The 127,326-nt window shown below is 42.5% G+C and overlaps 1 protein-coding gene across 2 annotated transcripts; it reads right to left on the bottom strand.

Moving 5' to 3' along the window:
• Positions 1-23,108: 23,108 nt before the first annotated feature.
• On the bottom strand, positions 23,109-126,941 carry atp2a2 (ATPase sarcoplasmic/endoplasmic reticulum Ca2+ transporting 2). 2 transcript variants are annotated; one of them, XR_004415697.1, is made up of 21 exons: positions 126,337-126,936; positions 125,727-125,744; positions 125,543-125,625; positions 111,201-111,305; positions 99,318-99,456; positions 68,215-68,295; positions 66,501-66,586; positions 60,256-60,720; positions 58,499-58,587; positions 51,736-51,838; positions 50,259-50,390; positions 50,032-50,157; positions 48,519-48,737; positions 45,513-45,848; positions 41,974-42,194; positions 39,500-39,702; positions 37,531-37,616; positions 36,024-36,157; positions 32,613-32,730; positions 27,247-28,920; positions 23,109-23,912 (listed from the first exon to the last, which is right to left on the bottom strand). XR_004415697.1 is itself a non-coding variant. In XM_033043270.1 (21 exons), exons 1-21 carry the CDS (start codon positions 126,452-126,454, stop codon positions 23,887-23,889), a joined length of 3,009 nt encoding a protein of 1,002 aa, XP_032899161.1. In that variant the 5' UTR covers positions 126,455-126,941; the 3' UTR covers positions 23,825-23,886. The 2 variants fall into 2 exon arrangements, 1 of the variants encoding a protein (XP_032899161.1); XM_033043270.1 differs by having other exon boundaries at positions 23,825-23,912; positions 28,800-28,920; positions 126,337-126,941.
• Positions 126,942-127,326: the final 385 nt, after the last annotated feature.

Here is a 127,326-nt window from a genome sequence, read left to right as displayed (position 1 = left end):
GCATTTCACGTCCTTTCATGAAGCCAGTATCTGGGTCAATCAATCAATCAATCAGTTTTATTCGTCACTAGCACATAAAGTGCAAGTGAAATGAATTTGCCAGCAGCGGTACAAAGAAAAAGAACACACAAAAACACAATAAAAATATAACACAAACATTCATCACTGTGGTGGAAGGCACAAAATTTGGCCAGTCCTCCTCCATTTTCCCCCGTGGTCGGGACCTCAACCCGCCGCTGCGGGCATCCAGATGAATGAAAGTCAAGGTAAGTCCTGAATCAGTGCCTCCCCCACCGGAGACCGCGGCTTCAGGTTGGTGTAGGCCGCAGGTCGACGGTCAGAGATTTAAAGTTCCCGCCGCGCTGCAGCCAGAAGCACCGCAGACCGCAGGGCCGGCAGTCGAAGCTTATGTTGCTTTTGTCCCAATACTGACTCCATGATCATATATTACCCACACACAAAAACTACTGATTATGAAATACCCCCGCTGCTAATCAATCGGTGCGTAATTCCTGTTTTTGCAATAACTTCAGTTCCCAAATTCAGTCCATATTAATTAGATTTAAAAAATCTATAGCAAACAAATTAAGTTACACAAACACATAATTGTTGTAGTTTTAGCATCCTATTCCTTACATATTGATGTTATCCAGTAGTTGCTGCGTCTGGATCAAACGCCTAGTCAGTTGCAAGCAGCTAATTTTGCAAGGAGCCCACCATCTGTTTCTTGTATTATCTGAGCTGAGTTTGTGAACACATTGTGTCACATTTTGTAGCTTGACACTCGCTAGCTGGCGCCTACCCATCCCATTGAAAACTGCTTTCACCACTCCCTTGGCAAGAAACCCACTCAATAGTTCATTCCAATTGTCTTGTCACAGTCTCTTCCACTGAAGCGCTGGGACATTTCTGACAATTATGCCTTAATTGAAGCGTAAATCTGATACTTGCACGTGCTGTAATTATACTGAATGCATTGCATCATAACTAACTCTAGCTCCCTGTCTCATTATATTTTGTGACCTTTTGTTTCCCTTCAAATCTTGTCTAACATTACACTGCTTCAAGGAGGAGGTTTATTGCTTTATCCTCTTTCCACTCCAGACTTGCTGGTCATGATTTTATTTTTATCATACGTTATAGGAGCAGAATTAGGCCATTCAGTGTATCAAATCTATTCTGCCATTCAATCATGGCTGATCTATGTTTCCCTCTCAACCCCATACTTCTCCCCATAACCCCTGACATCCCTACTAATCAAGAACCTGTCGATCTCTGCCTTTAAAAAGATCCAACGACTTGACCTCCATAGCCGTCTGTGGCAATGTATTCCACAGATTAATCATCCTCTGACTAAAGAAGTAAAATAAATTCCTCCTCGTCTCCTTTCTATAGGTAGGTCCTTTTATTCTGCGACTGTGGCCTCTGATCTGAGACTCCTACTAGTGGAGACATCTCCACATCCACTCTATCCAGGCCTTTCACTATTCGGTAAGTTTCAATGAGCTCCCCCCCCCCCCCTCATCTATTGTGGATTTACTTACCATGACCGAGAATGTATTGATGTACATTTATCTAGAGGGTGAGCCTGGTTGGCTAATATTGGAGGTGATGATCAGTCATTTAGACACTAGTGTAACACAACAACATGCCCTAGGCACTTCAATGTGGCTAATACATGCACCGTTAGGAGTAATTGGGGGAAATTATAAATCCTTTGAGTTTTTAATAACAAATAAAATGAAAAAGAAATGGAAATAAAGAGATCATAATGCAGAAAGCAGTTGTAGTTTGGATGCCCTTTGGAACTGTGACCAAAATGTGGTAAAAACTAAATAAATGATTGAGTATGTGTACACACAAAATTGTCTTAATGAAACGATGCAAACGAGTGGCTTAAAATAATGAAATTGTTATTTAAAGTTAATGCACTGCATAATTTTATTTCGTTTAGAGGATACAGTGTGGAAACAGGCCCTTCGGCCCACTGAGACCGTGCTGACCAGTGATCATCACACACTAACACTATACTATTAACCTAATCTATAACTTGATTTATAACCAAAGATCAAGTCTGATCCCTGTGAGTAAACTGACTTAACTACAAGTCATTGAGGTAAGCTTTTTTTCTAATTAAGAAAGAACCTGCAGCCATTAGGTATCTGTTTAAGAAGGAACTGCAGATGCTGGAAAATCGAAGGTACACAAAAATGCTGGAGAAACTCAGCTGGTACAGCAGCATCTATGGAACGAAGGAAATAGGCAACGTTTCGGGCCGAAACCCTTCTTCAGACTGATGGGGGGGGGGGGGGGGAAGAAATTAAAAAGGAGGAGGAGCCCGAAGGCTGAGGGATGGGAGGAGACAGCCCGAGGGCTGAGGAAGGGGAGGAGATAGCAAGGACTAACAAAATTGGGAGATCAATGTTCATGCCCCCAGGATGCAGACTCCCCAAGGTGGTGCTGTTCCTCCAATTTCCGGTGTTGCTCGCTCTGGCCATGGAGGAGACCCAGGACAGAGAGGTCGGATACGGAATGGGAGGGGGAGTTGAAGTGCTGAGCCACCAAAAGGTCAGGTTGGTTATTGCGGACCGAGCGGAGGTGTTCGGCGAAACGATCGCCCAGCCTCCGCTTGGTCTCACCGATATAGATCTGCTGACATCTAGAGCAGCGGATGCAATAGATGAGGTTGGAGGAGATGCAGGTGAGCCATTAGGTGTCTGTTGTGGCCACAGTTCTGTCCCCAGAGCTTCACAATGAAATATCTCCAGTTACTATTGTAAAGGATCAATTCCTCACTTCACAATGAAATATCTCCAGTTACTATTGTAAAGGATCAATTCCTCAGTTAATCTGTTTAAACTGTGGGATAACTATGCTGTCCATCTTCAAGTTCAGTACTCCTTTTCCATTCACCTGAAGAAGCAGTAGTTTAATTATTCTATGAAAATTGGCACTCTCACCAGTGATGGGCTAGATATGTGCCCAAGATGGGCTCAAATTCACAATTTCAAGACTACTACTCACACTGAAATGGTTTTAGAAGTATAATCTATGCTTGTTTATTTTAAGGTCAAATATGTTAAAAAATATATGATTTCTACTGAGTTAATGGCATAATTGCAGTAACAGTCCAGCTGTTGTGGTGTTTAGCCTTGTGTGGCATTAGAGATTGCTTTTAAGCTCAATGAGTTTAATCTTCAATTTAAACTGTTGGAAAATTAAATATTTTACATCAATTACATGTATTGAATTGAAATGTTGCAAGCTTGGTTACAGAATTATTTTTGATTTGTTTTAAGGAAAGGGTCTAAACTTATTTCCAAGCTGAAGTGATTTGTTTTTTTTACGGTTAGGAACAGAATCACATTTCTAAAAGGTCTTTTATTGTATTGATACTTATTGTTTGTGTAAAATCTATTTTGAAAGCCGAATTAAAAAGTCCAGGTAGACTTGCAGTCCATATAGACCGTGGGCCGAGGTGCTTTTTCGTTTCATTTCGTGACCCAAATCATGTAACTACCTGCATTTATAACATATTGTGTAAAAATATTATAGAAATCATACCTGAAACAAAACCTGCACATAATTTTAAAATATGAGAAAAACCTCCAATTTTCCGAGTCGTAATTGTTCTATCAAAGTATGTTTGAGTCGGACGCCAATTGACCAATCACGTGCTTTGTTTTATGCTAGTTAGGCAGCAAGGCCACTGGGATCATGGCTGCCTCCTAATAACATCACAACAATAGCAAGGTTTCGAAATGCTAACCACTTGCTGATAATTTTGTTTTACAACTGATTTATCTTTGTAAAGTTATGTTATGAACTGTGAAATAATAATGATAAGTAAAAATGTAGAGCTAGGGTTAGGCATTTTCCTCTCAGTGGAAGAGGGTTACGGATAAGGCAGGGGTCGGCAATCTACGGTCCACAGGCCAGATCCTGCCCATAACCCGAAAATATCCAGCCCGCAGTCTGAGGACTTCCTTGACGGAGCTGGCGCTGAAGCCGGCCCTGGGCCGAGCTGAGCAGTAGGGGAGAAGAGACGGAGTCAGTCGGTCGGGCTGATGGCCGGCCGGTGGGTGTAGTGAGGGGTCGGTCGGGCTGTCGGCCGGCTGGTGTTGCAGTGAGCAAGTGGGCGGACTGACAGAGCTGGCGCTAGTGGGGTGCTGATGGAGACCCGGGCGGCTTGCAGGGCAGTGCTGCTCCCCACCATGTTGACATTCGGTGTAATCGTGACTTTGGGTGGGCTGCTGCTGATGATCCAGAAGGGCATGCTGACCGAGGTGGACGCGCTGAGCGGCCACACGTACGGAGCCCGCAGCTGGTCCCAAAGCAGTTCCAGCTCCAGCCGTGGGCAGCTCTGGGAGGGGGGCGAGTCAGGATTACAGTTAGGTATTTTCCTCTCAGTGGAAGATGACTTGGCCTTCTCCCAGCCTGGCACTGGCCCAGTCCCACTATGGTCGTGACCCCCCACTCTGCACACTGGCAGTCAGTGGGGTTCAGTAAACTGGGGAATGCATACAATCTGCCCTCAGCCATTAATTAGGTGGGTTCAGGAGCCGGTGAAACCCTGGACCTCTGCGGCAGTCCCGTATTCAATGTACCCATAAACAGCTATATATGATTGAGCACCTGAGCGCGCTGTTACTTTTTCTAATTAACTTAATTAATGTGCGACTTTTTGCACTGACGAGTTATTAATTCCTTATCAATGATGTTTTATCTAAACCTGTGCCAAATTTCAAATAGATGCCAGACATGTGTCACGAAAGTTAAAATCTAGAGTCCTATTGGCTCCTCGGCCCACAGCCTAAATGTACTAGCTCATTTGCAATTATGCACAAACAGCATCCTTTTGTCTTCTCCACATGTCACATCCAGCCTTGGTTAATATCTCCACCCATCTCTTCCCCACCTGACTCATCAGCCAATCAACTCCTCACCTGAATCTACCTATTGCTCGCTAGTTTTTGCCCCATCCCTTCCCCTGGCCTCTCTCCTCACCAGTGGAGCTGCTGGTAGAGCTGCCATCGGTGTAATCGTGACTTTGGGTGGGCTGCTGCTGATGATCCAGAAGGGCATGCTGACCGAGGTGGACGCGCTGAGCGGCCACACGTACGGAGCCCGCAGCTGGTCCCAAAGCAGTTCCTGGGTTCAATCCTGGGTTCAATCCTGACCTCAGGTGTTGTCCAGCTGGAGTTTACATGTTCTCCCTGTAACTATGTGGGTTTCCTCTGGGTGCTCCGGTTTCCATTGACACTCCAAAGATGTAGAGAGGTTTGAAGGTTAATTGGCTTCTGTAAATTGTAAATTGTCCCTTGTGTGTAGGATAGAATGAGTATATAGGGAGATTGCTGGTCAGAGCGGACCTGGTGGGCCAAAGAGCCTGTATCTCTAAAGTCTAAAGTAAAATCTAAAGTCATAGCTTCTAAAAGCGTAGAAGGGTCACTGCAAGTTCGTGCATACAATGCCAACAGTGGTCCTTCAACCAACAGAAGGAACAACCCACCACACAAACTCTCCACCCACTCCAGCAGCCACTTTCTGCTCCCTCTTTGGAAGAGTCTACAGTTCCCACATTGATCCCATTAGCCATCTCAAAATCCACAGACCTGAGTTGGAAACAAGTCACCTTCAGTCCCAAGGAACTGTCTAAGAGGAGAAGACATTTTAATATATTAAAAATCCTCAACAAGTTCTTGGATTGGTGTTAATGTGAGAATGGGAAGCATTTGGGAACAGAGGGAGTATTGCTAAGATAGGGAACGAGCACATTGTAGACTTGTAAGTAGCACAAAATGACAACATGACTCTCTAAAAACACACAAAATATATAATTAAAGGCAAACAATTGACTGACAAAAATATACACATCAGAAAAGCACTGGAACGATTCTGAACACAAGGATTATCTCATATACACAAACTCCTGTTCAAAAAACAGACACTCCAAGAGGAAACAAGAGCGAAGAACTGATACTGTGTAAATGATGCCTGCAGTCATCTCTCAGAATAGTTCTCCAGTGTGAACCCTGACAATTATTTATTCAGTGCTCCAGGTGTTTTGTAAATGTATTTTGATGTGCTGAGTTGAAATTTTTTTAAACTGAATGAGGTCGCAGCCAAAATAGTGTTTTAATGTTATAGCAATTCTCCCAGAGGATAATGATGCTGTTCCAAAACAAGTCTAATGGAGACTTTTTCAGATTAATATGTTCTCTAACTGGCTAGCACTGGGCAATGGCCTATATTCCACAAATAGTTTCACCTGGGGACAGTTCAGAAGTACAGCAGATTTTACTGTTCAGAACAGTCAAGGACTCTGTCACAACTACCGAGAAGGGTTTCGGTCCGAAACGTCGCCTATTTCCTTCGCTCCATAGATGCTGCTGCAACCGCTGAGTTTCCCCAGCAATTTTGTGTACCTACCGCAAGACTAGATACTTGTCCCTAATGTGTACACTGTGATTTAAACATAGAACATAACATAGAACATAGAACATAGAACTGCTGTAGCTTTGGGAGCAACAACAGCAGCAGCAGGAGGAGATTAGCAAGAGATACGACTGATTGGCTCTAGCCCAAGTGGGAGGAGAGAAGTGAGTCAGTGCTGGGAAAACAGTTGAAAACTGAGGAATTTGGTTTGTAAATTGGTAAATCGGGCAATTTATCAGTCAATTTAAGTAAGACTGCTCTTAGGGAGCGGCAGTGAGTGAGCGGCCTTGTGAGTGAAGTGCCCTGTGAGAAAAGTGTGAGTCTTTGGCTCGAGAGTCTTCGGCGAGGAGTCTGAGGAGAGGAGACTACGCAAAACACTGCAGAGGGAGAGACGAAAGGAGATGTCAGGCAAGCTGATTCAGTGTGATGCTTGCAGTATGTGGGAGGTCAAGGACACCGCTGGTGCCTCTGGCTGCTACAAATGCGAAAAGTGCATCCAGGTAGAGCTCCTGAAGGGCCGTGTTGGGGAACTGGAGAAGCAAGTGGATGACCTCCGGTTCGTCCGAGAAACGGAGTCGTTCCTCGACAAGTCCTACAGTACGATTGTTACACCTAAGGTACTGGAAGAGAGAAGGTGGGAGACAGTGAGAACGGGAGGGAAGCATGGAATGCCAACTTCCCCGGGTGTTGTACCTCTTGTGAACAGGTTCACTCACTTAGAAGCTGTCGGGACAGAAGAGGTGTTTACACTGGGCGGCGGACTGGCTTGTGATGCGAATAGGGCTGTTGAGCCAAAACCAAAAAGGCCTAAGGCAGGCAACGCCATTGTAGTGGGAGACTCCATTGTGAGAGGTACGGACAGGGGTTTCTGCGGCAACAGACGGGATGCGAGGATGGTGTGCTGCCTTCCTGGTGCCAGGATCCAGGATGTCACGGACAGAGTGCAGAAAATCCTCAAGGGCGAAGGTGAACATCCGGAAGTGGTAGTGCATGTTGGCACAAACGATGTCGGAAAGAAGGGGATGAATATTCTGCAGCGTGACTTTAGAGAGCTCGGAAAAATGCTGAAAAGCAGGACCTCCAGGGTTGTTATCTCCGGTTTGCTTCCAGTTCCTCGTGCTGGCGAGAGCAGGAACAGAGAGATACGGGACCTGAACGTGTGGCTGAGGAACTGGTGCACGGGGCAGGGATTTAGATTCTTAGATCACTGGGATCTGTTTTGGGGTAAGGGGGAACTGTACAAAAGGGACGGATTGCATCTTAACAGGTGTGGGACCAGCATTCTGGCAGGCAGGTTTGCCACTGCTACACGGGTTGGTTTAAACTGAATAAGGGGGGTGGGGTGTCGAATGGGCTAGTGGAGGATGGAGTTAAAGGGAAAGGGTTTCTTAAATGTGTGAGCGTAGAGACAGAGGGGTGTAAAATGAGGGTAGAAGCAATAGGTAGAAAGGTGAAAAGTAAAAGTGGCAGGCCGGAAAATCCAGGGCAAAAATCAAAAAGGGCCACTTTTCAACAAAATTGTATAAGGGGTAAGAGTGTTGTAAAAACAAGCCTGAAGGCTTTGTGTCTCAATGCAAGGAGCATTCGTAATAAGGTGGATGAGTTGAATGTGCAGATAGCTATTAATGACTATGATATAGTTGGGATCACGGAGACATGGCTCCAGGGTGACCAAGGCTGGGAGCTGAACATCCAGGGATATTCAATATTCAGGAGGGATAGAGAGAAAGGAAAAGGAGGTGGGGTAGCGTTGCTGATTAGAGAGGAGATTAACGCAATGGAAAGGAAGGACATTAGTTTGCAGGATGTGGAATCGGTATGGGTAGAGCTGCGAAACACTAAGGGGCAGAAAACGCTGGTGGGTGTTGTGTACAGGCCACCTAACAGTAGTAGTGAAGTTGGAGATGGTATCAAACAGGAAATTAGAAATGCGTGCGACAAAGGCAAAACTGTTATAATGGGTGACTTCAATCTACATATAGATTGGGTGAATCAAATTGGCAGTGGTGCTGAGGAAGAGGATTTTTTGGAATGTATGCGGGATAGTTATCTAAATCAACATGTAGAGGAACCAACGAGAGAGCAGGCTATTTTAGACTGGGTATTGAGTAACGAGGAAGGGTTAGTTAGCAGTCTTGTTGTACGTGCCCCCTTGGGCAAGAGTGACCATAATATGGTTGAGTTCTTCATTAGGATGGAGAGTGACATTGTTAATTCAGAAACAATGGTTCTGAACTTAAAGAAAGGTAACTTTGAGGGTATGAGACGTGAATTGGCCAAGATTGACTGGCAATTAATTCTAAAAGGGTTGACGGTGGATATGCAATGGAAGACATTTAAAGACTGCATGGATGAACTACAAAAATTGTTCATCCCAGTTTGGCAAAAGAATAAATCAGGGAAGGTAGTGCATCCGTGGATAACAAGGGAAATCAGGGATAGTATCAAAGCGAAGGATGATGCGTACAAATTAGCCAGAAAAAGCAGCATACCGGAGGACTGGGAGAAATTCAGAGACCAGCAGAGGAGGACAAAGGGCTTAATTAGGAAAGGAAAAATAGATTATGAAAGAAAACTAGCAGGGAACATAAAAACTGACTGCAAAAGTTTTTATAGATATGTGAAAAGAAAGAGATTAGTTAAAACAAATGTAGGTCCCTTGCAGTCAGAAACGGGTGAGTTGATCATGGGGAACAAGGATATGGCGGACCAATTGAATAACTACTTTGGTTCCGTCTTCACTAAGGAAGACATAAATAATCTGCCGGAAATAGCAGGGGGTCAAAGGAGTTGGAGGAATTGAGTGAAATCCAGGTTAGCCGGGAAGTGGTGTTGCGTAAATTAAATGGATTAAAGGCCGATAAATCCCCAGGGCCAGATAGGCTGCATCCCAGAGTGCTTAAGGAAGTAGCTCCAGAAATAGTGGATGCATTAGTAATAATCTTTCAAAACTCTTTAGATTCTGGAGTAGTTCCTGAGGATTGGCGGGTAGCAAACGTAACCCCACTTTTTAAGAAGGGAGGGAGAGAGAAAACGGGGAATTACAGACCAGTTAGTCTAACATCGGTAGTGGGGAAACTGCTAGAGTCAGTTATTAAAGATGGGATAGCAGCACATTTGGAAAGTGGTGAAATCATTGGACAAAGTCAGCATGGATTTACAAAAGGTAAATCATGTCTGACGAATCTTATAGAATTTTTCGAGGATGTAACTAGTAACGTGGATAGGGGAGAACCAGTGGATGTGGTGTATCTGGACTTCCAGAAGGCTTTCGACAAGGTCCCACATAAGAGATTAGTTTACAAACTTAAAGCACATGGCATTGGGGGTTCAGTATTGATGTGGATAGAGAACTGGCTGGCAAAAAGGAAGCAAAGAGTAGGAGTAAATGGGTCCTTTTCACAATGGCAGGCAGTGACTAGTGGGGTACCGCAAGGCTCAGTGCTGGGACCCCAGCTATTTACAATATATATTAATGATCTGGATGAGGGAATTGAAGGCAATATCTCCAAGTTTGCGGATGACACTAAGCTGGGGGGCAGTGTTAGCTGTGAGGAGGATGCTAGGAGACTGCAAGGTGACTTGGATAGTGGGCAAATGTTTGGCAGATGCAGTATAATGTGGATAAATGTGAGGTTATCCATTTTGGTGGCAAAAACAGGAAAGCAGACTATTATCTAAATGGTGGCCGACTAGGAAAAGGGGAGATGCAGCGAGACCTGGGTGTCATGGTACACCAGTCATTGAAAGTGGGCATGCAGGTGCAGCAGGCAGTGAAGAAAGCGAATGGTATGTTAGCTTTCATAGCAAAAGGATTTGAGTATAGGAGCAGGGAGGTTCTACTGCAGTTGTACAGGGTCTTGGTGAGACCACACCTGGAGTATTGCGTACAGTTTTGGTCTCCAAATCTGAGGAAGGACATTATTGCCATAGAGGGAGTGCAGAGAAGGTTCACCAGACTGATTCCTGGGATGTCAGGACTGTCTTATGAAGAAAGACTGGATAGACTTGGTTTATACTCTCTAGAATTTAGGAGATTGAGAGGGGATCTTATAGAAACTTACAAAATTCTTAAGGGGTTGGACAGGCTAGATGCAGGAAGATTGCTCCCGATGTTGGGGAAGTCCAGGACAAGGGGTCACAGCTTAAGGATAAGGGGGAAATCCTTTAAAACCGAGATGAGAAGAACTTTTTTCACACAGAGAGTGGTGAATCTCTGGAACTCCCTGCCACAGAGGGTAGTCGAGGCCAGTTCATTGGCTATATTTAAGAGGGAGTTAGATGTGGCCCTTGTGGCTAAGGGGATCAGAGGGTATGGAGAGAAGGCAGGTACGGGATACTGAGTTGGATGATCAGCCATGATCATATTGAATGGCGGTGCAGGCTCGAAGGGCCGAATGGCCTACTCCTGCACCTAATTTCTATGTTTCTATGTTTCTATAGTGTGGTGCAGGCCTACAATGTCTGCCGAACAAGATGCCAGGTTAAACTAATCTCCTGTAACAGCACATTGTGTCATACAGCACAGAAACAGGTCCTTTGGCACAACTCATTCATGCCATCTAAACCTTTCCTATCCACGTGCCTGTCCAAATGTTTTTTGAATCTTGTCATTGACTTTGCCTTAACTGCCTCTGGCATCTTGTTTCATATACCCAACACTTTCTGTGTGAAAAACCCAGCATCCTCTGTGCCCGATAGCTCATGCCCTCAAGACCTGACAAGATTCTTATAAACATGATGTATATCCATCCATTCCCTGCACACCAATGTGTACATCTACAGGCCTCCTAAATGCATATATCGGCCTAGGCAGCGTGTTCCAGGCACCCACCACTCTGTGTAAAAAAAACTTGCCCTGCACATCTCCTTTAAACTTTACCCCGCTTACCTGAAAGCTGTGCCCTTTAGTCTTTGACATTTCCACTCTGGGATAAAGGTTCTGGCTGTCTACCCTATCCATGCCTCCCACAGCTCACCCCCTCCATGACACACTGGTCAACCTAAGGAGCACCTTCAGCAACAGACTGATTCCACCAAGATGCAGCACAGAACACCACAGGAGATCCTTCTTCCGTGTGGCTATCAAGCTGTACAACTCCTCCCCCTTCTGTCGTAGGGTAGACTGAGACAGACCCCCTCCCCCAACCCCCCAAGTTTTGCACATCCCCAATCCTTTCCACTCATCACTTTAATTTCATCTTTCATGTATTTTGTGTTTTCATGGCTCAGCAGATCAATTTCCCTGGGATAAATAAAGTTCTATCGTATCGTATAGTATATACTTCTATCAGATCTCCCCTCAGCCTCTACCTCTCCCAAGAAAATAATGCAAGTTTGTCCAAGCCCTCATAGCTGATATATGCTCTAATCCTGGCAACAATATCTTTTATTTTAGCAGCTCATTTCAGATAGGACTACTATTCCTACTACTATGTTTAATTTGTGTTTATTGTATGTTTTGTTATTATTGATTCTGTGTATGACTGCAGGCAACATAATTTCGTTCAGACCGAAAGGTCTGAATGACAATAAAGGATCTATCTATCCATCTATTCATTTATTTGACCAGACTTTCCATCTTTTCAATATTTCTTAGAAATGTAATGGCAAAAAAAAAAAGAAGTGTCTTGCCTGTTTTTTGCATTAAAAGCTGCATAGAAATGCAATTATTGCCATTAATTGAATAGTGTATTGGAAAATTGGATGAGAAAGATAATCAAACATTACAGTGCGGCACCACAAGATGGCAGTATAGGGCCCTCACAACACCACGCTCTAGTTGATAAATACAATGCAACCAAGTCCCACACATGTAAAATATTATAGATGGTGAAAGCATGAAATATAAACAGCAAGTACTGGGAATACTCAGTATGTCAGGAAGGATCTTTGAAAAGAGGAATAGAATTTACTTTTCAAACTAACAACTTTTTTTACCAGTTCCGTTGCCATAATTTTAAAACAATGACTAATTTAAATTTAAAACAATTCTACATTCTCCCAGAAAATATCTTCTCCGCATTTATCCCTGTTAATGCCCCAAAATCTCATATGTCCAATCAAGTTCACTCTCATTCTTCTAAACTTCAGGCATCAGTGCATGTGAAGGATACCAAGGAGATTAACGCTTGGAGCGCATACTGTCGTTGTGTCCTTGGGTAAAACACTTCACCCACCTTTGCCTGTGTGTGAATGTGTGTGAGTGATTGGTGGTGGTCGGAGAGGTCGTAGGCGCAGATTAGCAGCCACGCTTCCGTCAGTCTGCCCCAGGGCAGCTGTGGCTACAGAAGTAGCTTACCACCACCGAGTGTGACTGAGGAGTGAATGAATAATGCGATGTAAAGCGCCTTGAGTATTCTAGAAAGGCGCTATATAAATCCCATCCATTATTATTATTATTAACAGTGTAGGTATGGTACATATAACGTGTATTTACACATTGACTTTAGGGCAAATGAAGGGTGGCAGGTTGCTCTGCAACGTAGGGCATATTAAACTCGTGGAAGGGTCTCGACCCGAAACATCACCCATTCCTTCTCTCCAGAGATACTGACTTACTCCAACATTTTGTGTAAACAGTGTAAACCAGCATCTGCAGTTCCTTTCTACACATTGTATTATGCATTACCTTCAAAACAGATGAAGGTAGATTAACAACGTCGGGTACATATGACTTGTATTTATATATTATATTCAGTGCATGTGAAGAGTGCAAGTTCGCTGCACTGCCCAGAAAACTCCCATTCAACATTGAGCCGTTTAGCCGCATCGAGAATGACTCATCTCTCCACTTACTGAGTCTGATCACAGCTCGGATAAAACCTCACACACAGCGTTAATTTTAGATAACCACACTTTTCACATCTTGTTAATTATGTGCATGACTTTCAAAGAGAAAAAAATGGAGATTAATTTATTTGAATAAAAAGACTAGTGAATAATTTACTTTTTTTTATTTGCAATAAATAAATTATTTTCCATATTGCAAAACTCCATTCTAGGATGGCACTTTATTTAAAATAAATAGTTTGGCAATTAATTTACTGAAATGCTTGAATTTAATTAATTCACTGGTTGATGTGTCATGGTTTAGTTTCATCTTAACTGCTGAATTGATATTCTAAAGTGATTAGAATCACCGAATCATACTCTAGGTTTCTTGTGGAACGTATTTAAATGGGAGAAGGAACTGCAGATGCTGGTTTAAACCGAAGATAGACACAAAAGAAGGATTTCGGCCTGAAACATCACCCACTCCTTTTCTCCAGAGATGCTGCCTGTCCCGGTGAGTTACTGCAGCTTTTTGTGTCTATCTTCGTATTTATATGTAAGAATAGCAACCAGATCTTTAGCAGGTCACCTTCTGATCACCAGAGTTGCAAGTTGCAGCAGTTCTTCATTTATGTCTGGGTTAAACTATCTGCTATTTCTGTAAAGGATCACATTTTTCATAGACCTATGTGGCTTAAATATTAGATCCTGTACCTCGAGCGTCAGAATAGTGTGGGAAGTGCAGATGCTGACCAATTTCCTGAGCTGATTGACATAACTCTCCATATTTCTTGAGTTAACAAAAATCAAATCACTCTCAGATTTAACATTTGTATAAATTGTAATTTACAGTCTCAGGTCAGCCCATCACAGTGGTGCAGCGGGTAGAACTGCTGCCTCACAGAGCCAGGTTCGATCCTAACCTCGGCTGCTGTCTGTCCACTCGGGTGAAGTTTAATCCCGTGACTGCGTGGGTCTCCTCTGGCTTTCTCCAACATCTCAAAGACGTGCGGGTTTGTAGGTTAATTGATCTTCGTAAATTGCCTCTAGTGTGTAGGATGTGGATGAGAAAGTGGAATATAGAACTTGTGTGAACGGGTGGTTGATGGTCGGTGTGGACTCGGTGGGCCGAATGGCCTGTTTCCATGCTACGTCTTTCAATTAAGGCTCTGACCTCCCCCCCCCCCCCCCCCCCCCCCCATCGAAAGGATCCACTGAAAAAGCAGCCCATATCATCAAAACCCACACCACCCCTCATTTCATGCCCACCCATCAGGAAGGTGGTACAGAAGTCTGAAACCCTGACCTACCAAGTTCAAGAAGAGCTTCTTCACAACAACCATCAGGCTCTTGAACGCTACACAACACTAACCTCAACTAAGAACTTTGTGGACTGTCATTAGCTGTATTAAGGACTTTGTTTTTTTTGGTTCTGCATTAGTATTAGTTATCAAATTATAGCATTTGTGATTATTAGACATACACTGAACAGACTGAAGCTGCAAGAATGTCATTGTCATATTATCAAGGACAGAACAGTGAATAAACTCGTGAACTGGCCCTTCTTTCCCAATATCTGAAGGAACCTGCACTCATTTTTAAACCATAACCCAGGTTCCCCAACAGTAGAATATTTTCACTTTATCCTAAATATCTCAGATATATCTATCTAATTTCCTCCCGTATTCCAGGGAATACATCTCTCGTTCATGTCATCTACCTCTGTAATTTTACCCGTGGATTCCAGGAATTGTTCTGGAAAATCATCATTCCCACAAAGCCAATATATCCTGCTGAAGTTGTGGTATGTGGAACTATTTACAGAATGCAGATGGGCTTATTATACCGATATCCTTGATGGGCACTTCACAAGCTGCAAGGTCCATCATTTAATTAATCTTTGATTTTTTGTTTTGCACCCCTCAATAGCATCTTGCATATTTCCAGCATTTCGTTTTGATTTATGGCATTTTAATTAATTTTGTTCATGAACTCGCCAAATCTTTTCACGACTTTAAGCATTTCAGAAATAACATTGTCCTATTTTTAAAACCCAGAACCTACATTTGAGCTGCTGACAATTCAGTCAGGTTTTGCATCAATAGCAGACTTGGTTATTTATCTTCCTATTCTGTGCGAGTTATTTGTAAAACCCGGTAGATATTTGCTGCCTCAATGGCCAAACGGGCTCATAAAGAGAAACTATTTTTTTTTTAAATTTCAAAATAGACTTTATTCAATTGATAAATATATACAATTCCTGAACCATTTGAACAAACAAATTCATCCGACATATTCGGAGACTATACAAATTTTTCCAGCACAATTTTTTTTTTTTTACATTTGTCAAATTTCACCAAACAGTCCTCCACCCGTGCCACTCTGTGGCCCCTGTCCAAGTAATAAATATATACAATGTTTTTTACACAGTGCGAAAATTCAATCTGACATTTCAAGTTCCACAAAAATGTCCCCTACCCGTGCCACTCATGTGGCCCCCTGGCGTGGGATACCTTCCCTTAATTTATTTTTTAATTTGAGGGGCGTCTCCACCATACTGTGCCCCCATGTCCAGCAGCGGAAGGACCCTAGACTGTGGCCCTCCCCCACCGAGCCTTGGCGTTGGCTGCACCAAGCTTCAGCGAGTCCCTTAGCACGTACTCCTGCAGTCTGCAGTGGGCCAGTCGGTAACATTCCCTGACGGACATCTCGCTCTGCTGGGTGGTGAGCAACGCTCGGGCAGACCAAAGAGCGTCTTTCACCGAGTTGATGACCCTCCAGCAGCACTCGATGTCAGTCTCTGAATGTGTCCCTGGGAACAGTCCGTAAATCACAGAGTCCTCTGTGACGGAGCTGTTCGGGATAAATCGTTCCAGGGACCCTTTCATACTTCTCCAGACTCTTTTTGCAAATCCACACTCTGCAAAGAGGTGGGCAACCGTCTCCTCTCCATAGCAGCCGTCCCGGGGGCAGCGTGCGCTGGTAGTGAGGTTCCGACGGTGCAGGAAGGATCTAACTGAGAGGGCTCCCCTCACTGCCAGCCAAGCCAGGTCTTGGTGCTTGTTGGTCAGTTCTGGCGATGAGGCATTTTGCCAGACAAGCTGGGCAGTCTGCTCTGGGAACCACGCCACCGGATCCATCGAGTCCTTTCCCTGCAGTGCCTGCAGGACATTCCGTGCTGACCACTGCCCGATGGACTTGTGGTCAAAGGTGTTGGTCCGGAAGAACCTTTCCACAGACGACAGATGGGGCAGCAATGTCCAGCTGACTGGCACATTGCGTGGCATCTGCGCCAGGCCCATCCTTCGCAACACCGGGGACAGGTAGAACCTCAGCAGGTAGTGGCACTTAGTGCCCACGTGCCTTGGCTCTACACTCCGCCTGATGCAGCCACACACAAAGGTGGCCATCAGGATGAGGGCGACGTTGGGCACGCTTTTACCCCCGTTGTCTGCCGACTTGTACATTGTGACCCGTCGCACCCGGTCCATCCTCGACCCCCAGATGAACTGGAAGACGGCCCGGGTGATCCCCGTGGCGTAGGAGGGAGGGACAGGCCACACTTGTGCCAAGTACAGCAGCCCCGAGAGCACCTCACACCTTATGACCAAATTTTTCCCGGTTATGGAGAGGGAGCGTTGCCTCCACAGCTCCAGCTTCTTCCCCACCTTGGCTATCCGCTCCAGCCAATTCTTGTTACTCGCCTCAGCCCCCCCGAACCAGATCCCCAGCACCTTCAAGAAGTCAGGCTTGATAGTGAAGGGGATGGAAGATCGGTTGGGCCAGTTGCCAAAGAGCATGGCCTCGCTTTTCCTGCGGTTCACCCTGGCTCCCGTGGCCGACTCAAACTGGTCGCAGATGCTGATCAATCTGCGGATCGACCTTGGATCCGAGCAGAAGACGGCGACATCGTCCATGTACAGGGAGGTTTTGACCTGAATGCCCCCACTGCCTGGCAATGTCACTCCTCTTATGCTCGCATCCTTCCTGATGGACTCGGCAAAAGGTTCAATACAGCAGACAAACAAGGCAGGAGAGAGAGGGCAACCCTGCCTGACTCCAGACCTTACAGGGAAACTGTCTGATTCCCACCCATTGATTTGGAATGCACTACGGATATTGGTTTAGAGCAGTTTGATCCAATTTCGGATTCCCTCCCCAAAACCCATTTTGGAGAGCACGTCCCTCATGTACGTGTGCGATATCCAGTCGAAGGCCTTCTCCTGGTCCAAGCTGACTAGGCAGGCATCCACCCGTCTGTCCTGCACGTAGGTGATGGTATCTCTCAGCAGCGCTAGGCTGTCTGAGATTTTCCTGCCAGGTACAGCACAGGTTTGGATCACCCATCCCAGAGCAGACTTGACCCGGTTGGCGATGGCCTTAGACAGGATCTTGTAATCTACATTCAACAATGTTATGGGTCTGGTCTCCATTCGTTGTTTTTTTGGAATCATATGGTGCAACACAATTGTAAAAAATAACTGTTTCAGGATTGGACGAGGGTTGGTCAAGATTATAAATAATGATCTCCTTTTCATTTTTATTTTATTTTATTTTCTCTATTTTCTCTCTCAACCTTCTTCATTTACTTGTTTTCTTTTTTCACACACTATATATTAAAAAATTTTAAATTTAAAATTAAAAAAAAAACAAAAAAAAAAAACCCCCCAATGTTATGGGTCTCCAATTCTTTATATCATTCCTCTCCCCCTTCTGCTTGTAGATTAGGGTGATGCTGCCCTTCCTCATGGAGTCTGACATGCTGCATGCTAGAAGCATGTCGTTGTACACTTCCAGCAGGTCCGGGCCCACCCAATCCCACAGGGCCGAATACAACTCGGCCGGCAAGCCATCGCTTCCGGGAGTATTACTCGAGTCAAAGGAGCGGATGGAGCCAGTCAGCTCCTCTAGGGTCAGTGGTTGGTCCAGACTCTCCCGCTTGCTGTCCTCCAAGACCTCCGTGATAGAGGACAGGAAGTTCTGGGAGGCGGTGCTGTCTGTGGCTTCTCTGTCATACAATTCCATGTAAAAGAATTTGCAGACCCTCAGCATGTCTGTCTGCGAGGATGCTACCGAGCCGTCCTCCTCCTCCTCCTCCTCCAGGCTGTTGATCACAGAGCTCCCCCTGTGAACCTTATGGAAGAAGAAACGTGAGCACGTCTCATCCTGCTCCACATGGCGGACCCTGGATCGGAAGATGATCTTGAAGGATTCAGAGGTAAAGAGCCGAGCTTGCCAGTCCTTCACCTCTCTAAGTTCCTCCCTCACATCCACCCCCCTCGACTGCAGAAGGAGCAGTTGTTGCAAATCTGTCTGGTGTTGGCACAATTCCCTCTGACTCTGTCTTGCTCTCTGAACCCCTTTGGCTATGAAGAACCTCTTAATGTTCTCCTTGGTTGCTTCCCACCAGTGTCGGGGAGGCAAAGAGGGGCTTCACCGTTCTCCAACGTGCGTAGTCCCTCTTTAGCTCCTCAACGTTCTCTGGGGTCAACAGCTTCACGTTTAACTTCCACGTCCCTCTGCCTGCCTTCCGGTCCTCCTGTAGGTGACAGGAAGCCTGAAGGAGGCAGTGGTCAGAGAAGAACACCGGCATGAGGTCGGTGTGTCTACGTGACGGCCTTCGTGGTGAAGACGAAGTCTATCCGGGATCGGGCTGAACCGTCCGATCTCGACCAGGTGAACCGCGGCTGGGACCCGCCTGCAGGGTCGCTGAAGGCGTCGTGCAGCTTTGCGTCTTTTACCATTTCCATCAGGAACTTGGACGTGCTGTCCAGTCTGTTGTCGGCACTGCCGGATCGTCCAGCCGCATCAATGATGCAGTTGAAGTCACCGGCCAGAACGAGCTGCCGGGACGTGGCCAACAGCACTGGGAGCTGCTGGAGAACGGCCAGCCGCTCGCTCAGCACGGGTGGGGCATACACATAAAGAGAAACTATGCCACGGATTTGCTTACACACCCATAACAATAACTGATCTGACAATGTTTTTTTCTATTTATATATTAAAACTGTGTGCCTGCCGCCTGGCTGCCTTTCTGCCTTTTGATTCGTTTCCATCGTGTGATGTCACAATGCCCAGTGCTCGCAGATGTCCAATCACAATGCCCAATGCTCGCAGATGTCCAATCACAATGCCCAATGCTCGCAGATGTCCAATCGGAATGGATCATTTACATGTACGGCTGCCGGCTGCATTTCTTCCTTCGATTCCTTGCCACGCCGAATCCAGATGCACAATCGCCGAGATCTTTTCCATTTCGGTAGAGATTTCACTTTTCTTTCTAAGTATCCGCTCCTCATTACATTTCGTCGTGTTTAAGTACACGTTTTTAATCAAATCCTTCTCCCCCCCCACCCCCCAATATTTCAAAAATAAACTGGCTTCTCACCCATAGAAGCAACCATTTCAGTAGACATTTCACTTTTCATTCCAACTATCCACTCCTCATTAGATTTCGTTGTTTATGTCCACATTTTTCATTAAATCCTTCTCCCCCCCCCCCCCCCCCCACTCACTCATTTTGTCGCCTCCTGCTGGCGCCCGCATCTCGCCTCAAAGATGCCATTTAAAACCAGCCGCACTGCTCATTCCTGAGCTGCTTGAGTTGGAGGACCACGTCTCCCGTGGGGGCTACGGGTAGGGAACGGCTGCGTTGGGGGAGCAGACCCAACGGGTCTGCCCTTGGTCTATCTTCTATCTATTCATCTATTAATATATAAAACTGTGTGCCTGCCGTCCGTCCGTCCGGCTGCCTTTCTTCCTTTTGATTCGTTCCATCGTGTGATGTCACAATGCCCAATGTTCACATATGTCCCCTCTTCCACCTCTCCCCCCTCCCACTATCATCCCCACTTTCCCCCTTCTCCCCCCACCTCTCCTCCTCCCTCCACTCTTACCCCTCCCTCCTCCTCTCCCCTCCCCATCCCTCTCTTCCACTTCACTTCTCTCCCCCCTTCACTCTCCCTCCCCACTCTTTCCCCTTCCCTCCCTCCTCCCCCCCCTCACCCACATCTCTCTCCCCATCCCCCTCTCTCACCCCCTACCCTTTCCCTCCCAAATCTGTCCCGTTTCCACCTCCTCTCCCCTCCCTCCCCTCTTCTCACCCCCCCCTCCCCCCCCCTGTGTGTTTGGGGGGTGGTTAATGTGAGTGTGATGCCTCATCTCTCCCCCCCCCCCCCCCCAACGGGTCTGCACTTGGTCTAGTCTATATTTAAAACTGTGTGGCTGCCGCCTGCCGTCCGGCTGCCTTTCTGCCTTTTGATTCGTTCCATCGTGTGATGTCACAATGCCCAATGCTCACAGATGTCCAATCGGAATGGATACATTTACATATGCCTTTGCACCAGCCCCAGCCCCTGGTGAACATTCCATCGTGTGATGTCACAATGCCCAATGCCCAAAGACATTCTTGCCATAGAGGGAGTACAGAGAAGGTTAACCAGACTGATTCCTGGGATGTCAGGACTTTCATATGAAGACTGGATAGACTCGGTTTGTACTCGCCCTCTCTCCTTTCCCTCCCAGATCTGTCCCGTTTCCTCCTCCTCCTCTCCCCTCCCACCCCTCTTCTCACTCCCCCTCCCCCCACCTGTGTGCGTGGGGGGGGGGTTAATGTGAGTGTGATGCCTCGTCTCCCCCCCCCCCCCCCCCCCGCAAACGCCGTTGGGGAAACAGACCCAACGGGTCTGCACTAGGTCTAGTGTCTATTTAAAAGTCTATATGAAAAGGTCTGAAGAAGGGCCCTGGCCCGAAACATCACTTATCCATGTTCTCCAGAGATGTTGACTGACCCGCTGAGTTGCTGCAGTATTTTGTGTCCTTTTGTGTAAACCAGCATATGCAGTGCCTTGTTTCTACATAAAACCCTATCGTATCTGCCTCCACCACCACCCCAGGCAGCACCTTCCAGACACCCAACTGTAAAAAAAAAAAGATTTGCCCCACACAGCTCCTTTAAACTTTTCCCCTTTCACCTTAAACCTAGACCCGCCAGTCTTTGGGATTTCTACCCTGGCACTTAGTATTAATCGGTGGCTCATTAATTATGAGGTAGGTACTCGATGCACAATTGGGAGTTGCTTGAAACAAAAGACAGGAGGGAAATCAAATATCTCACCATCGCCAGTAACCTATTTTATGCTCTGTTACGACAATTGGAGAAGAAAGATAGTTATGCTGCATTCATTACATTTTAAAAGAAAAACCAGATAAATAAATAAATAACTCTCCAGTGCATTCAAAACAAATTTAAACGAGTACAACCTACTTGTATCTTGCCCCAAATCAGTTTTATTTTTGTTCATGCTTTCAAGGTCCAGTACACTGGTCCCTAACTTCCAACCAGTCAGGCAACGAAGGATCGAAACTGGGACGGAGGGCAGGTCCAAACATTTACATTTTGTGCTTTAATTTTGTTTTCAACAATTTAATTTGTTTTTTAGTTAACACTATAATTTTGAAATTACTAAGTACAGCTAAAATTAAAATAAAATAATTTTGACAATCATCAAGTCAGTTATTATGCCATCTTAAAATGTGGACAGCGAGACCAAATGTCTGATTCATTTTTAGCTGTGGGTGGGCAGGTTGGGAGCCACTCGTCTAATAGAATAAAAAGGAAATATTACCATGTAGAAATATGATTGAGTCTGGTTGAATCTTTCTTCTAGTTCTACAGCACGAAGAACAGATGGACAGCACAGTGGCAGAGTTGCTGTCTTAGAGTGGCAGAGACCCGGGTTCAATCCCGGCTACGGGTGCTGTATGTACAGAGTTTGTATGCTCTCCCTGTGATCACGTGGGTTTCTTCCGGATGCTCCAATTTCCTCCATAGACTTACAAGTTTGTAGGTTAATTGGCTTCGGTAAAATTGGAAATTGTCCGTATTGTGTAGGATTGTGCTAGTGTACAGGGTGAAAACCGCTCGGTGCAGACTCGGTGGGTCGAAGGGCCTATTTCCTTGCTGTATCTCTAAAGTCTAGAGATTATTTCCCAAATTAAAATTCTGCAAAGTAACTGGCTGAACAATTAAATGAAAGGTGATCTAAAATTAGGATCTCATTAAATTGACAATTACCTGTAAATTCAAATCTGTGGGAGGAAAGGGGAGGTAAAGTGCCCTTATTACAAACTAATTTAAAGAAAACTTCCTTAAACTCGATGCATTTCAACGTTTAAAAACACTTACAGCATCGAGCCAATGATTCTGATGCTGCAAACGTGGGGATATTGCCAAAGACCAAAGTCATTGACTGAATGACCTCAGATTCCACTTTAAATATTTTCTAAAATATCACTAACATTCATATTTTAATAATAATAATGGATGGGATTTATATAGCGCCTTTCTAATACTCAAGGCGCTTTACATCGCATTATTAATTCACTCCTCAGTCACACTCGGTGGTGGTAAGCTACTTCTGTAGCCACAGCTGCCCTGGGGCAGACTGACGGAAGCGTGGCTGCCAATCTGCGCCTACGGCCCCTCCGACCACCACCAATCACTCACACACATTCACACACAGGCAAAGGTGGGTGAAGTGTCTTGCCCAAGGACACAACGACAGTATGCACTCCAAGCGGTAGCACACTATTTTATATGCTGACATTAACCTGTTCTTGTGCACTATGATCCACCTTCAGCAATTTCTTGCCCATCCGTGTTTCCCCAATTGCATTACACACTTAAATCCCTTTTTTTCATCCAACCCTCCCCCTCACCCTACCTTTTCTAAACTTGCATGGAAAGAAGAAGAGAATACGACTGAAGAAGAGTCTTAACCTGCCTGTGCATTCCCTCCCCAGATGCTGCCTGAGTTCCTCCAGCACTTTGTGCTTTTTCTCAGGGGAATACTATACATTGGATTGTGGCCAAGTAGGAAATAGTACAGAGGAAATCATGTAGAGTAACTTTATTTACCTGAATTTACGAAATGTGTGTGTAGCATGTTACAATGTCAGCACTGAAATAAACATAAGATCTTATTTACAGTTTTCAACATTAAACATGCTGTGTTCTGGCAACTGAAAGGTTCTTGTTATATCTGCATCACAATATTCCTAATGCACTAACAGTTCTGTTAATGCAATACAACTTAAAATTGTTAAATTACAGTGCAAGAGGGAATTCTCTCACTTTGCCTCACATCGAAGAGAAGAAAAAAACTTTCCTTAGAAAAAAATACATTGAAGTTATGAAATTGTTAACCTACAGGATGTCATTTACAGTTCAAACATTCATGATTTGTATCTTTTCTCTAAGTTTTTCATAAATATATTTGCATTTGTACATAGCCATTTTTATAAAGTAGTTCTTTGTCCCGATGACCTAATACACAGACTCTGTTACCTAACAGAAGGAGTGCATTTCCATAATGTACAATTTATAAATTCAATAAAATTTTACACATAGATCGAGGGTCCTCCGCGATTGTGAGTCATCGTCTTAGCAAAGAACATATCTTCTCTGGGAGTACTGTAAAGTTCATGAGGATGTATTGCACAAATTCAGAGTAGGTTTCTCTGAAGTCCTATATTTTAAACACACTTTTCCTCCAAATAGCATACTATTGTTGCACATTATACATGCAATGGTCTTGGTAGTTGTGCTTAAAAACACACATGCACGCAATAACAAAAGAACCTTAGTTTTCTGAAAATTTTTATATAACGGAATTACTTCTCCTCTTCATCTTCCATAGCTGTTGAGAAAGTGGAAAAATATTATCAGATTGGATGCTCAAATAATGCATTTAAAATAAAAAAGATAAGAGTCACCAAATTGGCTCCAGAGAAGAAAGTGAAGAACGTGCTAGATAACTGCTCACTGACAAGCAAGAGAAAGCATTTCCAATAGAAGATGAACAAGCCATTCTGAGGAACATGAATCGCATTTAAGGAACAGGCAACTTTGGTTTGTAAAGACTTAAAGCAACCGTGCCACAGATAGATAGCACATATACCAGCTGTGAAAGAACCCGTGAACATGAGTGAAACATGCACAAAGACTTGCATTAATACGGTGGGAGTGGGGAGACGAGAACGATAGAGTACACACAATGTGCCAACACTGCTGTTAATACTGTTACCCAGTTGAAAGCAAAGCCAATCAGAACATTGATTCCTTCTATCCCCCCCCCTCCTTACACCCCCAATCCCGCCGTGTCAACAACAGTTTCAATCAATTTCAGCACGCCAGTTCTTCCATAGATTTTTTCTTTCAGAATTATGAAGCTTTTGACACTTTTGTCAAAATTTGTTCCTTACGACAATGTGCAGCCAAATAAGCAGTGTGCTGAACACCATCTGCCGGGCTTACTGCCTTGATCACCTCTCTGACTGAAAATGCTTTGCATTTAATATAATAACATGGATTAAAAATAGGAAATAGCCGATGGGAGGATCAAAGGATTGAACGGCTGCCTTATTGAGCACGAACATCGTTGATGTGCCCTCTATAACTCCTCCCCTACACCACGCAAATTGATTCCTTGGCTACTATTCTATAAATTTCAGTTGTCCTCAAATTTCTCACTCAGTCCTTTGCACAAAAAGTGCTGGAATAACTCAGCAGGTCAGGCAGCATCTCCAGAGGACATGGATATGCGACATTTTGGGCAGGAACCTTCTTCAGACTAAGAGCCGGAAGAGAGGCAAGAGCAGGACAAAGCGTGGCAGGTGCTGGGTGGATACAGGTGTGGAGGGGGAGGGGGGGGGGGGAAGGGGTTGATAGGCAGAGGGATGGACAAAGGCCAGAGATGAAAACCACCATCTTCAGTTCCTTGTGTCTATGTGCAATCTTAAGTTTCAATATGATCTTGTTTTCAGCTGACATCCAGTATTATTGACTTAAGAGCCCTGACAGACTTGCCCCAAGTAATTTAGACTAGAGCACACAGACGTCATCCCTGACAAAATCAGCAGGTAACGTCCATGACTGAGCAGGTAACAGCAGGGCATTGAGAATCGTTTAGTCAAGCAGGAAATTGACATGTTTTATGAAATTACCGTTTTACTAAATTGTGTGACAAATTTGGCAGATTCTTTGAGGATGTTAATAATAATGGATGGGATTTATATAGCGCCTTTCTAGAATACTCAAGGCGCTTTACATCGCATTATTCATACACTCCTCAGTCACACTCGGTGGTGGTGAGCCCTGGGGCAGACTGTCGGAAGCGTGGCTGCTAATCTGCGCCTACGGCCCCTCCGACCACCACCAATCACTCACACACAGGCAAAGGTGGGTGAAGTGTCTTGCCCAAGGACACAACGACAGTATGCACTCCAAGCGGAATTCGAATCGGCTACCTTCCGGTCGCCAGACGAACACTTAGCCCATTGTGCCATCTGTCGTCCTAAGAAAGCGAGTAAAGAGGAACTAGTTGATTTGGATTTTCCAGAAGACATTGGAAAGGTTCTCTCTTAAACAGTTAACGCACAAGATAAGAGGAGATGGGTCAGGATAAGATGTTGCCAAGGAAATGGCCTACGAACAGAAAACAGATGTACAGATAATTTTCCATTTGGCTCCTAGTAATCTGTGGGACTCGTGGAATACACAAGTCGTGAAGTTTTGATGCAACTTTACAAGCGCTGGTTAGACTAGCTGAAGACTGCATTAGATTTGGTCTCCATTAGATACTTGCATTAGATACAATGCACAGAATGTTGCTTTCTGGATTTGATCTGTGAAGAATGTTTGAGTATTGCCCTAACCAGTTCATTAGTTTAGAAGGATGTAAGATTTTACTTCAATTTATAAAATTAAAATTCTACGGGGTGCTGACAGGGTGGATGCGAAGAGGTCTTTTCACTCAGTGGGACTCTCGAACTAGACATGGTTTCTGAATAAGTCCCCTATCAAGAGAGGAGGAGGGATTTCTTTACACAGATGAATGCAACTATTTGGAATTCTCTACCCCAGACAGCTATATTTAAGGGGTTTACCAGGCCAAGACTGAATTGGCCATTGGCAGGAGGCAGCTCAAGAGAGGGGAATAGATCATTCCTGTTGTTCTTTCATTGGTATTCAAATACAAATCATCATTCTAGGTCAACCTTTTCATTGGAACTGCCTAATCTACTGAGTATTTTGGGCACATTTCCCCCCTCAATTTCCTGCATATGCTGTTTTTATTTTCTTGCTTTTTGACTGGAATCGAAGAGTTGTTTTCATTAAGCAAACATCATCCATGGGCAAAGCTGCCGTCCCACGTCACTAAATAACCAACAATCCAGATCCAGCTTTCAAAGTTAGCTCAAGAAATGTATCCTTGGTTTTCATGAGGGGTATTGACAATATTGCTGTTGTACGGTGCAGATGGCATTCAGAACAGAGGAATGGTTGAAGTACCAGCGGCAATCCTTTAGAACCACACATTTACATTGGGCCACATTTCAATAAAACAAGAGAGAATAACAGACTTCAGAACAAACCCAATGTAAGCACGGCGTATCATTTAGTGGCACATGCCATCTATGTTATCATTTAATGTTGAAAGCAGCTGATGAATGGACTACCCTTTTTCAACTGTGGAATGTCGAAATGAACGTATTACAGTAAAACCAAGTTTCTTTTTTCAAAGTTACTAATTTTTTTGAAACAAAAAGATAGGATATTTAATATTAAAGATCTCAACTGCTTTCATCTGATTTCTCCATCTGGATTAATGTGTTTACAAGCAACTTGTTACCAGACAGGCATGCTGAAGGCAGTCTGATCCAGGATTCAGATACAATCACTATTTGTATATTCAAAATGTGTATTTTAGTTTGCTACCGATGAACTACTAATTGTACAGCGGAAATCATATCTAGTCCTAAACAAAAATCACATCTTCCCAGAAGAGTACTGCATTAATTAGCACATCAAATTTCACAATGAAAGGACTAATTTTTTTTAATGATTTTTTACATTTATTTAAACGATCCATCTAATCACTTTTGTTGGTCTAATATACCAGAATCCTGGACTAAACTCAGGGTAATGATCCAGAACTGGAATGAGGCAATTAAAAATTAAAATATACTCACTTTAATTGATGGGTTTTGGAAGGCAGTGAAGAAAACACTGTTTGTTAGGCTTGTTAACACATGTAAAAACCACCTCACTTAAATTTCACTTTAGAAAACATGCTTTTGAACACTATTATCCAACATTTAGATTATTACAGCTGTAATAAGTTAGTATGATGATAGTATGTTAAAATTTACTTTTAGTTCTATACATTATGTCAAATGAGTATTTGGCTGTGTGCTACTAACAGCTTGCGTTTACATGTTCTAGGTTTAAAATATCGCTGTGGCATATTTGTGTTCTGCTTCAGTGTCTAAACATAATCAGCTTTCGGCTACTTAAGAGTTTTCAAATGAGCACGAGTAAAATATTTCTTCAAACCTTGTTCAAATTTATGTGAAAATTAAGAGTCTAACAAATAAGGCCTAAGATTCAGGGCTATTGTTTTGCATTTGAAGGAACTAAATGAACCAGCCTAGTAAAAGAGACATTGAGAAATTCCTCTCTCAGTCCAACACATTTTATTTTTCTCTCGACATGTGCATTAACCCTCGACATCCAAGTTGAAGTGGCAAAAAAAAACGTAAAGAAATCTGCTAAGACCATTACAATATACAATTAGTGCTTTAAATAAATACTCCTTAGACTTACTGGGAGAGAGAGAAAAAAAATAAAGCAATAAGAGGCTGGGTGAGGGAGTGGTGGGAGGGGAGGGGTGGGGTGGGGTGGGCAAGGGGTGGTGAAATAGTGTGTTCTGCACAGGGAGAAATGAGCATACCTCAAGCACGTTTGGACTGTAAACATGACAGAGCCGGGAATACAGGAATGATTATGAGAAATAAAACAAATAGCAGGCTGAGGTAGCAGTAGTCTGCTGAGGGCAGAAATTAAGAAGTTTGGAGTAAATAAAAATAAAAAATCAAATGACAGAAGGCACAAAGACTAAAACAGAACCCAACGAAAATAGCCATGAGGTGACAACCTATGGAATTATTTTTAAAATTTTTCCAAAGAATTTAACATTCTCAAGTAATTGTTCCATATCCGCAGCCAAAAAAAATACATCCGTAGCTTACTGGTTCTTAATTTATACACAAAAGATGAACAAATTAGTAAACAGAACACATTTGTACATGCCGTTTCATCTACAAAAACAAAATACTACAGAAAATAGTATTAATCTCTGTACACACGCAATGCACAGCTTAATTTTTTTTAAATGTTTTTCTTAAATTGTGTAAAAATCAATCCCGTTTCATTTGAGCTCAGGAAAAAATATTAACTTCATCCATACATGGGTCATATGAAATTCAGCAGAAACAGACTCTTGGAATCAGGTGTTTAAATGATAAAAATTTTGGTAATATTAATCAAATGCCATGTCTTTTCCTTGAGACTATTCCACGACAGATCTAGTTCAGTCAAGACCAGAACATTTCAGCAAAATTAGTGTCTGTGCTGTATAGCCAGATACCCAGAGGCAGAGAAATGATCACAAATGGCCAGGATATCCCCTCTGTGTATGCTGAGAAACCACACTGTTTGCCACTATGCAGAGTATACTCTTTACCCGGTTCAAGGTAGTTACGAGCAATAAATTTGAGTGTCTCATCCAGCAGAATGACAGGTAGAGAGATTTTCAGCACCATCAGCCACTGCGTTACATCTAATGGTGTGATTTGGAAGATGAGCTGAAATGAGAAAGCAAATGTCACATTACTCTCTTTGGAGAGTCAGAGTCATACAGCAGAACAGCCCAACTTGTCTACACTGACCAGTATGCCCCATCTACCCAAGTCTCACCTGCCCATAACTTGGCCAATAACCCTCTATACATATCCTACCCAACTGTTATCAGGTATCTGAACCATCCTACCAGCAAAAGAGATCAGTTCTGTACTATAATCGTTATTGGAAACCATCTCACGCCCTTTGATTGGACTTTACTAGACTTTATCTTGTACTAAATGTTATTCATGTTATTCCCTTTATTATGTACAATCTGCACACTGTGGACGTCTAGATTGTAATCACGTATTGTCTTTCCGCTGACTGGTTAGCACGTAAAAAAAGCTTTTCACTGTACCCAAGTACACGTGACTATAAGCTAAACTAAGCTATCCATGTCTCTTAAATATTATGATAGCACCTGCCTCCACTACCTCCTCCGGCAGCTTTACCATACAACTATCACCCTTTGTGTAAAAATAAGTTTCCCCTCGAGTTCCTATTTAATCTTTCCCCCCCTCACCTTAAACCTGTTCTCAGACTTCAGTAAAGGTGGAGGAGAATAGAAGTAGAGACTTCATTGAAATTACCCACAAAAGTAACCAAATTAAAAAATTTAAACGTAATTTACAGTCCAGTTTTCCAATACAGACACAAAGTGCTAGAGTTACTCAGTGGGTTTGGCAGTATCTCTGGAGAATATGGGTTGGGACCCTTCTACAGAATGAAGATTCCTGAACCGAAACGTGGCAAAACAAAGTAAAATAATTGCAACTTTAAAAGTGGGTTCCTGCAGAGCAGACTGATCCAGTCCTGCCTCTCCCCCTTTCCAGCATTCTTCTCCCGTGTTACAATCAGTCTAAAGGGTCCCATCCCAAAACGTCACCTATCCACTTTCTCCAGATATGCGGCGTGACCCGCTGAGTTACTCCAGCACTTTGCCTTTTTCTGTAAACCAACATCTGCAGCTCCTCGTGTCTGCCAATTACTAATAAGCACATTATTACAATAACCCTTATGTGGGTGGATTTTAAATCACCTGCAGACACAGTCAACACCCTTCAATCCTGCACCGCCATTCAAAGTGATCATAGCTGATCATCCACAATCAGTTCCCCGTTCCTGCCTTCTCCCAAAACCCCTTGATTCCGCTAGCCCTAAGAGCTCTATCTAACTCTCTCTTGAATGCATCCAGTGAATCGGCCTCCACTGCCTTCTGAGGCAGAGAATTCCACAAATTCACAACTCTGTGTGAAAGTTTTTCCTCATCTCAGTTCTAAATGGTCTACCCCTTATTTTTAAACTGTGGCCCCTGGTTCTGGACTCCCCCAACATCGGGAACATGTTTCCTGCATCTAGCGTGTCCAATCCCTTAATAATTTTATGTTTCTATAAGATCCCCTCTCATCCTAAATTCCAGTGAATACAAGCCCAGCCACTCCATTCTGTCATCATAGGACAGTCCCGCCATCCCGGGAATTAACCTGGTGAACCTGCGCTGCACTCCCTCAATAGCAAGAATATCCTTCCTCAAATTAGGAGACCAAAACTGCACACAATACTCCAGCTGTGGTCTAACCAGGGCCTTGTACAACTGCAGAAGGACCTCTTTGCTCCTTTACTCAACTCCTCTCGTTATGAAGGCCAACATGCCATTAGCTATCTTCACTGCCTGTTGTACCTGCATGCTTACTTTCCGTGACTAATGTACAAGGACACCCAGGTCTCATTGTACTTCCCCTTTTCCTAACCTGACACCATTCAGATAATAATCTGCCTTCCCGTTCTTGTCACCAAAGTGGATAACCTCACATTTATCCACATTATACTGCATCTGCCATGCATCTGCCCACTCACCCAACCTGTCCAAATCACCCTGCATCCTCATAGCATCCTCTTCACAGCTCACACTTTCACCCAGCTTTGTGTCATCTGCAAATTTGCTCATGTTACTTTCAATTCCTTCATCTAAATCAATAATGTTTGTTGTAAATAACTACGGTCCCAGCATCGAGCCTTGCGGCACCCCACTAGTCACTGCCTGCCGTTCTGAAAGGGACCCGTTAATCCCTACTCTTTGTTTCCGGTCTGCCAACCAATTTTCTATCCATGTCAACACCCTACTCCCAATACCATGTGCTCTAATTTTGCCCACTAATCTCCTGTGTGGGACCTTATTAAAGTCCAGCTACACTTCAGCCACTGGCTCTCTATTGACACTCTTGACACACCTCTCTTCAAATTATCAAATTAGACGTGTAGAATTTGAAATGGGAATGGTTTGCGGGGCAGGAGATTTTATACACGTCTTCTGTCAACTGCATCGTTTAGAAAGGGTAATTAATGCAAAGTTGCTCGAGGGGTTGACAAAGTCTAGTCACCAGTAGAATGAGAAATTAGTTGCTTTCCTTTAATAGTCTTGATTTAATGAATTAAATGTTCTGCTGCACAATGATTCAAAGAGGAAGTGGATAAAATAACCTGAGAATTACACTGGAAAATGGCCAAATGTTTCCAGTTTATAAACTACCATTGTCTTGAGTATGAATGGTGCTTCTTCATAGAAAGAATCAAATACTGTAAAATGTTACATTCTGAAATTCTTATCTCCCCCTTCACTCCCTTCTCCATCACCAACTACACCGGTAATTACAAACAAGGGCCTAACATTGAGCAGCAATCTGCATCTAGAAGATAATCTCCAGACTGGAAAATGATTAGGTTATACGAGATAAATTAATCGGCAACTTAAAGGTCGATTAGCGTGCTGGACTCGTGGGACTGCAGTGAAGATTTTCAAAATTAAAAGCTAAATGGGATTTATGTTTTATACAAAAAAATCAAATAAAAACCACTGCAGTGTTAAGAGAATATCAAAGCCAAAAAAACAAAATTGTAACGCCATGGAGAGAATAGAATAAAATAAGAACTCTGAACTAGGAATATATTCACTAGAAGTGGGATGGTTAACTAGAGACCATTGAATGTAAAAAAAGGTCAAAGTGCTGGAGTAACTTAGCAGGTTTGGCAGCACCTCTGGAGAACAAACAAGTGAAGTTTCGGGTCGGGGTTGGGACACTTCTTCTTCATCTGTATGTCTTGTTTTGTAAACCAGCACCTGCAGTTCCTTGTTTTGCCAGAACTGAACACAAGTGGTTGATGGAACACACTGAGGGTTTTCCACCAAATACCCTGTGGCTGGTGCTGGAACTTCTGGCAAACCAGATTACATTGCAAAATGCTATTGGATATCAAGCAGCAGTTGTAATCGAGATGCTCATTTTTGAGAATGAGATCAACATGGGCAGCACTAAAGCATCAATGGAAAAGACTGGGGCAATGGTGACGAACTGGACAGTCTTTTCCAATGTGATTTTCATGTTCTTTTATCCACTTCCTCTTTGAATCGTCACCTCTGGCACATCAGAACATTTTCATTCCCTAAATTAGGCAACCAAAGTGTTTGGAAAAGTGAACACTCCTTGTGTGTGTACAGACCTAGTGTGTGAAGTATTGTTGCAGTAAAAATACATTTTGTAAGGTGTCCCAGAACAAAGTAGAGGCTTAAATAAGTTCAAACTATTACTTTTTCAGAAAACAGAATACTTATAAATGCCCAAGAAATGACAAAAAAATGTAATGTCATCTGACTAACCGGTAGTGGCTCCACATATAAGATGAGGAAATGAAGTGACATTGACAGGCAAATTGAACCCAATAACCAAACATTCTCCCAAGGAGGCATCTTCAGGAGTGACTGATTCTCCGATAAACTGAAATAGAAACATGACAGAGATAAGTTCCTGAAAGCCACACTTGCTTGCATTGCTTACTTAAAATTATACCCTAGACCTCTCTGCATCATTAAACGTACCAATAACAGTATATGTTTAAACATTATAAAAATGCACGGAACTCTACGAGACATCGGGTTAGTATTTATAATCATCTTTAGACTGAATTATTCATTTTCTAAGGGAGAAGAGTTCTCTTTAGATAGATAAAATGCTGGCGTAATTCAGCAGAATAGGCAGCATCTCTGGAGAGAAGGAATGGGCAACGTTTTGGGTCGAGACCCTTCTGTCTGAAGAAGGGTCTCGACCCAAAACGTCACCTATTCCTTCTATCCAGAGATGCTGCCTGTTACTCCAGCATTTTGTGTCTATATTCAGTTTAAACCAGCATCCGCAGTTCCTTCCTACAGAATTCTCTTTGGGTTTTATTTGTTTACAATTAATCTGTTGGACGCAGTGTCACATGTCATTGCCGAGTACAGACCAGAAACATGCTCTTCTGCCCAGGCCCACCATTGTAATTATTTATCCTATTTACCAGCATTCGGTTCATATCTTCACCGTGCCGACTTATCTGTTTGTCCACATGCTTCGTTCCACCAACTGCCCTGGCAGCCTGTTCCAGATACCAAACACACTTTAAGAAAAAGTATCCCCCTCCCCAACAAAACTTAATACTAGTTGTAGGTATTATCAGGCAAACGGTATAAAAGTGTGAAAACACACCTCCAGATTCAGGGAGTTTCTTCCCAATTGTTATCAGGCAACTGAACCATCGTACCAACAACTAGAGAACAGTCCTGAACTACTATCTACCTCATTGGAGGCCCTCAGACTATCTTTGATTAGACTTTACTGTCTTTATCTTGCACTAAACGTTATTCACATTATTTCCTTTAGTATTTATCTGTACAATGTGGATGGCTCGATTGTAATCATGTATTGTCTCTCCGTTGACTGGTTAGCACGCAACAACAAAAGCTTTTCACTGTACTTCGGTGCACGTGACAATAAACTCCACTCAAACTAGATATCCCCCACCATGGGAAGAGGCCTATTACTCATCTGCATTTTCATCCCCTCCCCTCACATAATCTAGAATATCTGTTATCTGTAGCAGGTCTCTTCTCAGCTTCCCCTCTCCGACCCTGGAAAAACAAATCCAGTTTGTCCCAAGTGTCCTCACAACGGAAAAGCTCCAATCTAGATCACAGCCTGGAGAATCGCCTCTGCACCTTCTCCAGTGCATCACATCATTTCCATTGTGTGGTGACCAGAACTGCACATAATACTCCAGGGGTGGCCTGATTAAAGATAGACAAAGTACTGGAGTAACTTGGTGGGTCACGCAGCATCTCTGGGGAAATAAAGGATGGGAGACGTTTCAGGTCAGGGCACTTCTTCAGACTGACTGAAGGTAGGAAATGTCCAGAACAAAGCAGGGCCAACAAAAGATGAACAAGGAAGGGTGGAGCCCATTGTTAGCTGGGGAAGAGGTGATAATAAACGGATACAAGGATGTGAACAGTGGAACTAGCAGTGAAATTAGAGAAATCAATGTTCATACCGCTGGGTTGCAAACTGCCCAAGCGAAATATGAGGTGATGTTCCTACAATTTGCATGTCACACTTGACTGACCAATGTTTTACATGTTGAGTACCTGAGTTTGAACTGATTATCTATGCATGGTATTATCTGATCTGTTTGGATAGCATGCAAAGCAAAGCTTTTCGCTGTGCCTTAGTATATGTGACAGTAATAACCTAAAATAAAGTTACATGTCTTCCCTCGGTTATTTTCTATGCCTTGGCTGTTGAAGGCTGGCATGCTATGTTCATTATAGACACAAAACGCTGGATTAATTCAGCGGGTCAGGCAGCGTCTCTGGAGAAAATGGATAGGTTAGGGTCGGAACCCTTCTTCAGACTCTGAAAAAGTCTTCCGACCAGAAATATCTCCCATCAGTCTAGAGCCAAAACATTACCTACCCATTTTCTCCAGAGGTGCTGCCTGACCTGCCGAATTACTCCAGCATTTTATGTCTATCTTTGGTATAAACCAGTATCTGCTGTTCATTTTTATTATATTAATTCATATTATATTAATTCCTCATCACCCCTTCTACCTGTACTGTCACTTTCAGGGTTCTATGGACTTCAAAGTTGCTCAGCTCACCAATTCTCCCTGGGACCCTACGACCTACACAGTGAAAATCTGACCTACCAAAATGCATCATCTCAGCTTCAAATTCCATCTCTGTCCAACATGCCAGATGATTAATATGTTGTAGTTAAGACAACATCACAACCAGTGGAGAACCTGTATATACTGGCCACCCCTAATTACCCGAACTGAAGAGTTTGCCAGGGCAATAAAGATGACGGGTAGAGAATCACAGACGAGTCAGAACAACAAATTATGTTTCCTCAAGCGAATCAGTTAATCGCACAGGCTTTTAAATCAATCATCTGATATTTTCCGTGTCACCCATATATAAAAAAAACAAATCTGTTCTCTTCAGTTCCCATCTCAAGACCATTAACCGAGTCACGGAATTACTAGTGCAGAAAAATAATTTATCCTCCAAAATGTTCAGTCAAAGCTTTTGCCAGCCAGTCTAGTTCTAAATATGCGATAAATGCAGGATGACTAATCTTTCATGTTTTTCGACATCTAGAGCCTGCAGAAACGCCTAAATATTGAGTAATGTTTCCATCTCATTTCTACCACGGGAGCAAGCTAAAATATCACCGTGGGCCAGGTGAATCAGAATAATTCTGCACAATAAATTAAGTAAATCAACTACCCAACAGATCATTTGCAAACTCCAACGTTTTTGAGAATATTCATACGGGCATAAATTCACTTCATATGGTCATAAATTAATCAACTAGTTCTAAACATTTAGAATGTAAATCTGTTGTTAGGATAAAAATGCAAAGAAAATGGATGGGATTCTCATGAGTCATAACTTTAATTACACATTTGATATTTCAAGCACTTTAAAGTGGTACATTCTAGCTAAAATAACCATTTATCTGTCCACAGAACAAAGATAATGAAATAAAGCATCTCCTCGAAAATGATAACTCATGCAATTATATAAATATATTATTTTTTTATGAGCATCAGTATTACAGTCCACTGTTCAATGACCTGCTTCGCTGTAACAAATTGCACATATTTTAACATAATTGTGTTTTTTCCTCCCACATTGGTAATCACAAGCAGAAAGCACATCATTTCAAGGTGAGAGAGCAAAATTTCTAACCTGTTAAGAGCATTACACATCTCAATGGTCACCAAGACAGAGAGTGCCATTGTCATGGGATAAGGGGATTCAAATATTGTACAATCAATGCCATCATATTCCGGATTATCTGCACTGCATTGCAAAAAATGGCTCTGCAATAAAACAATGACAAAATAAACGTCAGATAAAATTTTTAATGCTTCCATTGGGCAAATACATTTTCCTGCATGGATAACAATTCCTGGTCGAACCGTTGCCTCACAGCGCCAGAGACACAGGTTTGATCCTGACCTCGGGTGCTATTTGTGCGGAGCCTGCAGGTTCTCGTGTGGGTTTCCTCCCACATCCCAAAGACGTGCGGGTTTGCATGTTAATTGGCCTCCGTAAATTGCACCTAATGTGTAGGGAGTGGATGGGAAAGTGGGATAACATAGAACTAGTGTGAACGGGTGATGGCTGGCGTGGACTCTGAGGGCCAAAGGGACTGTTTCCATGTTGTATCTCTAAGTTAAAGTTTCTGACTTAATCTGTAGTACGATTCAATTAGTCAATTTCAGCATTGTGGATAAACCTTGGCCTCAATGCCCTGAGACTTGGAGAAAGGGAAAAGGAGGATAATTTGAAGTCTCTTAGGGCTAACAGAATCAAGGGATATGGGGAGAAAGCAGGAACGGGGTACTGATTTTGGATGATCAGCCATGATCATATTGAATGGCAATGCTGGCTCAAAGGCCCGAATGGCCTACTCCTGCTCCTAATTTCTATGTTTCTTTTTCATTATCCAATGACATGCTAAAATTAGGACACATTTAAAAAAGTGGCATAACAGTGATGCGGGGGAAAGCCTATCAATGTTTATGATCCAAGAAGAATGAGTTACTTGGGTACAGTCTGGGAAAGTCACCTGCAAACATGCTCCCTCATATTTTTTCAATTTCATCCGTAAAGGAACAATATGAATTCTAAGTCATTAGGTTGAGAGAACAGGTCTTTGCATTGTGTGCCTTGGTTGTAAGAAAAAAGGAGCCCAGGCATTAAAAAAAAAATTGGAAACGATTCTAAATACAACAGTTTTAGTTTATTCAAAACACAAAGTGCTGGAGTAACTCAGCAGGTCCAGTAGCAGCGGTGGAGGGAATGGACAGGAGACGCCTTGGGTCGGGAACATACAATCGGTCTGAAGAAGGGTCCCAACATGAAATGGATAGGTGACATTTTGGGTCGGGACCCTTCTTCAGAATCAGGGTGACATTTTGGGTTGGGACCCTTCTTCAGAATGAACCTCCCAGCTTCAGTTTATTGCCTGGCATTACTTTTACATTTTGAGTTCTCAAATATAAAATAATGAGATGTGCGCTGTTATTTGCACCTAGTTAAGATGAGCATTGTATTTCTACAACTGCATAAATGCTACTGTGCTAAACATATTAAAACCAGGATCCAATACATCAGATTTATGTGCACATGTGCCCAGGCAAAATGTGTAATGAAGAGCTTCCATGTTAACAATATAACTATACGTTACCAGCTGGTAGTAAGTAATCCTAGGTCCATCCTCAGCAGCTATAAACCACCAGGCAGCAGCTCCAACTGTGGCAGCTCCCACATAACCTGAGAATAGATGAAAGGAGAAAATAATTCTCATTAAATAATTCCAAAATATTGATTTCATGCTTTATGGATTCACACAGCGTGGAAACGGGCCCTTCGGCCCAACTTGCCCATGCTGACCAACATGTTCCATCTACACTGGTCCCACCGACGTGCGTTCGGCCCATATCCCTCTAAACCTATCCTGTCCCTGTCCCAATGTTTCTTAAACGTTACGATAGTACCTGCCTCAACTACCTCCTCCGGCAGCTCGTTCCATGCACCCACCACTGTGTGAAAAGGTTATCCCTCAGGTTCCAATTAAATCTTTCCCCCCTCACCTTCAACTTATGCTCTCTGGTTCTTGACTCCCCTACTCTGGGCAAAGGACTCTGCGCCTACCCGATCTATTCCTCGTGATTTTGTACATCACTATAAGATCATCCCTCATCTTCCTGCAAACCTTAGAAGAGAGTCCTAGCCTGTTAGAAACATAGAAAATAGGTGCAGGAGTAGGCCATTCGGCCCTTCGAGCCTGCACCGCCATTCAATATGATCATGGCTGATCATCCAACTCAGTATCCTGTACCTGCCTTCTCGCCATACCCCCTGATCCCTTTAGCTACAAGGGCCACATCTAACTCCCTCTTAAATATAGCCAATGAACTGGCCTCAACTACCTTCTGTGACAGAGAATTCCAGAGATTCACCACTCTCTGTATGAAAAATGTTTTTCTCATCTCAGTCCTAAAAGATTTCCCCCTTATCCTTAAACTGTAACCCCTTGTTCTGGACTTCCCCAACATCAGGAACAATCTTCCTGCATCTAGCCTGTCCAACCCCTTAAGAACCCCTTTAACCTCTCCATATTATCTCAGGCCTTTGAGTCCTGAAATTGTTAACATCATTATAGGAACTACAGACTTTATAACTCATTCCAGACACCCACCACCCAACTTGCCCCACACATCTCCTTTAAACATTTCCCCCTCTCATTTTAAAGCTACGCTCTCTAGTCTTTGACATTTCCAACACAGGGAAATCAATCTGACTTGATTTCCCACATCATCTTCTGTTTAAGCCACCCCTCAGAATCAAGAATCATTTGCCTCTATTCCGTTTCAGTATCAAGTGGTCGAAGAATTCTCTGAGGGACTCGGCTAAGATGTGCATTCTATTTCCACAACTGCATAAACACTACTGTGCTAATTTGTTAAAAATATTAGAACTGGCATCCAATGCACCGATGTTCCTCGCTGTCCAAGTTCTTAAATGAGTTTAAGGCCAAGTTCTTAAACCACTTTTAAAACCTAACATAGCTCACGGAGGTATGCATAAAGAGGGATTTGCTGGCTGATTGTGACCCTGGCCCTTTTTAGTTTAGCTGAGATTATTGTCATTTATACAGAAGTAGTGAAAAGCCTTTTTGTTGCGTGCTGTCCAGTCTGTGGAAAGACTACACCTAATTATAACCCATCTGTAAACTATGGACAGATATTGGATAAAGGGAATAAGGTTTAGTGCAAAATAAAGTCCATCTAAGTTCGATTACAGATAATCATAGGATCTCCAACGAGGTAGATATTAGACAGGACCGCTTTCTAGTTGGTGATAGGATGGTTCAGTTGACTGATAATAGTTGGGAAGAAACTATCCCTTAATGTGGAGGGGTGCGTTTTCACACATCTGTACCTCCTGCCGCAGAAGTCCAATTCACTGGATGTTTTCAAGAGAGAGTTAGATCTAGCTCCTAGGGCTAACGGAATCAAGGGATATGGGGAGAAAGCATGAACGGGGTACTCATTTAGGACGATCAGCTGTGATCATATTGAATGGCTTTGCTGGCTCAAAGGGCCGAATGGCCTACTCCTGCATCTATTGTCTATGTTTCTATATGTACTCACATCCAATCGCCATGTAGCGAAAGAAGAGCCAGCCACTAATCAGCGGCTCCTTGGGGCTGCGTGGTGGCTTGTCCATGATGTCCAGATCAGGTGGATTGAAACCTAGAGCGGTGGCAGGCAGTCCATCAGTCACCAGATTCACCCACAGAAGTTGTACAGGGATCAAAGCCTCAGGAAAGCCAACAGCTGCTGTTAGGAAAATGCTGTGAGAAGGGGAAAAAAATGAATTGTAATTTCTATCAGTTTTCATGCAGTTGTACTTCTTTTTTCTATTATCCTTGCTTTCAATTTAAGATCCGTTTATGTAAGAGGACAACTTACCAGGACTACCTTTGTAGGAAGGAACTGCAGATGCTGGTTTATACCGAAGATAGACACAAAATACTGGAATAACTCAGCGGGTCAGGCAGCATCTCTGGAGAAAAAGGGTTCCGACCCGTAACGTCACCTACTGCTTTTATCCAGAGATGCTGCCTGACCTGCTGAGTTATTCCAGCATTTAGTCGAGTGTTTAGTTTAGATTAGAGATACAGCCCGGAAACAGGCCTTTTGGCCCACCGAGTCCGTGCCGACCAGCAATCCCCGTACATTAACACTACCCTACACACACCAGGGACAACTTACATTTATAGAAAGCCAATTAACCTACAAACCTGTACGTCTTTGGAGTGTGGATCAAAATCAGGTCTCTGCTGCTCTAAGGCAGCAACTCTACTGCTGCGCCATAGTGCCACACATTTTGCATTCATCAATCAGGACTATCTGATGAAGTCAGTATTATCGGAAATTAACAATAAGGATGTCTATATCTTTAGTCCATCAATGCTTACTTGAAGGACTCTTGAGATTAACACACTGCCTTACCCTGGACACTAATCCATAAAAAATGCTGAAATGTGGAATTTAGTGCAGCAAAATAATAACTCCAAGTTTTCCCTCAAAGCATTAGCAACAGTGCAAGAACCTTGTTCCAACACACATTTCACAGGGTTTAAATAGTAGAGATGAAAGAAGGGGTTCAGGTACATTCTCAAATCACTAACGCTGGCCATTTCTAGTATTCCAAGAACCAACCAGAACTGGAGGTGATGTGTGAGGTGGAAAAGTTTCACTGGGATGTTGTTGGAACTCGATGGCCTGGATTATAAGGAGAGAATGGGTAGGGTTGGGCTGTAGATCAAAACAAAATGCTGGAGTAACTCAGCTGATCAGGCCGCATTCTGATGTTGCCTGATCCGCTGACGTTCTCCAGCATTTGCCGTCTATCTCCAGTATGAACCAACATCTGCAGTTCCTTCCTACACATTTAGGGTAGGGTTGTTTTTTCTGGAGCATAGAGGACTGATGGACAAGCTTATAGAAGTTGGGGTGATTCTAAAAGTAATAGAGAAGGTAAATGGTCACAGGATCTTTCCCCTGGTTGGAGAGTATGACTGGTTCAGCCTGGGGCAGTTCTAAGGTAGAATAATGGAGTTGATTGCATGAATGAATCTGCTACATGAACCCAACAGTGCCTTCTGCTATTCTGCTGGAGGAGATTACTGCTCATCCAATTCTTGGTGTCAGATAGAGAAAGCCTGTAATTGAGAAACAAAAGGATAAGGATATATCCTTATGAGACATTAGATGAAATAGCACTGGAGTACAAAGCCCTTGGAGGTAATTCTTAGGACTAGCAAGAGTAAAACTAGGCAGCCCAAAGCCAGCGGGGCAACGTCGAGCAGGGTGGTGTTCTAAAGACTGCAGACAGGTAGAGTAAAAGGATAATCACATTGTTACATTCAGATAAAAAAACAATTTATAAATTACAGTAGATGGATTGTTTCTATATTCATCTAAACCATTTCAAATGATTAGTTTTCCGTCAGCGTCATTGCAAGTAAAACTGATTCCACAATCCCAAGACACTTAAAAAAAGAGTTCCATTTAATGAACAAGATTAGTTATACAGCATGGAAATAGGCCCTGTGTTGCAACTTATCCCTTTCACTGCCCCATGTACTGCTGTCACCTGCCATATCCCTCCAGACCTTTCCTATCCATGCACCTGTCCAAATGTACTTTAAATGTAGTCATAGTACCTGCCTCAACTACCTCCTCCAGCAGCTCATTCCATATACTCACCACCCTCTATAAAAGGTTGCCCCTTAAGTTCCCATTAAATCGTTCCACGCTCACCTTAAACTCATGTCTTCTGGTTCTTGATTCCCCAACTCTGGGTAAAAGATGTGCATTTGCCCCAAGTATTCCCATGATGGTCTTATACATCTGTACACGATCACCCCCTCAGCCTCCTGCACTCCAAGGAATAACGTCTTAGCCTAACCAACCTCTCCCTATAGCTCAGACCCTCGAGTCCTGGCAACATCCTTGTAAATCTTCTCTGCATTCCGAGTCTGAGAAATACAATGTATGTTTGTTTGTGAAATAGCCAGATAGGAGAATGATAGATGTGTACCAGCAGTGTCTCTTACCAAACTACTTCCCCAACATTGGAAGAGATGAGGTAGCGAATGAATTGTTTCATGTTGTTGTAGATAGCGCGGCCTTCCTCCACTGCCGCTACGATAGTTGAGAAGTTGTCATCTGCCAGTACCATCTCAGAGGCAGATTTTGCTACGGCTGTACCAGATCCCATGGCAATTCCAATCTCTGCCTTCTTTAAGGCCGGTGCGTCATTCACACCATCACCAGTCTAAAGATGACACATAAAATTAGCTGAGATTAGGAACATTACCACCGTTAGCACAATATTTATTGGTTTAAAATGAAGAGAACAAGCTGAAGACAGAAGTAGACTCAAGGAATGCAGACAAAAAAAACCTTGAGTAACCAGCGGGGCAGGCATCTTCTCTGGAGAATATGGCTAGATGATGTTGCGGGTCGGGACCCTTCTTCAGACTTAACATGGCTAGGCGATGTTCTTCTGACCATACTAATCTTTCAGGCCTGGGCCTCCTCCACTATCAGAATGACGCCTCACGCAAATTGGAGGAACAGCACCTCGTATTTCACTTGGCCAGCTGACAACCCAGAGGTATGAACGTCAAATTCTCTAATTTCAAATAACCCCTGCATTCCCTCTCTTCCCCATGTCCAACCCTAGTTGTCCTGCTTGTTCCACTGTCTGCATCCTTGTATCCCTTTGTTTTCACCTCTTCCCCAGATAAAAATGGGCCTTTAGATGACCAAGGAATCTACTCGTCCTTGGTCATCTGTTGACAGCCCTGATTTGTTCTGGCCTTACCCTACCTCCAGATCCTCCCCCCACCCCCCTTCTACTTTCAGCCCCAAAACATCACCCATCCTTTTTCTCCAGAGATGCTGTCTGACACGCTGGGTTACTCCAGCACGGTGTCTGTCGACGTTCTTCTGCCCTCTCTTCAGTCTCTGAAAGGACCAGACCTGAAATATTGCTTATTCATGCTCTCCAGAGATGATAGCTGAGCCAGAGTTACTGCAGTATTGTCAAAAAGTCTGGCAGCATCATCAAGGACCCACACCATCCTGGCCACACACTCATCTCCCCGCTACCTTCAGGTAGAAGGTACAGGAGCCTGAAGACTGCAACGTCCAGGTTCAGAAACAGCTTCTTCCCCACAGCCATCAGGCTATTAAACTCAACTCAAACAAAACTCTGAACATTAATAGCCTATTATCTGTTTATTTGCACTTTATCTGTTTTATTTATCCTTGTGTGTATATATTTATACAATGGTATATGGACATACTTATCTGTTCCGTATTTTAAACCCAAAGTTATTAACTTTAACTTAACTTCTGCCATCAGCCGAGCTTGCACATAATTGTAATCCTGTAGGTCTGTGTCCAAGATGGCTGCCGTGAAGGGAGAGTGGACGCTAGCGCGCTTTAGCTGCCGCTGCTCTCTCTTCACACTGTGTTTTTGATTTTCTGTTTTTGGATTGAATTCTGTTTTTAATTTGTGTCTCTGTGATGTCTTTATTACTTATTTTATTCCGATTATATGTTTTTATTCCGATTACTATGTAAGGTGTCCTTGAGATGTCTGAAAGGCGCCCATTAAATAAAATGTATTATTATTATTATAATATATATGACTCTCATCTTGTTTGTATGGATGCGTGTGTGTGTTAGTGTGATCCCGAAACTACGCCAAAACAGTACACGATAGCGCTACAATTTGGCCCACCTTACTCACCATTGTCCTGGGATGTGCCATGGCAAGTTTCGTTCGGATTGATGTCATAGTTTACAAGTTATACACATTTTAAACTTTACAAAACACTTTTACAAAAATAACTTTTCCACTTGCCCTGCCCGTCAGCAGCGAACAACGTCGTGAAGTCACAATGGGATCCCGAATATCATTTTTAATAAATCTGCATTTTTTTTTCGCGTGTACTTGCCTGGCCTCACAAAGGGGACTCAATGGCTCCACGGGTAAGTTTCCTTCTACTTTACAAATACCTCCACGGATCCTCTATTCACATTATTAACTTGAACTTAATTTCAGCCGACAACGGCACAACTTTGAATGCGGCAGCCCGCCTGCGCAGTTTGGTGGAACATCGCGATGTGGTGGAGGTGACGAGTGGGGGTGGGATAGGGGGAAGGTGAGGAGTGGGGCAGCAGCGGGTAGAGGGAGATGAGGGGGTGGAGAGGGAGGGGAAAGTGGGGGAGGAGGGTGTAGGGAGGAAGAGGGGGGGTAAAGTGGGGTAGGTGAGGAGGGAGAATGGGGAAGAGGGGGAATAAAGGGAGAGGAGGGGGGGTGTGGGGTAGTGGTGGAATATTGCGTTGGGGGAACTCTACCTAACGGGTCTGCACTTGGTCTAGTACCAATTAAAACTTACAAGGAACATGAACAATCATTTTAGAAAAAGCATCTACAAATATTTAGAATATAAAAGTAATAATAATAGTAATAATAATATACGATAGTGGCATTACAAGGCTTTTAGTTTGGCAAATGGATACGCACGGAATGGGGGGGGGTGAATATGGATTATGTGTAGTCAGAGGAGATTACTTTAACTTGGCATCATGTTCGGTACAGACATTGTCGGCCAAAGGCCTGTTCCTCAGCCACACTGTTCTATGTTCTATGAACAGGTTTCAACTTGGTAAAGTAGCAGAATGATGAACTATTTGTTAGCACAAATCTGATCAAGAACTCCACCCCTATTTATCACATTTTTACATGAAGGTATAGTTGGAATAAGGTTTTGGATGCTTCAAGCACAGCGCAGTTTGTCCAACACCCTCTTTTTAAAGAACTCAACTTTGGTTATAAATATTATTTTACCAAATGAATGTCACAGTCAAGTCCAATGCTGCTTCTTCACACTATGTCTAAGCATGGAAACATTCAGTAGGATCTACAGCTTAGTGACCAAGAATCTTGGCTGAATGTCTCATCCATAATCCTGTGATGCTGAAGCCAATTCCATTACCCCTCTTGTGGCACTCTCAATATTTAAAGATTAATTAACCTCCCACTCTTTGTTGCTCAGTCGTTAGGAATTCCACAATCTTAAGGTTCAACATCTTTGAACAAACAGTCTTTACACACAACACTAAAGGCCAAATCAATTTGAAAAGTAATTTGGCATTTCAAATGCATTGTTTTGACATGATTTGTTTTAATGCTAAATCCCCACCATCTTCATGAAAAGATTCAGCAAGGTGTATTTAAAGGATGGAGATAGAGCAGTGTTTTGTTTAATTGAATTACTATGCAATGTAGTGCAATAATCAAATGTAGAGAATATGGGTAGCTTATTCACAAACACATTCAATCCTTTTTAGTCTGCTCATCTGCGAGATAAATATTGAATCACTTACCAGGAATGAACTAAACAGTTTATATGAGTATTGTGTTGCAAGCCTGTTATACTGCTGCAAGTAAGAATTTCATTGTTTCATTGTTATTACATTTGCAATTTACCGCACTGAAGTCGCTTGACGAACCAGTTTAAAAAGTAAAACAGCAAAAGATTATTGGAAATTGTACTTCAAAAGGTAGAGTTCCTACCATAGCAGTGATTTCATCAAATCCTTGCAAAAACTCCACAATCTTGGACTTGTGGGAAGGTTCTACTCGAGCAAAACAGCGACCAGTTAAGCAAGCTTCTCTCTGATCCGCCAGGGAAAGTTCATCAAACTCACGGCCAGTAAAAGCCTTTTTGTCCACATCTTCCCTTTCTCCAAAGATACCAATGCGCCTGCAAATGGCTACAGCAGTGCCTTTGTTATCCCCGGTGATCATGATGACACGGATGCCGGCGTGCTTGCACATCTTGATAGAAGCAGCCACCTCTGTTCTTGGTGGGTCAAGCATACCAACACAACCTACAAACGTGAGGTCCACCTGGAATGGGAATCAATGGTTGCATCAAACAGATTGCTGCATTTGTCAAAGATAAATAGCATTGTAAAGTAAATGCCACATATTTGTAATGTTAAACCAAGGAAACGCTTATATAAATGTACTCTTATTTTTGGCAGACAGGAAAAGTAGATTCCCTCCAAAGATAGACACAAAATGCTAGAGAAACTCAGCGGGACAGGCAGCAGCTCTGGATAGAAGGAATGAGTGACGTTTCGGGTTGAGACCCTTCTTCAGACTGAGAGTCAGGGGAGAGGGAGGCACAGAGGTATGGAAGGGTAAGGTGTGAAAATGAGAAAACAAACGGGAAGTTGATCAAGGAAAATGTAGAATAGATCATTGTTAGCTAGGGAAAGGTGACAACGAAGCATACAAAGATAAAATTTAATCAGGAGGACTGGTCGGAGAACTAGGATGGGGGAAGGATTGAGAGAGTGGGGAAAAAAGGGTTACTTGAAGTGCCTTTGTAACTTGAAGTAACCCTTGCTTACCCTCTCTCCTCCCAGCCCGATCTCACCCAACCCAACCCTAACCAAGCGCTGTCTGGTTCCCAAAATGTCGCAGGAACCGATTTATTGGACAATGCCCTATTCTTCCAGGATCAAGTTAAAATCATAGCATCAGATAAATTTTAAGGTTGTAGATACATGGCTGTTCATTTTAACTTACTCCCTTGTTAACATCTAGTCTTTGTGAGAGCTGGCAATCCAAGGAGGAGTTGATGAACATTAATGAATAGATGTTTAATAACATTTACTGAATCCTGTAAATATTCTCTTTCTAGGGGGCACTGCAGTTGAATTTACTCCCTTGCCTTGAACAAGTAGAAAATGAGCAACTTCTGGAACAGTATGATGTAATGTGCTGCAGCCTCAATAATACGGACAGATCTAATTACATGCTAATCAAAATAATTCAATTATGCTGCTTCCAAAATTGGAAATTTTAGAATGCATCAAGGTTAAAGTCAGACACAAAGTATTCAAGAACATTTTATTTTCAGCAATTCACATTAGACGCTGCAAACATGGATACCTAAAAACTAACCACCTGTTGGATATTCTTCACTGTGGGGTACATCCTCTAAACCTATTACTTGGTCCAGAAATCGGAAAACTGACCTTTTTTTTCATTTTTATTGGGAAACATAACCTAATCATCTAGGTAACCAAGACAAGATAGTTTACACAGAGGATGGTGGGTATATGAATGAGTTGCCAGAGGGGGTAGTTGAGGCAGGTACTATAACAATATTTAAAAGACATTTGGACAGGTACAAGGATAGATTTGGAAAGGTTTACAGGGATACGAGCCAAATGCATCAGGTGGGACTAGCGTAGTTGGGGCATCGTGGGCCAAATGGCCTATTTCCATGTGATATGACTAGTGAACTACCAGCAAGGATCATTCCAATACAATTTCAGAAGAACTAGTGTGCTCAAAAATGCTCTATTTTGAGATGTAAAAATCCTTCCTAGTTCTTGTGATATTCTAAAATTGTCTCATGTAACAATACAAATGGCTTACCTTATCACATTGCAAGGTTATCTAGAGCATGCTACCAGCAATGACATTCAATGGCAAATCACATTAATCAAATCATCTAAAGAACTGCAGGTCTGCCCTGCCAGTAGGGAATAATTTCATTCCAACTTTCAATTGCTTGGCGCTCTCACACTGGAATCATGTTCACTCCAAAATAACATTATAGTTATCTGGAGAAAGTATGCATTTTACACCCTGCCAAGTGTGGTTCCGAGTTCTGCGCACAAATTAATATTATCAACACACCTTGCAGGTATCTACGATTTTTCTTTTAATGGTTCTGGGCCTGTTCTTGCTGGACTTTAGAAGGATAAGGCGGTATTTCATTGGAATATATACAGAAATGATAGGCCTAGATGAAGTGGACGTTTAGAGGATGTTTCCCGTAGTGGGAGAGTCTAGGACCAGAGGGCACAGCCTCAGATTGTCAGGGTACATCTTTAGAATAGAGACGAGGAGGATTTATTTTAGCTGGCAGTGGTGAATCTGCAAAATTCATTGCCACGCTGTGGAGGACATGTCATTGGGTATTTTTAAAGCGGAAATTGATGTTTTAGGGTCATGACCCTTCTTGTCAGGTTCTAGTAAGGGTGTCAAAGGTTATGGGTAGAAGGCAGGAGAATGGGGGTGAGTGGGAAAAATAGATCAGCCGTGATGGAATGGCAGAGCAGACTCGATGGGCCAAATGTGCCAATTTTGTACCTATGTCATATGGTTTATGTTTTATGTTCTATGTATCAATGCCATATAGATACTTGCCCATTACATCTAATTATATTTTTGTGACCCACAACCCAGCTGATAAATTCATTATAACACCGTGGAATACTGACCAGAGTCCATTGGCTACCGAAATGTTCAAGTTAGTCAACAATGCATAGTGAATTCTCATATGACTCATGAACGTGAAATTAATAAATCTTAAATGGTGCAATTCTCTTAGGACGAACATTCAGGACACTTCAGAGAGTGTGAGAATCTTTGAGCCATAAGGAATGACCTTCACCACCAAGGCGACATTTGACTTCCAAATACCTGTAATTAATTGACAACATTTCCTTTCTAGTACTGGTCAGCACAAGTTTTTTTTTCCTGATGATTACTAACCTCATATTTAAGGAAATTTGATGATTCTTCCAAATTCATATCTTCCCTCCTGATCGGATTATCTCGTGTGGCCAGAGCCAGACATCGCAGGGTGTCCCTGCCAGATCCCCAGTCTTTCACAACACCCAGAATCTTCTCCTTGATGCCCTTAGTGAGGGGAACCTTCGTAGTTCCAACACGAATATAAGTACATCTGTCAATCACACTCTCGGGTGCACCCTGCAAATGCAAAAGATAAACAGTTGCTGTACCTTTACCACATCTTGGCCACAGCGAGGTTTAGGCTTATTATTGCCACCAGTACCGTGGGGCAGTGAAAAGCTTTGTTCTTCATGCTATCCAATCAGGTCAGATAATACTATACATAAATACAATCAAGTCAAACTAACACATAATTAATACGGCAAAGGGAAAGATTCAGAGTGCAGGATATAGTTCTCAGCATTGTAGTGGATCAGATCCATAGACAAAGTCCAATTTCCACGATGGGGTATAGGTGAATCGGTCAGTACCCTAGTTTGTGGAAAGACCATTCAGAAGCCTAATAATAGAGGGGAAGAAATTGTTCCAGAGTCTGGTGGTTTGCGCTTTTAAACTTCTGTACCTTCTTCCAGATGGCAGCGGGGAGTAGGAATGGTCGGGGTGGGACTAGTCTTTGATTATGTTGGCTGCTGGTGCACGCTTTCTGGTGGTACGTGCTTATGTATTATGTGCTAATGGTATGTCCACAATGGGTTTGAGGTGAATTGGACTGTAGGGTTGTGGAACAACCATTCAGAAGCCTGATAACAAAGGAGAAGGAGCTGTTTCCAAGTCTGGTGCTGCCACTTCCAAGCTTCTGCACCTTATGTTGGACAGGACTAGAGCTACGGAATGACCGGGGTGGGGAAGCCTTTGACTATGTTGGCTGTTTTTCCAAGGTAGCGTGAAGTGTAGATGGAGTCATTGGCTGGAGGTCTGGTCTGTGAGATACCAACCATTCTCAATGATTTTCTAACAGTCTGCACTTTGCACATTTCATAATCTAAAGCAGGGTTTGAAGAGATTGATTTTTAGGGAGAAGGTCCATCTTGAATAATGGGCAATGTTGCATGTGCTAGGTCTGCTCAAAGATATCGACAAGACAACATAAGTTTGTACCTCAGTCAGCCAATGCACTCAATATCTTCCCCTTCGCTCTACCAATTGTACTCGAGTTTGAGTAGTCGAGTTGAGTAGTCCCAACCCGAAACGTCACCCATCATTTTTCTCCAGAGATGCTGTCTGACCCGCTGAGGTATTCCAGAACTTTGTGTTTACCATCGAGTTTGACTTGACTATATTCATGTATGGTATTATTTGATCCGCTAGGATAGCATGCAAATAAAGCTTTTTGCTGTACCTCAGTACACATGACAATTAAAAAAAAAAACTAAGTTGCAATGATATCAACATATTATTCCCATGGTGAAACTAAAAAGCGCAAAAATAAGTTGCAGAAGGAAAATAAAATGAAATACATTTCAAATTTTACCTTCACAAACATCTTGTTGCCCGCGGACGATCGAGTGGGCTTGTTAGGAGTACAGTACGCTGACATGGACTTCCGATCTCTTGAAAATTCCAGAGTGAACTCTTTCTTCATCAGTTGCCTGATGACCTGGAGAATAAAAATATTGGGTTATGGTTTTTATTTTCTACCCCCCATTCTCCATACAAAAATTCTCACAACAACAAACCATGTTTAAAATTAAAACCTACCGAGCAGCAAGCATTGGCACGTTCGATCTTGGTTAGACTCTTTAAGTCTGTGTCAAACACATTCATTTTCTCCGCCAGGCAACACAGTGCGGTCTCCGTAGCTTCCCCGACTTTCTCATAGATTCCTTTGGTCTGAAACATGCAGTTAAAATATATTAAACAAATCATATTTGACCACACAAAAAAAATCAAAAACTTCATGCTGGGAAGGAAAAGATTTATTTTGTTCAATTAAGGGGTAGCGATAGAAATACATTATTTTTCATGAAAGAGCATATGACAACTTAAGTACTTTCTCTCCCCCTTAATGTCAAAATCAAAGGTGCATTAGAGACTTGGATTATAATGCAACACAATTACCAGCATTTCCAATTAAGCAGAAATGTTTTACTCATGGTTTTATGCTGATTTAGTCATGCCAGAGAGACATTTAGATCGCAAGAAAAGTGCTGACAAAGATTAAGTTGCTCTTGCAAGTCGCATCCATACCCTAAAGGACAAAATAAGGAACTCTCAGCAATTTGACCCCTCTATTCATTTTTGCCTTTGAACTTGTCCAAGATTGGTGAGGTTCCATCATCTTTGCCTAGACAGTGCATGGAGGTCCAAAATTAACCAAAATTACCATAAATACCAACCTACACTCTGTGAGAGACAAGGAAATGCAGACTCTAGTTCACAAAAAAGGACAAAGTGCTGGAGTAACTCAGCAGGTCAGGCAGCATCTCGGGAGAATATGGACAGGCGATGTTTCTGGTTGAGACCCTTATTCAGACCGATTGGGGTGGGGGTGGAGGAGAAAGTTGGAAGAGAGATGGGGGGGGGGGGAGAACAAAGCCTGGCGAGTGATACAGATGAGGGGTGCAATTCCCTCTCAGTAAAGAGGTCCCCTTCATCTACAAATGTAGTATGCCGCAGAGCAGTAAAATGTGTTTAAATGAGCTACAAATACACCATTCCCAGTATCTTTTTGCCTCTTCTAATATACTTTGGGAAGGCAAGTTCGGAGAACAGGGCAGCACAGTGGTGCAGCAGTTGCCTTACAGCACCAGACACCCAAGTTCACTCCTGACCTCAGGTGCTGTCTGTATGGAGTCTATACGTTCTACCTGTGGCCGTGTGGGTTTTCTCTGGGTGCTCCGGTTTCTTCCTACATGCCTCTTTGTAGGTGAATGGGCCTCTGTAAATTGCCCCTAGTGTATAAGAAGTAGGTGCAAAACTGGGATAACATAGAACTAGTGTATGAGGTGAGAGTTGGTCGGCGCGCACTTGGTGGGCCAAAGGGCCCGTTTTCACGCTGTATCTCAAAACTAAGCTTATACAGAACTCTGTTCATTGGCTCCAATATACTTCACCTCACGTTTACATCCTCCTTGCTCCCTCCTCCCCACCCAGCTCATCTTCCAGCTGCATCTCATCACCAATCGGTCCAATGTAACAAAATACAACATAATGTCATAGCATATTTGAATCATACCTCATTAAAATCCAAAGAAGAGTCATTGCAAAGTGAACATATGGTTGCTAACTCAATCAGGCCATCGTATTCAGAACACTTGATCACTTTGTTATCCAATTCCCTGCAAGACAGAAATTAAACTTAACTTAGACATTTTTTTTATTCAACTAAAGATTTGTAGAATAGTGGAGACTGATTGATATCACAAGCGTTTATTTTGGACAACACCACTGCCAAGCTATGACACTTAGATGAGTAAAATATCCTAAGGAACTTCAGAAGTCACTACAACACAGTAGATATATGTTTGGAAACGGGGGAGGCATCAAAATATTGGATCACTATTGAAGGGTCAGGAGTTTATTTTTTTATTGAGGGCGACAGTGACAAACGTGTAGCTGGGGGAGGGTGGCTGAAAATGCTGAGAGAAGAAGTTTTAGTTTAATGCTGAGAAGTAGTTTTAGTTTAAAGGTTAGTTCTAGGATGCAGCATGGAAACAGGCCCTTTGGCCCACCGAGTCCACACCAACCATTGATTCACACTAGTTGTATGTTAACCCACTTTTGCGTCCACTCCCTGCACACTAAGGGCAATCAACCTACAAACCCACACGTCTTTGGGTTGTGGGAGGAAACCGGAGCACGTGGAGGAAACCCGCACGGTCACAGGGAAAACGTGTAAACTACATACAGATAGCACCAGAGATCAGGCTTCAACCCAGGTCTCCAGAACCGTGAGGCAGCGGCTCTACAAGGTGCGCCACTGTGCCTCCCCTTATTTGGATTATTTGGTGCCAATCAGGCAGAGGGCCTATGGCCTTGCTGTCTTCTTGCATCACCCTTTGGGAAGACATGTTGGGAAGGAAGGGCGGCACAGTGACGCAGCGGTTGAGTTGCTGTCTAACATCGTCAGACCCGAGCTTGATCCTGACTATGGGCGCTGTCTGTACGGAGTTTGAACATTCTCCCCATGACGACATGGGTTTTCTCCGTGTGCTCCGGTTTTCTCCCACACTCCAAAGACGTACAGGTTTGTAAATTAATTGACTTGAGTTAAATTGTAAATTGTCTGCTGTATGTAAGACGGTGTTAGTGTACAGGTTGATCGATGGTCAGCGTGGACTGGGTGGGCCAAAGGGCCTGTTTCCGTGCTGTATCTCTAAAGTCTCAAGTCCCAGGAACTTGGACAGAACTTTGTTCACTGGCTTCTGTCAGTGATTATTTTTGAGAATCAAAAATGGTATATTTATTGCAAATCAAAATGCATTTCTTACAATTATTTTTAAGCAGTCAGCTTTACATCGGTGCAATAATATTGGAACCCCCCCCAGTTATTGTCAAGGTCTTCAACTCAACCTACCAGAACTGCAAAATCCTATATAAACATTTCTCTGACTAGAAGTCCACTGCTCTACAAGATCAAATCTGCATTGATAAGTGGCATTTAATTCCATTGTACAGGAAATATTCAACTCAAATCTAATTCTGGGGCATTGCAAAAGATCAAGGCACACAACTAATTTAATGTTTGGTGCTGTAATCGCAACACTTGTTTGCAAACAACAAATTTTAAACAATCAATTGGAAAAAGAGCAGAGAGAGCAAGACAAAAATGAACCATAACTGGCGCAAAATTAACTGGGCTTGCAGGTTGCATGCAGCAAAATCCCCCAGCTGGTTTAGACTGTTTGATGTGTACTTTGTCACAGCAGTGCTATTTCTTTATTTCCTCTGTCTGCATCATGCTGCAAGACAGAAGGTTGAGAATATGATTTCCCCTCCAGAGACACAGCGTCATCGGTCGTCTGATACTTCAGTATTGGATGAACACGCACTTCAAGATCCTGTCATTCAGATGTGACATTGAACCAAAGTGTTTTATTGCCCTTGAGAAAGATGTAAAAGATCACATGGCACTGTTTGAGTGACTGTCGGACAATTTTCTCTATTGTCCTATGTATTCTTTACTGAACATCACATTTGAAAATCTAGTAATGATCTTATTATTGTTTGTGGCTTCTTGCTGCGCTGTGATTCATTATATTAGAGCTTGCATTTCATCAGTACATCACTGATTGCAAATAGAATTAAATTGCCCAGAATGTCTGCATGATGATACATTCAAACAGGAATATAAACCAAGGGGGAGAACTTTGACAACAATAAAAAAAAATCACAACCCGTGGGTGAGCAAAGGGACAGAGCAAGATGAAGTTTAAAAACAAATGAAGTCAAATCTTGCCAAAGAAAGGAAAACAGAGAAAATCAAGAAATGACACAACATATTTTAAATGTTGCAAGAACACGGATGGTTCGATGTATGGAACAAGCTGCCAGAGGAGGTAGTTGAGGCAGGGACTATTCAAACATTTAAGGAACAGTTATAGACAGGTACATGGATAGGACAGGTTTGGAGGGATATGGACCAAACGCAGGTAGGTGGGACTAGTGTAGTTGGAACATGTTGGCCGGTGTGGGCAAGTTGGGCTGAAGGTCCTGTTTCCACACTGTGTAACTCTATGACACGTTTGTCACATGAGATGTGTCTGCACATCACATTGTGCATACCGCCACAAAAACAGCACTGGACCGAAGAGCGATACATAATTGGAACCATAGTTCCTGAAGCAAGATTTAACAGTACAAGACAAATATATTGGAACATTATAATTAGAAGAAAAAAAATTTCTCCTGAAAGAGGAAACATTCTTCTGGAAAATTATAAATAGTTTAATCATTTCAGAAAGATAAAAAGCAGGGTGATGCAAGCAAAATATAGATTAGTTAGCCTAATGTCTGTTGCTAGCATGTGAGGAGAAGATTAAGGAGAAGATGAATGAATATTTTAACTAATCCAGCGTTAGCACATACTTGAGACGAGCAAGTCACAACCTGACAAATCAGCCAATTAAAAAAAATAAAAGCACCATTTAAGAGAACAGGGGACTTCACAGAACTTTAGAAAGTAGTCCGGTTCCTCATAAGAAACAATTAGGTAAAGACAAAGCTTGTGGAATTAGGACACATTATTGACCTGGTTCAGAAATAGGCTGAGTAGCAGGAGAAAGATGATAATTGACTGGTATTTAAATTGGCAGGATATGACGAGCCACATCCCACAACAATCCAGGTTGGTGCCGCACCAATTCCTGATATTATCTTAAATGAGATATCCACATATCCTTGTTACCCTATCCACCAGAGAGCTTGATCAATTGCTTGCCGTCATAGCAACTCCTACTTTCCCCAATGAGAGATATTTCTAATGTCCTAGACAGTCCTTCCCTATCCTTAGTTTAGAGATATGGCATGAAAATAGGCCCTTCAGCCCAATCCAACCATAGATCACCCATTCACACTAGTTCTCTGTTATCCCACTTTCGCATCTGCTCTCTGTACACTGGGGGCAATGTAGAGGTCAATTAACCTACAAACCCATACGTCTCTAGGATGTGGGAAGGAATTGGAGCAGCCGGAAAAAACCCACGTGCAAACTCCACACAGGCAGCAACAGAGAGCAGTGTCGAACCTGGGCCTCTGACGCAGTGAGGCAGCAACTCTATCACCTGCACCGCTGTAGCGCCCTTAAGCTCTTTAGCTTAAAACTAATTAGTTCTCTCTTTCCCAGTTCTCTTTAAGGACCCAAGAATGTTAACCCTTCCTCATTTCATAGATGTTGCTGCCTGACCTGTTGAGTGTTGTTAGCACATGGAGATTAAAATCAATGACACAGGAAGAAGTGTAATCAGTTTAGATGCTAGCAAGAAATTACAAAGATTAATTGTAATTTGACTTGATTTATCCCTCTAATTCCTCAGGGAAGAAAGATAAAGTTGTGCAAATTGCAATATATGAAAAATGAGGTCATTAACATTAAATTTTAAAATAATACTAATGAGTATTTGCTAAATGACATTAGAAGCTGTGGCGATCAAAGAAAACAGGCACATTTACACAATTCATTAAAATGCAGTGTACAGACAGGAAAACATGTACCCCACCCTTGATAAACTTATACAAAGCCATGGTCAGTTCATGCCTGAGGAAAGGAATGGTTTTGGGCACCACACCTTGAAAGGAGGGTGGGATAGAAGGGAGGATATTTAATTGGAAGAGAGAGCAGGTTACAGGATAGGGCTTTGCTCATTTTGATTAATGTGACTAATGTTTTCCAACATATTGTGGAACTGAAGGATAGAGAGAGAAATACTACTGCTGATTATGGGATCTATGAGTAAAGGCCATGGCCCGAGAATTAGTGCTGAATTTTGGAAATATTGCCACATGCAGTGGAATTTAGAACTCCCTTCTGAAATCATGGCCTAAAGGTTGATCAATCTTATAAAAATGTTGGCGGCACAGTGGTAGAGTCTCTGCCTTACAGTGCCAGAGACCTTGGTTCGATCCTGACTACGGGTGCTGTTTGCAGAGTTTGTATGTTCTCTGTGACCGTGTGGGGTTTCTCTGGGTGCTCTGGTTTCCTTCCACATTCCAAATCATGCAGCTTTGCAGGTTAATTGACACTTACGGTTCCTAGTATCTAGGATAGAACTAGTGTATGGGAGATTACTGGTCAGCGCAGACTCGGTGGGCCGAAGGGCCTGTTTCCAGTGTAACCCAAAAAACTAAAGGCAGTGCAGCGTAGGTTCACGAGATTGATCCCTGGGATGGCGGGACTGTCATATGAGGAAAGATTGAAAAGATTAGGCTTATATTCACTGGAGTTTAGAAGGATGAGGGGGTTCTTATAGAAACATATAAAATTATAAAAGGACTGGACAAGCTAGATGCAGGAAAAATGTTCCCAATGTTGGGAGAGTCCAGAACCAGGGGCCACAGTCTTAGAATAAAGGGGAGGTCATCTAAGACTGAGGTGAGAAAAAACATTTTCACCCAGAGAGTTGTGAATTTATGGAATTCTTTGCCACAGAGGGCAGTGGAGGCCAAATCACTGGATGGATTTAAGAGAGAGTTAGATAGAGCTCTAGGGGCTAGTGGAGTCAAGGGATATGGGGAGAAGGCAGGCACGGGTTATTGATAGGGGACGATCAGCCATGATCACAATGAATGGCGGTGCTGGCTCGAAGGGCCGAATGGCCTCCTCCTGCACCTATTTTCTATGTTTCTATGTAAAACAATTACGAAAAGAAATAAGATATATAGGCAAGAATTAGTTTACAAATCTCTGAGAATAACAAAATATTGATTTGAGGAGATACCCTGACCAAAGTCTTGAAAATACTATCCTTGTTCAAAATGTCATAAGTGGGTGCATTCGCCTCCAGAGGCCTGTTGAAATATGCAGCCAGACGAGAGAAATCTTTAGATTCTGTAGCCACTGCTGAAGAGGCATATGCCACAAAAATATACATACATCCACCAAATATTCTAGTCTTCCCCGGATTTTGCCATTCCCAATATACAGGCCGCACAAAGATATTTAGAATATGGAAGAGTACAGTACAGGAACAGGTCTGTCGGCCGACCAATGTTGCCGATTCAGATGTCAAGATAAACTATTAATTGCCCGCGCGAGTCATATCCCTACATTGTCTGTATATCAATGTGCTCGTCCAAAAGTCTCCTAAACACCCCTATTGTATGGTGTGCAGATAGGTTTACAGTAACAGCAGGAAGGAACACAGTGGAACAGTCTGAAGAAGCATTCTGACCCGAAACGTCACCTATTACATTTCTCCAGAGGTGCTGCCTGACCCGCTGTCACGCCAGCATTTTGTGTCGAGATACAATAATGGCATCTTGTTATTGGTCTCTGACACTTCATGGCACAGGGGGAACAAATGTGTTTACATCCCCTTTGTTTTACTACGTGAAAGGAAAATGGCAACAGGCTGGGAAAACTTCATCTATCGCAAGTAAACAGATATCATCCGCTCTGGTAATAACATGGAACTGCAGGCACTAGTTTTAAACCACAGTAAGGCACAAAATGGTGGAGTCTGCCAACATCTCTGGAAAATGTGGATAGTTGACGTCTCGGGTAGGTACCCTTTTTCAGACTTGCTGGGGGGCGGGGCGGTGGGAGTTGTAGAGAGCTGAAAAGAATGGAAAAGAAGTGGTGCAGGACAAAGCAAAACGTGGCCGGTAATAGGTGGACACAGGCAAGGGGGATGGGGGGGTGACAAGAGATATTGGGCAAATTGTTGGGCAAAAGTCAGAGATGAAAAGACAGGTGTGGACCTGAAAAGGATAAAGAGTTGCAAATTGAGAAACTCAAGGCTGGAAAAGTTGCGAATCGTGTAGCCATTAGAAGAGATGCACGTGGAGGGGGAGAGGGAGGGGGAGGGGGAGAAGCCTCCTTTTTAATCTCAGATTGTGGAGTCATACAGCATGGAAACTGGTCCTTCAGCCACACTTGCCCACACTGACCAATATGCCTGATTTATACTAGTCCTACCAGCCTGACTTAAGGCCGTATCCTTCTAAACCGGTCCTATCCATGTATCTGTCCAAATGTTTCTTAAACGTTGCGATAGTATCTGCCTCAACTACTTCCTTCAGCAGCTCGTTCCATACATATACCACCGTTTGTGTAAAACCGTCAGGTTCTTATAAAATCTTTCCCCCCTCCCCTTAAACCCATGTATTCTGGTTCTTGACTCCCCTACTGGGTAAAAGATTATGTGCATTCACCCAACCTCAAAATAAATGTATGCATATGCAAGCCGCTTCAACAGAGAATAAAGACCATGGCATAAAGACGGGACTCATTTTGTTTTTTTAACTTGCTGGTCGGAAAAGATTGTAGTACGTGTACTTACACTATTCCCTCGGGGCTGTATGTGGAGCCACTGACAGTAAATTCCTTCAGGGAACACTTGTCGTTTTCAGCTTTGTCGACAATGAACATCTAGGAGAATGACACAAAACAGAAGACACTCTATGTGAAGAATGGCACATCAATTGTTGGTCATTGCAAATCAAAGTGGCCAGCAAGGTACAAACTCAAGACAATTGTTGAATCGGTGAACGAGCTTAATGTAACATAGCACCGTAGTGTCATAAGGACCTCAGATCTGAACAATAATGCTTCCTGCATTGCCGTTTATCTACTTTATTTTTGACATGCAATAAATGAATTACATTCTAATGCAATATGTACACAAGATTAAAAAAAATATTCAAATGCCTCGTGACACCCGGGAACGCACAGTCGATCGCACTGTGCAGGCCAAGCGGTTTCTTTTGTGCAGCGTTGGATAATAGAAATCACACTCCCAGAGGAGTCCATTTTTAGCCCACGATGCAAGCAATCAGGATGCTTTCACAGCCAATTCCAAATATCTGACAGCACACATAAATCTAGCACACATCCCACAAGCTGCAGAAGGCACAGCAAGGACAAAAATATGGAACTTATTTGAACTTCTCAAACTTCATACTTGCGTTAAATATTTAGCTAAAGGTCAAACTATTTAGAACAAAAGAAAGCAATTGCTTTCGTTAAATTAAGTTCAAACTCTCAATTGCTTCAAACAAATTGGTAATTGCGGAGAATATATGCAAGGCATCTAATTACATTTACAATGCAAAAAACATTAATAATTCAACGGATAATTTTGGTAGAGATGTGAAAAACATTTCTTCTCGTCATACATTTGCATAATGCCATTGAATCTCTTAAATTTGATTGTGTAGGTAATTGTAAGGCAAAGGGTTTATGCCGGATAAGGCATTAACCACAAGCTGATAGGGGTAAAGATTAGAGACACAAGGAACTGCAGATGCTGGAATCTTGAGCAAAATACAAAAGTGCTGGAGGAACTCTGCAGGTCATAAGAGTATCCCTGAAGGACATGGATGGGCAATGCTTTGGGTCAGGACCCTTCTTCAGATTGATTGTAACTGTGGGAGAGAAATTTGGAAAAGAGTTGCGGGTGGGACAAGTCTGGCGAGTGATAGGTGGATACAGATGAGAGGGGTTTGTTTGGCAGATGGGTGGAGTAAATGAAAGTGAATGGGCAGGAGGATGGGAGGGGATGTGGCAGAAGGGGAGAAAGAGTTTGAGTTTAGTTGATAGTCACGTGTACTGGGAAAAGCTTTTAGTTGCATGCTAACCAGTCAACGGAAAGACAAGACATGATTACAAACAAGCCATCCACAGTGTACAGAAATATGATAGAGAATAACACGAATAACGTTTAGTGCAAGATAAAGTTCAGTAAAGTCTAATCAAAGATAGTCCCGAGGGTCTCCAATGAGGTAGATAGTAGCTCAGAGTAGATAGAGGCGGGAGAAGGGGAGAAATGGGTGCATGTTGGAGTGAGGGGACAGGAATGAGGGACGGGTGGTGTTACTTAAAATTGGAGTATTCAATGTCCAACAAAATTTGAGGATTTGTGTAAAAATGGGTAAATATTCTGCAGGAATAAAATGGGGGGGGATAGATATCCTGCACACTATCAGCTGAACGATTGGGAATCTTCTCTTGCTAGTCCAACAGATTAGAAAAGCAAGCAACACTTTTGAAAAAAAGTAATTAGCAAATGATTTCAAATGCGATTGCCAAAGCACTTACCCGGCAGACGGACATCTGGTTAGTTGTGAGAGTGCCGGTTTTGTCAGAGCAGATAACCGAAGTGCAGCCCAGTGTCTCAACGGACGGCAGACTCCGCACAATCGCATTCTTCTTTGCCATGCGCCTTGTGCCAAGGGCCAGGCAGGTAGTTATAACAGCCGGCAAACCTTCGGGTATTGCAGCCACTGCCAAAGCCACCGCAATTTTGAAATAGTAGATGGCGCCGCGAATCCAGGAGCCACCGTGGACGGGGTCGTTGAAGTGGCCAATGTTTATGATCCAAACCGCAATGCAGATCAGCGAAATAACCTTGGAGAGTTGTTCACCAAACTCATCGAGTTTCTGCTGCAGAGGAGTCCTCTCCTGTTCAGTTGCTGCCATCTCATCGCGGATTTTGCCAATTTCTGTGCTCGTACCAGTAGCAACAGCAACCCCAATTGCCCTACCAGCTGCGATATTTGTACCCTGAAGGCAAAGAAAAGAAAATATTTTCCTTCAAAAATAAAGAACTACTAAATCTATGCCTGCATGAGGGCAGCGCAGTGGCACAAGTGGTAGAGCTGCTGTTTCACAGCGCCAGAGACCTAGGTTCAATCCTGACCTCGGCTATTTTCTGTGTGGAGTTTGTACGTTCTCCGAGAGACCACGTGGGTCTTCTCCGAGTGCTCCGGTTTACTCCCACATCCCAAAGACAAACAGGTTTGTAGGTTAATTGGCTTTGGTAAAATGGTAAACTCTCCCTAGTATGTAGGATAGTGCTAGTCACTGGTCAGCACAGACTCGGTGGGCCCAAGAGCCTATTTCCACGCTGTATCTCTAAACTAAACCTAAGTTGGATCCTGACCTTGGCTGGTACACAAAATTGCTGGAGGAACTCAGCGGGTGCAGCAGCATCTATGGAGCGAAGGAAATAGGCGACGTTTCGGGCCGAAACCCTTCTTCAGACGTTTTTCACAACCTCCTCTCTAATTGCACACCTTCTGTGATCCCCCCTGCCCTCCAACTTTCACAACCTCCTGACCTTGGCTGCTGGCTGCGTGGAGTTTGCACGTTCTCCCAGTGACCCTATGGGTTTACTCTGGGTGCGCCGGTTTCCTCCAACATCCCAAAGCCATGCAAATTTACGGGTTAATTGAGCTCAGTAAATTGCCCCTAGTGTGTAGGGAGTGGAAACGAAAGAGGCAGAACAGAACTACTGTGAATGGATGATCGATGGTTTGCGTGGGCTCATTGGGCCGATGGATCTGTTTCCACTCTGTATCACTAAATTAAAGCTAATTGCACAGGTATCTGGAAACACACCAGTTTAATTACCGTGTGTAAAAGTAAGGATGGATTCAAGTTTCAGTTAAAGCCCTTCATCAGAACAGTTCGGCTTTCTGATTTGCTTATTAATATTTTAAATATTCAGAGATTTTCCCTTCAACTTTACCATTTGTCATGCAGATATAGTTACAGGAGCTAAGAAGAATGAGTGGGTCAGATGACACCACAGCAGTAGAGCTGCAGCGTTACAGCGCCAGAGACCTAGGTTCAAGCCCGACTGCCGGTGCTATCTGCATGGAGTTTGCACGTTCTCCCTGTGGCCGCATAGGTTTTCCCCTGGTGCGCTGGTTTCCTCCAACATTCCATGCAAAGACGTACATGTTTACAGGTTAATTGGCTTCGCTAAAATTGTAAATTATCCCTAGTGTGAAAGGTAGTGCTAGTGTATGGGGTGATTGAAGACTTACTTGTGCCTTTAGTTCATTAATAAAGAGAATTTATGAAAATATTACTTATCATTGAGCACAAAACTTATCAAAGCAGATGACCTTTTCTCTCAGGTTGGGTGTCTAACGAGAAGTCTACAAGTGACGGAAGTGCCTATTATTTCTAGGCCACTTTCCCTTTCATCTTTACGCATTGATGCGCCATATGGCCTAATTCTGCTCCTATTACTTGTGACTTGGAAGTTATTTTTCATTATTGGCAAAAGAACCAATGCACTAGTGAATGAATATCAAACAGTTTTACTAATAACCATAGTTTTACTAATAACCATAAATGTGAATTAATCGAACAGTTAGCTAGAAACTCATTTATGGTCAGCGACATTGAATTGTGGGTTGAATCGTATTAACCTCAAGTGTGGATCTGGGGAGGCAGACTACAATACACCTAAATTTAACAGGGATGAATTTCTTGGTAAATATTCACATTATATTTTTGGATTGGGCTCTTTTTTAACATCAGTGAGGGTTAAAACAAAAAATATAACTACAGGGATGCACTTCATCAAATTAAAAACACACCATTTACACCCAGACATTTTCCCAATCCAAACTTTGGCTACAAAATTTAAGAACCATTTATTTAAACAAGCAGTTAACAAACAATATTGGGATATTCTTGATCTTTATTATTCCACCCCTAAAAAAGGCTTTAGAATCCAAGTGCATTAGCAGCCACTCAACGGTGACCTATAAAACTGTGACGCTGTCCTCCTGCAGAGTTTAAATCTGGCGGCTTTGAAGTCATGAGTTCATCCTCTGGGTTTAATCGTAACATTGTTGACCACAAGCATCCTGCAAGCCTGACCTATAAATCCGAAAACACATCCCTAGGCAGGCTTCATCGTATGATTTTGTTCACCGTCAGGCTCACCTACTTTAATGCAGCATCCCCAATGGTTTGGATATGCGATTTCAATAAACATGTCTTAAACACAGGGCAGCACAGTGGTGCAGGCAGCTGGTTGAGCTGCTTCCTCAGTGTCAGAGATCCAGATTTCATCCTGACCTTGGATGCTGTCCGTGTGGAGTGTGGAGTTATCTCTGGAATTCTCTGCCACAGAATGTAGTTGAGGCCAGTTCATTGGCTATATTTAAGAGGGAGTTAGATGTGGCCCTTGTGGCTAAAGGGATCAGGGGGGATGGAGAGAAGGCAGGTACAGGATACTGAGTTAGATGATCAGCCATGATCATATTGAATGGCGGTGCAGGCTCGAAGGGCCTCTGTAAATTTCCCCCCGGTGTGTAGGGAGTGGATGCGACAGTTCCCTTCCAGCACCACGACTGAACTTTCCTACCAACACTAGGCTTAAACAAGATAGCATGACTTGTTCCCCATTTCTTCCTCAACTTGTTCCCAATTTCCCTGGGGAAAAATATCTCCAGATGGCACCACCAAAGAGTGTGACATTTTGCAGGCCGCATGCCGGAGAAAATGGTCTACTCATGATCTGACCCTTTTAACGCTAAAATGTGCAGCCAGAAAGAACTACAGCAGTTCAAAGTAGGGTTTTTGACACTAGTCGCTTATTTTCCAGTCTTTTTTATTTCACTGACTTACAGAACTCTTGTAAATTTATGTACGATTTATCTTTTAGTGTGCCGTCTGAGTCTATGATGCTGAAGCAAGATTTTCATTGTACCTGTCCTCACCGTTACCAGTGGATATAACAATAAACTTTGACTTGGCTGCCCCAACCAACCTCAACTGCGACAATGTTATAGTACACTACATAACAGCAGGAACATCTATCCCATTCACCTAGCCTGCACAATGATAGCAAAGAACCAGAGGACATAGGTTTAAGGTGAGAGGAACAAGATCTAATAGAAACATGTGGGGCAACGTTTTCCACTTATATATGGATGGGTAGATGGATTACTTGGACGGGTACATGGTTAAGAAAAGTTTAGAGGGATGAGGGTCAAACATTGGTAAATGGGACTTGCTTAGATGGAGCATCTTGGTTGGAACGGACGAGTTGGGCATGGACTCCAAAGACATCCCAAAAACTAAAGCAAGGTTCAAATCTGCACTTTGTCCTGATTAACTTGGCACAACCCTATCTTACTAAAAGCTAGGACCAAAATCAGTACCACTTAACAGTAATGAAACAAGAGGGTCACCCTATCACTTCCCCAGCAAAAAATGTAAACACAGCAGGATTTAAGTTCTGTAATTCATGTTCAGTATATCCATGGCCTTTTGCTGCTCTCTCCAACTACTATCAATCATTCCAGTGGTTTTCTTCTGCACAAAATTAGACCTGGTCTTTCACTTGTTTACTATCCAGCGAGAGGTAATAAAGAGTTCTCTGTTAGCTGTTGGGAGTCTTAAATAGATGCATTTAGGTAGCTACAATTACAGTTCCTGGTGACTGAAATCCAAAACTGTAACAAAATTAATGTTAAAACATTTAGTGTGAAGATATCACACAACATATACAGTGATTGCTAGTGGGATGAGGACAGGTTTTCATACCCATGGCAAGGGTAAGATTTCCTGAGACTGACTTGGGTTACATTCAAATTGTGAATGCTTGAAGCAACTGAATAGAAATCCACACTCCATTTTACTCTTCAATGAAGATCCATACATGAATAATTTCCACAATAAAACTATTCATATTTTAGAGTTTACTATTTTGGCAGTCCTTCGCAAATGCTGCCTGACATGCTGAGTTTCACCAGCACTTGTTTTGTGGGCTTGACTTCTATGATGTAACTTCATTCCACTACAACAGATCTCCAAATGTAGATTTTGCAGCAAGGTGGATAGGACAAACTGTTTGACTTGGCTGCCCCAAACAACCTCATCTGAGATGACGTTATACTATATAGTATAATAGCAGGAACACCTTTCCCACTCACTCAGCTTGCACAAAGATTGCAAAGAACCAGAGGACACAGGTTTGAGGAGAGAGAGACACAAGATGTATTTGAAATCTGAGGGGTTAAATTAAATTGAAAATCTATGACATCCGGTGTTCCAGATGCGGGCGGGCTCCTGTACATCGGCGAGACCAAAACGTAGACTCAGCGACCGTTTCACTGAACACGTGCTCAATCTGCTAAGGCCTTGTCGATTTCCTGGTTGCTTACGAATTGTAGGTAATTTGTACAAACACCAACCACCTCCCTCACACCCCTCCCAATGCCCCCCCCCTCTCCTCCCCCCACCTCCACTAAAGGCCAGTTAATTAGTTCCACAGTTCACAACTCTGTCTCCCTCTTGGGTTCACACCCATCTCTAGTCAACAGGCAGCCTATCATGGAACCTCCTTGCCCGAGGTCATCTATTTTTTTGCCAGCCCCAATTTGTCCTGTTTTTGTTTCACTTCCAGTTTTATTTCCCCCCCCCCCCCCCAGTACAATCAGTCTGAAGTAGGGTCCTGACCTGAAATGTCACCTATCCATTTTCCCCGGAGATGCTGCCTGACCTGCTGAGTTACTCTAGCATTTTGTGCCTATCTTTGGTGTCAAGCAGCTTCTGCGGTTCCTTTCTATCACTAAATATTTGTGTGTCTGATTAATTATGGGCAATGCAGCAGCACAGCTGGTAGAACTGCTGGCACACAGCCCCAGGGAGCTGAGTTCCACCTTGACCTTGGGGTACTGTCTACATGGAGTTTGTGACCGTGTGGGTATCCCACAGGTGCTCCGGTTTCCCCCCACACATCCTGATTGGGCTTGGAGGTTAATCGGCCTCTATAAACCGCCCAAAGTATGTTGGGAACGTTTGAGAAAGTGGAATAACATAGAAGACTTGCGATTGGAAAGATCTTTGAAAAAGATTTCTATATTGCTGCTTGGCATTCTTGTTTAGGAGATGTCATGTTTTGATGAAGGCCAGTGTGTCAGGAATTGGCAAACACCAGCATAACCTTGAGGCGTAACTAGGAAGCAACTTTCAAGCTTCATTTGAAGCCAGAATTGTCCAAAACAAAAGCCGCGTCATCATTTTCTCCCCCCTCCCTCGAATAAAATGCAGTACCCAACATGTACATATTTTTTTTTTAAATTCACAAGCATATTATTTTGAACGCTGCTCAAAGGATTACAGCATCAGGCCAAAGCTACAATAGCAAATCCGGAGCCAAACTAACCAGGGCTAATGCCAAGAAATGGAGAGCTACTATCCCCTCCACACGACAGTGCATATACACAGATGCCAATGGTAAGTGCAAGGACCAATATGTGCCATTAATTTCTGTCCACTATGTCAGGAAATTTTTAAGTCAGATTTCAATTCCACTTAAAAAGCTCCAATCGCTAAGGTGCAGTAGCTGTCTACAGGGACTTGTAATAATTGGATAATATTTCAAAACGATTTAAAAATAGACAATGTGCGTAAAAATACAATTTCATGGCAAAGAAGCATCTAATTGTACTGCTTCAGAGTGACTGTGCAGCCTCATAACCTCAGTTTCAACTCGTATTACAAAATAAAATTGAGACAGCAAACTTGCTTACTGAAAAGAGCATGTTCTTTTTATCCTGATTCACTGCACGAGGGTCAGGAACGGGGTCGGTGTGTTTGATGATCGACACAGATTCACCTAGGGATGAGAGCACACACAGAGCTGTGTTATTCACCGTCTCCTTGACACAAGGTCTTTACAAGAGGCAATCTGCACTGAAACACAAAATCACTGCAGCCAGTTTAAGCAGGCTTCAGCAACACATCACATAACCACCGTTTGACCAAATCATATCCTGTTCACAGAGGATGTGAATCTTCTGTGATAAGTTGAAATAATTATTGAATAATGCTAAATCCAGTCTAACCTTTTGTTATTTATCTCTCAAAAAAGTAAGAGATAAATAACAAAAGGTTATTTGAGGGGAAAAACACAATTTTACTTGCTTCAGAATTATTCACAATTTATTCTTGAAGTACTTTGCTTAAAATGTTAATTTTACAATGATATGAATGAAACAATGTGCATTACATGAAATTATGGTAAAATTATAAACTGAATTAGGATAACCCTTTAAGTTCCAACTCTTGTTAATTCATGCAAACCTGTTCTTTTAATTGTATTACTGCACCAGTGTGTTAATATCTCAACCAAGTAGTTTGTGGAAAAATGCCTTCAACTAGTACATTGTTTATCTTGGCTGTGCTGAGACTTGGAGAGGACTGTTTAAATTAACTATGGAAAAGTATCCTTGCTTCTAAACTTTAAATCCAAAATAGGGAAACTTATTTTGGGAATAGGGAAAATTTCCCTATTTATAATAGGGAAAATAGTGAAGTTCATTACTTTTATCCGCAACATACTCTAGGGAGTCACCAATTAAGAAACCCTAACACCGAAAAAATAAATAAATCAGTGATTGGAGTTTAGAGATACAGCATGGAAACAGGCCCTTCAGCCCACCGAGTCCATGCCGACTATCGATCACCCATTCACACTAGTTCTACGTTCCCCCGCTTTCGCATCCACTCCCTACACACTAGGGTATATTTACAGCGGCCAATTAACCTACAAGCCGCACGTCTTTGGGATGGGGGAGAAAACCGGAGGACACCCACACGGTCACTGGGAGTACGTACAAATTCCACACTGACAGCAGCCGAGGACAGGATCAAACCCAGGTCTCCGGTGCTGTAGCAGCTGTTCTATCAGCTGTGCCCACCATGCTACTCCTAAATCCAACACTGATATCATTCACTTTTTACAGTACAGCACAGGAACAGGCCCTGCGGCCCACAATCTCTGTGCCGAATATGAAGCCTAATCTCTTGAGATTTTTATTGAACTGTATTCAAAAAAGGAATATCAGCGTACCTAGGTACATGAGACAATAAAACACAATTGAACTAATGAAAGATGTGAGATAATAGTCTGGTGCACCCTAAATTTTTGAACATTTCTTTGAACTCTAAAACTGCTTAGTCATGACCAATTAATGTGAAATAAGATCAGATGATGAAGAGTCTTGGCAGAATAAAAGTTACCAACACGACTGTTTGGCATGCAGATGCAATGTTTCATAAAGCATGAGCTACTTCAGAGGTATTATACTTGATCTTTATATGTACAATTCCAAAACACATTGAATGCTGCTCATCACATTTTAACTTTCAGATTTACAAGAACACAGTCATCGAATGAATGCAAAGTAATTGTAAAATGAAACTACTTAGAGCTGCAAAAGAAGCATGATTTCAACTCATTACCTGTTAGAATAGATTGATCTACTCTTAAGGTTGTTGACTTGATTGCAGTCAGTCTGATGTCAGCAGGGACCTTGTCGCCAACTGTGTAGAGAGAAAAAAAGATGATTAAATTTCAGAGAGAGACACACACAAGGAACTGCAGATGTTAAAACCCTGAAGAAAGGCCTGACCCAAAATCACGACAATCCATTCCTTCCGCAGATGCTACCCGACTAGCCGACTTACATTAACACTTTGTGTTCTGATTAAGTGTCAGAACAATGTCTGTGGTCTCATAGCTATAAGTAGCATGTGGTGAAGTAATCTGTACCTGACACCAGGATGCAGGCAGATAAACTCAGCTATTGCAGAGACCATGCTGCATTTATCAATCATCCATTTTTATTTTTCCAAGAAAAGATTTAGGTTTAAATTTAGAGTTACTGTTGTCAGATGTCCCGTTTTGCATGCTATCCAATCAAATCAGATAATACTATAGATGAATACAATCAAACTAAAGTCAAGTACAAAAGGAAGGTAGAATGCAGAATATGGTTCTCAGCATTAAAACGCATCAGTTCCAGAGACAATGTTCAATGTCCACAGTGGGGTGGAGGTGATTCGAACAACACCCTAACTTCCAGAAGGACTGTTCAGAAGCCAGGAAGAGGAACGGGGCGGGGGGGAGAATCACTGACTCTCAAATGCAGGAGGGTCCTGTACAAAACCTGATGATCTTCTACATGTACAGGATGGAACACACACCCATTTTCCAAAAGCCTGAAGAACAATGTAAACATTTTGTGCAATGCATTATATCTGATCTACAATCTGTTCAAAAATATCCAGCTGAATTATTATCCTACATTAGTCCATGTACCCACTGGACAATATAATTTAAAAGGGGGAAATCTAGAGAATTCAAACTAATACATGATTTGGGGTACAGTAATAACAGTTGTATTCGCATGCTAGAGGTAAATGTACTGTAGAATTACTAAATTATTAAATTGGAGATGACTAATTTTGCTTGAAACCTTTTGAGAATGCTTGAAGAAACACAGAGCTCTAAAGAATGCGCTCAGAGAAGAGGGCCAATGTAAAAGCTATTAACCCGCAATGTCAATACAAAGGGAGTGGAGGAATGCACTAACGTACGCAACCGAACAATCTGATAGAGAATAGAAAATATGGAAAGATGGGGAGAAAGTTGAGCAAAGGTGAGGACAAGTCACACAGGGATAGAAAAAAAGGACAATGATTTTAATGTTGGTGGCTCAGACAAGCAGCAATGATTAGCAGTTCCACAAGGAGGTACATTGTGACCGAAGCTGGGTAACATTGCATTTAAAACAAACACAGAAAACGCAGCAGGTCAGGATGCATCTGTGGAGAGAGAAAACCCAATGACAGAACTTAAAAGGAGACTATAGCTTGTAAAGTTGCAGGGAGTGTGAGGTGACTGGGTGGAGAATCTGAAAGTGTTAAATTACCATCAGTGAACAAGGTCACCTGGTCAATGTGTGAATAGGAGTTAGAGGGAGATATTACAAACAAGAGGACCTGGAGAAGAGAGCGCGCAAGTTACACATTTTGCAAACTTTCCCCCTCTCGCCTTATAGCTGTGCCCAAAGATCCTATAGACCACTCCTTCTAAATGCAATGGGCTGACGTGTAGTACGCAACGGAGCGGAACGAGGGCCATTTTTTCATCCATTTCAGTAACCCGACCGACCCGACTCGCAGTGTAATCAACGTTGCGAGGAACAGTTTATGTTAATAAATTATAATTCTGGAAATGAGAAGATTTTTACCAAATAATTTTTATTTTTACGAGGATGTTTCCGTAACCGGCTTCCGTCTCCGCACTAGTTATCTTTGCTCCGCTATGGGATCTTTGGTGCGGAGACGGAAGCCGATTACTGAAATGGGGCCGAAAATTAGCCATGAATCTGCCCATGACCGTACTACGTCTTTTTCGTCGAGTGATCTATCTTGCTCGCTATAGGATCTTTGGCTGTGCCGTCTAGTGTAGAGGTAGACAAATTCTTGATTAGAACGGGTGTCAAGGGTTATGGGGAGAAGGCAGGAAAATGGGATTAGGAGGCGGAGATCAGCCATGATTGAATGGCAGAGTAGACTAGATGGGCTGAATGGCCTAATTCTACTTCTATGATGTGAACTTGAGATGAGGAGGAATTTCTTTACCCAGTGGGTCATGAATCTGTGGTGTTTATTGCCACGGATAGCTGTGGAGGCCAAGTGATTGGGTATTTTTTAAACGGAGATCGCCAGGTTCTTGAGTAGCAAGGATGTCAAAGGTTACAGGAAGAAGGCAAGAGAGTGAGATTGAGAGGGATAAATAGATCAGCTATGATTGAATGGCAGAATAGACCCGAAAGGTCAAATGGCCTGATTCTGCTCCTGTGACTTATGAACTTACGAAGTCTATCCCAACCACTCCCTGTCACTGAAACCCTCCAATCCAGGCTAGCTTTCTGGTAAAGCATCTTCAGATATTTTTTTTTGTGATTGTTTTATCTGGGTAAAGTGCTATTATTATAAACCAACTACATTCCTTTCTGCTGAAAGAAATGACCAATAACTCAAGAAAAATGTGAAGCACATACTGTTTGAAAGAAATATTATGAAAACAAATCCTAAGAATCAAGTTGAATAAAGTACACAAAACCGAGTGTGGAAGATTGATGATAATATCCAACTGCAAGTGGATGGAGGTGCTAACAGAAAGCAAATTTGGTCAATTGTAATTCTTCCATCTAAAAATACACCACTTTCTGCAGCTGCCAGAGAAAGCTGCCAGAATGAATCCAATAAAAAGCATGCTCCGCTTCCTCAAACATAAAATTCCATCGATGGTTCACATGCCCGTTCCCTCAAGGTCACACAAACAAGGATGAGACAATAGAGCTGCAAACAAAACAGAATAATAAATTCACCCTTTCCCCTTAATAATTTGAAGAATATTAAAGATAATATTTCCAAAGCAGAGGCAAAGGCGGCTTTAATTACAAGTGTTTTTCTTTTCACTTTGCACTAAGTTTCATCGAAGGGATGAGAACCTTGAGGCCCTGAGGGAATTTCCAGGGGGGGGTCAGACATGATTTCGGAAAACCTACACACCCAAGGTTTCAAAACTGTCTCGCAATGCAGACGCACTGGATTGTGTCAAAGATTTATCATGAATAACAAAGAGGTTTAAGAAACGCATTGGTGACGAATTACGTACAACTACACGGCAAATGGTTTTATAGCTTAATAAGAATCTTGAGGTGATGCAGTCAAATGCATTTAATACAATGCAAGCAGCAACAATGGTCTAGAAGGAAACAGATCCTCGCTACTACTGGTTACCAATAGACATGGAAATGCACATACCTCTGTCACATCTTATATACAACAATAATTACATTCTCCAGCATTAGTAAATGGCACAGAAGCTTGAAAGCACGTAGCACCAGAAAGTGTGTACCAGCAGCAAACACAAGTCTTGCTTCACCCCAGTCATTCCTTGCCCCATACTCCCATCCAGCAGAAGGAACAGAAGATTGAAAGCGTGGACTCAAGCATGACTCAAAAACAGCTTTGTCCCTTCTTATCAGGCTTCTGAATGCTCCTTCCACAAGCTAGGGTACTGTCACCTCTAACCCCTTATGTACATTGGACTGTCTTTGGAACTGATGCGCCACAATGCTGAGAACTATATTCTGCATATGTGCTATGTTTGGATAGCATGCAAAAGAAAGCTTTTCACTGTACACATGACAATAATTAACGTAAACCTAAATCATATGCAGAGATCAAAACACTATATCGAACAAGATCTCAACTTAGAAACCTGCTTGTATCCAAAACACTTTGTACCCAATCAAAGTAGAACCACAGTATTATTCCTGTGGAGCTTAAAAGCTGCACAAAACTAATGTCGGCATATTGCAAAAGGACAATCTGTTCTGCAGGCATTGGCATGAAAATGTAAAACGGTGCTTTTGGAAATCCGGTTTCCATCTCAGAGGTAAGTGGGCACTCTGCACGGCACTGCTGAATTAAGTACAGCACTAAAGCGGCTAAAACACCTTTCAACACTTTGCTGGTTTCACTCTACAATGACCCTCCAACTCCGGGCACTGAATAGGGAAACAATTGTGGATTCCTGCCCTGCGAAAATACTCCAAAAAATGAAAGTAAACTAGCCATGCAGTTTTTAAATGGGTATAAAAAAATTAACGGATAATGGTAGGTTATTAAACTTTTAAACTGAATTGGGCGCAGAGTTCAGTGAATGTACTAATGTCACATTGGAAGATTAGCACCATCAGCTGTTCCAGCTACAAGACAAAATGTCATTTACATTATGTCATAACCAATACAAAGCAAGCGTAAACCTCAAAACAACTTCATGACCCAGCTCCATTAAAATGCTGCAATCAATAGATCTTTCTAATAACTATATTTACAAACATCCCCTTTAAAAAAACCCTCAAACAAAGCCACCACCAATCAGCTCCATACCCTGCAAGGCATTTTCCCCAATAAGGTCAAGTTGCTTATGAAGCTTCAGTAGCATTTTTCCAGAGTAATTTCTGGTCAACATTTTAACTATTTTGATTTCTGTGGAGATTATAACGAATTAAGGAACTGAGCGATATAAATCTAACCATATATAGGAAATACGTCTTTGCATAAATTAGGTTTCGATCTTTGCTCTGTGATGAGAGTTAGTGGGTGAAAAGCTAAGCTAAGCTTCTGTGCCCTTGAAGAGAAAACAAATAGCAATAGACAATGAGCACAGCCAAAAATGGGGAAACTATTTGCATGTGCTCCCCTGGTGTCGCAAGGAGCTTTAAATGTGGACATATGATAGCAGCTGGTTTCCAGCAATCTCAATTCTGCAGGAGGAACGGGATGATGCCCTGCTACATAGTTTTACAAGCTGTTGAGACAATTGCTCCAAATGCATTTTACAATTTAATATATTTTAAACGTTACGATGTCTTCATCTCGCTGAGAATTAGACGTCCTGCTGCTCTGTAATTTTTATTTGCATTCCTGCTGGATACATAATCTCAAGATTTGACGTAACTATTCAGACAAGTTTGCAATAAAAGGGACAGGTGGTTGGATTGCTCATCTTAGGGGTGACTTGACAATACCCTCCTGCGGATAAAGTCATAAACAAAATCGGTTAAAAAGAGCGAGAGAAAATCGAAAGCGTTCTGTGCTATGAACAAAATGTGCATTTGAATTCTGTTATAATATGCAGAAATAAATCAGACTATAACAGCTAGTGAAGTCAAATGTTATTATTACCCATTGAATTTACAAAGGAAGATAGAAAAAGATATACAAATGGATTGCAAAATGGACACTCCACTTGTTTAGGTGCAATAATATTTAACGTGAAAATTTTAATAAATAAACTCAAAGACACATGCCTGGATCAAGATAAAAAAATCAAAATAATATTAGACCATGCTGTGGCCCATGCAAAAGATTATTCTGCACTGTGGTTAAAATTAATATATTTACAGCAATCTTTAAGCACAGACAAAAGTATTTTAAGTGACAAACAGATGACAGTCTGGACATCCAAGAACTTTACTAATAGGACTGCATATGGAAAAAGCACCAACATATGCCCAACAGTTGAAACAGGGCTTGCTTGATGTGCGCAATTGCTTTTCATTAAAGGCTGCAATCCTGCTTGAAATAAGGCTTCCATAAGTGGAAATAGCAAACAAAATTAGAACAGCTGCCGGCTTCCTTTGGGCTTGACCAATATCACTCAATGTTCCTTCTCACCAGTTCTGCTGCTTTCTTATTTATATCTGACATTTCCATTTAAATGAAAATCATCATAACATCCCCTGTAAATACATTTGTGCAAGTTGTATTCTTACATTGCAAACCCTTTATTCAAAGTTGCTTTTGGAATTTAATGTACACTATGGTTTGATTATAATTATCTACAGTCTTTCCACTGACTGGATTGCATGCAACAAAAGCTTTTCATTGTACCTTTGGACACGTGACAATATACCAAACTAAAAGGATTTCTGCTAATGACCAAGTGAACTTCAGCAGTGTTGTAATTAAATCCAATATTTTAGAGGTCAATGTTGTCTAAAGAATCTGAATCAAAACGAGTTTGTCCATTTCTCCCCACAGATGCTGCCTGTGACAAACTACATTCTGCCAGTAATGTGTTTTTTTTGCTCAAGATTCTAGTGGCAGCAGTCTTTTAGAACTCTAATGTCAGAGGTACTACTGGACTTGGGCCTGAAGATCCCATGACACTATTCTAATAGTTAAATCTATGTTTCAACTGGAATCATTTGCTTATCCGGTTGCGGCGCTGGGTCTGCAGTTTATCTGTCTTTCTTCCTTCTTTGTCTTATCGTTAATGTCAGATGTATGTAATAGTCTATTTTTAGTTGTGTACTATGGGGGGGGGGGGGGGGGGGGGGGAAGGGGGAAGGGGGAAAACGTTTAAAATCTCTTTCTTCAACGGAGATGCGACTTTTTCCATCGTATCTCCGTTCGCGCTGCGGTCTAATATCGAGGAGCTGGGCGACCTCCAGCTGGGATCGACCTTGAGGGCTCCGGTCGCAGAGCTTGTAAGCTCGCGGAGCTGGGTGACTTTTGGAGGCTGTGGTGGCACGGCTCTACTTTCAGAGGTTGGAGGCTTCGGCCGCGGGCCCTGTGGTCTGTAACATCGGGAGCTCGCAGGTCCCTGGTTGGCCACCGACTTTCCGGCAGCTCCAGCCACACCAGCTTCGTCCGCCCCGAATCGCAAGGCTTGAATCGGCCCTTTCGCAGGACCTTTTATCGCCCAGCGCGGCTCGGCCACGGGATCTGCCATCACCCGGCAGGGGCTTCAATATCGGGGGCCTCGATCGCCTCGACACAACAGTTTGACTGCCTGACCGCGAGAGAAGCAGCAAGGAAGAGACAAGTGAGGAGGTGCCTGGAGGAGAGTCACTGTGATGGATGTTTATGTTAAATTTATGTAATTGTGTGTCTTGTTTGCTATTATGAGTATGACTGTATGGTAACAACATTTCATTCAAACTTTTTCGAATGACAAATAAATTCAATTGAATTCAATCAATAGAGAAAGAAGCACCAAGGCTGAACGGTGGCTGGGTGAGCAGAGAGACGACAGTTCGATTGATCCGGGTCAAAGCAGCGGCTGGCGGCCCTGCAATGGCCTGGATCGGGTCCTGCTCTAGGACCAGATGCGGCACGGAGAGGACACCTATAGCCTTGCTTGGCCAGGCCGATCCTGCAACATCGCCAGGACAACGGGCCTTTATGGCCAGCTGCCCTTAAAGCAACCTTGGACTTTGAAAATGATACCAAAACCTGGCGACTCTTCTATATGGTCTCAGTGGACTATTTCTATAATCTTTGTACTTAATCTGGGATGGTTCTTACACATAGTGAACCGTATGCAAAAAAAGAATTTCCATTGTGCCTCGGTACATGTGATAAAGAATCATTGTTACTTTGTTACCTCCAGATTTAGGGACAATTTATTCTCAGCTGTTATCAGGCAACTGAACCATCCCATCACCAACTAGAGAGTGGTCCTGATCTACCATTTACCTTATTGGAGACCCTTAGACTATCTTTCATCAGACTTTATCTTGCACTAAGGATTATTGCCTCATCATGTACCTGTAAACTGTGGTCGGCTTGATTGTAATCATGTATGGTTTTTTTCGCTGACTGGAAATGCAAATGCAAATAAGAAAGCTTTTCACTGTACCTTGGTACATGTGGCATTAATAAACTAAACTATAAGCTAAAACATACTGAATGTTTTGACATGATGGCTATTGCTTTACATAACGGATGCATGTTCACTACCAAATTCATAGTATGAAGTTTCAACAAAACGGCATGGTGGTGATCACCGACACAACAGCACAGCAAAAAGTGGCTTTCCATGCCGAGTGTCTGGTTTAATCCAGACTGGTGCAATGACCTCCCTCTCCATGGACGTTAAGCAGTCACGTGATACAACCGTACATAATCTTTTAATGGATGTAATCCTGCCGCATTAAGATTAATTAATTGGCACTCGTGTATTAAGGCTGGAGAATTAGAAACAAAGCTATTATTAATCACCAATTTCACGGATACAAACTAAAGACGTTGAATGCTTAATACCAATTAATAATTGAATAGTTGATTTTGCACCAAAGGATTTAATAAAAGTAATTTTTTTAAGAAGTTATATTTACATAGTGGTTTTCATAATCAGGAACTTCACAAGCAATTAATGTTACAGCCAACTAGCATCATTGAAAAAAACCTTCTTGCAGTAAATGTTGCACCTTCACTGATTATCTTGCACTGTGGACAGCTTGACTGTATTCATGTCTAGTCTGTGCTTTGACTGAATTGCACACAAAGGAAAGTTTTTTCCACTGTACTTCGGTACATGTGACTAAAATAAACTAACACACTGCAGTTGCTGGTTTACAAACAAAAGACAAAGTGCTGGAGTAAGACAGCGGGTCAGGCAGTATCTATGGAGAACATAGAATAGGTAACGTTTGGGTTTGGGACCCTTCTTCAGACCTAAAACAATGATGTTGTTTGAGAAATGTAACATGGGTCAAGCAGCAGAGGAAATCTCCTGCTCTTTTACTATCTTTGTGGCAATTACTGCAGCCACCGGAGAAAAAAGGCCTCTATATAATGCCTCATTTAAACTGACTACTATAGCAGTGCACAATCCCCTTTAGTGTTGAAACATGCATCACCTCCCACAGTATTGATAGAAAGCCTAATTTATGCATTTAGATCCCTGGGAATGATTAGCAAGCATGATGTGACTCAAAAATTGCGACACCAAGCTTAGATTATTCCATTGAAGTGCACTGGACACATACAACAATGGCCCAGTCAAAAGAACCATGGATAATTTTGATGTTACTGTGACAGTATACAAAACCTAAATACATAATTCATAATATTTAAACCAGCATCTGCAGTTCCTTGTGTCTCCTGTCAAATGTTCAGCTAATGTCAATATAAGCTGTTGCTTGAGACCCATATCACTGAAAACAAGCCATGAACATTGATGGACTTCAATCTATTTTAGTTCACAGCTGAATTTGACACGTTGCATATACAGAGCCCTTCATAATGTTTGCGACAAAGACCCATCATTTATTTATTTGCCTGTGTACTCAACAATTTGAGATTTGTAATAGGAAAAGGGAAAAAGGAAAAAAAAAAGAAAAAAGAAGTGCACATTGTCAAATTTTAATAATGGCCATTTTTATACATTTTGATTTCATCATGTAGCAGTGTTTATCCCCCCACATTTCAGGGCACCATAATGTTTGGGACACAGCAATGTCACGAAAATGAAAGTAGTCATGTTTAGTATTTTGTTGCATATCCTTTGCATTCAATGACTGCTTGAAGTCTGCGATTCATGGACATCACCCGTTGCTGGGTGTCTTCTTTGGTGATGCTCTGCCAGGCCTGCATTGCAGCCATCGTTAGCTTATGCTTGTTTTGGGGGCTAGTCCCCTTCAGTTTTCTCTTCAACATATTAAAGGCATGCTCAATTGGGTTCAGATCGGGTGATTGACTTGGCCCTTCAAGAATTGACCATTTTTTAGTTTGAAAAACTCCTTTGTTGTTTTAGCAGTATGTTTGGGATCATTGTCTTGCTGTAGAATGAACTGCGGCCAATGGGTTTTGAGGCATTTGTTTGAACTTGAGCAGATAGGATGTGTCTATACACTTCAGAATTCATTATGCTATTACCTTCAGCAGCTGTATCATCAATGAAGATTAGTGAGCCAGTACCTTCAGCGGCCATACATGCCCAGGCCATGACACCCCCACCACCGTGTTTCACAGATGAGGTGGTATGCTTTGGATCTTGGGCAATTCCTTCTCTCCTCCATACTTTGCTCTTGCCATCACTCTGATATCTTCAACTCATCTGTCCACAAGACCTTTTTCCAGAACTGTGGTTGTTCTTTTAAGTACTTATTGGCAAACTGTAACCCGGCCATCCTATTTTTGTGGCTAACCAGTGGTTTGCATCTTTCAGTGTATCCACTGTATTTCTGTTCATGAAGTCTTCTGCGGACAGTGGTCATTGACAAATCCATACCCGACTCTTGAATAGTGTTTCTGATCTGTTGGACAGGTGTTTGGGGATTTTTCTTTATTATAGAGAGAATTCTATCAGCTGTGGAGGTCTTCCTTGGCCTGCCAGTCCCTTTGCAATTAGTAAGCTCACCAGTGCTCTCTTTCTTCTTAATGATGTTCCAAACAGTTGGTTTTGGTAAGCCTAAGGTTTGGCTGATGTTCCAACAGTTTTATTCTTGTTTCTCAGTCTCATAATGGCTTCTTTGACTTTCATTGGCTCAACTTTGGTCCTCATGTTCATAAACAGCAATAAAAGTTTCCAAAAGGTAATGGAAAGACTGGGGGGGAAGACTAGGTGCTGAGAGCTCTCTTATACCTGCATTAAGGAGGCAATTAAACACACCTGAGCAATTACAAACACCTGTGAAGCCATGTGTCCCAAACAATATGGTGCCCTGGAATGGGGGGACCATGTATAAACACTGCTGCAATTTCTACACGGTGAAACAAAAATGTATAAAAATGGCCTTAAATAAAATCTGACAATGTGCACTTTAACCACATGTGATTTTTTTTCTATTACAAATCTCAAATTGTGGAGTACAGAGGGAAATAAATAAATGATGGGTCTTTGTCCCAAACATTATGGAGGGCACTGTACTTCAAACTTGACCTTATTCTGATCTTCTGGGCAGTTCACTCATTACAAACTACATTCTGCCTAATGTTAAGATTGAAGTGTGCTCCATTTGAAAAGTACAACTAACACAAGTTTCTTCGACGTTGTGTAGTTGAGAAGGAATGATACAAACTCCGTACAGACAGCACCCGTAGTCAGGATGACACCCGGGTCTCTGGCGCTGTGAGGCAGCAACTATACTGCTGTGCCACCCCAAACGTACACCAAGTACATTCTGTTTCTATTTCAGATTCACTGTCTTCTGCTTTTAGTCGATTTTTATTTATTTGTTTATTTATTTATTTATATTTTTATAATAGGTACAACAGGACAGACATCAAATTCACAAAAAAAAAGCTTGTAAAAATCAGATTTAAATAAGTGACTGAGATGCTAAAGACCAAATGTTGGAAGCAACACCTTCCCAAGCTCCTGTCAATCTCACTTTTGGCTCAGCTGCCAACTCAAGCTCTTCAGTTCCCAGTGACAAGCTGATGACTGTTGCCAGTTTAAAGAGTCACTGTAGAGGAGCAGATAATTTGGTAGAGAGAAAATGGTGAAAGGAAAAAAGCTGCAAATAGCCAGAGGGAGAAGCTGAGGAGACGTCATTGAGACAGTGCATCCATTGTTGAGCAAAAAAACATTGAGCAGGAAAAGGAAACACACAAAATGAAAATGTTTGCATACATACATTTGCCTTGCTTAAGGCTATACCATAACAGTGCCATACCTGAATCTTACAATAAAATAATGGCTGCCATTTTATCAAACCGGACGATACAAGGAACTGCATGTGCTAGTTTACAAAAAAAACTGCAGATGGTACTTTACAAAAAATAGACAAAAGTGGTGAAGTAATTCAGCGGGTCAGGCAGCATCTCCGGGGAACATGGATAAGTGACGTTTTGGCTACGGACCCCTCTTCAGACTGAAGGTCATGACTTGAAACTTCATTTGTTCATGCCCTCCAGATATGCTGCCAGACCCACAGAGTTACTTGAGAACTTAAAAATAAAACATACTAAACTTTCTGGTCCCAGGAAGTCACGTTGCAGCTTTATTGTCCCCCCCACTCACCCTAAAAACACCACAGTCACATCTGTGGAGTCATTTAAGTTCCTTGGAACCATCATTTCCAGGGATCTTAAATGGGAGGCAACCATCGACTCCTGGGTCAAAAAGGCCCAACAGAGGATGTACTTCCTTCAGCAGCTGAGAAAACACAATTTGCCATAGGCAATGATGGTCCAGTTTTATACTGCCAGTCTGTCCTCATCTTCTCCAACATGGTCTGGTTTGGCTCAGCCACCAAGCATGTCATCCGGAGGCTGCAGCGTATCATTCGATCAGCCGAGAAAGTTGTAGGTTGCAACTCCCCCCCCCCCATTGATGAACTTTGCACTGCAAGGGCCATGAAGCGAGTGGGTAAGATCATCTCTGACCCCTCTCACCCTGGCCACAAACTCTTTGAAGCACTTCCCTCTGGAAGGCGACTCCGGACTGTCAAAGCCGCCACAGCCAGACATAAAAACAGCTTTTTTCCCCCATGAGCAGTAGCACTACTCAACAACCAAAAGTCTGTAGCCTCCTTTTCCTCTGGTATTTTATTTCATTCGTCGTCACGTTTAAATTATAATGTTTTATTTTGAATTGTCATGTTGTTACTTGCGAGCAAAGCACCAAGGCAAATTCCTTGTATGTATACATATTTGGCTAATAAAATCTATTTAATTCAATTATTGAACTTCGTTTAGGCCGCATTTGGCGTATTGTGTGTAGTTCTGGCCACCCCATTACAGGAAGGATGTGGAGGCTTTGGAGAGGATACACAAGAGGTTTGCCAGTATGCTGCCTGGATTAAAGGGTATTAGCTACAAAGAAAGATTGGACAAACTTGGATTGTATTCTGTGGAATGATGGATGTCGAGGGGAGACTAATAGAAGTATATAAAATAGATGGAATAGCTTGAAGGTGGGAGGGGCAAGGTTTACAGGAGGTATGCAGGGTATTTTGCTTTTACACTGAAACTGGTGGGTACCCAGAATGCAGTCTAGGGGTGACGGTGGAGGCAGATATGATAGCAACATTTAGGAGGATTTAAAATAGATGCACAGATATGTAGGGAATGGAAAGATGTACAGTGCCCTCCATAAAGTTTGGGACAAAGATCCACCATTTATTTATTTGCCTCTGTACTCCACAATTTGAGATCTGTAATTGAAAAAAAATCACATGTGGTTAAAGTGCAGTGTCAGATTTTAATAAAGGTCATTTTTATACATTTTGGTTTCACCATGTAGAAATTACAGCAGTGTTTATACAATACTCCCCCCCATTTCAGGGCACCATAATGTTTGGGACACAGCAATGTCATGTAAATGAAAGTAGTCATGTTTAGTATTTTGTTGCATATCCTTTGCACGCAATGACTGCTTGAAGTCTGCGATTCATGGACATCACCAGTTGCTGGGTGTCTTCTCTGGTGATGCTCTGCCAGGCCTGTATTGCAGCCATCTTTTGCTTATGCTTGTTTTGGGGGCTAGTCCCCTTCAGTTTCCTCTTCAGCATATAAAAGGCATGCTCAATTGGGATCAGATCGGGTGATTGACTTGCCCACTTAAGAAATTATAATTTTTTGCTTTGACAAACTCCTTTGTTGCTTTAGCAGTGTGTTTGGGATCAATGTTTTGCCGTAGAATGTTTTGAGGCATTTATTTGAACTTGAGCAAATAGGATGTGTCTATACACTTCGGAATTCATTATGCCACTACCATCAGCAGTTGTATCATCAATGAAGATAAGTGTGCCAGTACCTTCAGCAGCCATACATGCCCAGGCCATCATCTAAATATACATGAATGATTTACATGAAGGGATTAAAAGTAACATTAGCAAATTTGCAGATGACACAAAGCTGGGTGGCAGTGTGAACTGTGAAGAGGATGCAGGGCGACTTGGACAGGTTGGGCAGATGCATGGCAGATGCACTTTAATGTGGATAAATGTGACGTTATCCACTTTAGTGGCAGAAACAGGAAGGCAGATTATTATCTAAATGGAGTCATGTTGGGAAAAGGGGAAGTACAACAGGACCTGGGGGTCCTTGTTCATCAGTCAATGAAAGTAAGCATGCAGGTACAGCAGGCAGTGAAGAAAGCAAATGGTATGTTGGCCTTCATAACAAGAGGAGTTGAGTATTGGAGCAAAGAGGTCCTTCTGCAATTGTACAGGTGAGACCACACCTGGAGTATTGTGTGCAGTTTTGGTCTCCCAATTTGAGGAAGGATATTCTTGCTATTGAGTGAGTAGAGCATAGGTTCACCAGGTTAATTCCCAGGATGGCGGGGCTGTCATATGCTGATAGAATGGAGCGGCTGGGCTTGCATACTCTGGAATTTAGAAGGATGAGAGGATATCTTATTGAAACATATAAGATTATTAAGGGTTTAGACACACTAGAGGCAGGAAACATTCCCGATGTCGGGAGAGTCCAGAACCAGGGGCCACAATTTAAGAAGGGGTAAGCCATTTAGAACAGAGATGAAGAAAAACTTTTTCACACAGAGAGTTGTGAGTCTGTGGAATTCTCTGCCTCAGAGGGCGTGGAGGCTTTCAAGAGAGAGCTGGACAGAGCTCTTAAAGATTGCAGAGTTGAGGGATATGGGGAGAAGGCAGGAATGGGGTACTGATTGTGGATGATCAGCCATGATCCCATTGAATAGCTGATGGCCTATTCCTGCACCTTTTGTCTAACACCGCACCACCGTGTTTCACAGATGAGGTGGTATGCTTTGGATCTTAGGCAATTCCTTTCTCTTCGCCATACTTTGCTCTTGCCATCACTATGATATAAGTTAATCTTTGTCTCATCTGTCCACAAGACCTTTTTCCAGAACTACGGTTGATCTTTTAAGTACTTCTTGGCAAACTGTAACCCGGCCATCCTATTTTTGTGGCTAACCAGTGGTTTGCATCTTGTAGTGTAGCCTCTGTACTTCTGTTCATGAAGTCTTCTGCGGACAGTGGTCATTGACAAATCCACACCTGACTCCTGAAGAATGTTTCCGATCTGTCGGACAGGTGTTTGGGGATTTTTCTTTATTAGAGAGAATTCTTCTGTCATCAGCTGTGGAGGTTTCTTGGCCTGCCAGTCCCTTTGCGATTAGTAAGCTCACCCGTGCTCTCTTTCTTCTTAATGATGTTCCAAACAGTTGATTTTGGTAAGCCTAAGGTTTGGCTGATGTCTCTAACAGTTTTATTCTTGTATCTCGGTCTCATAATGGCTTCTTTGACTTTCATTGGCACAACTTTGGTCCTCATGTTGATAAACAGCAATAAAAGTTTCCAGATGGAGAGACTGGAGGGAAGACTCGGTGCTGAGAGTTATCTTATACCTGCAATAAGCAGGCAATTAGACACACCTGAGCAATTACAAACACCCGTGAAGCCATGTGTCCCAAACATTATGGTGCCCTGAAATAGGGAGACTATGTATAAACACAGCTGTAATTTCCACATGGTGAAACCAAAATGTATAAAATTACTCTTTAATAAAATCTGACAATGTGCACTTTAACCACATGTGATTTTTTTTTATTACAAATCTCAAATTTTGTAGTTAAGGAAATAATTGTAGTCCCAAACATTATGGAGGGCACTGTAGATCAAATGCAAGCAGAGGAGATTAGTTTAATTTGGCAGCATGTTCGGCACAGACATTGTGGCCTAAGTGCCTGTTCCTGTGTTGTACTGTTCTAAACCACAGCAGTCCAATGGTAATGGAAACATTCCATAACTCTCCCTGCAACTCTAGCTCATACAAGGCATTGTAACAACTCTGAAGTGGAATCAAATTTGGGCGACATGGTGACGCACTGGTAGAGTTGCTGCCTTACAGCACCAGAGACCCGGGTTTGATCGTGACTACGGGTGCTGTCTGTACAGTGTTTGTATGCTCTCCCAGTGACCTGCATGGGTTTTCTCAGAGATCTTCGGTTTCCTCCCACACCCCAAAGACGTACAGGTTTGTGGGTTAATTGGCTTGGTGTAAACGCAAATTGTCCCAAGCGTGTGTACGATAGTGTTAATGTGCGGGGATCGCTGGTGGGAGCGGACTCGTTAGGCCAAGGGCCTGTGTCCGTGCTGTATTTCTAAACTAAATGCAGTTGTGGATTTTGGGTACAAGTTATGCTGCAGCATCAATAAACCTGATTAATTCATATATGTAGCATGGTTTGTAGTTCTGGAATCTTAGGTTCAGCTATTCATTAATCAGAATGCTACTGGATTCCAAGAATCTAATTATGAATGAGTTACAGAAACCAAACTTGTATTCATGGAACTCAGAAAGCCTATTTGACGTGAGGTGCTTTTGCACAATTTCTCTTAAAAGGCAACAGATGAGACAGCATGCAAGGAAAGGGAGACACAAGGAACTGCAGGTGCTGAATTCTTGAGCAAAATACAGAAGTGCTGAAGGAACTCAGTGAGTCAGGCAGCATCTGGGGAGGGAATGGACAGACGGTGTTTCGGCGACAGGCGAGGGAGAAGCTTTCTCCTATTGATATGTCCGGGGAAGAGTCTAAAACTAGATGTGGCTTTGGAGCAAGATTAGAAAATATCTACATATGTTGTTTGTAGAAATTTGAACTCTGTTAATAGTAATTTATAGCAATAGATTGATATTATTAAATCTGTTTTTTAACCTAAGGTATTAAAAATCATTGAGGCAAGGCTGCCACATGGAATTGGGACACGTGATATACTTGAACGGCGGAACAGGCTCAGTATTACTATTTATTACTCCTACAGACTTTAGTTTTGAAAGACTGAATCATTCTGCAGTTTCTAATGCAGTAATTTTCCCTCCCCGGGCTTACTGCTCTATTCATAAATCAGGAACTGAAAAACACAAATGTGCAAACAACTACTCTGTGGGAAAAGTTAACACTTTAGGGCTACACACATGCATAACAGTAGAGTTGCTGCCTGACAGCGCCAGAGACCCTGGTTCAATCCTGACCACGGGTGCTGTCTGTACAGAGTTTGTACGTTCTCCCTGTGATCATAAGGGTTTTCTCCGGGTGCTCCGGTTTCCTCCCACATTCCAAAGATGTGCAGGTTTGTAGGTTAATTGGCTTCTGTAAATTCCCCCTAGTGTGTACGGTGCGAAACTGGGATAACATAGAACTAGTGTATAGTTCGGCACGGTCTTAGTGGGCCGAAGGGTCTGTTTTCACACTGTATCTGAGACTAAATTACAGGAGTAACCACATGGCTCTGATTAATGTTCTAATTAATCTCCTTTACATTAAATCCCTAAAATTTGCTAAGGTATTTTTAGCTGAAAAAACTGTGATTTGAATCATCAGCTGTGGGGTGGATGGGAAAGAGGAATTAAGTTTGTTAAATAAGTCACATCGACCCATTTGAGGAAACTCACAGGAAGATGGAGTAATGGAAACCAACATTCACCATCAATCTAGGAATGTGTGTGAAACGCTACATTCCTAAGTTCCAGTGGTCATAAACTGCAGTTACCACCAAAATAACAGTTTGTTTGTAAATAAACATGTTAAAAAGGGACTGGCACGTTTGCAGTTACCAACTATAGTCACATAAGTCGTGTGCGCAAAAATAAAATTTGCTCTTCAATGCAGCAAAAAAAGTGACATTACCGTATGTTCCACATCTTGGAACACATGCGTGAAAAAAACGGCAGTCTCTACATCACTGTTGCAGTATTTTTGTATTTTTGTAACTTGACATTTTGTTGAGCACTGGTCGTGCTATCAATAAATCCCTGATGAGACATCAAGAGCTATTTGAACGCACAGCTCAGATATTCTACAAATTCAAATAATGGGAATCCAAATCTGGTTCTTTCATCAAGGCTCAATCTAACTAATTAACCATGCAAATGCAGAAAGCAGTTATACTGTGCTAATCAGGTTTACCTTTGTGGGGGGGGGGGAGAGTGTTTTAACTCCAAAATATGGGCAGCACGGTGGTGCCTTTCAGCGCCAGAGACACCGGGTTAGATCCTGACTACCGGTGCTGTCTGCACGGAGTTTGTACATTCTCCCCGTGAATGCGTGGGTTTTCCATGGGTGCTCCGGCTTCCTCTCACACTCCAAAGGTGTACAGAATTGTAGGTTAATTGGCTTTGGTAAAGATTGTAAATTGTCCCTAGTGTGTAGGATAGAGTGCATGTATGGGGTGATCACTGGTTGGCGTGGACCGAAGGGCCTGTTTCAGTGCTCTGTCTCTAAAGTTTAGTTTGAGCTGACCATTGATCCCCACACACTGACGATATCCTACACTGGGGACAATTTTTACATTTACATCAAGCCAATTAACCTAGACGTTTTTGGAGTGTGCGAGGAAACCGAAGATCTCGGAGAAAACCCACGCGGTCACGGGGAGAACATACAAACTCCGTGCAGACAGCACCCGCAGCCAGGATTGAACCCGGGTCACTGGTGCTGTAAGGCAGCAACTCTAACGCTGCGCCCCATGCCGCCCCATAACCTTCAAAATATCACCACTTTAAAAGCACCCTGTCGCAATGTATAATTGCTTCTCAGATTTTCTTTTCCACAAATGTTATACGACAGGTGATACTGATGCCACTGCAAGCTGCTGTTATTTTTGTACGGTGCTCTGTCAATTACAAAGATGGTTTGCAATCACTTGCTGTGACACACAGATGAAACCAGCTGGGCAAATACTTCCGGCTGTGTCTCTGGTGACAAAGGCATTCACCAGGACACACAAATGTCATTGGAGGGCTGCCTAGAATCCCAGACCCAGAGACGCACCCTGCAGCTAGGTACTAAGCTACTTCCCTACATGGGAATGCCATCCACAGCCAGGAAAGCCAGAGATGTCACACTGCACACACCTGCTTCAACACTGCAGCACACATTCATGCACAACTACAGCTTAAAAACAATGAATAGTAAGGTCCCGAGCAAGTGTTCAGCAACGGGGAACTTTACTTTAGTCTTTAGAGATGCAGCACGGAGACAGGCCCTTCGGCCCACCAAATCCGTGCCGACCAGCGATCTCCCCATACACTAACACTACGCTACACACTAGGGACAATTTACAATATCCAATTAACCTACAAACCTGTACGTCTTTGGAGTGCATGCTGCATCTTTAAACCCAACCAAACGCATGGAAATGCTGGCAATTGTGCAGCAGACTTCAAAAGAAATTGTCGCTCAAGAAAGCAGCTTTGTTTCTGTATTCCACACCCACGCCAGTGTTACCTCTGGACTTGCGTCCCTCCTCCTCACACTGGGAAACGCAATGTCATGCAAAATAATTGCTCCGTGCATTCTACTATTTCCCATGCCACATTAACCCCATTACAAGCAAACATCAGCTGCTGGCTAAAAAACTACTTGTGTTAAACCCTTTATGCTCCTTCCCAAAATGTTGCTGCCTACCTCGCTGTTTTTAAAAATCCTCCTTAAAATTGTCCCCTTCCACCATGCTTTGGGCCATCTGCACTAAATTAGACCTGTGTGGTGTTAAGTAAAATACAAATGCGAGTAACAGAAACAATCAAGAACCAGAGGATGTAGGTTTAAGGTGAGGAGAGGAAGATTTAATAGGAACCCGAGGGGAAACTTTTTTTTTTTAAACACACAAAGGGTGGGAGGTATATGTAACAAACTACCAGAGGAGGTAGTTGAGGCAGGTACCATCACAATGTATGAAAAGGCATTTGGACAGGCACATGAATGATATGTTTAGAGGGATACGAGCCAAATGCAGGCAGGTAGGACTAGTGTGGACCGGACGTGCTGGGCCAAAGGGTCTGTTTCTCTCCTTTCCCTGTATATATATGTATCGATTTGAAAACCTCTTAAGTGCCACTATTGGATCCAACCCCACCATGACCCTTGGCAGCATTTCCAGGCATCTACCACTGTTAAAATAATCCTTTGAACTCTACCCCTCTCACCTTAAAGGTATGTCCTCTAGTATTTTGACATTTCCACCATGGGGGGGGGGGGGGGGGGGAGTTCTGACTATGTACCCTATCTATGTCCCTCAATTCTATACTTCTACCAGATCTCCCCATAACCTCTGGCATCTAGAGAAAACAATCCAGAGGATCTTTACTCTTCTACCTCCAGTGTCATTAGAAGGAGTTTAATTTATTGCCACGTGTACCAGGGTACAGTGAAAAGCCTTTGTTGCGTGCTAACCAGTCAGCAGAAAGACAATACATGATTACAATTGAGCCATCCAGTGTACAGATACATGATAGGGGGAATAACGCGAATAATGTTTAGTGCAATGAAGTTCAGTAAAGCCCAAAGATAGCCCGAGGGTCTCCAATAAGGCAGATAGTAGCTCAGGACTGTTCTGATTGTTGGTAGGATGGTTTAGTTGCCTGATAACAGCGGGGAAGAAACTGTCCCTGACTCGAAATATCGCCTATCCATACCCTCCAGACGCTGCCTGTCCGGCCGAGTTTTGCCATTTTCAATTGGTGAGATTGTAAAACATGCAACAAAACATTCATCATGAGTTCCATTGTAGTTTCCATCTGGATCCTTGTACTTGTGCAGGTCGTGCCACATTTAATGCAGTTGGGCAATGCAGTGGAGTAGTGACTAGTCCTAGTTTCCCAAAATCCACCCCTCTGAACATCGATAATCTCTGACACTCCCCAAGGATGAAGGATTCATGCGCTCTTCAGCAATATGACATTCAACATGAGAACATTCTTCTCCTGGTCCACAATTCCAACCGAGTGAAAATCTTTCCTCTTCAGCAAATGCACCAAGTTATTAATGCAAATCCCACACAAGCTCAAGAAACAGCTCCTCGTCTTACAACTTGGCACATTACATGAAGGGAACAATTTTAGACCAATTGTTTTTCGGAACTGGCCTATTCTAAAGAAAGGTCAATTGGTAAGATAAGCTCTGCATATGATGTTGGCCGGCCTGCAAAATATTTATAGCGTTCAGTTTGATTACAGATTTCAAGCATCTGCAGTGTCCAGGCTATCGGTCCCAGTAAAGACAATAAAACTCTTAAGACTCTCGACTAATCAACAAGCTTTCAGCACCCGCTCTAAGTTGGACATCATTCAGAGCAATCTCCTGGCCTCCACCACAATAACAGACAATTCCTTTGCTCCTTGCATCCACAAACCCTTCCCTTTTCTGTCTTTGCATCCTAACTATTCTCAGCTGTGCATCTTGACATCATCTACATCGGCACTAACTAAATTAACTAATATCTTTGCACGTGGAGAGCTTGTATCACCACTCAGACACAGTGATGACCCATAGCCTGGTCAAAGATGTCTGCAAAGAATAGCAAGTGCCTTAGTGATGACAGCTTTGCAAAACTGAGCGAGATGGTCCATCGCTCATGAGAGGGGTCTGGGTAAAATGAGGCTTCTCTAATGATTCTAGGGAGAAGCCTCTTTGTACATCTTTGTCTCCCCACCAAAGAGATCTACAGGAGTCACTGCCTCAAAATAGGCAGCCAGCATCAGAGACCCACCTCACCCTGGCCACACTCATTTCACTTCTGTCATCGGCAAGGTGGAACAGGAGCCTGAAAACTAACTTCCAAGTTCAGGAGCAGTTTCTTCTCTACGACCATCTGGCTATTAAACATTACTTCACCTTCAAATAAGCTCCAAATTACACAAACTTGGGGACGTTGCTTGTGGTCTTTACAGAGTACTATGTTTACAAATCTGTTGTGCTGCGGCAAGCAAGAATTTCATCGTTCCATTTCAGGACATATTACTATAAACAATCTCCTTGAGATTTCTAGCCCACCACAGAATGCCCAGGTGGTAACCGAATGCTGCCTATGGAAGGAGCATCTCACCAGCTAAGAGCTAGAAAACACACTTATTTCCTGTTCACTACAGACTTGAGTGCATTTGAGCGACCCATCTTGAGTCTTGAAGATGCAATGTTAAGTCGCCCAATGTTTGCATCGTCTCATTGGAAATGAACATCAGATTTTAGAGATGGCTGGAGGCCTGCACCAGGCCCCGTTCATAAGAACGTGAATTTTGAAAATGGTGTCAAAACGTGGTGCCTCTTGCCTGCAGGCTCAGTAGATTTATTTCCTGTAAACTTGCTAATCAAGGATCTGTGTATGGTAATACCCTACTGGACTGTTTGTAAGAAAGAGAATTTCACTGTGTTGACACCTTGTACACGTGACAAGCACTACTGAACCATTGTCTTATGCTTTAATGCAGGGGTTTCAAACTCAATTTAGGTCTCGGGCTGGAATGGGCAAAATGCAACTTCATGCGGGCCGGATCAGTTGTGCACGCGCGCGTGCAACAAGCTGCCGGCGCAGCGAGCGGGAGGAGATAGAGCGGCGAGAGAGAGAGAGAGCGACTGCCGTACAGATACATAATAAATGGTCGTGAATATACTTATTTCCCCCCAAATCATCCCGCGGGCCGGAGTGGAGCCCTTCGCGGGCCAGTAGTTTGACACCCCTGCTTTAACTACTGCAGTGACTAAACCGTTTTTCTTAGTCACTGCCTGGTCGAGGATGCTTCTATCCTCCGAGCCACATCTTCGCCCGGCCAGAGCTTCGGCTTCAGCAGCGGTGCAGCACGGGATTCCATCGCGGAGCGAACAATGCCTTGCCGGGAATCGCCGTGTTGGAGCTTCGGAGTGTTGTGACTGCCGACTTCAACACCGTGGAGCTGTAGTCTGTGGAGCTTCCAGCCACGGGCGGAGCATCGCGGAGCCTGGGATCTCTCGCCGAGGTCGCCAGTGTTGAATCTCCACCCAGCTCGGCCTGTGCACTTCGGGAGCCGCGGTCTCTGGTAGGAAGCGGCCGAATCGGAGGCTCCGGGCCGCTGGGAGTGTTCTTTCGTTCGAGGGCCTGAAACACGGCGACTGTGGAGGCCTCAATAGGCCCCGACCACGGGTGAACAGAGGAAGAGACTAAACTTTGGTGCCTTCCCTCACTGTGGGAAACGCTGTTTCCGTTGTGAAGGGATGTTTTTTATGTTTTATGTTAAATTCCAAAATGTTGAGTTTATCTTATTTGTGTGCTGCATGGCAACTCAAATTTCACTGCACCAATTGGTGTATGTGACAATAAATGTCCTTTGTCTCCCAAAGTCCTTTCAAAGGACACAGGACATGGAACAGTACAGAACAGGAACAGGCCCTTTGGTCCACAATATCTGTGCAAAACATGTCATCCGCATGCATATAATCCTCACCCCTCCATTCATGATATATCCATGTGCCTATCCAAATGTTACTTCAATGTCACCACCGTATCTGCCTCCACCACCAGCCCTGGCAGGGCTTTTCAGGTACTCAACACCCTCTAAAAAAGTTGCCCCGCGCATCATCTTTAAACATTGCTCCTTTCACCTTAAAGCTAGCCCTCTTTGGTGATTGATTTTTCCATTCAGGGTTCTACTCTGCCTTTCATAATTTTATATACTTCTACCAGATCTCCCTGCAACCTCTGGCATTCTAGAGAAAACAATTCAAGTTCTCCTTACAGCTAATACCCACTAATCTAAACATCTTCTGGTAAACTTTCTCCGCAACATTCTCAAGCCTTCACAGCCTTTGTCCAATGGGACGACCAGACTGCACACAAAACTCTAAATGCTGCCTATCCAAGATCTTATAAAGCTGCATCCTGGCTTTTATATTAAATGTAGGGAAGATTTACCACTCTATTCATTCCAATTTTGTTTTCTTCCTGACAGTAGGCATGTCAAGAAGAGTACTGCCAGGAACTGCCCAATCCAGTTTTGTATCTGGCACAACGTCACCTGGAAATGATATCAAGTGCAATCTATTCTGAGAAATAAACAGGTGCTCTGTGTTCCAATTTCCAGAGCACAATTCCACTGAGCAAGTCTATTCTCTGCACAATGCACGCCCATTTCAGGCATCCTTCATTCACCAGCGGCTGGGCAGCGAACTACTTTTGGATAAAAAGATCACCCCGAGCTCTCCGAGGGAGTTAAAAATAAACTACAATCCTCAGAAGTTGCACACGGTTAGAGAGAGCGAAAACAGTTAATGGTGACAATCAGGATCACGAAACATCCGCAAAATAAAAGTCTCTGAATCGTGCTGATTGCAAACTGACACCAAACATAAGCCTTCTGGGAATAACCTGTTGCTGAGGGAAATATTCAATGAAGTTTTGCAAAGGAAGAATACATATTTGAGGGCAAATAAATTACAGGAATACTTTATTTCGTTCTCTAATTTACATTCTAAAGTAGCTGTTCAAGTCCCAAACAGGAATGGAAAGAAAGTCCCAAGACAGAGTAAGAGTAAATAAGTAGGATATTTATGCATGCATTAAAAGGGCATTCATTATCTGTGCTGCTTTTCCCTAAATAAATAACTTGCATGGTGAAATTCGATATTATAAAAAAATGAAATTCTCAATTTTCAAACCCTTACAAATGTCATAAGGTGAGTTTTCCAGCAGGGAAGCAAAGGCACAAACATGCACAGAACCCATTTCCTTGTAGACACAAGGAACTACTGATTTGCCAAAGTGATAGATTAACTCAGCAAGTCAGGGAGCATCTCTGGAGAACATGGATAGGTGACATCTCGGTTCGGGACCCTTCTTCAAAATGATTGTAGTAGAGGGGGAATAGAAACTGGGAGAAATGGGGTTCGGACAAAGCTGGGCACGTGATAGGTGGATACAGGTGTGTGTGTGGGGGGGGAGGGGGGGGGGGAGTGTTAATTGGAAATTGGGGTGGACTAAGGATGGATGATATGACAAAAACGTGACAGGAGACAAGGATAGAAGACGTTTGAAATGTGAAGCTAGAGAAAGGAATATATGTGAAAGGGGGAAATGGATGCGTATCTAGGTGGGGCACAGGGAAGGGGGGGGGGGGGGAGATGAATGGGAAAGGTGGTGTTTGTGTTTACCTTACTTGGCACTCAAAGTGCCAAAATTGGCTACCAGATGCATACGTCAACTGATCCACTGTTTTACCTCTTGTCCAAGGCACAGACACTTGGACGATTTTTTTTTAACCAGTTCAGCAGAAGTAAAGGAAAAGATTCATTCCAGTTTGAGATGATGTAGTAAATACCCTTAGAAAGAGATAACTTAAAACTAAAAGACTGCAGTGATTGTTTTAGTTGACCTTATTGGTCAGTTTATTGGTGACAGTGCAGTTGCTGGAGCAATGTTTGTTTACAGAAGGATTTCTTCCCTCCAGCATGCAGCAAAGGGAAACAGCTGTATGAACTCAGCAGGTTCTACAATTACCAAACAAGGAGATAAAAGTTTTCATAAAATTGTGCCTCTTGGCTTGCAAAAACAAACGTGGTTATTCTAAGTGGCAAAATAAGTGGTGGCAAGTGGAGTTCAACAAGGTCACAGGTTAGACTATGGAGAAGCAGGCAATATCATTGCATAACAAATTCTTTTGACAGAGATAAAGGACAGAAACAGGCCCTTCAGCCCAACTTGCCCATACCAGACCAAGATGCCTCATCTCAGCTTGTTCCATTTGCCCACTCCTGGCCCATATGCCTCTAAACCTTTCCTATCCACTTACCTGCCTAAATCTCTTAATACCTGTCCAAATCTCTTCATTTTATTGAACCTGCGACAATCATCTCCTCTGGCAGTTCATTTCATGTACGCATCACCCAATGTGAGATAAAAGTTGCTCCTCAGATTCCTATTAAAAATATTTTCTCTCACCCAAAACCTATGCCATCTGGTTCTTGATTCCCCAACCCCACCTCTGCATTCACCTTAGCTATTCTCCTCAGGATTTAGAATAGGGCAGCGTACAGATTGATTTTGTAACTGATGGGTCAGTAAAACCACCAATTATCAGGTGTCATAATATGTAAAATGTTCAGTTTTAAGACTTGCAAATCTAAAGAGGTGTCACTAAAGTTGGATGAGATCAAACTGTGAAGTAATGTTTTCAAATGTTGTTCCCCGTGCAACAAGAGATATTTAGAATTAAAGTAGTGATCCAAGAAAAGCAAAAGCCTTTGATCAGATTAGAGGATTGAGTTGAGGAAAACCTGACTAGTTTGGGTTTTCACCTGGTAAAGGGAAATAGTTTGACCGAATTAAAAAAAGTTGGATCCAGGAAAATTCTGGAAGGCACAATATTTGTTGACTACTTGGACAGAGTTAATGGCTGTGCACAAAACAATAATCAGGCAAGATTAGAATTAAGGAACAAGTTATCATGGAAATGACAGATTCAAAAGTCGCTGCAGGTATTAGACACGCTACTTGCTGTTAAGGGAAACATTGTACTAAAATCAAATCAATTAAACATGTGTCAGGTAAATACAGCAGAATAACATTTTGATCTCAAAACATTAACTAGAATTCGCTTACTGATCCTCTCCGTCCCTTCCTGCAAGACACTTCAAAAATTAACCTTCATGCAAGTGGATAAACATCATAAAATCTTATGCAACTTGGCATCAAATTTTGTTTAATAAATCTTTGAAAAGCTATAGTACTTCCCACTATGGTAAAGGGCTATATATTTAACTGTTAAGTGCTCCACATTTAAGAGGTATTTTAGGAAACAGTCATGAGGAATAAAGACCATGTCTAGGTGCAGGCGATTAGTTTAGTTTCATGGGTAGGCAGTCATAGTGGGAGAAAGCGTCTGTGTGCTTGTGCAGTACTTTACTGTTCTATGTTAAAAATGCTATTTGTTGTTTTTACATATATCCATACCTAGAGTAAATCCACAAAAAGCAATTGGCCCAATGGAGTCCCTGGCCATGTCCTCAGTACCCGCATGGACCATGCTGTCAGGAGTATTTACGCACATCATTAAGTCTCTCCTCACTCCATTCTGGTCCCCACCTGCTTTAATATCACTATCCAATATCAGCGCCAAAGAAAAACAAAGTAATGCACCTTAATGACTGCTGTCCGCCGGCTCTAACGTCCACCGTGAACAGCTTCGCGAGGCAGGTCATGGCGCACAATAACTCCATCCTCCCAGAGAGTGTTGATCCACTGCAGTTCGCTTACCGACGCACCAGGTCCACAGTAGACACCATCTCCATGGCCCAACACTCATCCCTGGAGTATCTGGATAACTCGGGCACCTATGTCAGACTCCTAGACCTGGAACTCAACATTCCCTCTGCAAATGGATCTTTGACTCTGACTCATAGACCATGATCAGTGAGGATTTAGAAACATAGAAAAAATAGGTGCAGGAGTAGGCCATACGTCCCTTCGAGCCAACACCACCATTCAATATGATCATGGCTGATCATCTAAAATCAGTACCCCGTCCCTGTTTTTTCCCCATATACCTTTAGCCCCAAGAACCCCCCCCCCGCTCCTTGTTTCCCAGTCCTTCTGTTCTCTTACGTGAAATAAAGAAAGTCACTGGAGATGCCCAGTCCGGTGTCAAGAGCGAGCATAAGCCCTAATCTGTACTTGTGCAAAGAGTTGTTCTTATGCATTGCTGGTCTGTTTTCTGTGTTTCTTTCCAACTGAAGGTTTTAACTTAGAAATTTATGTCTTAATGTTCTTTGGGACAAATGTCCCAAGTTTTTTCATAATCAGCATAATATTTCAACTAGTGATGCCGTCACATTTGAGATATCAACATGATGCTAGAATAGGATTTAATTGTTATTTTTACTATGGTGAGTTTTTAGTCCATTTATGGAGCGATGACGTTTTTAGTGCAAACCTAATTTTCATTTGATGACCTGCAACAAGCCTTTATTCTCCTACGCATTTAATTTTCTTGTAAACGGACCAGGAACTGAATTTGTTCAATTCATTTATTTTTCACCCTCTCTATGTTAAGTTTGTGTTGAATAATAACTGATAAAAGATAAAGGTAAACACTTTAGTGAGAATCTGTAGAGATTTTTACACAAATCATGACAGAACATGCACTACAATTGTAGTGCACGAGACCATTGTGACCTTTAATGTCACCATTTCTGCTAGTCAAGGTTTCATGAAGCACCCACTTCCCTTTCAATTGCTAAATTTGTCAATTAAGAGACACAGGAGGCTGCGGAGCCAGGTGTGGGGATGCAGAAGGTAAGAGTTGGAAGCGCCTCAGCCCCTACACTTCCAACAGGTACAAAGATCTTGGTGCACAAGTGGCCAGGAGTAAAGACTGAATGGAGGAAGATCAAACTAATCATAGAACAGAGATAGTCAAGTCAAATTCATGGTCATATGCATAAGTACAATCTTCTTCTTGCATATGGCATGCACAGCCTAAAGTTGTAGGACAACTTGTTCTATTTGATTGTGCACGCCGGGTTGATTGCATTCGGCGAAACAGGGCTACATGTACAATGAAAAGCTTACTTGCAGCAGCACAGATAACATACATAATTATATACGGTGTACAAGTCTTGTGCACGACAATGAAAAGGATAAAAATTGCAAATAAAACATTAGTGCCTTTCATGTCACAGGAAGAGAGAGTTTAGTCGACTATCGATCACCTATCCTCACTGGTTCTATGTTACCCTACTTTCGCATCCACTGCTTCGCATCCATTCCCTACACACACACAAAGGGAAAACTTACACAATCCCAATTATCCGACAAACTCGCACGTCTTTGGGATGAGGGAGGGAAACCGGAGCAGGGAGAACATGCAAACTCCACACAGGCAGCACCCAAGGTCAGGATCGAACACGGGTCTCTTGGTTCTGAGAGGCAGCAGCTCGACCAGCTGTGCCACAATTAAGGAAGACAAATCATCATCAAAACTCAACTGGGATTTAAATCACAATATGGCACAATTAAATATTGCGAAAATCAGAGATTGCTTCCCTTTTCCATATTCATTTATAATGAAAGTTATAGTTCAGATTACTGGAAATTTCATTTGAACACCACCTATTCCTCACCTCTTCAATGCCCAAGTTCCTCCTTGAGCAGTGGACCATAAAGCAGTTACATTTCTAATTCCGCAGTCTTACGATTCTGTCCCACATTAAGCCAGCAACCTGGGATCCTTAAAGTAAGCCAGTATCAATCAATTTTCTTTTAAATTCAGCCTAATGTATTTAGCAGAGACCTTGAATATCAGGAGCATAGCTACAACATCTTTGCCCTTGGCTGCTCCGCTTGCCAGTCACACGTTACCTTCACTGAAACAAACAAGGCAACAAGCAGCTAATCAATGAGCTAAATTATATTAGATATCATCAAAAAGGGTCTGCAGTCCACCAGGAACTTTATTGATCAGTTTGAACAACTTTGAATATTCACCATTTGCCTGTGGACTGTGCTACAAAAAAATCTAAACAAGAATTAACTACTACGAGCAATTATGATTCCCGACAAAAGACGCGGATATCCCAGCAAAAAATCATTAATGTTAAATAGAGGCACAGCGATAAAGCTGGTAGAAATTCTGTTTCGATCCTGACCTCAGGTGCTGTGTTTTGCGGAGTTTCTGCATTCTCCCAGTGACCGCGTGGGTTTACTCCCACATCTTATAGACATGTGGACTTGCAGTTTAATTGGCCTCTTTAAAATGCCCCGAGTGTGTAGGGAGTGGATGAGAAAGTGGGATAACATAGAACTAATGTGAACGAGTGATCGATAGTGTGGACAGTGGGTGGAAGGGCCTGTCTACATATCGTATCTCCGAACTAAACTCCTTGAGCCTGTACCAACTCTCAACTAGATCATGGTTGAGTTCCAATTCAACTTAATTTACATCCTTCAATATTGTTGCTCAACTAAATCCCCAGTCTTGCACATTTCAAATGACTCAGCATCCACATTTTCTTTGCAGTTTTCCAACCCCTTGTGTGAAGGATTTTCCTGAATTGTTTTCCTCATTGGTCAATGTTAATTATGCCCACTTCTATCATGCATCAATTTTAATAATTCAATTGTCCTTCAACTTTGCAACTCGAAGGGATCAAGATGAAGCTCATACCACCTGTCAGTCTTTTCATCCCCAGTGAAATGCTAGCAAATTTATTTTACCCACTGCCAACATTTTTCCTGATCGGCAATATTTAAAATTGGAAGCTACCCAAAACGGTTTCGGACAGAGCAAAGCATCAATATACCTTCCAATATCATATACTCAATTTGTTATATATTTTTTAAAACATGCAAAAGGATTTATGGACAATGATGCCCACGTAACATTGTTCCTAGACTAACAGCAATAATTATATTTTAATCTGCCACAGATCCAAAGTAATGATTTATAATCACCCCCCACACCGAACTCCATCTGCCACAAATTTTGCCCATTCAATTACTGACTGTCATCACCTTCTAATGTAATGCTTTTATCTACTCAACTTGCTGTGTATTATGACAACCATTGCACAGAACCACACGACATAACACAATTTGTCATTGTGAAGACGCAAGAAACTGCAGATGCTGAAATCATGAGGACAAAACAAAGTGCTGGGGGGGGGGGGGGGGGGGGACTCAGCAGCTCGGGCAGCACCCATGGAGGGAAAAGACCGTCTGAAGAAGGATATTGACCCAATACATGGTCTATCCCCCCCCCCCCCCACCCACAGATATGTAGGAAGGAACTGCAGATGCTGTTTTATACTGAAGACAGACACGAAATACTGGAGTAATTCAGCAGGTCAGGCAGTATCTCTGGAGAAAAGGAATATATGATATTTCGGGTCAGAACCCTTCTTCAGTTTTGTTTCCGAAACATCACCTATTCCTTGTCTCCAGAGATGCCGCCTGACCTGCTGAGTTACTCCAAAACGGTGTGCGTCTCGCCTCACCTCCCTCCCCTCCCCACAGCTGCTGTCTAATCTGCTGAGTTCTTCCAGCAATTTGATTTTGGCACAAAATATCTTGGTATTCAGCCCTGCTTGGTTTAGAAACACGAACCAAGGCTTGATGGATTCTAACTGCAATAGATTTGATGTTGGATGGCAGTACAAAAACATGGCATGACAATACACATGAATACTGTACATCGGACCACAGGGTTCCATTTTCTTATCTTCCTAAGTTATAGGAGCAAAATTAGGCCGTAAACCATATCAAGTCCCCTCTGCCATTCAATCATGCCTGGTAATCTTTCCCTATCAACCCCACCCACCTGCCTTCACCCCATAACCCCCGACAACTTTACTAAGAATCTGTTAATCTCCACCTTAAAGATATCCATTGACTTGGCCTCCACAACCTTCTGTGGAGAAGGCTCCACAGATATTTTATTGAAGAAAATATTCAACACAGAATCATCAGCATTTCAAGAGATTCATTAATATAATGTCTTTGACATACCTGCAACTTCCACAATATCTCCAGGGACAAGATCTCTGGCCTTAATCCGTTGTACACTCTTTCTGTCTTGTCGATAAACCTTTCCCATTTCCGGTTCATATTCTTTAAGGGCTTCAATCGCATTTTCTGCATTTCTTTCCTGAAAGGGCAAGCGAGAAGTTGTTTGCCATTTAGAAAAAGTCAACAATAGATTTTCAGCATATGAAGTATCATTTTTTTTTTTCCCCTGTGGAAGGAAGAATTGACAATTGCTGTCCACTCAGAGGTTGTAACTTAATAATATGGAATCGTGCCAGCAAATATAACTACAAAAGTCTCTTTCTCAAAATACATCCTCAGCGGCAACTGGCTTTTCAAGTGAACACGAATCAGGAATACAGAAATAGCCAAGAATTGTAATGGATTTCCTGTTGAATCCAAGAATAACTCAACCAACAAAATGTAATTTTCAATCCAAAAGTACATTCCAATTTGTCATTTCTCAGGACTCCTGAATCACTAGTTCTTGTAAGAGCAGATTATAAAACTGCTAAGTTTGTCAAATCAGTTTAAGAGTTTCACAATTCAGCAGTTTACACAACATCCATCTTCAAGGCATAAGCTTAATTTTACATTACGTGCACAGAAGCTAAAACTTTCAAACCCACTAACTTGGATAATAATCACTTGGACATGTTCTGGGACAGGGAAGGTTATGAGGGATATGGGCCAAACATGGGCAAATGGGACGAGCTTAGATGGGGCATCTTGGTCGGCATGGACGAACTAGACCGAAGGGCCCATTTCCGTGCTATATAACTATGACTATTACGTAATAAGCAACAAAAAAAAAATCAACAAATAACCCAGATATTAGTGCATAAAAATCCTAAAGTCTCTAGTTCATAGTTGAGGTTAGTGTTCAAGAGCTTGATGGATGATAGAAAGAAGCTGTTCTTGAACCTGGTTATTCTTGAAGCTGATGGTCACAGTTTTCAGACTCTCGTACCTTCATCCCAATGGTAAGACCAGAATGAGAAAATACAGGCATCTTGGTTGGCACGGATGAGAATTACTTAGTTAAATGATGCTGGTTGAGTGGGTTAAATATGGCACAGAACCAGGCCTCCTCAGTGCTGTACAACTCCAATAGTCCTGACAACCGGCATCCTTTGAGCAGTTCTAGCCACCACAGCCGTCTGTTGCAATGAATGCCACAGATTCACCACCCTCTGACTAAAGAAATTCCTCCTCGCCTCCTTCCTAAAGGAACGTCCTTTAATTCTGAAGCTATGACCTCTGGTCCGAGACTCTCCCAATAAATACCTGGAATTTAATGCTTAAACCAAATAGTTGGAATAAAAGCCGATTCAGTGTATTATTGTTTGGTGCATATATTCCTAACATGTACACATATGGCAATAATTATATTTTGGTCTTATTCTCATTCTTTTATTTCCAATGTAGATGGCCAGAGTGGCAGAGGTTGAGCAAAGTGCATTAAAACAGAAAACAGAAATACTTTGAATTGAAAGATATGCGAAGCAGGCCCTTCGCACCACACAGTCCACGCCGACCAGCAATCACCCGTATACCTGTACTATCCTACACACTAGGAAAAATATCTAATTTTACTGAAGCCAATTAACCTGCAAACCTTTGGAGTGTGGGAAGAAACTAGAGCACACAGAGAAAACCCTGTTCTCTATTATCCCACTTTCACTCCCCACACACTAGGGGGAATTTATAGATGCCCATAACTTCTTTGGGACATTGGGGGTAACTGGAGCACCTGGAGGAAACCCATGCGGCCACAGGGAGAACTTGCAAACTCCACACAGACAGCATCAGATGTCAGGATCGAACCCGGGTCACTGGCAACATGATGAAGCACCTCTACCAGCTGTACAACTGGAATAAAGTTCCCAAACAGCCTTCAGCTTACGTGGTGTCCATTGTGTTATACATTTTAGATTGGGTGGCAATGGGGAAAGAAAGTAAACAGAGAAAACAAAGAGATAATAGAATGCACACTGCATCATTCTACCTCTATGTTTTAACATGTTTTCCACCTATACACACACTCTGTATTTGATACCATCCCACTAGCCTCCCAACAAGCCATAAAGCTTAGTTAGTACCGGTAATGTTGAGATAAGATTTTTTTAAAGTCAACAATAGATTTTCAGCACATGAAGTATCATTTTTTTGCTGTCGCCGAGGGAGGACGGACGGAGCCGCGGCTCGAGAGACTCGAGAGACTAACAGAGATTAACAGAGGCAAAGAGGTTTGCCACGCACTGCAAGGGAGCAGTGGACCAGACAGGAAGAGTGGAAGGAATTACCACTAGACAGCCAAACCAGTAGGTAATTTACGGCTGGGGTGAGTACTTTCCCATTTATAGGAGGTAGGATTATATAAATAAGGGGTGTATCAATACAGTAGGGGATTCTTAAATAGGACCAGTTAATTACTTATATAAGATGGGCGGTCAGGAGATGTGCCAATACTGCGAGATGTGGGAATTTGTCGACACCATTGATGTAGAAGATCCCTACAGCTGCAGTAAGTGTTTGAGGCTAGAGGAACTCCAGCTCCGCATTGATGAGCTGGAGACCCAACTTCATACGCTGCGGTACATCAGGGAGGGGGAGTATTACCTGGATGTTTTGTGCCAGGGGATGGTCACACCGACCAGTTTAACTAATTCAGTAGGCAGTGAGCAAGGAAAGGAAGGTGTGGCCATAAGCGAGGCAGGTAGGGGGAACCAGGAGGAGATGCGGCAGGAGCCACAGCCCTTGTCCCTGACGAGCATGACCGAGGCTCTTACTCAATGTAAGGACGGGATCAGGGGCTGTGGGAGGGATGAGCAACCTGGCTGCAGCACCGTGGATCAGGAGGCCATTCAAGAGGGGGGAGTTAGAAGAAATGCCGTAGTGATAGGGGATAGTATTATTCGGGGGGTAGATAAGGTTCTCTGCGGCCAGCAGAACATGTCCCGAAGGCTGTGTTGCCTACCCGGTGCTAGGGTTAAGGATATCTCTGCGATGCTGGAGAGAAATTTGCAGTGGGAGGGGGAGGATCCAGTGGTCGTGGTCCATGTGGGGACCAATGACATAGGAAGGACGAGGAAGGAGGATCTGCTGAAGGAGTTTGAGCAGTTAGGGAATAAATTAAAAAGCAGAACCTCGAGGGTACTGATCTCCGGATTGCTACCTGAGCCACGGGCCAAATCGGCGAGGGTACGTAAAATTAAAAAGCTAAATGCGTGGCTCAAAGACTGGTGTGGGAATAATGGGTTTGGTTTCTTGGGCCACTGGCACCAGTACTGGGACAGGGGGGATCTGTTCTGTAAGGACGGACTTCACCTGAACGGTGCTGGGACTGGGGTCCTGGCAAATCATATAACTAGGGCAGTAGAGAGGTCTTTAAACTAAGTAGCGGGGGGGAGGTATCAAGGGGGGTAATAACGGCAGGGGTAGAGGAAATAGAGCAGGGTATCAGTGGGGAAGCGGAAAGTCAAAATGTGACAGGAGACAGAATGTGTGAAGATAAAGCTCTAGATGTAAAAGGGGCAAAAACGGAAAGGAAGGGTAGTAAAAATCATCTGAAAGTGCTTTATCTAAATGCACGGAGTATTCGTAATAAGATAAATGAATTAACGGTGCAATTAAGTATATATAGTTATGATATCGTGGCCATTACGGAGACATGGCTGCAAGGGGATCAGGACTGGGAGTTAAATATAGAGGGGTACTCGACAATTAGGAAAGATAGACAGGAAAGAAAGGGAGGAGGGGTGGCCCTTTTAATAAGGGAGGGAATAACGGCAATAGAGAGGAAGGATATTGCGTTGAAGGATCAGGATAGTGAAACAGCTTGGGTACAGATAGAGAATAATAAGGGGAAAAAAACACTAGTGGGTGTAATTTATAGACCTCCAAATAGCTGTGACGCTGTTAGTCAGAACATAAATCTGCAAATAGTTGACGCATGTAAAAAGGGAACTGCTGTAATCATGGGGGACTTCAATTTTCATATTAATTGGGCAAACCAAACTGGGCAGGGTAGACTAGAGGAAGAGTTTATAGAATGTATTAGAGACGGGTTCCTAGAACAGTATGTCACAGAACCGACAAGGGGGGAGGCAATCTTGGATCTGGTCCTGTGTAATGAAGCAGGATTAATTAAAAATGTCATAGTTAGGGACTCGTTGGGAACAAGTGACCACAATATGGTCGAATTCCATATTCAAATAGAAGGGGAGCAGGTTGAAACTCAGGCTAGGGTGCTTAGTCTAAATAAGGGGGATTATGAAGGTATGAGGACTGAGCTGATCAAAGTTGACTGGGATAGCAGACTCAAGAATAAGACGGTACATGAGCAGTGGTGTACGTTTAAGGGTATACTGTATAACCTTCAAGAAAAATTTATTCCTATGAAGAAAAAAAGGGGTAAGGGTAAGAACAGTCAGCCATGGCTCAGTAAAACTATAAAGGATAGTATTCGGCTGAAGGCAAGGGCATATAAGGTAGCCAGAGATAGTGGGAGGGTAGAGGATTGGGAAGCATTTAAAGGTCAGCAAAAAATAACTAAGAGATTAATTAAGACGGGGAAAATAGACTATGAAAGGAATTTAGCGAACAACATAAAAACTAATAGTAAGAGTTTTTATAGCTATATAAAAAGAAAAAGGGTGGCTAAGGTGAACGTTGGTCCATTGGAGGGTGAGACTGGAGAGTTGTTGGTGGGGAACATGGAAATGGCAAAGGCATTAAACGAGTATTTTGTATCAGTCTTCACCATAGAAGACACAAAAAATATTCCAACGCTGGATAAACAGGGGGCGGTAGGAATGGAGGAGCTAAATACTATTAAGATCACCAAGGAGGTGGTATTAGGGAAATTAATGAGACTGAAGGAGGATAAATCCCCTGGGCCTGATGGATTACATCCAAGGGTCTTGAGGGAGATAGCGGTGGGGATTGTGGATGCATTGGTGATAATTTTCCAAAACTCCCTGGAGGCAGGAACGGTCCCAGTGGATTGGAAAATGGCCAATGTAACACCTATATTTAAAAAAGGAAGTAAACAGAAGGCGGGTAACTAAAGACCGGTTAGTCTAACATCGGTGGTGGGTAAAATGTTAGAGACAATTATTAAAGAAACACTAACGGGGCACTTGGATAAACATGACTTCATCGGACAGAACCAGCATGGTTTTGTGAAGGGGAAGTCCTGTTTAACGAATCTGCTCGAATTCTTTGAGGAAGTAACAACCCGGGTGGATAAAGGGGAACCGGTGGATGTGGTATACTTGGACTTCCAAAAGGCTTTTGACAAGGTGCCACATAAGAGACTACTGCTAAAAATAAAAAATTATGGGATTGGGGGTAATATATTAGCATGGGTAGAGGATTGGCTAACAAATAGGAAGCAGAGAGTGGGGATAAATGGTTCATACTCGGGATGGCAACCGGTAACTAGCGGGGTTCTGCAAGGGTCGGTGCTGGGACCCCAGTTGTTCACAATTTATATAAATGATTTGGAAGAGGGAACCAAGTGTAATATATCAAAATTTGCGGACGATACAAAAATGGGAGGAAAAGTAGGGGATGAGGAGGATAGGAAGAGTCTGCAAAAGGATATAGATAAGCTAGGTGAGTGGGCAACAACTTGGCAGATGAAATTTAATACTAATAAATGTGAAGTCATTCACTTTGGGGAAAAAAATGATAGGGCAAGTTATTTTCTAAATGAGGAGGAGCTGCGTTGTAATGCAACGCAAAGGGATCTAGGGGTATTAGTACATGAATCACTAAAAGTTAGTATGCAGGTGCAGCAAGCAATCAGGAAGGCCAATGGAGTTTTGGCCTTTATTGCTAGGGGGATTGAGTATAAAAACACGGAGGTCTTGCTGCAGCTGTACACAGTATTAGTGAGACCACATTTGGAATACTGTGTACAGTTCTGGGGTCCATACTTAAGAAAGGATGTACTAGCCCTGGAGGCAGTGCAGCGAAGGTTTACAAGATTAATTCCTGCAATGAGGGGATTGACATATGAGGAAAGGTTAAGTAGGCTGGAACTCTACTCTTTGGAGTTTAGAAGAATGAGAGGCGATCTCATTGAAACATATAAGATCGTGAGGGGCCTTGATCGGGTGGATGCACCGAGGATGTTCCCAATGATCGGGGAAACTAGAACTAGGGGACATAGTTGCAGAATAAGGGGGGGCTCTTTTAAAACTGAGATGAGGAAGAACTTCTTCACCCAGAGGGTGGTTAATTTATGGAATTCACTGCCCCAGGGAGCAGTGGAAGCAGAAACTTTAAATATATTTAAGACTAAAATAGATGGTTTTTTAGCTGCCAAGGGGATAAGGGGCTACGGGGAGAGGGCAGGGATATGGACCTAGGTATGGTTAGTATAGTAAGACCTGAGTGATCTCCTGGACAAGTGTCGATCGCCTGGATTGGGGTCGGAGAGGAATTTCCCGGATTTTTTTCCCGAATTGGACCTGGGTTTTTATCCGGTTTTTTGCCTCCCCCAGGAGATCACGAGGTTCTTGGGGTGGAGAGGGGTGATAGCGGTATAAAGGGGAGGGTAGTGTCTTGTGTTCTGTGTCTTGTGTCTACTGTTTGTGGGTAAGTGTGTCTGTTTAGTGTTCAGCCATGAGCGAATGGCGGTGCGGGCTCGACGGACCTGGTGGTCTACTCTCGCACCTACTTTCTATGTTTCTATGTTTCTATGTTAACAAAAAAGACTTTAATATAAAATGAAGCGCCTTCACAGAAAAGTTGACTAAAATTGGCTGGAGTGAAGGTTTACCGGTCAGCCTATGTTATCTAATCCTTTATTTCCCTCTACACCTACTAAGAAAACAATGTCAAAAGAACATCAAGAGTGCCTTGCTGTGGATACAAATTTGACTTCTCAAATATCCACAATTAAATGGTATGCACCATGTTCAAAATAATCAATTCAATGAATTGAAAGAACAGGTTCTCTTTTCCCAGCTCAAAACAAAGCAATGGCATTAACCCATTAACACGGAACCAAGATACCAAATAAGAATTATTAGGTAACAAGTATTTTTAACTTAAAAAACCCGAAGTGCAGGAGTACATCAACAGGTCAGGCACCGTCCCTGGAGGAAATCGATACGAGAGGTTTCAGGGCAGGACCCTTCCTCAGTCTGAAGAAGGGTCCCAACCCAAGACATCACCCGAAACATGTTCTCCAGAGATGCCGCCTGACCTGCTGAGTTCCACCAGCGCTGTCTCTTTTGGTAAACCTGACAAGACTCCTGTATTACCTGATAGACAAGTTACCAAGTTCATTTGATCCAGAGTGACAATTGGCTTTTACATACAGTCCAAGCTAAATCACGCCATGCCACTTCATCAAATCACCACATTTATATGACATCAACACAGATGCCAAATAATGCAAAAGGAACAATATTTGTTTCATGCAACATCAGAACGGACGTGGATAGGAAATTGGCCTCCTATTAGTAAAAAAAATGGGCTGTCTTTATATTTTACATTCAGTTTCCACATTTATGAACTGATTTCCAACATGATAGCAAAGAACACCAAATAGTTGACAAATCCCAAATGAGCAAAACTACACACTTTTTGTTCAATAACAATCAACTACTTAAAAGGCAAATAGATTTCCTAGTTCACGATATTTAGGTCGATCCACCTAGCTACCTGGAGTCATGGCAAATCCTTGAATAGGCACCCTAAAATCACCTCAAAAGCAAATTACAATGACAATACCCTATTACCCAACAGTCAGAGGCATACATAACAGCCTTCAGCTCATCATGTCCATGCCAACCTTTTTTGCTCATTTACACTAATCCTAATTTATCCACATTGTGACTGTCCTTCGATATCTTGTAGAAACTAAGAACTGCAGATGCTGGTTTATACCGAAGATTGATGCAAAGTGCTGGAGTAAATCTGCAGGTCAGGCAGCATCCCTGGAGAAAAAGGATGGATGAGCTTTCGGGTCGGGACTCTTCTTCAGACTTACTGAATAGTTCGTTCAAGTTCAAGTGAGTTTATTGTCATGTGTCCCTGATAGGACAATGAAATTCTTGCTTTGCTTCAGCACATAGTAGGCATTGGGGTCTCGACATGAAACGTCACCCATCCTTTTCCTACAGAGATGCAGGCTGACCCACTGAGTTACTCCAGCACTTTGTGTCCATCCTTCTATCATGTCTATTTAAATGCCTCAAACACAGTAAATTCTATCTAATTGCATGACCTCCTCCTTCATTCAAACGATCGAACACAGATTAAAAAGCTTCACCCTCAAATCCCCCCCCTCTCACTTCACACCCTACCTGCTTGCTTTTGATATGTCTATCATGGAAAAGAGATTTTGACTCTACCCTAGCTATGCCTTAATCATATATACTTCAGTTAGATCTCCCCTCAGACCACTTCACTCCAAGGAAAACAAGTCCAGCCCCTCCAATCTCTCCCCATAACTTAAATCTGCTAATCCAGGCAACGTGCTAGTGAATCTCCTCCGCAATGTATACAGCGTAATTACATCCATGCTTTAGTGCATTGCCCAAAACAGCACACACATCACTTTAAGTGCAGCTTAACCCTGTTTAGCACTGTTGCTACGTAACATCCCAACTCTTATATTCTACGTCCTGAACATGACAAGCATAGCATATGCATTCTTCACCATTCCATTGACTTGTGGTGCCACTTTCAGCAACATATGGACTTGGGCTGCCAGATCTCTTTATTTAGTAACATTCCTTCGTACTCCACCATTTACTAAATATCCTTACCCCGTTCAACTTCCCAAAATGCTTCATCTTGCATTTTTCAGGATTAAATTCCATCTGCTCATGCCCTGCTGAAGTTTTAGACAACCTTTGCCACTATCCACACCACCAACAATTTTAATGTCATCTGCAAACTTACCAATCATATCTCCCATATCACATCCAAGTTGCTATTATATATACACACCAAGAGCAATGGTCCTGGCACCAATGCTTGTGGTACATCACTAGTCACTAGACTTATAGTGAGAAGAACATCCTTCCGTCACTACCCTCCGTCTACTATCACCGATCCAACCTTGGATCCAACTAGTGAAACAAGGAACTGCAGATCTGAAGTTCTCCAGATCTCCAGCAGTCTGAAGAAAGGTCGCCTATCTCTGATCTCCTGAAATGCTGCCTGACCCGCTGAGATACTTCAGCAGTACGTGTCTTTCTTTGGATCCAATGATGCAGCTTGCCTTAGATCCCATGTTCGTTAAACTTGATGAACCTGCCATGCCAATACTTGTCAAACCAAATTCGATGGAATGCATCCACTGGTGAACAATAAGCTATTTTAAAATACAACTTGCAATGTTTTCTCAAAACCATTGAGAGTTCTGCACTGAACTCTGGGTCATTAAACAAATATTAATTTTGGAATGTAAATAAACTGAAAGGCTAAATTAGACACCAGTGTTTGTTCATTGGGCCCATTATTCATTATACATACTTACTGCCTCAATTTATCATATGCCTCAAATCTTGCTGTACAATGAACATACATTCTTTCATGCAACTCACTTTAGGCCAGTGAGGCAGTTATTCCCCAATTGACTTAAGATCAAATATTTAAAGAAAATCCAATCGATTCGATAGCTTGTAAAATAATTTGCTGCAGAAATGTGTGCGCAAAAGATCCAATTTATTGATGGACACATAAAACATTAGTGAGAAGACACTCACTCATTCAACCTATTACAGTAAAGACATCCATTCCACCCATCCTGCCCATTGTTCATCACCGACTATCTGATAAAATTCCTCCCTCCTCACTTGAGCAACTAAAGTGGAAATAAACACTGTGGCACAGATCCAAGATTGTGTTTAATCAATCCCATTACACGCATTGCATTCTTCCCCAGCCATTCTGCTACAACTTGTCTCAATATTTGCTGCAATGTCAACATCTCACATTTCCTAAAAATCCAACTGCTTTCTGTTTAACTGCACAAAGTTCCACTAAAATCAGAGATAATCCATGCTTTTCAAACTCATAAACTGCACATATTTCCAGCCAAGCTGTAAACACTTAATAGTTACGTACAACTTCCTGGTTTACTTTTGTCAGTGAACATATGCAATGACTTCAGGCAAATAGAGCCAGACCAGATAAGAAGCAGCTATCCGTTCCAGAGGTAAAGCTGCTGTCTCAAAGCTCCTGAGCCCTGGGTTCAATCCTAATTGCAGGTGCTGTTTGTGTGGAGTTGGCACATTCTGTGATGACGTGGGTTTCCTTCTGGCACACCAGTTTCCTCCCACATCCCAAAGACGTGCCGGTTTGTGTTAATTGGCCTCTGTAAATTTGCTCCTAATGTGCAGAGAGTGGATGAGAAAGTGGGATAGCATACAACTAGTGTGAAGGGGTGGTCGATGGTTGGCATGGACTATCTCTAAACTAATTACCATGCAAAGAACCTCTGCTCAAAGAGTGTGATAGAGAGAAATGGGTGGTAAAAGGGATGAATACACAGAAAACGAGTGAGGGAGAAGATGAATTTGTTTATACTTGAACACTCTCAGATATGTGGCACTGGAAGTAAACAGAAACTTTGGTTGCAGATCAGCAATTTTGCATTGGAAAATAGGAGGATCAATATAAAACGAGCTGCCTAACATTCCACAGAGACACAGATGAATGCAGACAAGCTGAAAATACTTTAGCTGAATGGTGCCCTGCTGCTAAACTAACCGGAAGCGCGTCCCTAATGTTATTTGTGTTTCAGCGCTTTTAAGTATCTACCACCTCATTTGTTCAATTGAAACTTGCCCATTCGCCCCAAAGTCCGGTCCTGACTGCATTGTACACAAGCTTCATTGATCCTTCTGTCTCCCAAGATACCACCACTAACAATATTCTATTAATTTCAATTTATACCTTTTTTTAATTATTTACCCGTTGGATGTGGACATCACTGGCAATATCAGCATTCAACACCCATCCCTAACTTCCATCAAACGGGGGAGATAGTTAGGAGCGAAAATGTTGCTGAGTTTGAAGTCAATCATGGACTAGGCTGGACAAGGATAGTAAACTTCTCCCCCTGAATTAATTACTGAACTAGATGAGATTTTATAGTAACGATCCCTAATTCAATGATCTATGCCATTGTGGTAACTTGCCCAGCATGCTGATGTGCTCTTTTTGAGCCTCAGTCCTACAGCGGTAACAGGCTCTTTGGCCCAACTGATCCATGCCAACCTAGTCCCATTTGAACACATTTGGCCCATATCCCTCTAAACCTTTCCTAACCATGTACCTGTCTGAGTGGCTTTTATAGACAATAGACAATAGGTGTAGGAGTAGGCTATTCGGCCCTTCGAGCCATTCAATGTGATCATGGTTGATCATCCTCAATCAGTACCCCGTTCCTGCCTTCTCGCCATATCCTCCGACTCCGCTATTTTTAAGAGCTGTTACAGTACCTGCATCTACTACTTCCTCTGGCAGCTCGTTCCATATACCCACCACCATCTGATTGGGTATAATTACCAAAATATATATGCACAATAAAAAAATTTAAGATTTACATTGCTAAATTATAAACTCAGTATTATTAAAATGCCTTGGGCAAAGAAACAATTGATTGATTTCAATACAAGGCAGGTAAATGTATTTCTACTCCTAGGTTTCTGAATAAGGAGGTCATGTAATTTTTTTAAGACAGACAGATTGAATGTAATGATGATATGCCAATATTTTATGAACAGAATCACAATAAAACTTTACTTGAGCACTAAAATAAAATGAAAATGCAATGCTAAATGTTTCTAAATACGCACTTAGTGAAACAATTTCTAAAAGATAACCTACCTGCCAAACACCAACAATAGCGTTTGCTATTAGAATTAATAATATTACAAAGGGCTCCACAAAGGCAGTCACAGTTTCTTCACCTTCTTCAAACCAGGCCAGAACCTGCAAATGAACAGATATAGGTTTGTGAAGCATACCATTTCCAATGCACAATAACATCATTTTATTTTTACTTAAGAAATATCAACATACATTTATCGGAAAAGAGTACATTATGTTTAAGAGCTTTCCTTTGAACAGACAGTGCCCACTGCAAAATCTCATTAAGGGTACGTCGACTTTGAAGAAGCCCCTTATCTATGTATCTCCCTCCCCTGACATCAGTCTGAAGTGGGCTCTCAACCCGAAACGTCACCCATTCCTTCTCTCCAGAGAAACTGAGTTACTCCAGCTTTTTGTGTCTATCTTCACAAGAATTAAACTGTTGCACTCCTAGGTTAAAGGTTTTTAAATAAATGTTTAGAACTTTTTAGATTTCAGTGCATTCTTTGCATTTATTTCCAGGTTAAAATAGGTTTTAATTAAAATATCTGAAAGTGAATCAAGAATAATTCTTTGTATTTATGTGTCACAGCTTGGTCATTCCCATCTCTCTCTACCTTCCGGGAGAAAGTACAGGAGCCTAAAAGCTCAGATGCCAGGACTTAACAACAGCTTCTTCCCAGTTGCTATCAGACTCTTGAACCAAACACCTTGCTCACACCCTATTCCTGGAGATAATGCCTCAAACTACTCTTAACTCTACCTCCTTCAGCTATTCCAATACAATGCTTTACCATTCCTTTCTGGTACAGATTTCACGCTACAAACTTGAGCTATTCCACTATTTGCACACATATTTACCATTGCTGTTTACAAGGAATTTCATAGCTCCCTGCTGTCTATGACAATAAACTAATTCAAATCCCAAAGGGTAAATTCTTACAGAAGATTCACTTTCAGGACCATTGCCTACATTCAAGTTAAACTAATTATACAAGATAAAAAAGTGCTCATAATTGAAAATAATAAAGTTAATGTCATCTCAGGATGACAGCATCCGGAGAAAACTGACACATCAGTTCATGGTAGTTATTTTCTAATTGATTACTTTTTTAAAATGGAAATTAGAGATCATAAAAGCAGCATAAATTCAATATTCTCTAATAATCTAGGCGTGTCTGTCTTGAGAGATGACAAATTGATTTTTAGTTATAAAACTTCCAATTAGAGGTTTAATGGAAAATGTATTCCAAATGGAAAATTTCAAAATTTAAATAGAGAACTTGCCTGGGATAATGTACATCAGTTGACAGTAAGCAGAGGACAGAATGACTTATCCTACTGGTGCAAAACTACACATAATTTAATGAAGAATGGAATATGTGCTGTTTCTCCATCAAACTCTCCTAAATGGTAAAAGTTTTCAGTTGCAAGAAGAACCCGAAATTGTTTAGTTTAGAGATATAGCATGAAACATGCACTTAGGCCTACCAATTCCAAGCCGGCCAGTGACCACCCAATACACCTGTACTATCCAACACACTAGTCAAGTCAAGTAAAGTCACATTTATTTATATAGCACATTTAAAAAACAACTAGGAACAATTTACAATTTTTTCTTTACAAAAGCCAATTAACCTACAAACCTGCCAGTCTTTGGAGTGTGGGAGGAAACCTTGAGCACCTGGAGAAAACCAAAGCGGCCACAGGAAGAACGTGCAAACCTCGTACAGTCAGCACCCGTGGTGGGTCTGTGGCGCTGTGAGGCTGCAAACTCTACCCCTGTGCCACGCCTTCACAATAGTGCTATGTTCCCTGCACACAACGGGCAATTTTACAGAGGCCAATTAACCTACAAATCCGCACGTCTTTGGGGTGTGCTAGGAAGCCCGGGCAGTCCCAGAAAAAACGTGCAACCTCCACACGGACAGAACCCGAGTTCAGGGTTTAACCCAGGTTTCTGGTGCTGCGGGACAGCAGCTCTACCAGCTGCGTTTCTGTGCTGCGTAATAGTGCATCATTTTGACCAATGTGGTTTTAACAATATTGCCGATTTCATGCCGTCAAATTTATTATGACCCCATGTTCACGAGGAACCTCGAAACCCAAACTACAGAACTGACAGATTTGCGTACAATCCAACTTAAACTACCAGCTCTACCTATTTAAAATGCAAATGGTGTAATAAAAAACTCAAAAGCAGGGAGGATGCCTATGAATTATTAAACCCACACAAGAGCATATTGCAAGTTCCATTTAGAAGTCCTAATTGCTTTGTTCCTGATTGCAGCCTCACAACAAACATTAACCATAGATTCTCCAGAACAGGAAGCCTATATGCAAAGTTACTGCCTCGCTAGTAATGACAGCAGCTATCTATCCACTTTGTATGTTAAGGATCTGTCATTCACAGAGATATAAGTGTGAACCAACCACAAAATAGAAATCTTGCCAATGAAGACAGAGTACTGGATTAACTCAGTGGGTCAGGGAGCACCTCTGGAGAGATGTAATGGACAGGAGACATTTCGGGTCAGGATCCTTCTTCAGACTGATTGCAGTAGCGGGAAGAAAGCTGGAAGAGAAGTGGGTGCAGGACAAAGTGTGGCAAGTTGTAGGCCAGGGTGGTTTTGGATTGCAGACGGTCAGACAAAGGCCATAGATGAAAAGACAAAAAGTGTGAGATTAAGGAACTGTCCCACTTGGGTTTCAATTGCGCGCAAAGATTTTGTACATTCCAAATTCCTGGGGCGCCGCGCCACTGCTTACGTCACCACGCACCATGCGCGCATCACGTGCACGTCACACGTAAATGATGTCGTGTAAATGATGCCCAAGTGGGACAGGCCCTTTACAACTTTGTTGAAAAGCAATCACCAGGCTGGAATACTGCTGGAGAAGATGAATTTGCCGACCAATCGTAATCTTACTGCATCAGACAAATCTCTCCAGGGAGGGAAAAAAAAAATCTGATGAATCACCCCATGAATAATTTAACCAATGAGATAGGAAGGAAAAGGAGGAGACCTGCACAGGTATACGTGGCTCAATATACCCAGAGAGCAAATAACATGCAACTGAACAAAGACTGCACCAGCTCTAAGCCCACATGTTGGGAGTATCCAGCAGTTCAGTGTGGAATCAAAAGAAAAAAAGCGAGTTAAAGCAAACTACTAATACCGTATAATCACAAGAAATGCAGATGTTGGTTTACAAATTAAAACAGAGTGCTGGAGTAGCCTCCATGGGCAGCATGTGTGAGGGACATGGATAGGTGACGTTTCGGGTCTGGACCCTTCTTCCGACTGATTGTGTGTGTGTGTGTGTGTGTGGTGTGGTGTGGTGTGGTGTGGTGTGGTGTGGTGTGGTGTGGTGTGGTGTGGTGATGTGGTGTGTGAGTGAGTGAGTGTCAAAGAGAAGACAGACACAAAATGCTGGAGTTACTCAGCAGGACAGGCAGTATCTCTTGAGAGACCTGAAACGTCACCCATTCCTTCTCTCCAGAAATGCTACCTGTCCCGCTGAGTTACTCCAGCATTTTGTGTCTATCTTTGGTTTAAACCAGCATCTGCAGTTCCTTCCTACACAAGTAATAGGTGGATGCAAGCAAGGAGAGTTTATACTGCACGATTTATTCTCCAGGATTGCAGCCTATTTAAACATTTTCTACCACTTTTTATCTAACTTTGAAATCAGGACTGTCTCAGATGAAGCTGCAGAACAGAAATTTGGCATTGTTTCCTAAAAAAAAGTACTAAAATGACCAGCGTTGGATACCTCCATATTTCAACTTTCATTTGATGACACTTCATTTTGACTGCTCTGTCACATTTCTGATGAGATTTATATGACATTTGTCATTAAGCGCAAAGAGAATTTTTTTATTACCATATTTCCCGGCAAAGACGACGCTATTTTTTTACCCTAAAATAAGGCCCGAAAATTTACCTGCGTCTTGTAGGCCGAAGGTTAGATTGTTAGCCAAGAAAGATAGACTTTGCTATCCTTCAGTACAGCGGCTGTAATAGGACAGCACCGCTTGGGGGGGGGGGGGGGGGGGGGGGGGGGGGAAGAGAGTTCCTTCCGCAGGGGGTGGGGAGTCTGGCCAGGGTCGGCATGGCTGGGCCGCCAGGGGTAAAGTTGCGGGGAAGGCAGGAGCATTGAGAAGGAGGGGGCGGGGATCATGCCTGCAACTCACTCAGTAGCTCGGGTGGCTGTGAGCGGCCGCCGGGACCAGACAGCGGAACTGCAGCTAGTCCCGGGGCACGCAGGCTACCTGGGAACTGCAGCCAGTCCCGGGGCAGGCGACCTGGGAACTGCAGCTAGTCCCGGGGCAGGCTACCTGGGAACTGCAGCCAGTCCCGGGGCAGGCTACCTGGGAACTGCAGCTAGTCCCGGGGCACGCAGGAGATCTGGAAACTGCAGAAAACTAATTTAAAAACATGTGAAAACTATGTGTTATTAGTATGTATTATTACTAACTACTAATTTAGTTAGTATGTATTATTACCTCAATTTATTAACAATGGCGATAGATGTGGCCCTGCTCACAAAAATGGGTCCTGGCCCCTATGCAAAAAAGGTTGCGACCCCTGGACTGAACCAAACCCTTCAGCCTTTGTTCAAAATTTAACAACTCAAAATGGGGGTGCGTCTTCATTGCCGGGAAATATGGTAAATCACAATTTCTTTCAGGATTCACCATATCTAAATTGAGATAAAGTCTAAAACTATTTGTTTTCCAATGAATAGATATACATGTCATCTCAATGGTTCGATGGTACTTTATTATCACCTGTACCGAGGTTCAGTGAAACTCATTTTTGTGTACAGTTCAGTCACCCACCCAAAACTAAACTTCAGTGTTCAATAAACCATTAACACATTCCAGGGTAACACCCGATTAACATGTACATATTAATCAATAAAAATATATTTTCACATTTACATCATTAGATTTGTGTGTGGTGATATGTGGGATTCTCCTCTCCAAAGAGTTAACCAACAACCATTTTTGAAATACACAGTGGAAACGGGACATTCGGCCCACCGAGTGCGCTCCCACCAGCAATCACCTTGCACACTTGTTATACCCTACAGACCAGGGGCAATTTTTTAATAGAAGCCAATTAACCCACAAACCTGTACGTCTTTAGAATGTAGGAGGAAACCAGAGCACCTGGAAAAACCCATAGTCACAGGGAGAACGTGCAGACTCTGCACAGACAGCCCCCGTTGTCGGGATCAAACCGAGGTCTCTGGTGCTGTAAGGCAGCAACTATACAGCTGCGCCACTGTGCCGCACATTTAATACCAGTAACCTTCATTGTACCTTCCAAATACCAATAACAACTTCTCACTAGCATCCAACAAAAACAAAATTATACAGAGCCATAAAGATAGTAGGAGACATAATTACAAGCAGAAATCTCAAGAATTGCAGCACTGGAAAAGATTAAAGTGTCGGGGAAGGGCAAGATTAAAAAAGGAATTTAAAAATAAGCATGAGAAACTTAAAACTAACAAAGTGCTTAACGGAGAGTCAAAGATGATAGAGTACAAATTAAAACTGTCTGAAGAAGGACCCCAATCCAAAATGTTGCCCATCTATTCCCTCCACAGATGCTGCCCGACCTGCTCAGTAATGCCCGTCCCACTTAGGAAACCCGAACGGAAACCTCTGGAGACCTTGCACCTCACCTAAGGCTTCCGTGCGGTTCCCGGAGGTTACAGGTGGTTGCCGGAGATTGCAGGTAGTGGAAGCAGGTAGGGAGACTGACAAAAACCTCCGGAAACCTTGGGTGGGCTGCAAAGTCTCCAGAGGTTTCCATTCAGGTTTCCTAAGTGGGACAGGGGCATTACTCCAGTATCGTGTTTTGGTTCAAATTATATTATGGGCTGCTGAGTTTTAAATTACCTAAAGTCAATGAAATAGATAGGGGGAGATTACAAAAGCACAGGAAAACCTATGAAGCACCTTAAAACACTGCAATGTCAACACTGCAGAACCTATGGCTGCTTTATTGCATGTTGACACTTCTGATTAAAGTTACAAATCCAGAGTAAGGATCTCTCTCAAATGCAAACTGAAGTGTTTTAAATTATGTTGGATGATTTAATACCATAAAAGGCAACAACCCAAAGCACCAGGAAAAAACAACAACGTATAGGACATTTAAAGAACCACCAATGCATATGAAACAGGGTTAAATGTGTCACCTTGCACGTCAATTTTTCCAGATAAAATTCTTATATTGTCTTTCCGTTGACTGGTTAGCAAGCAACAAAGACTTTTCACTGTACCTTGGTACATGTGATGATAAACTAAACTCAACTCTAGGTACAGATTTTCCACTTCTACTTGAAAGTAAACTCCTGGGCAAAGACAGTGGAGATACAAGACACTGCAGATGCTGGAAACTTGGGCAAAAAACAAAACAAAAAAAAGACTGCTGGAGAAACTCAGTACCTCAGATACCAGCAGCATCTGTGGAGAAAAGTGGCCGGGGGTGACATTTGTCCACAACGTTGCCTTTCCATTTCATTCTAAAGACGCTGCCTGACCCACTGGATTCCTCCAACAGTTCATTTTTGCTCCAAGGATATTAGTGCATACTCTTATCTTCACATGTAGATGTAGAGAGGAATTAAGAATTACAGCCTGGCAGTTCTAGCAAAGTGTCGTTTGGATGGGATCCAGGCCCGAGACCAACAACTGCTACATAAGTGCTTTGAGTGTATTGTAGTTTGACAACTAGTTATATTACATTAACCAGGTACAGCTAGAAAAAGATAGCTTAAAAATATTAAACCCTGAACAGAAATAACCACCCACAAAGTGCACAAACAAGAAGGTTAAGAATGTTAAAAGATTACAGATAATCCTTGATGAATAAAAGATGAATAATCTTCATAAGCATCGAGCCATACTTCAGGTTGCAGCTTTTCTTCACCCATCTCTAGCCAACAGGTGCAACAAATTCAAGTAGACACAAAGAACTGGGCGGCACGGTGGGGCAGCAGTGGAGTTGCTACCTTACAGCGCCAGAGACCCGCGTTCGATCCTGACTATGGGTGCTGTCTGTACGGAGTTTGTACGTTCTCCGTGTGACAGTGTGGGATTTCCCAGGGTGCTCCGGTTTCCTCCAAAGATACACAGGTTTGTAGGTTAATTGGCTTTGGTAAAGAATGTAAATTGTCCCTAGTGAGAAGGATAGTGCTAGTGTATGGGAATCGATGGCCGTTGCGGACTCGGTGAGCCAAAGGGTCTGTTTCCGCACAGTATCTCTAAACTAAACTGCAAATGCAGGTTTACTGAAAAAAAGACAAAGTGCCAGAGTAACTCAACAGCTCAGGTAATATCTCTGGAGAACGTGGTTAGGTGCCCTATCCACCTATCCATGTTCTCCAGAAATGCTGCCTGACCCGTTGAGTTACTCCAGCACTTTCTTTTTTGCAGCAACTTCAATATGGATTTATGACATCCATATAAATGCAGTGAACAAACCAGGGATGTAGTTATTTCTCCATATATCAACATAAAAAGTCAATTTTGAGAATTCTTTAAACAGTGTTTTCACCTTTCTTCCCATTAATGCTACCAGATCTCTACCAATATCCCTTAATCATTAACTGATAGAAACTGAAAGGGCACGATGAGGGCCTGCCTAAACCACAACATCAAACCTTGGCTACATTGGACCAAACTGCTGTTGAGGTCTCTGGCCTCTCTCTTGATTTGCCACGGATTTGCCACCTGCTCACTCAAAGGTCCAGGACTTGTCCGTTTCTGCAGCAGACCTCCATGTACCATGTATAAAAAAAGGACCTCACTTCCATCAACCCCACCCCAAGAAGCAAGCATGTTCTACGCACGTTTGCAAGTTCCCGCTGTTAACACAAAGGTAAATATTGCTTTTCCAAAGCAATATCTCTATCTATCGTCTACAATTTTTGAAAGATAGACACAAGTGGCTGGAGCAACTCAGGTCAGGCAGCATCTCTGTAGTAAATGGATAGGTGACACTTTGGGTTGGAACATTCTTTAGACTATGTTCAGTATAAACCAGCATCTGCAGTTCATTTTTTTCACATTTTGTCTGCAATTTAGGTCGGATCTTATAAAAGTCACTAAATTAGCATGCTTCCCCATGCGCCTTGAGGCACTGGAACCCATCATCAGATTGACCACAATAGATACTATACTGCAAAACAAGTCTGTGCAACTTCAAAAACAAATTAGAAATTTGCAAACATTGTAATGTTCCTTTTGGGCTGAAACAGTTGAAAAACAAATATTGTAACGATGCAGCAAAAATTATTTTGTCATACTCCAACCGATCACGTTCTTCCTGGATCTCAACATAAGAGATTATCTGACAACTATTCAAATTTGAACTAATGTGTTTTAGTTATGGAAACAATTGATTAGTTTAACCCCAGGCCAAACATCTCTACTTGAGTCAACGTCAGATGGGGCAGTTTTCTTTGGACTGAAAGACAGAATTACATCACATTTGAAAAGACTTGAACTTTTCATTCCATTGCAATTCCTATCATTTCCAACAAACCTCCCATTATTAATATCTAGTGTTCTTCAGTTGTTGGGGAGCTTTGACATAATCTGAAATGAAAAGTGTTAGAACATCTAATTTGGTTTATTTTCAACTTTCCCATTACTCCCATCAGGGCTCCAGTTATTCTCCAAAATCCCAGTTGCATTTGCTGTAGTTCCAATATTAATTTGAAAAACACTGCAGTTTCTCTGGATTTATTTGGCCAAATTTTGATTGCAGGTCCAAAGATAAATTCCTCAGGTGGGAAGTATTCTGATCAAAAACCACCAGGAAGGAAGAAGCTAATTGCAATTTAGGATTATTATTAATTATAATCATTGAATAGCTGTTAAATCTCTCACATTGAGATAAATTGTTATATAATTGTTATATAAATGTTTATTAAGACATTTTTGAAGCATCACTGACAGATGATCTCAAAGCCTTTTACTCCTATTCGATATAGGAAAGCAGTTCAACCAATGTGCATCGATATTCACAGGTAAGAATACAAAACTGCAATAATGACATCAAAAAGATACCAATGGACTCATTTTGGCCCAGAGCTCCAACATCAGACTGTAGTAGCCGTGCACAAGACACAATTAATACCAGAACTGCAATGCACAACCTAATAATGGTAGTCACTGCCAACAATTGAAGTCAGAATCGTCAAAAAAAACTGCAAATCCTAAAAAAGATACTAGCATTCTGTAATCTATAAGCAACAATAAGAGTCAAATAAACAATTTCAGCACAAATAACAGAGCATAAACAGAGTGTAGAGGTACATAACACTGGTCTACTGGGAGCAAGCAGCACAGAGGGGAAGAGTGGGCGGGAGAAAGAGAGAGAGAGGAACAGTAGTGGCAGGTCGGAGAATTAAAATACACGTTAAAACATGCTTTCAAAGAGTGATACAATTGGTTTAGGTTCATTATTGTCACGTATACCAGGGTATAGTGAAAGCTTTGTTTTGCATGCTATTCATTCAAATAATACTATACATCAACATAATCTATCCAGAATAGAGCAAAGGAGAAGATACAGTGTGTAGAATATGGTTCTCAGCATTGTAGCACAATAAGTTCCAATGTCCTCAATTGAATCGAGGTGAATTAGACTGTACCCTAGCTTCTGGAAAGACCATTAAGAATTAAATAAACGTTAGTAGATGCTTTCTGAAGAGCCATAGAATTGCAAAGAAACACAATTATTTCATAAATGTTGGATGGAAGTTTATTTTCAGGAAATAGGCATTGTCGACACGGTAAACATAATACCCATCACTAACAGTCCTTCAGAAAGAAGGTGGTGGTAAGCCAATATCTTATACTTCTGTGATCCACCTGCTGAAGATAATACTTAAAAGGCTCACGAGTAGGAAGTCCCTGCATTTAGCACCAGGTGCAATGCGAGACTAGTATAAACTTCCAAGTGAGGATGGTGTTCAACTTGGTGGGGAATGTGCAGGTGTTGTGTTCCCATAGTCCTTGTGCTTGTGGGCCTGGGAGGTCCTGTTACGGTGACCCACGCAAATACTAGCGGATTTGGTAGGCAGTGCTCACTGCAGCCTCATCACCAGAGATGGTTCTATAGATGGTTGATGGGGATTGAACTAGATGGCATTGATCCTTTTGAGGTGTTGATGCTGCACTAATCTAAGCAAATGCAAATCCATCAATTTTCTTATAGATTTTCTGCCTCGCAGCACTAAAGACCCAGGTTTCATCCTGACAACAGGTGCTGTCGCTGCGGAGTTTGTTTGTTCTCCCTGTGACTGCATAGATTTTATCCGGGTGCACCGGTTTCCTCCCACATTCTAAAGATGCAAAGGTTTTTAATTTAATTGGCTTCTGTAAATTGCCCCTGGTGTGTAGGATGCGAATGTGGGATAACATTGAACTAATGTGCCGGTGATTCATGGACTCTGAGCTGAAGGGCTCGTTTCCACACTGTATCTCTCAACTAAAAATGGAAATATTCAGGCTGTCAAGATACAAGTCCCTTGCTGAGGGACACCAAGCCATTGTCGATACAAGGAGCTGCCAGATGTAGCCACGTGTAGACACAAGGCACTGCAGATGTCAGTTCGCCAAAAGACAAAGTTCTGAATTAACTCAGTGGATCAGACAGTCTCTCCGGAGGACATGGATAGGTGATGTTTTGGGTTTCTCCTGCTCCATCTCTTTTCCAGCTACAATCAGTCTAAAGAAGTCTCTTGAGCTGAAACATCACCTATAAATGTCCTCCAGAGATGCTGCCTGACCCGCTGAGTTACGCCAGCACTTTGTGTGTGCTATAGTGGCCACATCATTTCTGTAGTTGATCCAAAGAGTTTGCAATCAATGATGATGCCGATGGCTGGTGGGTGAATATCTGATTGTTAAGCTGTGGAACATCAAGGATAATGCAAAAGTGATCTTGTGTGCTACCCTTATTTGAAAATAGTTCTTACAAATAGTCCACGTCTCAACGACTATTTTACAACTAAATCATATACTTTGTTCTTCAATAATTTCCCATTGAGTTGAATATCTTTTGTTCCCATTAACATTCCAACATGATCGGCATTGGGTTTTCATAAAAAAGCTTTAAAAAAAAATTGTTCTATGACTTTAAAATCTTCCTTTGTCTCGCTCTTTTATTCAGGTGATTAAAGTCTTGACTTTGTTCAGCTTCATGCAACCATTTAAGACCAAAACCACAACTGCATTACCTCTTTTATAAATGAAGATAACTAATCTTTCTCTATTTGGATTTGAAGGCAACAGGATATTCCATTAATAGATGTTTTCTGAGAAATCTTTCCCCCCCCCCCCTCCCCTCACCAACAGCCTTCACCATGACTATTTTCAGAAGGCTGCAATCGTTGTTCTCATTGGATGAATACTACAGACAACAATCATACCACAAGCATATTCCAACATTAGTTGGTCTTAATTGGATTGAGAGTGAAAGTCTACAATTAGCCGAAGTTTGAAATCAAAGCCAAGGTACCCTCTGTGCAAATTCTAGATTTAGACAAAATGCACAAACAGCTCAGTTCTGGTGAGTACTGTAGTTAAATGTTCTATCGGGCTAATTGAGTGGCAGTGGTAAAATATTGTGGTGGTAAATCTGTGGAATTCAAGTGAGGCCAAGTCAATGGATATTTTTTAAGGTGGAGAAGACAGATTCTTGATTGGTCAGGGTATCAGAGTTTATGGGGTGAAGGCAGGAGAATGGGGTTGAGAGGGAAATATAGATCAGCCATGATTGAATGGCAGAGTAGGCCTGATGGGCCGAACGGCCTAATTCAGCTCCGAGAACTTATGAACATTAGTGCCACTACTGCACAGTCCCAGTGACCTGGCATAATCTCAACTTTGGGCTTCATCCACATTGTTACACATTCGCCCAGTGACAACCTGGGTTTCCTCTGGGTAATCAGATTTCTTCCCATACTACAGAGTTTTGATTTTAAGATAAAATTAATTACTGAAAATACGTTGTTACGAAGCTGGGGGAGAATTGGATGAGTTGATGGACATGAGACAGAAAAGGTTGGTGGGGCGGGGGAGGACGATGGAAGATTGAATCAATGGGAATGCTTAGAGTGCTGGTATAGAGTGCTGGTATAGACTAAAGTCAACATCTTGACAAAGCCCAGCCCATTCTCTTTCACAACGGTAAACCCTCTACTCCAACCCTCTGCCAACTTCCCACCTTTCCTCCCCGAGTTCTTCCAGCATTTGTCCCACAAGGGCTGTTCCAGATTTTGTACTGCAATTATGAAATGTTTATGAGATGATTCCAAGAAGCAAAGATTGGATAGATAGACGTTGCTAACCAGAGTGGAAATGTCAAATACCAGTGGGCAGAGCTTTAGATTAAGTGGGGAGATTATTAAATTTAAAGGAGATTATGCCATGCAAGTTTGATGGGTTTTTAAGCATAGAGTGTGGTAGATAGCTAGAATGTGCAGGAGCGATGCCTAGGTGGTGATTAAAGCAACTGCAAAGTTTAAAGGCATTTAGACAGATGTATGAACAGGCAGGGAACCGGGAGATAGACCACGTGCAAACACCCAGGATGTTAGACTGACATTGTGGGCCGAATGGCCAGTTCCTGTACTATGTTCTATGTAAAAAAGGAGATGTAAAAATAATGATCAATGGATGGGCACTTTGTAAATGCTCATGCAGGATACCTAGAAGGAAAGAAAACGGAAATAAATGGGGAGGCGTGAGAGCAATAGTGAGGTCTTCCTCTCCAACTTTTCTTTTTCCCCCTAGAAAATCCAGGAATGTGAAGATCCAGGAATGGCAAGATCCGCCCAGTATTAGAAAGTGCAACCTAAAACCATTCCCAGTTGAAAGTCCAATCTGCAACATAACTGCCCCACCCCAGCATGAACTTCGATTTACACAATGTCTGGTTCTCAATATGTTTCATGTGCTTATTAGCACTTCAACATGACACCCTCACTCTAACTTTTATAGCTTCTGTGGCATTTAGAAAATCTTCCACATTGCATTAGCCTCTATAAACCTATCTACGATACAGCAAGCTGTATAGCATGCAGCGTCCATCTCTGTTTATGTAAAAGTAAACAATTGTTCGTGAATTTGTGTTTAGAGCCCATTGTGCTCTGACCGTTTCCTGCACCATTACTGTCCAAAGGACCTTATCCCTCAGTTACATGTTATCTCATTCAATGGTCATTTGACTGACAGTCCTTATGTACAAGCCATATTATGTACAATTCCTTAGTTTAAATTAATGAATATTATGCCATTGGTCAGAATTATTCTCAGTAAACATACATCTCAAAATTTAGAAACTCCATTTATCAGTCATAATTTAAATCAACCCAACAAGAGCTTAATGTGTTGAACTTTTCTATCTGTTTTTTGAGCATTAACTAAAATAGACAATTAATCAGTATCCACACTAAAGCAAGGCAACCAATTCAACTTGGGGACTTGGAAATTATACACACCAACCCTGCTTTCGTGATTTACAGATAAACCATATCCTTTAAAGGTTGTTTATAGATGGAAGTGTTACTACAGTGTGAAATATACTTAAATCGATAAGTACTCTACACTCAGATAAAAGTATTCAAGCTAATTTTTCTACAAACGTTTGATGACGTGCAGAAATAAGAGATCTTAAGCGAAACAAAGTGTGCAGCAAGATGTTGTATTTCATTCTCTTTTTATAAAATGAAACAATGCTATTAGTACGTGTACGTAAACACCTCAGGAAGATTGTGCTTTGCATCTTAAAGTAGCAACTGATAACCACTTCAATTAAAACTCAATTTAGCAGAACATTTGGTACTCACACGTGTCTAGAACATTTATTTCTGTCTGCCATTCGGTAACCATTACAACGAGAACAGCCACTGCATTAAGTACTGTAACCCAATCCAGGACTGAGCATTGTTTTCTATTATTGTCATGCCGACCCAAAACCATTTTAACTTGCGTGCTATAAACCGTAAAAGTCAAGGAGAGAACAGATACCACGCATGTCCCTATGAAGGTCATTGGCCAAATTTGGTCAGAAGAAATGTACCATCCTTGCAGACATCAGTCTTGTCCCCGTCAGAAAGCTGCAATTGTCACCTTTCTTTTATCAAGACAGACTGGCTGAAAATTCCACACACCATTCCATGCATCGTTACTGTGCAATAGGCTGTAGATTAATTTGCATTCAGCTCACAGGACCGAATTTCCTAAATATAGGAACCGTACAAATAACACCAGGTGGGAGTACGTGGGACAGTGAGATGCAATTTGTTTAAGTACTCACAAATGATATGCAAGCTGCCAAGAGTAGAATTCTGACCAACAAATCTTCAAATTGTTCCATCACCAGCTCCCATAACGATTTGCCTGCAGAGAGGGGGAAAAAAATGCCAGTTCAACATTAAAGAAAACTCGATTGCACAATGAAAAATTAATGGTCTTTTAAAAATTACTGCCATCGACTGTACCTTCTTCCGCCGGTAGTTCTGTAAACGAGTGGCGCCGCCATGGAATATGCGAGAAAGAAGAAATATCTATTAAAACGTGCAACATCATTGGACTTATGCACAAGGGCACAAAGTCACGCTTGTAACAAAAAGAGTGGTCATTGTTGGGCGCAGTGATGCAGATCGCCTTTAAGGAGGAGGGCATTAATAAAATTAAACTGGAATCATTACATTCTTTATTATCACATATTACCCGAATATAATTACAATACTTATGTGAGCAAAATTGGCGGTCGAGTGTGGTTTTGGTTTCTAATGCCCGGGGAAAGCTGTGTCATCCCCCATTTTGTTTTAATTAAAAGACATTTTAGATGTTTGCTCCATCCCGCTGCCAAAGACACAAAATGTGACTTCCATTCAATTTACAAAACCCAGTCACGGCGGCGAGTCAGAGTCAGCCATGTTCAGCCGGCCGGCCGGCCTCACGTACAGAGAGAGATGCCGGCTTCACACATTGCAACAAGGCCGCGATGCAACACGCACACACAAAAAATAAGAAAAATGCAAACGGGAGAAAGACGAACTACATCCGACGCATGGAGGGAAGCGCTGCGGCGGGATGCACACATACCATTAGGTCCCCATCTCTCCTTGTGTTTCTTCACTTGCTCCAGGCTCAGACCCGTCGTCTCGTTGACGTTAAAATGGGCTAAAACTTCATCCACGGTCTTCGTGTGAGCATTCTCCATGGTGCCACTCCAGGTTTCCTTCCTTCAACTGCTCCGGAGAGGGGAAGGAGGAGGAGGAGGTGGTGGAGTGGAGGGGGGTGGAGGGGGGAGAGGAAGGAGGAAGGTAGAGGAAGGACAAGTGAGGTGGAAATAAAAGATCTTCCCTCACACGAGAAACAAGCCGGCACACACTGTGAAGCGGGAGAAGCGAGGAGGAGGGGGGGGGGGTGGAATTCAATCTCGTGTAGCAAAACAAAAACGTTTCTTTTTTTTTGTTACACTGAGAATGTATCTCTTTTTTGATGCGTTGCCTCTGAGCGATACAATGTATCGGGTGATCAGCGTTCTGGTCTTCTTTCTGTGATGTGATGCGGGTGGGATGGATGGATAGAGGAGGGGGAGGGGGGGTTCCTGGTGTGGCAGGTTATGCCGAGAGAGAGAGCGAGATAGAGGAGCCGCAGTGGCTGGGCTGCGGCGGCAGAGAGAGTGAGTGAGTGAGTGTCAGAGCGGGCGGGCTCCGGCAGCAGCGCGTTTATCAGGGGCCTGGCGAGCGGTGCTACCTCCAGCCGCCGCATGTGGAGACAGCTCATTGGGCCGGCAACACCGCCGTCAGCACACACGTCCCCCTCTGCCGGCTCCTCCTCATGTTCCTCACTTCCCGGTAAAAAGCCAGGGAGAAGGAGTCCGAGCTGGAAAAGGATTATGTTCACCAAGCACATTGGCAACTGTGGCATGCAATGGTATCAATTGTCTCGGGGTTTGCTCGTCGTTACAATGAAAGGGATACTATATATAAAACTCTTATACAATTTAACGGGGGGGGGGATGGGGTAAAAAAAAGAGGAGATTAACTTTAACCCATCTAGAGTTACGTAATTTCTACTTATTTCTTT

The sequence above is a fragment of the Amblyraja radiata genome, chromosome 25, assembly GCF_010909765.2.
Source record: "Amblyraja radiata isolate CabotCenter1 chromosome 25, sAmbRad1.1.pri, whole genome shotgun sequence".
In the NCBI taxonomy this organism is placed as follows: Eukaryota; Metazoa; Chordata; class Chondrichthyes; order Rajiformes; family Rajidae; genus Amblyraja; species Amblyraja radiata.
The sequence above is the reverse complement of the archived record's forward strand: the minus strand, read 5'-3'. Positions and strand labels throughout refer to the sequence as shown.

What these genes read in the sequence shown, in the direction of transcription:
- atp2a2 (XM_033043270.1), bottom strand. Translation starts at nt 126,454, where the DNA reads ATGGAGAATGCTCACACGAAGACCGTGGATGAAGTTTTAGCCCATTTT. An exon ending in AAAAGAACATGCTCTTTTCA is followed by an intron (nt 60,721 to 66,500) that starts GTAAGCAAGTTT and finishes CTTTGCCTTCAG; the next exon opens with GGTACAAATATCGCAGCTGG. An exon ending in ATGTGTAATGCTCTTAACAG is followed by an intron (nt 32,731 to 36,023) that starts GTTAGAAATTTT and finishes TTTCTATTTCAG; the next exon opens with TTTATCGGAGAATCAGTCAC.